The 121,896-nt window shown below is 42.1% G+C and overlaps 1 protein-coding gene across 1 annotated transcript; it reads left to right on the forward strand.

The window, feature by feature from the left end:
• The first annotated feature begins 16,036 nt into the window (after positions 1 to 16,036).
• SLC1A1 (solute carrier family 1 member 1) lies at positions 16,037 to 119,528 on the forward strand. The gene is made up of 12 exons (XM_033237233.1): positions 16,037 to 16,752; positions 74,990 to 75,130; positions 91,922 to 92,014; positions 94,295 to 94,409; positions 96,000 to 96,042; positions 97,605 to 97,703; positions 102,573 to 102,757; positions 105,720 to 105,827; positions 107,800 to 107,922; positions 108,368 to 108,562; positions 115,078 to 115,212; positions 117,363 to 119,528. Exons 1-12 carry the CDS (start codon positions 16,662 to 16,664, stop codon positions 117,607 to 117,609), a joined length of 1,575 nt encoding a protein of 524 aa, XP_033093124.1. The 5' UTR covers positions 16,037 to 16,661; the 3' UTR covers positions 117,610 to 119,528.
• Positions 119,529 to 121,896: the final 2,368 nt, after the last annotated feature.

Genomic DNA, 121,896 nt, shown 5'->3' on the forward strand with positions numbered 1-121,896 from the left:
TAGCAAAGACATGGAATCAACCTAAATGGCCATCAATGATAGACTGAATAAAGAAAATATGATACATATATACCATGGAATGGAATACTATGCAGACATAGAAAGAATGAGATCAGCCTGGCCAACATGGTGAAACCCCATCTCTACTAAAAATACAAAAAATAGCTAAGCATGATGGCGGGAGCCTGTAATCCCAGTTACTCAGGAGGCTGAGGCAGGAGAATTGTTTGAACCCAGGAGGTGGAGGTTGCAGTGAGCCGAGATCGTGCCATTGCACTCCAGCCTGGATGACAGGGCGGGACTCCATCTCAAAAAAAAAAAAAAACAAAAACAAAACAAAAAAAAAACACACACACACACAACAATGAGATATTGTTCTCCTTTGCAGGAACGTAGATGGAGATGGAGGCCATTATTCTTAGCAGACTACTGCAGGAACAGAAAACCAACTACCACATGTTCTCACTTACAAGTGGGAGCTAAATGATGAGACGGCATGGACACATAGAAGGGAACAGCACACATTGGAGCCTATCAGAGAGTGGAGGGTGGGAGGAGGGAGAGAATCAGGAAAGATAACTAAGCTTAATACCAGGGTGATAAAATAATCTGTACAACAAACCCCTGTGACATCGGTTTACCTATATAACAAACCTGCACATGCACCCCTAAACTTAAAAGGTAAATAAAAATAAATAAATAAAAAATTTAAAAGATGCTATTTACAAAAATATCTTAGATACTGAGGGAAAAACCTAATAAAGATGCACAAGACCTCCATGTAGAAAACTGCAAAATATTATTTAGAAAAACTAAAAAAGACCTAAATAAATGCAAAAATAGACTAGGTTGTGTATCAGAAGGCTCAAAATTCATGAACCTGCATAGTGTAAAGATATCAGTTCCCTCCAAATCTATCTATAGATTCAAGTCACTCCCAAACAAAATTTCAGAAAGTGTTTCTGTGTACATTCATAAGCTGTCTAAGTTTTATATGGAAATTCAAAGAATGATTAATAAGACAATCTTTAAAAAAAAGTTAGAGGATTTACAATATCAAATATCAAAGCTACATATAAAGCTACGATAATCAAGACAGAGATAATTAGTGGAAAGATAGACAAATAGATCAATAAAACAAAATAGAAAGTTCAAGGTGGGCAGATCGCTTGGGTTCAGAAGTTCAAGACCAGCCTGGGCAATATGGTGAAACCCCATCTCTACAAAAACAAACAAACAAAACAACAACAAAAGCCCTAAATGCACACACACAAATAGAAAATTCAGAAACAGATCCACACATATACATATACCAAAGTCACATTGCAATGCAGTAGAGACAAGATGATCTTTTCAATAAACGCTCATGGATTAATTGGATATCCATATGGAGAAAAATGAATCTTCATCCATATCATACAAAATAATGAATTCCAAATAGATTTTAGATTGAAATGAAAGAAGCAAAATAATAAAGCTTCTAGAATAAAACATATATCTTCATACCTTTGGAGTAAACATTTTTTTTTTCTTTACTTATTTTTTCTTTTTTTACTTTTAATGTGAAGTCCAAAGCAATTTTTTTTTTCTTGAGATGGGGTCTTGTTCTGTCACCCAGGCTGGAGTGCAGTGGCGTGAACATGGCTTACTGCAGCCTCAACCTCCCAGGCTCAAGTGATCCTCCCACCTCAGCCTCTGGAGTAGCTGGGACTATACGCACCTGCCATCACACCCAGCTGATTTTTTAAAAAAAATTTTTATAGAGACGGGGTCTCCCTATGTTGCCCAGTCTTGCAAATATTTATTAAACAGAACTCTGCTCCAAACTTAAAGGAAACTTTTCATAAATTGGACTATATTAATTTTTTTTTTTTGAGAAGAGTCTTGCTCTGTTGCCCAGGCTAGAGTACAGTGGCGCAATCTCGGCTCACTGCAACCTCCGCCTCCCAGGTTCAAGTGATTCTCCTGCCTCAGCCTCCCAAGTAGTTGGGATTACAGGCATGAGCCACTGCACCCAACCAAAATTTTTAAATTCAGAAATTCAGAAGAAATCACTAAGACAGTGAATAATGAGAAAGAGTATTGAAAATACATACGTCCAGCAAAGGGCTCATATAGAGGAAAGAATAAGATGGACAACCTTATAGTAAAGTAAGAAGAGGTTGAACAGATGCTTCACAGAAGAGGAGCTATCCAAATGCCCACTAAACATTATGAAAAGGTGCTCAATCAGGGTTGTTTTTTCATTTCATTTTATTTTTCCAGAGAGCTCGTTGGCAAACATTTACCAGAGCATTCTTGAGTGAAGTCAATGCTATTCTTTGTGGTATTATTTGTAATAGCAAAATACTGGAACCAAACCAGATTTCTATCACTAGTGAACTTGTTAAATAAACTATGGATGCACCCACACAGTGTATTATTCTGCAGCAGTGCAAAGGAATGAGGAAGATTTCTTTATAATAAACCTACACAGAGGAATATTAAGTAGAAAAGAATATGAGGAAGATTTCAGTGTTATGATACTGAGTAAGCACCAGGATATACTGTTCCATGAATAAAAGAGGCACAGAACAGGGCTTGTAAGCTGCCATTTTGTGTACAAGGGAGGGGAATAGGAATATAAGTATGTGTTTATATTTTCTAAAAAGAAGCAACTTTTATTTAGAGTTAGAATAAACCAAACTCTAATAGATAATTAGTTGCTACCTACAGTGGGAGGAAGGGTAGTAGAAGAAGAGAGGGGTTGGATATTAATGTGAGAATTCTCTGATTGTGCCAGTTTTGTGTTTATTTTTTTGAAATAAAGATGGGGTCTTACTATGTTAACGAGGCTGGTCTCAAACTCCTGGGCTCAAGTGATACTGTCTCCTCAGCCTCCCAAATTGCTTGAATTACAGATGTGAGCCACCGTGCCTGGCCTGATTGTATTGTTTTATAGTTTCGAGTGAACTACGTAAATGTTTTACATAATTTAAAAAATACTAAATTCTTAAAAACCAGTTTCTGACATTTGAAAACAAATGGATGAATATAATCCATTGATGAATAAAATCATATTCATACAATGAATATAATCATAACTATATCAAATTGATGGAATAACACAGGGAAAATAATTATTTACAGTGACTTTTAAATGCAGTAATTTGATTATATATCTCTCCTGACGTATCTCTAGTGACCACAAGATCCACAGAGAAATCTTAAACTGAATTCAGTGGGGGTTTTTTGTTTTGTTTTGTTTTGAGACGGAGTTTCCTTCTTGCCACTCAGGCTGCAGTGCAATGGCAGGATCTCGGCTCACTGCAACCTCCGCCTCCTAGGTTCAAGTGATCCTCTGCCGCAGCCTCCCAAGTAGCCTGGATTACTGGTGCCTACCACCAAGCCTGGCTAATTTTTGTATTTTTAGTAAGGATGGGGTTTCACCACATTAGCCAGGCTGGTCTCGAACTCCTGACCTCAGGTGATCCACTCTCCTCAGCCTCCCAAATTGCTGGGATTACAGGCATGAGCCACCATGCCTGGCCTAGTGATCTTATTATTAGAAACAATATGGGTCTTGTTTTTTTTTTAACTATTATGTGTACATTATAGTATTAGGAAATAAGTACTTGAATTAATGTTTTTAAGAACCAACATTTTCAAGGTAAAGAGAAAAGAAATAAGAATAAAAATTTTTAAAGTGTAGCCACAATCCTATAATCTTAAATTTGAATTGATTCATCTCTGTTAGAATAGCTGCTTTTTGATAGAATTTTAAAAAGTAGAAAATATAATAACAAATATTGGTGAGGATGTGGACTTGCTCATTGCTGGTGGGATGTAAGATGGTACACCTGCTATGGAAAACAGTATGGCAGTTCCTCAAAAAATTAAATATAGAATTACCATATGCTTCAGTAATTATGCTTCTGGGTATATACTCAAAATAATTTAAAGCAGGGACTCAAACAAATATTCGTACATTTATATTCACGGCATTATTATTCACAATAACCAAAAGTTGGAAGCAACTAAGTGTCCATCGACAAATGGATGGATAAACAAAAATGTGGTAAATACATACAATGCAATCTTATTCAGCCTTACAAAGGAAGGCAATGCTGACAAGAGTTTCAACATGCATGAACCTAAAGGACATCGTGCTAAGTGAAATAAGCCACTCACAAAAGAACAAATATTCATAGATACGGAAGAAGGATGGTGTTTGCTGGGAGTTAGAGTGGGGTGAGGGTGGGAGGTGGGGAATAGGACGTTAGTGGGTTTTGGGGGGTTGGAGTTTTTTTGAGATAGGGGTCTCTCTTTGTCACCCAGGTTGTAATACAATGGCGTGATCACGGCTCACTGCAGCCTCAACCTCCCAGGCTCAAGTGATCCAACCCCGTTGGCCTCTGGAGTAGCTGGGACTGCAGATGTGCACCACCACGCCCAGCTAATTTTTGTATTTTTTGTAGAGATAAGGTCTCCCTATGTTGCCCAGGCTGGTTTTGAACTCTTGAGCTCAAGCAATCCTCCCGCCTGGGCCTCCCAAAGTGCTGGGATTACAGGCATGAGCCACCACTCCTGGCTAGAGGTTAGTGTTTAACGGGTTCAGAGTTTCAGCCTAGGAATAAAAATGTTCTGGAGATGGATAGTGGTGATGGCTGCAGAACAATATGAGTGTACTTAATGTCACTAAACTGTACACTTAAAAACATGGTAAAATTAAAATTGTAAAATTCATTATGTATATTATACTATAAGAAAAAATGAAATCGGAAATAGCAATATGAACTTATTATGTATTTGCCTCTTGCTATGAAATACATATTTCTAAGCCTTGTCCACTAAAAAGGCCTGGAAACAACGTAGCAATGAGCCACCATTACCAAGACTGTAGCTCCTGAATACTATTTCCCATGAACCGGAACCAGAACCCTTTAGAGAAATAACTGATTCCAGTTTCGGGGCAAAAAATACACAAGGTGGTCTTGGGACATCTTGCTGAATCAGAAAACAAAGACACTATTGAAGACAAGTGGTTGTTTAAAAAACACAGCTGCCAGAATGAAGGGGCTCCCATTGGCTAAAGACGGGATGATTTGAGCATGGGAAAGGATCATGATTGTAACTGATTGGAACACATAAATCTATCCAAAACACATATAAATCCATGTATTTGTACTAACATTTTAAAAATAAAACAAAAACCCAGCGTGGTGGCTCACACCTGTAATCCCAGCACTTTGGGAGGCCAAGGCGGGTGGATAACTTGAGGTCAAGAGTTCGAAACAAGTCTGGCTGACATGGTGAAACCCCCTCTCTACTAAAAATACAAAAATTAGTTTGGTGTGGTGGTGGGCACCTATAATCCCAGCTACTCCAGAGGCTGAGGCACAGGAATCACTTGAACCCAGGAGGTGGAGGCTGTAGTGAGCTGAGAGTGCACCACCGCACTCCAGTCTGGGTGACAGAGAGAGATTCTATCTCAAAAAAAAAAAAAAAACTCAGTAGTCACCATTGGAAGTTGCTGGTGCAGTAATTCATTATTGAGAAAACCAACCAAGGGAAAGAAATTAAGCATTTATCCTGCCTTTTCCGTATAAAATCTATTCAGGGTAACCAAATAGTTGATTACAGAAAATACATGCAGAACAAATGACAGAATTAGAATGAATTTTTAAAAATGGTCTTCACCATCACCAATAGATGCTAAAACCATATGTGAAGTGTTGATGGTGAATTTATCATAGTTGAATCAGGCTGACATCAGAATCCACGTTCAATCTTAGCATTATGAGATAGCAAACCTCTACATCTAACTACCAACTTAGAGGAACTATTGGATATACAGAAACAAATTAATTTCCACTATGGAGAAGGAATTAGCCAAATCCAGAATGTGCGGAATTTTGTAGGACAAATGGCCAAGTACCTTTTTTTAATATATATATTTTTCAATATTCCTGCAGACTTTTTTTATTATTTTTTGTAGGGACAGGGTTTCACCATTTTGTCTAGACTGGTCTTGAACTTCTGGGCTTGAGCAATCCACCTGCCTCAGCCTCCTAGAGTGCTGGGATTATAGGCGTTAGCCACTGCACCAGGTCTCAACCTAGTCCCTTTAACAAATACATAAGAGAGATCGTAGAATAAACGATACTTTACAACTTAACCAAATGTCACGTGTGGACTTATTTAGATCCTGGTGTCCAGAGCATTGTCCTTCATGTGCCTGCTTGCAATGTTCCCTGTGGGCCTTTGTGGATAAAATCTACAGCTGTGAAGATGTATTCTTTCCTGTCTTTTGGCTCAATTAGGGCTCAGGGCATTTACCTACACCTCATTTCAAGGCCTACACCTCACTTCAGCTACTGCTAGTAACAAATATGCAAGTCTCTACATCAGGTCAGTTTATAGAGGTTCCCTAGACTCTAAGGAGGGTCGCCTCACCCAGTCATGACCATACTGTGGCTCTCAAGGCAGCACCCCTGCCTCCAGTTACCAAGGGTGGTTAGGAAATGAAATCTCAGAGTATCTCTCCACCTGGCCACACTGCCTTGCTGTGTTGGTGTTGGTGTGGTTGCGACTGCACCCCAGGTTAGGAAGGGGCAACCTGGGAGGCAGCCCCCATCTAAGGAGTGGAAGACAGAGCTGCTACCCTCTTTTTTCTAACATACACTCCTTCCTGGATGAAGCTTAGAGAGAGAAAACAGGACCACCATCGCTTCTCCTCTCTCCCTTCCTTCTTCCCATCATTCTCTTGACCAGAAAATATTTTCTTCTTCTTTTTTTTTTTTTCTTTTGAGACAGAGTCTCGCTCTGTCACCCAGGCTGGAGTGCAGTGGCACAATCTCAGCTCACTGCAACCTTTGTCTCCCAAGTTCAAGCAATTCTTCTGCCCCAGCCTCCTGAGTAGCTGGGACTACAGGCACGTGCCACCATACCCAGCTTTTCTTTTCTTTCTTTTTTTTTTTTTTTGTATTTTTAGTAGAGACAGGTTTTCGCCATGTTGGCCAGGCTAGTCTCGAACTCCTGACCTCAGGTGATCTGCCCACCTTGGCCTCCCAAAGTGCTAAGATTATAGGCATGAGCCACCGTGCCCAGCCTTGACCAGAAAATATTTTCTTTTGATTCCCTATGTTTTCACCTCCTGCTGTGATAGAGTGACAGATGTTATAGGTGGAGAGGTGTCTTTATTACACTACAGAAGAATTCTGTGAGATGGGTTTTCCAGTCTGGGTTTTTTTTTTTTTTTTGAGGTGACGTCTCACTCTGTTGCCCAGGCTGGAATGCAGTGGCACAATCACAGCTCACTGCAGTCTGGACTACCCAAGTTCAAATAACCCTCCCACCTCAGCCTCCCAAGCAGCTGGGACTACAGGCATGTGCCATCATACCTGTCTAACTTTATTTTTTGTAGTCAGCATCTCACTATGCTTTTCAGGCTGTTCTTGAAGTCCAGGTTCAAGCAGGTTCAAGTGATCCTCCCTTTATGGCCTCGCAACGTGCTAGATTTTAGGCATGGGCCACCATGCCCAGCTAAACTTGATATTCTAATGAAGAAATGAAGGAATATGGAACATTCTTTCTCAATAGTCCTCTTTCCTGCTATCGAATGTTATATATCATATAGAAGTGGAATGTTATCACATTTTTAACATTCCTCTGTAACAAATCCTAATATCCTCAGCATATGAATGCCTTGACCTCTACCAGGGCAAAACGCATGTGCTCAGAAAGGCAAAAAGAAAAAAAAGCGCATTAATAATTTTCATATTACTCTTACACACACACATATTTAATTGCAATTGTAGAATGCATACTGTAAGTTTTATATTTTCAACTATACAAGTAATAAATTACTACATATTTATTGAAAACAAAAACAAAAAACCCACCTACTGGTTTTTGTTTTGTTTTGTTTTGAGACAGGGTATTGCTCTGTTGCTGAGGCTAAAGTGCAGCAGCTTGATCTCAGCTTCCTGCAGGTCTGGACTTCTGGGGCTCAAGCGATCCTCCCACCTCAGCCTCCAGAGTAGCTGGGGCCACGGGCAAGCACCACCACATCTGGCTAACTTTGTGTTTTTTGTAGAGACAGGGTTTTTCCATGTTGCTCAGTCTGGTCTCAAACTCCTGGGCTCAAGTGATCCTCCCAAGTGGACCTCCCACAGTGCTGGGATTACAGGCATGTGCCACCTTACCCAGTTCCATCTACTGTTTTATAACTTACTTTTGCATTTAAAAACATAATTGGATCAGATGTGGTGGCTCGTGCCTGTAATCCCAGCACTTTGGGAGGCTGAGGCAGGCGGATCACCTAAGGTCAGGAGTTCAAGACCAGCCTGGCCAACATGGTGAAGCCCTGTCTCTACTAAAAATATAAAAATTAGCCAGGTATGGTGGCACATGCCTGTAATCCCAGCTACTCAGGAGGCTGAGACAGGAGAATCTCTTGAATGTGGGGGGCATAGGTTGCAGTGAGCCTCACACCATTGCACTCCAGCCTGGGTGACAGAGCAAGACTCCGTCTCAAAATAAATAAATAAATAAATAAATAAATAAATAACATAAGAGAGAGTGTGTGTGTGTGTACCATTTTCCAGTGTAATTCATTTTCCCATGTAATTCCCATGTAATTCAGATCAAAGCTAAAATACGCTTTTCAATCTCTAAGTGATGTCCCATTATCTAGTGTACTTTTACACACTTAATCTTTAGCCAGTTTACTTTCCTAGACAGTTAAGTTGTTTCCAGTTGAGCTGGGATGAACAGCCTTTGTGCACATCTTTGGGTATTTTTTTCGTTATAAGTTTCTAGAGGTAGAGTGTTTGAGTTAGAGAATACAAGCACTTATGACTGATGTTACCAATTGCCTAACCTCAGAAAAGTCACAGCATTTTCTGGGTCTACCAGCAGGGTATGACACTGCCCACTTCTCCATACCTTCTCTAAGTTTATAATTTATAATGCTAAAAGTATAAATTTTGCAATTGTAAATTTTAAAAAATGTATGTCGAAATATCTTTACCTAGCTGGTAAGTATTGGTTTAAACTTGTATTTAGTTCTTGTGAGATTGAAGATTTTTTCATGTTTTAAATATGTATTGACTATTTACATTTATTAATTTAAATGGTAACTTCAGATAAGAAAATTGAGTTTCAGAAAGTTTAAATTACTTGGTCAAGGACACACAGCTCATGTGAGGCAGACAGAGAACTTTTCTTTCATATCCTAAAATGAAATGGAATTGTTCTTCACTTTGTCAGAGTGAGCAATAAAGCCCGTGGGGTAAAGTTCTATTGAAGCCAAGAGTTCAAGGTCATATAACTAATAGGTAAGTTCTTTCCGGTCAAATTATCTTTATAAAATATTACTTGGAGAATTGTCATGAAAGTTTAATGAGTTGCAGTTCTTTTCTTTTTCAATTTATAGTTCCAAGATAAGTTATATCTAGACTGAGATTGGAAGATGAAGAAACTGTTAAAAAGGGTGTCTAGCTGTGTTGACACCATCTTTCTCCCCATCCATGGGTCATGAAAATCTGTGCAGCTGAGATGCTGAAGGAGACTCTGGTACTCCATGACCTCCTCCTCCCTTGCCACCGCATGAGGACAAAACAACCAATCATAAATGTTTTATGATGAGAGAATACAACCAGGAAGCTATTTCTAGAGATACTCAGAAGCTGATGTCTTACTTTTTGTTTCTGAATGCCTTTTTCATTTATATCCCAATTAATATATAAGGCCTGCTGATGTAACTTTGTGTGGCAAAGTCAAAGTCTCCTTCCTTTAATAACTAACAGGAGAAGCCATAAGTCAACTATTTTTAAAAAAGGGAAAAAAATAACAACGAAGGAAATGCCAGAATTACTTAAATCTTTAAAAAGCAGCAGCAGCATACTAGCAAAATATAATTAATAAAAACTAGTCAAAGGTTTATTTGGATGGTGGAATTTGAAGGACTTAGGGGAAAAAAGAGAGATGCTAGCATTTATTGGAAGGAAAAAAAAATTCTAACAATTCTTTCTATTTGACTTGGAGAGAGAACTTTTTCTTCCAGGAGCTGAGTGACTAAGTTCTTCAAAGTAGAGCTTGCAAGGGAAATGCCTCTCAACTTTTGTTCAATTTGAGATCATTTGTGTCCCTGACTATTAGAAGACAATAAAGTAAAAAAGAACTGAAGTTAAAGACCAGTATCACTAGACATCTCCCCAAAGTGATGCTTCATATACTATATCTTGCTTTAGGCAGAGAAATGCCATAGAATTGGGTGCCAGTAGCAGTTACAGAGGATTCAGGAGTCCAACCACTGCCCCATAAAATGTATTTAGTGCCCTACTGACCACAGCACATTAGAGACCCAAGTGTCTGCTGGATACAGGTGAATGGACTTTTAAAGACCTTGCACAAAATACAACATGTAACTCAGCTAGTTCTTTTTGTAACAACTCTATATTTGTTCCTTACATAAGAGGTGTTGGTGGCTGGGTGCGGTGGCTCATGCCTGTAATCCCAGCACTTTGGGAGGCCAAGGTGGGGCAGATCACGAGGTCTGGATTTGGAGAGCAGCCTGACCAACATGGTGAAACTCCATCTCTACTAAAAACACAAAAAAATTTAGCTGGGTGTGGTGGTGCACACCTGTAATCCCAGCTACTCAAGAGGCTGAGGCAAGAGAATCACTTGAACCTGGGAGGCGGAGGATGCAGTGAGCCGAGATCTGAATGCCATTGCACTGCAGCCTAGGCAACAGGGTGAGACTCAGTGTCGGGAAAAATTAAAAATAAAATAAAAAAGAGGTGTTGGTTAAATGCACAAATTCCAGAGCCAGACCATCTGGCTCAACCCTTTCTCCTCCTAAAAGGGGAAACTTAGACAAGGAGCTGAATCTTTTTGTGCCTCAGTTTCCTCAGCTGTAAGATAAGGATGATAAGCCATAATATTTCATTCGATTCTTCCAACAGCCTCATGAGGAAACAATAATCCTTACCTCACTGAGATACTGAGAGGACCAAGTGAATTAATTTGGACCAAGTGCTTAGAAGAGTGCCTGGTATATAAGTGCTTTGTATGTGTTTGTTTGTTTGTTTTGTTTTGTTTGTTATTACCAGCTAAAATGGAACTTCTGTGTAGCAATAGTATAAATACAGTTTAAAATCCACTTGGCCCACTGAAATTGCCTTTTCAAAAATTATAACAGTAAGAGAAATCTGACATAGCTGACTCTACTTTGCTTCTAACCTGTAAGCTATCCTTGTTCATTCCTGGGCATAAGCCAAACTAAGTTTTTTTTTTTTTTTTTTGAGACAGAGTCTCACTCTGTCACCCATGCTGGAGTGCAGTGGCATGGTTAAGGCTCACTGCAACCTCTGCCTCCCAAGTTCAAGCAATTCTCCTGCCTCAGCCTACCGAGTAGCTGGGACCACAGGCATGTGCCACCATGCCAGGCTAATTTTTTTTTTGTTTGAGACATAGTCTTGCTCTGTTACCCAAGCTGGAGTGCAGTGGCATAGTCTCAGCTCAGTGTAACCTCTGCCTCTCGGGTTCAAGCAATTATCCTGCCTCAGCCTCCTGAGTAGCTGGGATTACAGGCCTCTGTCACCACACCTGGCTAATTTTTATATTTTTAGTAGGGACGGGTTTCACCATGTTGGCCAGGCTGGGCTTGAGCTCCTGACCTCAGGTGATCCACCCACCTTGGCCTCCCAAAGTGCTGGGATTACAGGTGTGAGCCACTGTACCCAGTGTAGGCCAAAATAACTAGGAGGAAGTTATAGTTTAACTTTGAAGTACAGATAGTAATAGCCCTTCCCAAAACTATCCCCTCCTCATTGGAGGACAGGAATCGTCTTTATAGAACCAATGAAAAGACAAAACATCAGGATTATGAAGGGAGCCTGAATTCTGCTAAGATGTAGGCGTAAATGATAACCAACCATTGTTCCAGAGGACGCAAGAGTTGTAACTTCACCAATGTACTCCTGTAGATAACATCATCACATGTTGTAGAACCTAAGATTGGTTTTTCCCTTTTTTTTTGGCATGGGGGTAGTGGGGGGACAGGGTTTCACTCCCATCGACCATGCTGGAGTACAATAAAGCAATCTCATCTCCCTGCAACTTCCACCTCCTGGGTTCAACCAATTCTCCTGCCTCAGCCTCCCAAGTAGCTGGGATTACAGGCACTCACCAGCTAATTTTTGTGTTTTTAGTAGAGACAGGGTTTCACCATGTTGGCCAGGCTGGTCTTGAACTCCTGACCTCAATTAATCCACCTGCCTTGGCCTCCCGAAGTGCTGGGATTACAGGCGTAAGCCACCGTGCTCAGCCCTAAGATTGGTTTTCTGAGATGTTTTTCAGACTTTTGGATTTCTGAGGACTGGCTGACCACAATCAGATCCACAAATCAACCAGTCCTGTAGCCCCACCCCAGAGACTGACTCTGCATAAGGACCAGTTTCCACACCCCTGTGATTTCAACTTCATCCAACCAGCTGGATCTATTCCCTAAACTCTGACTGCCAAGTTATTCTTAAAAACTCCAGCCTCCAAATTTCCAGAGAGGCTGATTTGAGTAATAACCTCCTGTCTCCCCATGTGACTAGCTTTGTATTAATTAAGCTCCATCTTTACAGCAATACCAGTGTCTCAGTGAATCAGCTCTACTGTGTGGCAGGCAAGAACCCATCAGGGGATTGTACTACCAGCGTTGAACTTTTGAGACTCCTGCCTTTGCTTTTTTTTTTTTTTTTGAGACGGAATTTTGTTCGCTCTTGTTGCCCAGGCTGGAGTGCAATGTCGCAATCTCGGCTCACTGCAACCTCCACCTCCCCAGGTTCAAACAATTCTCCTGCCTCAGCCTCCTGAGTAGCTGGAATTATAGGTGCCTGCCACCATGGCCAGCTAATTTTTTGTATTTTTAGCAGAGACGAGGTTTCACTATGTTGGCCAGGCTGGTCTCAAACTCCTGACCTCTGGCAATCCACCTGCCTTGGCCTCCCAAAGAGGAGAGGTGGGATTACAGGCGTTAAGCCACTGCACCTGGCCCGACTTTTGCTTTTAGTCGGGGAGATTTTGATTATTTCAAAATGTTTGTATATATTGAAATTTTTTAAATCTTTTATATTGCACTATTTTCAATGCATAATTTAAATGAACATAAAACAAGTATGCACTATAGGGGCTTTAGGTGTTGTTGGGCTTAGAATCCAATACCCTAAAATATGGCATTTTGACATGTTGACATGGAGAAACCTCAAAGTCTCTCACAAAGAAGTGGAAGTTCCTTTATCTGCCTAAGATTCAGACCCATCAAAGAAAGTAATTGTTTGTTCTTCCCCTTCCTGTAAGACCAAGAATGCAACCACACCTGAACAGACACTTTCACTATCAAAGAGAACTATTCACAAATTAATCTCTGTTCAGCAATCCATTCATTCTCCCTGGTAATCCCCTCAGCAATTCCTCTTCTCCCCACCTCCCACAACCTGTTTTACCAGGATTCAAGCCCCCATTCTTTCGGTAACCTCAAGATGGTATACAAACTTCTGTACCTCATTGGGAAGCTAGGTCTTCATTTTGAAGGCTCCTGTGTGTATATGTTAAATACATTGGTATGTCTTTTCTCCTATTAATGAATCTGCCTGTCAGTGATTTTGAAGCAAACCTTCAGGGGACCAAGGGCATTGGCCTCCCAGTGTGAAAGTGCTATGGGTGATGTAAGGCCTCTTGTCACCCAGGCTGGAGTGCAGTGGTGCAATCATAGCTCCCTGCAACCTTAAACTCCTGGGCTCAAGCCATCCTCTTACCTCAGCCTTCCAAGTAGCAGGGACTACAGGCATGTGCCATCATGCCCAGGTTATTTATTTATTTATTTTTTAAGTTTTGCAGGGCCAAGATTTCACTAAGTTGCCCAGGTTGGTCTCAAACTCCTGGCCTCAAGTGATCCTTCTGCCTTAGCCTCCCAAAGTGCTGGGAATACAGGTGTGAGCCAACACTCCCGGCTCTATGGTAGACACTTTGGAAATACAAAAGATAGAAGGCAAAGATGACCATTGTTAAAATTTTGACATATTTCTTCTGGTCTTTGTTTCTAAGCACATGGTTTTATTTCATCTGTTTGTTAGTCGGTTGGTTTAATGTTTGTAGAGACAGAGGCCTAACTATGTTGTCCAGGCTGGTCTTAAACTCCTGGGCTCACGCAGTCCTCCTGTCTTAGCTTCCCAAAGTTTACGGGTGTGAGCCACTGCACCCAGCCAATATGTTTACTTTACATACATGTGATCAAATTGTATATGCAATTTTAGTATTTCTTTCTTCCCTTTATATTTATAAATATAGATTTATAACACGTACTATCCCATGCTGTTAAAAACTTCATAAACTTCCTTTATGTAGGCTGCATAAAGTACTGTTGCTTGGCAGTTCCATAATATATTTACCATTCCATTTATGTTGGACATTTGGGTTTTTTCCAGCTGTTTTTTACTGTGGGACAAATCTGTTCTCTCGCTCGCTTTTTAAATTTTATTTATTTATTTATTTTTGAGACAAGGTTTCCCTCTGCCCAGGCTGGAGTGCTGTGGCGTGATCTTGGCTCACTGCAACCTCCACCTCCTGGGTTCAAGTGATTCTCCTGCCTCAGCCTCCCAAATAGCTGGGATTACAGGCGCATGGCACTAAGCCTGGCTAATTTTTGTATTTTTGGTAGACGAGGCTTCGCCTTGTTAGTCAGGCTGGTCTCGAACTCTTGACCTCAAGTGATCCCCCTGCCTTCGCCTCCCAAAGTGCTGGGATCACAGGTGTGAGCCACAGTGCCAGGCACTGTTCTGTCTTTCTTGATAGTTTCCCTTCTGACATTTCTTTAATTCTTTTTTTTCTCTTTGTTTTCTTTTTTTAGAGAGAGTCTCACTCTGTCGCCCAGGCTGGAGTGCAGTGGCTTGATCTCGGCTCACTGCAATCTCCGCCTCCCAGGTTCAAGCGATTCTCCTCCCTCAGCCTCCCAAGTAGCTGGGACTACAGGCACGTGCCACCACGCCCCGCTAATTTTTTTGTATTTTTAGCAGAGACGGGGTTTCACTATGTTAGCCAGGATGGTCTCAATCTCCTGACCTCGTGATCTGCCTGCCTCGGATTCCCAAATTCCTGAGATTACAGGCGTGAGCCACCGCGCCCGGCCCCCCTTCTGACATTTCTTCAGATCTTCCTCAGACACCCAAAGACCTTAAAATCCCTCTAACCTTTCTGTCAAAGTTTGCTTTCTGGAAAGAGCTGATAAACTCATTCATACTGAAGTCTACAAGGTTGTAAATCTTAATCTATTATCGCTTAAAAGATGCTTGTATCAATTTAAGCCAAAGGAATGAAGCTCAAATTGTGAGGATTTAGTCATCAAAAAATCTAGTAGGGGAAATTCTCCCTACCCACAATCAGAGTAGATTCTACAATAGCAAAAAGAGTTCCGGGCTCACTAATTTTAGGAAAGCTGATAAGAAGACAGCTTACAGCTGCGGAGGTACTGATTCGGTAAACGGAGGCAAAGAGTTTGTATATGTGAGAGTGAACTGGGTAGAAATGGAAGAGAATCAGAAATTCACTTAGCAACACCAAATATATTTGGCACCACTAACCTAGTTTCTCCTATGTTTGCCTTTCCAATCCGTTGGACCTTAGGGGATGGACCGCCCACTTTCTCCCCAGAACAGCTCCCGGTCCGGTTCTCAGTCCTAATTACTGCACCAAGCCTCCATGCTCCAGGGCCTGTGGTCACAAGGAGCGGAAGTAAAGTTCTAAGATAAATCATCATCTCCTTGTGCAGGGAACACTTCCAAGCCCAGTGTCCACAGACAAATCACCTCCAGCGACTCGAAGAGGAGCATTAGTAATCCCTGTGGGGGCACTGGAGGCTCCGCGTGAAAGTTTCCAAAGCCCTGTTCTGCCCCAGGACTCCTTTCTCTCCTCCCAGAGGCTTCAGACTTTCGCGGCTGCTGGCACATCCCAGCCTGCGTAGCGGGGCAAGAGGGACCCAAGGCAGAATCAGCTTCCCCCAACTCGAAAGGGCACCCGTTCTCTAGGGTGCCGGCACTGGAAATAGCTGGTGTGGAGAACGGAGAGGGAGACGTGCAGGATGAAGTCCACGCCAAGGAGGGCAGTGGCTCCGCCTCTCTGGGTTAGGGACATAAGAAAAACCTGAACCCGAAGACCTAGCATGAGTGGGACGTGGAAAGCGAGACAGACTCCAGTGGAAGGCTGTGGGGCGGGACACAGGATTCCCGGAGACGCCACCCCAGCTCCTGCCGCAGCGCTGGGCGCCCTCCCACGCCTGCTCCCTAGGGACCCCGGGCGCCCCACGCACGCACCCACCCTCCTTCCCGGGCCCGCCGCTCCTCCCTCCTTCCTCGCTGGTTGGCCCGGGCGCCGCAGAGCGCGGCGGCGGCAGGAGGAGCCGGGCGCGCCTGCCACGCAAAACCACCGGGCTGGCAGGGCGGCAGGCGCGGTGCGCGATCCCGGGTGGCGGCGGCAACAGCGGTGGTGACCGCGGCGACTGCAGCGGCCAGCTCTCACCTCTCCCCTGTGCACCCGCATCTCGCCGCGCCGCCAAGCAGCCAGTGGTCCCCGGGTCGCCCAGCCCACGCGCTCACGGCCGAGCCCAGGGCACAATAGCGGCGACAGCCATGGGGAAACCGACGAGGAAGGGATGCGAGTGGAAGCGATTCCTGAAGAATAACTGGCTGCTGCTGTCCACCGTGGCCGCGGTGGTGCTAGGTGAGCGGCGCGGCGGGTGGGCGATGAGCGCACCCTCACATGCTCTCTGCGCCCAGGCCGCGTGCGGCTGTGAGGGTGGGCTTGGCGCTGGCACACTCCATGCAGGGTCCCTCAATGCCCCCTCGGCCTTAGCCTCGAGTCCCCCGCGGGGCCTTCCCTCCCCCGCCCTCAAGCGCTCTAATTACTGCACAATAAGAACAAAGCTCCTCAGGGACTCCCATTTGAGTGCTCCTTGAGCTGCTGGTTCCTGCTCTACCCAAAATGATCAAAGGGGCTTGGGAGTGGAAAGGGAAGCAAGTAGCTCTTGGTTCTGCTCGTTTGAAAACAGGGTTCGATTTTTTTCTTTGTTAATCCCGCACCATATCTCCCCCTAACACCGCCACCTTCCTCATCCCCACACCCCCAGCCACGCTGCCCGTACAGAGATTGAGTGTGGACTACAGTTCTCCGTCGAATTGGAAGAGGTACCTTGGCCTCCGGGATGGGCCGGACCCTTGGGGGAGGGAGGCTGAGAACGCTGTCGCCGCTCACCATGGGCAGTGCGTGGAACGGTGCCTTCCCACGCGGCGAGCGTCTACTGCCTGCACCCGGGCTCTGAAAAGCTGCCACATTCGTGCCTGAATTCTGGGATGTGCCATTGTGGCCCGCGGGAGGTCACGGGGGAAGAGAGTTAAGATAACTCAGCCGCCTCCCCTCCTGCCTTTCTTGCTCTCCACGTTGCTTTTGTATTTAAAATAATGTTTAAGCCATCCTTGCCTGTTTTTAAACAAGTGTGTATTTAAGTGATCCACCCCTCACAGATCACTGGACCAGGTGGATGTCTGAGCCATTGCTCAGAGGTATGAGTTATTCCTATTTAGATTCTGATTTTTTGCCAAGGTTGTGTGTTTCTAGCTCTGGCCCGGGGATGCACTTCCTTGGGATTAGGGCCATATCTATCTCCTTTCCCATGATAGCTCCTCAGCAGGTGAGGGCTGTTGCACCCTCTGAGGAATGTGGATTCCTCAGCAGGCTCCACCTTCCCTTTGGAAACTGCAGCTGTGTTTGCTGAAAAGGCAAGTGGGGACAGCTTGTCTCCTCCCAAACTCGAGCACCTTCCTCTCCAGTTGCTGCTCCTAATCTCAGAATATATGGTGTTGTCTGCTTCCCCTCCGAACCGCCCCCTCCCCTTAGGGTGGGAATAGGGCGGGGAAATGGCCTTTGGAAGTTAATGGGATTGTTGGGGTCAGATTGGATTCTCCAGAACCTTGTGCAAAGGAAAGTCAGGTTTCTAGTAAATAAATAACATCCTGGAATGACCCTAGCAGAGGCTATTTGTAGGAGGAAAGGAGAGAAGTAGAGAAGCAAATCTTGACTATTTCCCCCAACAAGTGCCAAGTGGTTTTGGAATTTTTTTTTTTTTTCAGTTTTGGACATTTTTAAGGGAAAGTTTATCCTACTCCACTATATTTAAATGGCATATGCTACAAAGAACGACTTGATCTCCTTTAGGCAAAAGAGAAGAGATGGCTTTGTTTGTTTTCCTAGTGATAAGAGTCGAGGATTAGTTGTTAAATCTCTTTTTGAAGACTTTGAGAGAGGGCCAGGGCGAGGTGACTCACGCCTGTAATCCCAGTTACTCAGGAGGCTGAGGCAGGAGAATTGCTTGAACCCAGAAGGCAGAGGTTGAAGTCAGCCAAGATTGTGCCACTGCACTCCCGCCTGGGTGAGAGACGAAGAATCCACCAAAAAAAAAAAAAAAAAGGAAAGAAAAAGATGACTCACACCTATAATCCCAACATTTTGGGAGGCCAAGGAAGGAGGACTGCTTGAGCCCAGGAGTTGGAGACCAGCCTGGGCAACATGACAAAACTCCATCTCTACAAAAAAGTACAAAGATTAGCGTAGTGGTGCACATCTATAGTCCTAGCTACTCAGGAGGCTGAGGTGGGAGGATCACCTGAGCCCAGGGAGGTGGAGGCTGCAGTGAGCCATGATCGCGACACTGCACTCCAGCCTGGGTGACAAGAGTGAGACCCTATCTAAAAGGAAAAAAAAAAAAGACTTTGCAGGGTAAACATTGGCTTGTGCCTCCCTCCTGATTCCCTGTGAAAGTGGAGTTATCCTGCCTTTTCAGCATGGGGCTCTCCAGAGATACTTGTTACCCGAGTGTTGCACACCACCAGTCAGCATGCAGTTCACTAGAGGCTGGTTTGGAAAAAGTTTTAAGCAATTGTTCCCTGGCCTTTGGAATCAGTTGCATGAATACGTCTTCAGGGTCAAGAAGAAGTACATGCCCATTTTGCAGACATGGCCTTTGGTCTCAGATGGGCACTTTCCTCCAGTTTTAATGTGTGTGAGCCCCAAGAGCTTGGTTTGAGTACTTTTCTTCAGAAAGGAAAGTTACCACTTAAAAATCAAGTGCCCAGCTGAAATCTTCCTGGATATTTGCTCCCTCAGATGGCAACAAAGGGCAGTCCTGCTTCTGGTCTGAGAAGTCTCAAACCTAGACCACCCCCAATGTACCCATTAACAGAGATCCTTTCCTTTTCCTTTTTCTTCAGAGTACTGGGCCTGAGTGGAAAATCATACTTCTGTTTGTGTCGTCTGTAAGGGCTGATTTGTTTAACTGGCAGTGAAATTCCGGTGACTTATAACAGTGGCACTGAGTCTATTCATAAACCCTTGCTAGATCATGATAGTAAGAGTTTATTTTATAACTGCCTTAACTGATCCAGAAAAATCACAGGAGCTCTGATGCAGCCTCCCTTCCGGACTTTTGAGCATATGGACCTTAAAGAAAAAAACTGTGAAATTTATTAACTATCCTGACAAAACATCATTTTCTGATTATAGCCATTGAAACGTTTGGTCCCTGACCAGGTGCAGTGGCTCTCACCTGTAATCCTAGGACTTTGGAAGGCCAAGGTGGCAGGAATGAGTGAGTCCAGGAGTTTGAGACTGGCCTGATCTCATCTCTATTTCTAAAAAAAATTTAAAGAAATAATAATGAAATGCGATGTTCAGTCACTACTATAATTTAGTAGCCCTGACACTTTAAAATATTTGGTTATAGAAATAAGGGGCAAAGATTTTTATGAGCCAGCTTAAAGCCTGATTTTTCAAGATACAGTACATGAGGGGAAATGTAATAAAAGTCATCTTTATCAGGAGTGGAAGTTCACTCTTTTCATGGACAAGGAAATGCTAAGAACTAAACATTTCTCAAATTCTTGTTCACAAGATGAAGGGATTGAATAGTTAGGTGACCATCTTTGTTAATTTCTGTGACACCCTACATGCTTCCTGAAAATAATATCTTAAATTTTTACAGGAAAATCCTCTATCCCCTACTAAAATACCACTAGGAACATTTTCACGGCTTTCATTATAATTCTTATAGGCTTATTCTTTGCTTCCATAGAAGGGTAGAATGAGCACAGAGCCTGGAGTGAAAAGTCCTTGGGATTTGAATTCTGGTACTATCAAGCTCTATCGTGTAGGCAAATTGTGTATTCCCTACAAGCCTCAGTTTCCTCATCTGGAAATTGGAGATATTAGTCATTACCTTGTTTGTTATTAGAGGTGTTTAAGATAATGTGAAAAATACTCAGTTGTGTGGCTGGCATATATTCAGCACTCAATAGTTGTTATTTTAAGGTAAATCTGAATAATTTGATTATGAGAAAATTAGTATTTTCTTGTGAAATAAATTATCTCATATTATGTCTCTGTCTCTGTTCTGCTTAGTGTCCCACGTATAATTTAGGGTGATTCAAGTGTTTTGATGACCTGCTCTGTCTGAGCTAGTAACTGTCTCCGTAGTATTATTCATTTCTTTAAAGGGGAAATGGAAAGAATGAATTATTTTGTTTTGTGCCCCACAGGCTAATCGCTAATCCTCAATTCATTTAAATATAATATTTAAACATATAATTTATATAAATATAATTTAAGTATGTAAATTCTGAAAGAAGGTTTTGTGCTCTAAGTGGGAATTCTGTCCAAGCAGAGTTACTAAGTGAGAATTCTGCCAGCCTTCTGATTCGGGTCATCCAATAATGATTATATAGTATATAATGTTGTTAAGGCACTTCTTATATCCTCACCCTATTCACAATATCAAACCTAATCTTTCCCTCCAGACCAGTTATGCCATTACTTCAGTCATTTGAAAACTCTGTGATTTCAACTTAGAGCTACTCAGAAACGGCAATAGGTATTGGCATTTACATGACAGAGCTGGCAAGCTTATTCATTCTAAAGTGTTTTCTTTGGAGCACAAAGGAAGCAATCATGCATAGATTCTGATTCCATTATCTAAAATCAGAAACAGCTTCTTCATGGTCTTAGTAATACCCTTGCCCAGCCTCATGTCTCTACCCTGGAGCTCATGTAGCGTGCATCTGGAAGTGCTAATTTGAGACGTGGCATAGGCTTTCCCGCTTTGTCTGTCTAGCCCTTGAGGACAGGGCCCAGCGGTGGTTCACGCTGGTTCCAGGCCCAGTCCCTCACCTGCACAGAACCTTGGCTCAGCACTGTTTAGGAATATCCCTATAGTAATCAACACTTAAGCCATTCATTCATTTAACAGATATGTATCAGACACCCACTGTGCACCAGGGATTGTTCTAGAGCCAGGTCACACGGCATGTTCTCATGGGACTTAATGTTCAAGTAGAGAGAGGAAGACCATAAACAGAATACATAGGTAACCTACTGTATAGAGTATGTTAGATGGCAATAGTGTTCTGGAGTAGTATAGAGTAGGGAGTGGGCTGGCAAGGTGGGGGGTTGCAGTTTTAAAAAGGGTGACAGGAGAGGCCATACTGAGAAGGTGACAGTTGAATCAAGACTGAGGAGAGGTGAAGGAAAAAGTTGCACAGGTATCTGGGGAACATCCTAGTTTGTGTGAGAAACATCAAGGAGTAGAATGAGGGAGGGAGAGAGTAGGAGGAGATGAAGTGGAGGTAAGGCTGGGGGCAGAGCAATAGGATAGTTCAGGTCCAAGGTCCAGGAAAGGGGAGATGGGTGCCTCAGCTGAGCAGCCAGGAGTGGAACAGAATGGAAAGATAGCTGCTTGGGGTTAACCTGCAGGGCTTGGCTGAATTTGGTCCAAGGGAGAAGGCGGTGGCCATCTCTAGCAAAACAGAGAGTCCTGGAAGGGGCACCGACTTGGAAAAGAACACGGCATGTTCCACGGTGGACATGTTGAGTTCGAGGAGTCAGAGGGGTGTTTGGGCAAAGGAAGGCAGGAAGCACCTGGCTAAGTAAGTCTGGTGCTCAGGAGACAAACGTGGAGTGGAGTGTCGACTTAAGAGAGTATGTCAGGGACCTGATTAAGCCTTGGAGAATGAATGAACCTATCGTGGGAGAATAGGGAGAAGACCAAAGACAGAGTTCTGGACAACCCCAGCATTAGAGGCCTGGGAAGAGAAGGGCCCCACAGGAGAAACCGGAAGTCGTGTGATAGAAATTAAGAACAGGAACAGTATGGGTGACAGGTTCAGGGGCAGGAGTGAGAGGGTCTGGGGAGGGTGTTCAACAGCGTTGGGGATACAAAGGACAGGGACGTGACCTTCTGGGCTTTTATTTGGAGGCACTTAGATGTGAAAGAATTCAGAGAAAGTGGAAGTCATATTTAAGATCCAGAGAGTATTTTCTTTTCTTTGTTTTTTTAAGAGACAGGGTCTCGTTTTGTTGCCCAGGCTGGTCTTGAACTCCTGGCTTCAAGCTATCCTCCTGCCTCAGCCTCCCAAAGTGCTAGGGATTACAAGTGTGAGCCACTGCACCCAGCTTTGTTTTGTTTTGTTTTTGTTTGTTTTTTGTTTTTTAAGGTGACTTGAGTCTGACCGAACCTGAAGAGAAGTGATCATTAACAATAAAAATGCAGCTGAGCATGGTGACTCATGTCTGTAATCCCAGCACTTTGGAGGCCAAGGTGGGAGGATTGCTTTAGGCTAGGAATTCAAGACCAGCCTGGGCAACACAGCAGGACCCCTGTCTCTGCAAAATAAAAATTAAATTAGCCAGGCATGATGGTGTGTGCCTGTAACCCCAACTACTCAGGAGGCTGACATGGGAAGATCACATGAGGCCAGGAGTTCCAGGCTGCAGTGAGCGTGATCACATCACTGTACATTCTGGCCAAGGTGACAGAGCAAGACCCTGTCTCTAAAAAATAATAATAATAAATGCAGAAGAGAGAGAAAACAATGAGTGATGTTGTGTGGAGTGAGGCCTGGGACAGTAGAAGACAGCGTGAAGTGGAGGGACCTGGTCGGGGATTGGCCCTGAACAGAGAACAGGACTTTATACTCCTGAGATGGAAGGGAGGAGTTAAGGGTGAAGCATTGTATTCCTTTCCTGTGGCTGCCATAACAAATTACCACAAATTGCGTGGTTTAAAAAAACAGAAAATTTTTTTTGAGACTTATGTATCCATTACTCTGTGCCAAGTACTGTTCTGAGTGCTATATAGGTATTAAACCATTTAATCTTTCCATCAAGCATATTTTCAGGAAACTGAGAGTTAAGAAACTTGCCCAAGGTCAAGGGCAGAGCTGGGATTCAAACCCTGGAAGTCTGGCTCCAGAGACTCTGCTTCTAACCACTGTCCTCTCCTGCTGCTGTGTGATATTTATTACCCTGTATTCTGATTTTTCTGCCTCCCTCACCAACTCATGAACCCTAAGGGAAGGAATTTTGTGCTGCTCTTCTCTGTGTCCACAGTACCTGTCACATTGCACAGTAGGGTGAATACATTTGTTGAATTGTTGAGCCATTTATGACCCAGAGAGTTAGTAAAAGGTTGTCCGTTTTTGTCAAGGGAACAAATGAGCCTAAAACTTAGATCAAACTCTGTTACTTCCATAAATTCTGCTCTGCCTGTTTCAGCCCCCTCTGATCTATGTCAGCAAAATAGATTAACACTTAAGGAGTCTGTATAAATATCAAGCATGTTAATCTTTTCTTTCTCAAAACTAGATTACAGACCCCTTGAGGTCCCTGTTGTTACATTTCACAGGCACTAAAAAATAAAATGAGCCATAAAGTAATAAGACTGACTCTTAAAAACTATTTTTTTTTAGTTTTCAAAAAAGTGTATCTGCTACCTACACTCTCTGAGTCTTTGGTTCTTATTAAGAAGAAAGGGATTTAGCTTAGCTAGGAAAGCAAAGAAGATTCTATTCATGCATCTTTTATCATTTATAGGTAGTGGATTATCTGGTATGATGTTTGTTGAAAAAGAGTTGAAAACAAAGTTCTGAAATTGATTACTGCTGTCTGCCACTGGCTTAGGGTCAGGAACTAGTGGTATGTGTGCTAATAATTGTTGACTTAGGTTATAAAACCTCTGAGAGTCCTATAGCTTTAAGAACCTTTAGCTTTATGACTGTGTATTCATTCCACAGTTCATTGCTGGGAGCCAGAGGAACTCTTCCGTAAGGAGCTAAGTGGGGGTTAAAGGGCATTACAGGATGATAAAATGACCTTGCCATTGAGTCAACTGTTTTATGTTTGAACTGCTGATCAGTGACATAGGGATAATAATGTAAATTGTATACGAGGCTCTTTCCATGGTAATATGTTCTATGTCAGTATTATTAGATTGTTTATTACAACAGTAATAGAAGACCTAATATATGTATGTTTTTGGACTTTATATGTCTCTAATTTAAAATATTTGCAAAGTACACAATACTCCAAAAACACTAAACAAAATAATAGTTTCTTTAAAATGACAGGAGTAGCCTAGTTCCTATATCCTCAAAACCAGTGATTTCCACAACAATAAATAATCAGTTTGACATAGGGAAAACAAAAAAAGGCATAGTTATTCCTATGTAATGGGGACTTTTGCTTTTAATGAGGAATATAGCTTTATGTTTATATATTTCTGAAAACTGATGAAAACAGACAAGGTTGCTAGTTTAGTCATACATATTTAGTTTGTATTAATATATTTACTCCATAGCATGCCACAGACATGACAATATTAGCAAAATACTGAGCACTACTAATTGGTTTCCATAATATTTTCTAGAAATTTGGGAGTTGATAGTGAGTTAAGTTCATTTGAAAATACATATATATGTGTGTGTGTGTATGTGTTTATATATGAATTTGCTTATATGTTCTCTAAAATACTGAGATACGTGGTCTCTGTGTCTATATATACATATATGTGTATGTATATATGATGTATTATATATGTATGTATATATTATGTATTATATACATAATATATATGTGTATATATTATGTATCTTTTTTTTTTGAGACCAAGTCTTACTCTGTCATCCAGGCTTCTTTTTTTCAAGTCTCACTCTGTCACCTAGGCTGGAGTGCAGTGGTACGTTCTCGGCTCACTGCAACCCCTGCCTTCCAGGTTCAAGCGATTCTTCTGCCTCAGCCTCCCGAGTAGCTGAGATTACAGGTGCCCACCACCATGCCCAGCTAATTTTTGTATTTTTAGTAGAGACGAGGTTTCTCCATGTTGGCCAGGCTGTTCTCGAACTCCTGACCTCAGGTGATTCACCCGCCTCTGGCCTCCCAAAGTGCTGGGATTACAGGCGTGAGTCACCGGGCCCGACCCTATATTATGTGTCTCTATCTCTCATCTATCTATCTTATCTCCTTAGTTAAGTACCTTAGAGATCCTTCTGGCCTAGCCAAAATTCTACATATTAAAGAATTAGGAAAGGAAACTGGGCTTTGAATGCTTATGCCTGGTGTTTTCATTTTTGCAGCCAAATCAGAATCAGATTTGAAGCATCACTGAAATGATTCTGATTTTTGGTTGTTCTATGCAAGGTATATATAACTCAAGTCTATCAAATCAAAACCCCAAACAAAATGATCTAAACACAAAATTATAAAATGAATCTTTAAAATGATTTTACATATTAGACTCTGCACATGCAGGTTGGTATATACAATCTTAATGCTTCCTATGAGGAAGACTTTGAATATAAATCACTAATGGTTGGCAAATCTTGAATATCTTGTTAGATGTTGCTTAAGATATGGTGTTTTATTTAGTATAGTAACACTACAAAATGAAGTTGCTCACCTGTTAAAAATTTGAGCATTGGGCATAAGAAATAAAGAAAGCTTCAAATGAAAACATGCTGTGTAGAAAATTTTTGTGTGCAAATTCAGGATGTGGTGGAGCTCAGATGGGTAAAGCCTGGGTTACGTCAGACAAGGTAGGATTAGGACTCAGTTGTTAGAGAGCGTGCATGCATGTGAGAGCACTTGCTTATAAAGAGAGAAAGCTTTCCACATTAATTACTTGTGAGAAATTGTGATTACCTTTAACAGAACCGAGACTGAAAATAACTGTCCTAGGGAGTCCGTGACACGCTGGCCTGGTGCCAGGGAAGCTGTGTTCGCCTGAGGTACTGCAAATTTCCCGTGTCACTGGAGATTTGGGGTCACATATGCTGTGACAACTCAAGAACTCTCGAAGAAAATGAACTCATTTTAGATGACATTGAGTGGCCCATTTAAACCCCCCACAGCAGTGTCTGTTAAAGTAGAAAGTGTTTTAAATGGGCTTTTCTATTTTGTTTTGTTTTGTTTTGAGACAGAATCTCACTCTATCACCCAGGCTGGATGCAGTAGTGCGATCTCGGCTACTGCAACCTCCACTTCCCAGGTTCAAACAATTCTCCTGCCTCAGCCTCCCAGGTAGCTGGCAGTACAGGCGCCTGCCACCACAACTGGCTAATATTTTCTATATATTTAGTAGAGACGGGGTTTCACCATGTTGGCCAAGCTGCTCTCGAACTCCTGACCTCAAGTAGTCTGCCCGCCTCGGCCTCCCAAAGTGCTGGGATTACAGGCGTGAGGCACCCTGCTGCGCCCAAGAGATTGATTTAGGAGTTAATACATTATACTTGCTGAGGGAACAGCCCCAAACTGCAACAAAGAGTGCCCTGTTGTAATTAGTACACCCACAGTAACACCTCTGTTAATGGAAAGGAAGTGTTTCAGTGACTCACTCTTTGCCAGAAATGTTACTACTTTACTTTGAAAATTATCTGCTGACTGCCTGTTCCATTACCAAAGGTAGAATATTTCCTTTCCAGTAAATAGTCCTATACTTTCTGGAATGGACAGATCTCTTCCCAGCTCACAGATGCTTCATGTTCCTCTCCCAGGCCCAGCCTCAGCTATGTGAGCTCTGGGCAGCGGTCCCCACTCAGCCAAGACAGGGAGGGATACAGTGCCTTGTTCTCTACCACTAAACCCCAGAACCAGCCCTGAGAAGATAAGATGTCCCGCCAGTCCTGCACTCATGCTGAGGTCACCACTCTCGAGCCCTTTTTTAGTCTCAGAGTCCCTAACTGTGTCCAAGACAGGGCAGTTGTCACAACAGATCTCCACATGTCTAGGAAGGCTCTTGAAAGTGTTTTAAATGGCCTTTTCTATTTTGTTTGTTTTGTTTTGAGACGGAGTCTCACTCTGTCACCCAGGCTGCAGTGCAGTAGTGCGATCTCGGCTACTGCAACCTCCACCTCCCAGATTCAAATAATTCTCCTGCTATCATGTGACTCTCTGCTTGGTCTGCATGTTGAAGTAATAGCGGCCTTTGGGACTGGAACTTGGCTTCAGAAACACCCTCAGAGAGGGTCCACATGGCCACACAGTGTGTTTATTCTTATAATCTCTCTGTGACAACTGTTTGGGTATAGCACTTTCAGATGGTTAAAACTACAGCACTTTGGCCAGGCACGGTGACTCACGCCTATAATCCCAACACTTTGGGAGGCTGAGGCGGGCAGATCACTTGAGGTCGGGAGTTCAAGACCAGCCTGACCAACATGGAGAAACCCCGTCTCTACTAAAATTACAAAATTAACCAGGCATGGTGGCGCATGCCTGTAATCCCAGCTACCGGGGAGGCTGAGGCAGGAGAATCGCTTGAACCCAGGAGACACAGGATACAGTGAGCTGAGATCGCACCATTGTACTCCAGCCTGGGCAACAAGAGCGAAACTCCGTCTCCAAAACAAAACAAAGCAAACCAACAAACAAAAAAACTACAGCACTCACTCAACCAAGGGGGAAATCCTTATAGGAGAGAGCTTGGGTGAGATTGTACAATTATTTTTCTACCACTGTTCTATTGCTTAAGAATTATCTAGTTACTTATAACTCAGTAAGGAATTAAGTCAACAACAAAAAATGCACCATCACCAGAAATGCCTAAGCCACAGAGAGCCTAATCCCTGAGCCTCTCCCCATTACTGGAAAATAAACTGATACTGCTCAATTTCTGTGGGTATCTTAAAGACTTGTTTTCTGAGCCACTTAGCCACTTTGCAGGTTTCATGTAAGATTTCCTCAAATTATGGGCCAGGCACAGTTGCTCACACCTGTAATTCTAGCACTTTGGGAGGCCAAGGCAGACAGATTGCTTGATCCCAGGGATCTGAGACCAGTCTGGGCAACATGGTGACACCTCATCTCTACACATAATACAAAAATTAGCCAGGTGTGGGTGGCTCATGCCTGTAGTCCCAGCAACTCAGGGGGCTGAGGTGAGAGGATCACTTGAGCCCAGGAGGAGGTTGAGTCTGCAGTGAGCCAAGATCACACCACAGCAGTCCTGCCTGGGTGATAGAATGAGACCCTGTCTCTAGGAAAAAAAAAAAAAGATTCCCCAAAGTATGAGACATTGAGAGAGAAAGTGAGAATGACATATTTTCTCCCTTGAAAATTTCTCTTTGGCTAACCAACCCTAATATCAATATTTATTGAGAATTTACTATAAGTTTTATGTACATTTACCTCCCATTTGACCCTCAGTACAATGAGTTAGGAGGTTCCCATTTTACCAGATGAGGAAACTGAAATTTACAAGGCTTAGGTCATGTAGCTGAGCACACAGAGCTAGGATTAGTACCCAGGACTGTCTGATTAAAGCTTAGGTTACTAATTATTAACCATTAAGCAAGTCTTCTTCCTTCCTAGCAAACCTTGATACACCTAATTGGTAGTTAGAATCATTCTTGCAGACAGACTTCATTCTTGCAAAGTAGCCAAATAAAACCTATTCTCCTTGCTTCACCTTTTTTTTTTTTTTTTTTTATTGAACAGTTACTGAAGCTTTATTCTTTTTTTTTTTTAATTTAAGTTCTAGGGTACATGTGCATAACGTGCAGGTTTGTTACATATGTATACTTGTGCCATGTTGGTGTGCTGCACCCATCAACTCGTCAGCACCCATCAATTCATCATTTATATCAGGTATAACTCCCAATGTAATCCCTCCCCCCTCCCCCCTCCCCATGATAGGCCTCGGTGTGTGATGTTCCTCTTCCCGAGTCCAAGTGATCTCATTGTTCAGTTCCCACCTATGAGTGAGAACATGCGGTGTTTGGTTTTCTGTTCTTGTGATAGTTTGCTAAGAATGATGGTTTCCAGCTGCATCCATGTCCCTACAAAGGACGCAAACTCATCCTTTTTTATGGCTGCATAATATTCCATGGTGTATATGTGCCACGTTTTCTTAATCCAGTCTGTCAGTGATGGACATTTGGGTTGATTCCAAGTCTTTGCTATTGTGAATAGTGCCGCAATAAACATACGTGTGCATGTGTCTTTATAGCAGCATGATTTATAATCCTTTGGGTATATACCCAGTAGTGGGATGGCTGGGTCATATGGTACATCTAGTTCTAGATCCTTGAGGAATTGCCATACTGTTTTCCATAATGGTTGAGCTAGTTTACAATCCCACCAACAGTGTAAAAGTGTTCCTATTTCTCCACATCCTCTCCAACACCTGTTGTTTCCTGACTTTTTAATGATTGCCATTCTAACTGGTGTGAGAAGGTATCTCATTGTGGTTTTGATTTGCATTTCTCTGATGGCGAGTGATGATGAGCATTTTTTCATGTGTCTGTTGGCTGTATGAATGTCTTCTTTTGAGAAATGTCTGTTCATATCCTTTGCCCACTTTTTGATGGGGTTGTTTGTTTTTTTCTTGTATATTTTTTGAGTTCTTTGTAGATTGTGGATATTAGCCCTTTGTCAGATGAGTAGATTGCAAAATTTTCTCCCATTCTGTAGGTTGCCTGTTCACTCTGATGGTAGTTTCTTTTGCTGTGCAGAAGCTCTTTAGTTAATTAGATCCCATTTGTCCATTTTGGCTTTTGCTGCCGTTGCTTTTGGTGTTTTAGACATGAAGTCCTTGCCCATGCCTATGTCCTGAATGGTACTACCTAGGTTTTCTTCTAGGGTTTTTATGGTATTAGGTCTAACATTTAAGTCTCTAATCCATCTTGAATTAATCTTCGTATAAGGAGTAAGGAAAGGATCCAGTTTCAGCTTTCTACTTATGGCTAGCCAATTTTCCCAGCACCATGCTAAAAACGCTCAATAAATTTGGTATTGATGGAATGTACCTCAAAATAATAAGAGCTATTTATGACAAACCCACAGCTAATATCATACTGAATGGGCAAAAACTGGAAAAATTCCCTTTGAAAACTGGCACAAGACAGGGATGCCCTCTCTCACCACTCTTATTCAACATAGTGTTGGAAGTTCTGGCTAGGGCAATCAGGCAAGAGAAAGAAATAAAAGGTATTCAGTTAGGAAAAGAAGAATTCAAATTGTCCCTGTTTGCAGATGACATGATTGTATATTTAGAAAACCCCATTGTCTCAGCCCAAAATCTCCTTAAGCTGATAAGCAACTTCAGCAAAGTCTCAGGATACAAAATTAATGTGCAAAAATCACAAGCATTCTTATACACCAGTAACGGACAAACAGAGAGCCAAATCATGAATGAACTTCCATTCACAATTGCTTCAAAGAGAATAAAATACCTAGGAATCCAACTTACAAGGGATGTAAAGGACCTCTTCAAGGAGAACTACAAACCACTGCTCAGTGAAATAAAAGAGGACACAAACAAATGGAAGAACATACCATGCTCATGGATAGGAAGAATCAATATTGTGAAAATGGCCATACTGCCCAAGGTTATTTATAGATTCAATGCCATCCCCATCAGGCTACCAATGAGTTTCTTCACAGAATTGGAAAAAACTGCTTTAAAGTTCATATGGAACCAAAAAAGAGCCTGCATTGCCAAGACAATCCTAAGTCAAAAGGACAAAGCTGGAGGCGTCACGCTACCTGACTTCAAACTATACTACAAGGCTACAGTAACCAAAACAGCATGGTACTGGTACCAAAACAGAGATATAGACCAATGGAACAGAACAGAGTCCTCAGAAATAATACCACACATCTACAGCCATCTGATCTTTGATAAACCTAAGAGAAACAAGAAATGGGGAAAGGATTCCCTATTTAATAAATGGTGCTTCAACTTTTGTCAGTCTTGTAGCTCTTCTTCATTATGTGTGGTTAGTCCTTTCCCCTACGCTTCTCCTACATAAGCCTTCTCTTTGAGCTCACATTCTAGTGGAACACATCTAGTTGCTTTCCCAGAACTGTTGTACTTTCATGCCCTAATCCTTTTGCTCAAATGTTTCACTCACTGTTAGCCTGCCTATCCTTGAAGATGGATCTAATTCCCACTTGTGTCTTGTAGACTTCTCTGACTGCAGTTGGAGATAATCTCCCTTCTCTGCATTCTTAACCCTTGATTTGTATGCATTAAATTATCACCATTAGCACCACCATTCCCAGGCCTGTTCTGTGGCAGACATTACTGATTACAGTACTCTTCATTACTGAGCCCTGTTGTGGTCTCAGAATCCTCGAAACTTTGCTCCAGGCAACCACTGTTGATCAAACAGAATTGGTGCTAAGATGAAAAGTATTGTTTGTTGCTGAGAAAAGTTTATTCATTTGGCAATCAATTAGGAACTGAATTTAAATTGAGCAAGTACTGATGTTACTGATAAGAAAGGCAGAGTCAAAGTCTGTGTTTTGTCCTCTCAGTCCATTGATGGCAATACATGCACAATCACTAACATGATCCTGAGTGTGGTAAATGGTGCAAGGAGGCTGCAGCATGCTGTGGGCCTTCAAAGAAGAAAGGTGCAACTGGGAAAGTTCCTGGAGGAGGCCATAATTGGAATGGCATTGAGCATTCCAATGCTCAAGGTGTGGTAGGATTTCTGGGCTTGAAGATTGGAAAGAGCAAGTCTGCATAAAGGTGATGATATGAGTAAGGAGGGCTTATCGTCTCTTAGGTTCAGTTTCAGTATTACATGGAACTATAATTTAATATATGTGTTGCTGTTCTTTCACACTTTTTCTTACCTGTTTTCTAAGGACAAGAATGCAATACTACACAGGTCTGTCACATCATAGCATCCAGCATTGTACTTACTTCACAGGAGGTGACTCCAGATATTTTTGACTGATTACAACCTTCTTCACTAAAGAATTAAAACAAGTAAATCTTTGATGAACCAATCCCATTCATCCCCTAGAAACCCACCCAGTTGTATGGGTTTTTGAGTGAAGACCATGAGGAACACTTACGCTAGCCTAAGTCATCCCAAACGTACTTAACACCTGGACTGGGGATCCCAGAAGAAGAACAAGTCTGGTTACTAGCAGTTTTGAAGCCATTTTAGTGTGAGCACAGCATGGCCTTGAAGCTCCCAGACTGGAGATCTGATCTTCTCAAGAAACCAGCACCAGAACCAGCCTGATCTCCAGAGAATTCTTTGGGCTAATTAGAGAAAATGGAAGATCCATCTATTTTTCCATAATTGGGCCACAGCTTGGTGCTGAATCAACCCTGGATGGTAGAGCCTTTTCAGCTGTGGTATTTAGCAACTCTTATACCATTTAGTGAATTTATTTCTGGATTTTCCCCCTCCAAGTATCCTTTCACATCCTTATCCAAATTCTGCCCATTTCTCTCCCTGTCTGGAGATTATTTCTATGATAAGAAATTAATTAGCCTGTCTGTGCTACCTGTTTCAGGAGACTTTGAACAACCGCATGGGTAAACACTAGATGTGGTCATCAAAGAGTCTGAAAATAAGTTTTTACTTTTTTATTAGCAAAAGTTAATTGTCAACCAGGAGATGTAACAGGCTTGCTCCATTTCTGCTGCCACTTCTTGGATTTCTTTCTTGTGTGTGGAGAATTTCCTGAGGTTTCACCAGACTGAAGAGATTCTGAGTTCTATGAAGTGATGGAGATAAAGATCTTGTTGTCACAAAACAGCAAAGAGCACTGTGATTGGGTTTGAAAGATTTTGGATTGTGTTATAGACAGTGCTCTTACTGGTTTTTTAAAAGTTGATGTTTTCTTCTGTGTAAATTTAAATAATTTCTCCCAGTAAGCTTTTATATTTAATTAAATGATACCTTTCACTGTGCAATCACAAGAGGAATATTTTCTAAATTAGACATCATCTTTACCTTGAAGAAGAAAATTGTCTGTTTCAGTGTCTTTTTGTAGCAAGATTGACCAAAACAAGTGGTAAATAAGTCTGTAATATTTAACTGTCATGAAATACCTTTGCTAATAAGGAAATGGCCTTGGTTTGGATTATGTGGAGTTTTGTGTGTGCGATGTGGGGGTGTATGTGTACATATATGTATATATTTTTTTCTTTTTCTTTTTTTTTTTTTTTTGAGATAGAGCCTCACTATGTCGCCCAGGCTGGAGTGCAGTGGCATGATCTTAGCTCACTGCAACCTCCACCTCCTAGGTTCAAGCGATTCTCCTGCCTCAGCCTCCTGAGTAGCTGGGATTACAGATGTGCACCACCACGCTTGGCTAATTTTTTTGTATTTTTAGTAAAGATGGGGTTTCACCATGTTGGCCAGGCTGGTCTAGAACTCCTGACCTTAGGTGATCCACCTGCCTTGGCCTCCCAAAGTGCTGGGATTACAGGGGTGAGCCACCACACCCGGCCTATATTTCCTTTTTTATACTGTATAGCAATATAGGACCTTGTCTTTTACCTTTTAAGTTCAGAGAACAGTTTGTCCTGACCACACATATGTTACCAGTATAATGCTTTATGAAGCTTTAGAAATGAGCTCTGGATTCATTAAAAAATAATAAATATATTATTTTAACATCTAAAAATAAATAATCTGAGGATGTTTCACAATTTAGCATCAATGCTAAGTTGTGCCTTGTAGATTTCCATTGGCTCTACATGCAAAAGATTAAGTTAGTTAGAATGAGGAAGATATTCTTTAATTACTATGAAATTCTTTTTTGTCGTTTTTTTGTTTTGTTTTTGTTTTTGTTTTGGGACAGAGTATCACACTGTTACCCAGGCTGGAGTGCAGTGGCATGATCTTGGCTCACTTCAATCTTCACCTCCTGGGTTCAAGCAATTCTCCTGCCTCAGCCTCCTGAGTAGCTGGGATTACAGATATGTGCCACCACGCCCAGCTAATTTTTGTACTTTTATTTTATTTATTTTTTTTGAGATGGAGAGTCTCTGTTACCCAGAATGGAGTGCAGTGACACCAACTCAGCTCACTGCAACCTCCACCTCCCGAGTTCAAGTGATTCTCCTGCCTCAGCCTCCCAAGTAGCTGGGATTACAGGTGCCTGCCACAACGCCTGACTAATTTTTGTGTATTTTTTAGTAGAGAGGGGATTTTGCCATGTTGGCCAGGCTGGTCTTGAACTCCTGACCTCAAATGATCCACTCACCTCTGCCTCCCAAAGTGCTGGGATTATAGGCATGAGCCACCATGCCTGGCCAGATTACTATGAAATTCTATCCTGCAAGTGCTTTAGAGCAACTTGCATTTTAAAGTACATTTGCACATTTTACATATAATGCTATATGGTTGTGTTTGGGTTCTGTGTACAGATGGTTTTTTTTTTTTTTTTTTGAGACGGAGTCTTGCTCTGTCACCCAGGCTGGAGTGCAGTGGCCGGATCTCAGCTCACTGCAAGCTCCGCCTCCCAGGTTCACGCCATTCTCCTGCCTCACCCTCCCAAGTAGCTGGGACTACAGGCGCCCACCACCTCGCCCAGCTAGTTTTTTGTATTTTTTTAGTAGAGACGGAGTTTCACCATGTAGGCCAGGATGGTCTCGATCTCCTGACCTTGTGATCCGCCCGCCTCGGCCTCCCAAAGTGCTGGGATTACAGGCTTGAGCCACCACGCCCGGCCAACAGATGGTTTTTGTTATGAAGTGGAAAAGGCCTGAAATATGCTGTTCTATGTGAAGTAAATTGATATAACCTAAGAAAAGATCTTGTTCCCAGTTCAGAAACCATAATCTTAAATAGCATGCCTGGCTCTCCTCTGTATCTGGTTTAACATCTGCATTGAATATTGGTATTTTCCAATAATCTCCAGCTAATTTATTTTGAAAAAAAAAAAGAAATTGACATCTACTTCTGCTTAAGTGGAAATAATTGAGTAATGCTTGGTTGCTTTTTTATCCTCAAGTCAATAACTGCAAAAGACTGGACTTACTGCACCTAAGATCTAGAACCCTGAAGTTATCTGAATTGGTGCTCATCACTGAGCTTGTGTAGGCTTCCTGAAGCCTATTCAGGGCCCTGTGTACCAGGGAAAAGGGTTGGCAGATCACCGTGCGTGGAGTATGCAGCCAGTAAATTTTTCTTAGATTCTCTCTTTCTCCCGTCTTAGAACCTCCCCTCATTTCCCAGGGAACATCTGTTTTCCATGAGGGCAGTACTAAGGGGGCTGAAGAGTCTCACAAACATATAATAAAAGATTCCAAGAGTAGGCTGGGCACGGTGGCTCAAGCCTGTAATCCCACCACTTCATGAGGCCGAGGTGGGCGGATCACGAGGTCAGGAGATCAAGACCACCCTGGCTAACATGGTGAAACCCTATCTCTATTAAAAATAAAATAAAATAAAAATTAGCTGGGCATGGTGGTGAGCACCTGTAGTCCCAGCTACTTGGGAGGCTGAGGCAGGAGAATGGCGCAAACCCGGGAGGCAGAGCTTGCAGTGAGCCGAGATGGTGCCACTGCACTCCAGCCTGGGCAACACAGCAAGACTCTGTCTCAAAAAAAGAAAAAAAAAAAGATTCCAAGAATAAACAAAATCCTCAAGTGTTACTGTGGAAGATTATACTCACCATGTTTGATTTTTTTTGGTCTCTGGTGGTCATCCTAGATGCATTCACAGTCATTCTGGACCTTCAATCTAATCCACTGTTGTTATTAAATGAGCTGATCCACATGGAGTTACTTTTTGAAATCATAAAGTGCCTTACGAATGTTTGTTATTGTGTTTTAAATTCTTAAAATATGTCTTAACTCATCTGAAGATAAAAGGAAAGGTTTCTGTGGTCCTTCTGGGAGTGGGGAAACTTACAGCTCCACAAAAGTTAAGAGAGAAGGGTAAACAGCAGACAGGCAGCATAGTTGGGAGTCATGAGGAAGAGCATTCAAGATGACACAAGTTTTGTAAGCAGACGTAAGGAACGGGCTGAAGAATGTCCTGGAGACCCAGGTACTTAGACTTAGCATTCTGGGTTCAAGGTTCATCCAGGAGTTCCAGGCTTGCAGCAGGTCTAGAAAATCCAGGAGGATGGGCCACCTTCTTTCTCCCAGAGGTCAATCTGATCTTAAGTTGCACCTGACTAAAACCTGCTGCAGGAGAGATGATCAGCTTTTATTTACACACAGGGAGACGGCTTCCTAAGATTGTGTAGTGAACCAAGAAGGTGTTTACAGGCATGTGAAACTGGCTATTGTAAAGAGATAGTGATCTGGGACACGTGATGTTAGTTAAACTGGAGGAAAATGTGTACCTTTCAAGCAGAGGATTCCAGGCCCTCTCCAAACCATGCAAGTCTGAGCAAAGGGACAGAAATTCCATCAGTGGCTTGGAACCCAAATATTTGCCCAGAGACTGAGGAGGGGAAAGAGTAGAACATGACCATAGGATAGATAAAGGGTTTTCACAGGAATGCAAACAAGGTGATAGGTAGAATCACCCATGAGATTAGCAAACAAATCACTTTAAGAGGAAAAAAGTAGAATAGAGTCAACCACAGGTAGAAAATGCAATACTTTGGAATCTGCAAGTCAAGTCATAGATATGTATCTTGGGAAATAATCCAAGCACACATGTATGGGACTGACACACCTGTGGGAGAGAGAGTCTGATTGTTCTGAGACTGATAGATTCACCCACCTGCTGGGCTTTAAGCCAGCTGGATGCTTGCTAGAGAGACTAGATTCCTGTGGGCTGGTCCTAACTTTCCCAACTAAGCTCACCCTCACTTGAGCCCAAAGAACTCCTAAGACTCCATCCCCAGGAGGCATCCCACAGGTGAGGAGCTGGGCACTTGAATTCTCATGTGTACAGCACCATAGCCATTGTAAAAGGAGAACATCTCACAAGTCAGGAGTTACTGGAGAGACTTGTGTTTATGACACATTTCTGGGTTGGATGGCCCTGAGACAGTGTGACAGAATTTATCTGCATTCGTGTGGCCCAATTTTCATGCTCTGCTCATGACATCTTCCCTCAGTGATTTTTTCCTGCCTTTCATAATCAGGTTTGATGAGCAAAGGGTAGAAAATGCAGTGGCTTCCTGGGCATGTGCATTAAATAGCAATTAAAATGCATTCCTGATTCGGCTCAATGCGGCAGGTGTCAATCAAACACCTACAGTGTGTCAAGCTTGATGCCAGGGGTGGTGGGGTACAGGAATGAGCAGACAAATGCTTTTGCCTTGGGAGCTTGAGATGAAAGGGAAGGAGAGCACGAATTAGACCTGTTTGAGGGGGTAATAGAAATACAGATAAAACTGAGTAGGGTCCAGAGGAGAGATTCCTTCCACCTAGGGAGAAAGCCTGGGAAAGGCTTTCTGGAGGAGATGGCTTTTTAACTAGGCTTTAAGGGGTGGGTAGGAGTTTATTAGGCAGAGATAGTGGCAAAGGGATTTCGAGGGAGGGGGATCTGTGTGAACATGAGTGTGAAAGCAAAAAAGCATGTAAGCAAAAAAGCGTGGAACATCTTTTAAGAAATAGCAAGGAGTTTGCTGTGACTGGATCTGCTGGGATTAGGGGTGAGAAGGACATGCAGGCCTGTAGTGGTTAGGGACCTGGCAGGAAGCAGATGGTACACTCACTCAAAAGGGTTTCACTGAGCAGAATTGAATCAAGGGACTATTTATAGAGTTCAGCAGGGTAAAAGGAATCAGCAAGGGATGGTGAGGCACCCAGGGATGAATAACTGGGAAGCTATTAGCTCCTCTAGGCCTGAACAGGCAAGGGAGGGTAATGGGGTTTCCACAGTACAGTGAGAGCTGAGTTGTGGCAGGGACCAAAAGACAGGGCCTGTGTGGCCGCAGAGGAACACAGACAGGGAGGGCGGAAGAAAATTTAAAAACCCCAACCTCTGTCTCTTTCCACCGTTAAGATCTACAGCTACTGCCTCTCATTTGCTCAACCCAGCCAAAACCAGAGGCAAGGAACCCTGGATCAGTCCTCTCAGTGCACAGAGCAGGACAAAGAAAGACAGAGGGTGAATCTGAGGGCAAATGGAGAGTGACCAGCACAGAGCCATATGGAATGAAGTGCCATGCTGAAAGGTTTTCTTGGGACACCAAGAAGTGTTGAAAAGATACAGTCTAGGAAATGATGGCAAGGAAATTATTATTTATTTATTTATTTGAGATGGAATCTTGCTCTGTCCCCCAGGCTGGAGTGCAGTGGCATGATCTCGGCTCACTGCAACCTCTGCCTCCCAGGTTCAAGCAATTCTCTTGCTTCAGCCTCCCAAGTAGCTGGGATTACAGGCATATGCCACCATGCCTGGCTAACGTTTTCATTTTTAGTAGAAATGGGGTTTTGCTATGTTGGCCAGGCTGGTCTAAAACTCCTGACCTCGAGTGATCCACTCACCTCGGCCTCCCAAAGTACTGGGATTACAGGCGTGAGCCACCGCACCTGGTCTATTTTGATGACATCTGGTGATACTGGTGGCTGCTGCTTAAGGGCACTGTGGGAAATGAGAGGTCAGAATGGCTCCTATAGCCTCTAGCTATATACCAGCAGGACCATCTCCGGCTGGTCACACAGGCCTAGCCCTAGGCCTCCACATCTAGAGAGCATTGGCCCTGCATCTACCAGCCTTTCTTCCATGCAAGGAGGGCAAATGTGGTTGGTGGAGAAGACACCTAGAATACCAATGGCAGTTTCTCTGTCTCCCCACTATAATTTAGGACTCTTCTAATTGTAAGCAACAGAAAATCCAGTTCAAACAGGCTTAATCCAGAAAGTTGGAAGGTGGTAGGGATGACATATAAAATTTACGGCTCAGATACCGTAAGAGTCTAGAAACATTACCTGGCTTCTAGTACAGGGGTTTAATATCATCTGGACCTGTTCTCTCTTTATATATAGTCTCTTTACACCTGTGTCGTTTTCACTCCCAGGCAAGACTCTTCCCTCGTGGTGAGATAGCTGCCAGCACAGGTCGAGGTTTCTTTTTTTTTTTTTTAAGAAAAGCATAAAAAGTGACTTTAATAAATTTTATATTTATAATATCCACTAAAAATCAATATTGTATACATAGTAGCATATTTTTATTTTATTTTATTTTATTATTATACTTTAAGTTCTAGGGTACATGTGCATAACGTGCAGGTTTGTTACATATGTATACTTGTGCCATGTTGGTGTGCTGCACTAATGAGTTGATAGGTCGAGGTTTCTTTATCCCAGTTCCACACCCAGCAGGAGAGATAAAGTTTCTGATCCCTATTAGTTCAAACAAGACTCCATGGCCTTAACCTTAGGCTAACTCAGCCCTAAGTCAGAGCTCCATTTGTCAATATAGTCTTGGGACCAAAGGAATGTGGTGATCTGATTGGCTAGACCAGGGTCACTCCCTCATCCTACCATGTTCCCTCAAGCTTCTGGACTAGTTAGGGCTTCAGCTCCACTGTAAACAAATTGAGAGTTAGGAGGTGTGCTGTTGACTGCAGGGACAAAGGATACTGTCCCTTAACAAGAACGACAAACTTGCCTTTTATCTGTTATGTTCCTGAGCTATTTACTGAAAGCAATCAATACAACACTCATAAGTTAAATTTTATTGAATTCATAGTTACAAAAGCCAGTGAAATTGTTTAGTTATTAACCACATGGTTTGAAATTGATGGAACTGAGACGGAAATCACTTTAAAAGCTGAGAGAGGGTATCATAGTCTATTCTGGCGGCTATAACAATATCCCACAGACTACGTAGCTTATAAACAACAGACATTTATTTCTTACAGTTCTGGAGGCCAGGATGTCCACGATCAAGGTGCCATTAGATTCCACGTCTGCAGAGGGCCCACTTCCTGGCTCATGAATGATGCCTGCTAGCTGTTTCCTAACACAGTGGAAGTGGCAAGGCAGCTCTCTGGGACTCTTTTGTAAAGGCACTAATCCCATTCAGGAGGGCTCTGCCCTCATGATCTAATCACCTCTCAAGGGCCCCACCTCCTAACACCATCACATTGATGATTAGGTTTCAAAATATGAATTTGAGGGAGGACATACACATTCATACCATAGCAGAGGAGGAGAAAAATTAAGCATGTTTTGCCTTAAACTCTGAAGAATTCTACACAAACACACACACAGACACACACACACACACACACACACACACACACACACACACTACACTACAGCTTACATTCAATGCTGAAAGTCTGAATGCTTTCCCCCTAAGAGCAGGAATGAGGCAAAGCTGTCCATTCTCACCATTTCTATTGAATATCTCAATGGAAGCCTGAGCCAGTGCAACAGGGCAAGAAAAAGAAATAAAAGGCATATTGAAAAGAAAGAAATAAAACTGTCCCTGTTCACAGATGGCATGATTTTCTACAAAGGAAATCCCAAGAAATTACAAAATAATTTTTAAGACTAGCAAGCGATTTTAGCAGGGTTGCAAGATACAAGGTTAACACACAAAAATCACTTGCTGTTTCTACATACTAACAATGTAAGACTGAAAATGGAAATTTAAATACATTGTGTATCATAGCTCCAAAAAATAAGGATTAGGTATGTAGCTAACAAAATATATATAGGATCTGTACTCTGACAATTATAAAACACTGATGAAAGAAATCAATGAATGCCTAAATAAATGGAGAGACATAAGTTGTTCATGGATTGGATGACAACATAGGAATGATGTCAATTCTCCCATAATTGATGTATAGATTTAATGCAATTCTGATCTAAATCCCAGCAGGGATTTTTGTAGATATATCAAACAAGCTGATTCTAAAATTCATATGGAGGCAGGGTGTGGTGGCTCATACCTGTAATCCCAGCACTTTGGAAGGCTGAGGCAGGCAGATTGCTTGAGCTCAGGAATTGAACACCAGCTTGGGCAACATGGTAAAACCCCGTCTCTACAGGAAAATACAAAAATTAGCCAGACATGGTGGCATGCACCTGTAGTCGCAGCTACTTAGGAGGCTGAGGTAGGAGGATTGCTTGAGCCCAGGAGATCGAAGCTGCAGTGAGCCATGATCACACCACTGCACTCAAGCCTGGGCAACAGAGTGAGATCCTGTTTCCAAAAAACCAAACAAAAAATAAAATTCATATGGAAAGACAAAGGCATTAGAATAGCTAATTTTGAAAAAGAAGAAAGTTGGAGGAATAATCTCATTTCAATATGGTTATCAAGATATCAAGTATAATACTGGTGAAAAGATAGACATGGCAAAAAGTGCAATTACTTTTGCACCAACCTAATAGAGCAATGAAGCAGAACAGAGATTCCAGAAATAGACCCACACAAGTATGCCCAGTTGGTCTTGTATTTTTTTTTTTTTTTAATTGAGACAGGGTCTCACTGTGTCTCCCAGGTTGGAGTGCAGCAGCATGATTGTAGCTCATTGCAGCCTCAAACTCCTAGGCTCAAGCAGTCCTCCTGCTTCAGACTCTCAAAGTGCTGACATTGCAGGTGTGAGCCACTGTACCTGGCCCTCCAATTGATTTTTGACAAAAGTGCAACAGCTTTTCAAAGAGGAAAGGATAGTCTTTCCAACAAATGGTATTGGAACAACTAGACATCATATGCAGAAAAAAAAAAAAAAATGAACCGCAACCTAAAATCACATTACATTCAAAAATTAACTCCAAAAGGAAAAGAGAAAGATATAAGACTTTTAGAAGAAAACACAGGGGGAAAATCTTCATGAACTGGAGTTAGGCAAAGAGATCTTAGATGCCAAAGCACAATTCATGAAAGAAAAAAATGGTAAGTTGGACTTTAAAAAATAAATCTCTTTCTCTACAAAAGGCACTTAAGAGAATGAACAAACAAGCTACAGACTGGGAGAAAAGAATTGCAGATCACATATCCAACTTGTCTAAATTTGTATCCAGAATATATAAAGAAACTCTCAAAACTAAGTAGTAAGAAAACAAACGATCAAACTTTAAAAATAGGCAAAACCTGAACAGACACTTCACCGAAAAGGGTATACTGATGGCAAATAAACACATGAAAAGATATTCAGCATCATTAGCCATTAGGGAAAAGTAAAACCACAATAAGATGCCAGTAAATACCTATTAGAGTGGCAAAAAAAAAAAAAAATACAACACCAAGTGCTGATGAGGATGTGGAGCAAGTGGTACTATTAAACATTGCTGGTGGGAGTATAAAATGGTACAGCCACTCTAAAAAACAATTTGGCGCTTTCTTCTCACCTTAAATACAGCTTTATGATATGACCCAGCAGTCCCACTCCTGTGTAGAGGTCCTAGAGAAAGGAAAACATGTTCACACAAAAATCTATATGTGAATGTTTATAGCAGCACTATACATAATCAATCAAAATGGGAAACAACCCAAATATTCTTCAGTAAGTAAACTACAGTCTATCCATAAAATGTGATCCATTCAGCAACAGAAAGGAACATACCATTGATACATACAAAACTCAGATGAATCTCAGAGGCGTTATACTCAGTGAAAGAAACCAGTCCCAAAACTTACACAGAATATGATTCCATCTGCGTGATAGCCTCAAAAAGACAAAACCATAGTGATGGAAAATAGAGGAGTGGTTGCTAGAGGTTAGGAATGGAGAAAGGGTGTGACTACAAAGATAGAGCATGAGAGCTCTTTGGCCTGATGGAGCTGTTCTACATTATAATGTTGACCGTAGCTATAAGAATTTTAACATGTTGGCCGGGCGCGGTGGCTCACGCATGTAATCCCAGCACTCTGGGAGGCCCAGAGGGGCGGATCACGAGGTCAGGAGATCAAGACCATCCTGGGTAACACGGTGAAACCCCGTCTCTACTAAAAATACAAAAAATTAGCCGGGCGTGGTGGCGGGCACCTGTAGTCCCAGCTACTCAGGAGTCTGAGGCAGGAGAATGGCGTGAACCCGGGAGGCGAAGCTTGCAGTGAGCCAAGATCGTGCCGCTGCACTCCAGCCTGGGTAACAGAGCGAGACTCTGTCTCAAAAAAAAGAAAAGAAAAGAATTTTAACATGTTAACTGTTAACCATAGAACTGTACACTAAAATAGTCAATTTTATTATATGATCAACACATGTACGCATACATACATCACCTTAAGAGTCAGTTGGTGCATACATGTCCGGCATTTGCAAGAGGGGGTCTGTGTTTACTGGTGGGGAATTCCTGTTTTCTAGTGAGTTCTCATCCCTGCAAAGAGCAAAACCTTGAGTGGCCTGATGCTGCCCTAATTCCCACTGAGGATATCTGACCTGATTGTTTTGGATATTGTTGGGCATGGAAGGTTCACCGACTTCTTAAGATAACATCCACAGGGCCAGCCAGAGCCTCCCTGGTTATCTGGCTCGGGGACACACATGTCACACGGATCATGGAGGAGGTTGGGAAGGCTTTCCAAATATGCTTGAGCTGAGTTTTGAAGTCGCTGAAATGATAATCAGATAAATGAGAGAGCGGAGGGAGCAGTAAATAAAGGCTCAAAGACATGAGCGCAGGGCAGAACGGACACAGTGGGCATGGTTGGGGCTGGGGCTGGGGCTAGAGTGGGTCAGGGAGCTTGCGTGCCGCCCTATGTTAGGGAAGCATTGAAGGGGCTTTAAGCTGGAGAGTGACTCCGCCAGATTTGCATCCTGGAAGATAGCTCTGACTTAGTTTGCAGAACAGATTGGCAGAGACAAGTTTGTATGCAGAAGGAGTTTTAGGAAGTTGATGAAGTAGCCTTGGTGAGAAATGCGGCAGACCTGAACCAAGGCAGTGTCAGTGAAGGTAGAAGGGAAAGAGATGAATTTGAGAGTTATTCGGCCAATAACAGCAGAACTTGGTATGTGGCATGGGACACTGAGTCAGTTGGAATGTTCCAAAAGTGTACCACTTCAGACCCAAACCGCTTCAATATATCTGCTGTATCAGTTATTTGCTGTGGGGTCTTAGACAAATTATTTCATTTGCTTGTGCCTTAGTTTCTCACCTGAAAATGAAGTTACCTCATAGAGTTGTTGTGAAGATCAGAGTTAATTATGCTTAGCCCAGGGTCTGGTACATGGTAAGCCCTCCAAAAATGTTTGCAAATAAAAACACAATTTAGGGGTATCTATTTCTAGGTAACAAATCACCCCCGAATTTAGTGGCTTAAAATAATAATGACCATATCATTATTGCTCACAGTTCTCTTTTGTGATTGCAGGGAGCTGGTGGCTGGGGCTGGGATCATGTAAAGGCCATCACTCACTTGTCTTCTGCCTGGGCTGGCAGGATTCAAGCAGCTGGGGCTCCTGTATCCCTTTTCTTTCTGACTCTCTCTCTCTGTCTCTCTCTGTCTCTGTCTCTCTCTCTCTCTGTCTCCTCTTCTCTTTCTCTCTCTTCCCTTCTCTTTCTCTCTCTCGCTCCCCCAACCCCCCCCCCCCACTACCCTCCCTGTTGCTCTGGTTTTCCCATGTTGTCTCTCCAGCATGGCAGCTTCAAGGTAGCTGGACTTTTTACATGATGCTTCAGGGCTTCAAAGTGAGTGTCCCAAGAAGAAAACTCATCAGATGCTGGCCTCTTCTAACCTATCCCGGATTCCACATAACCTCACTACTGCTGCATTTTGTCTATCAAGGTGATCACGAAGGCCAACCCAGGTTGAAGAGACAGGGACAGAGCCTCCATTTTTCTGATGGAAAGAGTATCAAATATTCTATAGGCCTATTTTTAAATCACCAGGGGACCCAGGATGAAAAGTCTGAGGTTTTCTTAAGGGAGGATAGATAAGTTTATTTTTCCCTTGTTGGATCTCATGTGCAGGTATCCAGGTAGAGTCCCAGCAAGTAATTGTATATTGAGTTTGTCACTGGGGAAACAGCATGAGGCAACAGGTAGAGATGGAAATGGAAGCTATAAAAGCAGATGGGATCCCTGTGGGAGAGTGTGCTGCCCAAGAAGAGGGTGGAAGACAAAACCCTTGGTGAATATCAACATCAGTGTGAAGTACAATGTCAAAGGTGGAGAGATGAGAGCTTACCCAGCTGGCTGAGTTCCTCTAGACATCCATCTGGTTTCACTCCTAGAGTACTGCAGTCTGAGACTTCTTTCTCTGCGATTCAGGATTCTCTTGGTAAAAGAGTCAACTTTCCAGCAGGACTGAACCCTTGCTTGCCCAGATCAAGGGTCTTCTTCCACCTCTCTCAGCTGGCTGCGGAGTCAGAACCTCCTACCTTCCTCCCAAGGCCAGGCTGTGTTGTGGAGCCTTCTGTCCTGTGTGTTTCCAGTATGGCACAAGGCACTAGATCCTCCACTCTCTTCCCAGTCAGATATGTTCCCTGGAGTAAAAGAGTCTTTGAACAAGTTGTTAGCAAAGTTTCTCCTCTTCAACCACTTTGAAATGTCCTTTTGAATGTAAACCACGTCCAAATAATTAGTCTTCAGTTCCAGATCCTGTTAGAGAGCCACGTTGGTACAGGAGCTTCCCTGGTCCCTCTTTTGTGAGTTGCCATAAAGAAAGAGGAAGTGACCTGTGATCTATGAAAGAGCCAGGTTCTAAAACAGATTTGTCTGACTTCAGAGCTCAGCCCTTCACCCTAGGCATCCCTCCAAGAGACACCAGCATGAACTTACCCAGAACAGGCCTGAACATTTGAACAACTGAACACAATACACCCCAGCTGGCTCCTGGCAGATTGCACTCCAGTGTGGTGGGTTTAATTTGAACAAGCAGATGAAATAAAACAGGGCTGGCTGTGGGGATGTGGCAGAGCCAGAATGGATTCTCTTGATCTTTTTTTCTCTCTGGGAAACAAGATGAATTAATGAACTGATTCATACTCGCTTTTACCCAAAGTCTGAAATAAACTACCCTTATCATCTCACCAAACCTTTACCTGACCCAAACTATGGATCTGGGATTCTTATTCTTCTCCTGCCTTCAATCTATCCCACTCCTGATGAAGTTCCTTCCCATCTTCCAATCCCATGGACTTCACTTTCCTGCCTGTAAACAGCTGCCAACTACCTGATCTCCCTATGCTAATCCATTCTACACATTTTAACCAGGCTTTTCTCCAATCTAGGCTGGCTCTTACACAAACATGTTCAATGGCTATTCACTATCCTTAATAGCTAATCTTTGTATATTACTTTATAGTTTAACGCATGGTTTATCTCATTTTATTCTCACAAAGAACCCGTTATATGGAAGGGAACTTAGGGTCAGAGAAGTATAAATTCTCCTCCCTGGCATTCAACGCCTTCCATGGTGTGCCCCAAGGGATTTCCTAGTCTTGGTTCTCTAAACCACCCCTCAAGCACCAGCCAAACTACTGACTGAACACACTCTTATCACCTCTTTATGGAAGAAACAGAACTTTGATGTCCAACAGAACTGGATATCGAGGCTGGCCATGTGACTTTGGACAAGTTTCCTAACCTTTGTTACATTATTGTCTTTATCTGTAAATAACAGGCTTGTTAGATGACTAAATAAAATAATGTATTAAAAAAGTGTTTGGGCCATAGGCACCTGACACATGTTAGTTTCTTCTTCCCCTGCCCCTCTGTCTTTAGGTGTTCTCTCCACTCTCCACTGTCCTCAATAGTCCCCGCCTAGTGAATTCCTTCTTACTCTCACATCCAAGTTCATCTAAAATTCTTCCTTTCTTAATCCCACCTAATGTGTATTTCAAGGGTAGCTCTGAACTCCTACAACTTTGGGGTAGTCGTTCCTATAGACTAGCTTGTTCTCTTGTCTTCTGTCTTGTCCTGCCTACTAGAATACAATGTCTCAGTGGCAGGAGCAGTGTCCTCTCTTTGACCTCACAACATAGCACCTCCTATGGTGCTGGCACAAAGAAGTCACCCAGAAAACATTTGTAAGATTGACTTAAGACCACGGGAGGCTTCATGTGTTCCACGTGCTCATTTCCTGATTACTGTGATATTTGCTTTCGGCTGAACACTGGTCACCTTCCCTCTTCTGTTATTGTGTAACAGAATGAAAGATGACAGTCAGGAGGAAGTTGGCTTGCAGAGACATTTGGGGTGAGCTCACAGACTTTAACAATTGTTTTTAAGCTTTTGTTAACATTTTAAAAATGGGGTGGTCTCACACAAAGATCTAGATTTTTAGTTTCTCTTTAAAAGTTCAGGAGACAAGGCCACCATGGACCCTCACTTTCATGTGATGGGGCTTGGGCAGAGACATCAGGACCACCACAGACCCACAGGCCCGTTTCCCTCACTTCTGCCCTGACCCCTGTAGCCTTGTACATTTGCAGTCTTTGATGTCATCTGAAAATTGTTGAAATTTATTTCAACTCTACTTTAAGAATGAAGTTGTAGCCGAGCATGGTGGCTCAGGCCTGTTATCCCAGCACTTTGGGAGGCTGAGGCAGGTGGATCACTTAAGGTCAGGAGTTCAAGACCAACCTGGCCAACAAGGCAAAACTCCATCTCTACTAAAAATACAAAAAAAAAAAAAATTAGCCAAGCGTGGTGGTGGGTGCCTGTAATCCCAGCTACTCAGGAGGCTGAGGCAGGAGAATTGAACCTGGGAGGCGGAGGTTGCAGTGAGCTGAGATTGCCACTGCACTCCAGCCTGGGTGACAGAGTGATACTTCATCTCAAAAAAAAAAAAAAAAAAAAGTTGTTACTTTTTTTGGTTTTAGGAAAGATGACCAAGGAGGTGTTATTTCCTTGAGTGGTGAAAAGGTTCTTCTTCTACTGCATGGTCTTTTTGTTTGTTTGTTTGTTTGTTTGTTTTGAGACAGGGTCTGGCTCTGTCGCCCAGGCTGGAGTGCAGTGGCATGATCTCAGCTCACTGAAGCCTCAGCAGCCTGGACTCAAGCGATCATCCCACTTCAGCTTCCCTAATAGCTGGGATTACACATGTGAGCCACTGCACCCAGCCTACAGCATGGTTTTTAAATATCTTTGTGCTCTCCCTCTGTAGACATCTTTCATTTGTTTAGAATCTGTGGTGATAGAGGCCTCATGCCCTATTCCAACTCCAGCTGCCTGTCAATGCAGTGTCTCTAGCTTCTTTCAGATGCAGAAGCCATCAGTCCCATTCTGTCCATCAGGGTAGACTGAAAAATATCAGGTCACTCTGCTGCCTGTACCACCTTTCAGCACTGATGGCTCCACTCCCTGAGGGGAGAGGCAGAAGTGACAGGGAAGGAAGAAAGAAGAAGAGAATTTTCTCACTTTATGATTTATTGCATTTAATACTCACCCTGAGTCTGAGTCATGCATCATTCCTTCTTGACTTATAGCAAAATCAAGGCACATAGAGGCTGTCATTTGTGCTCTGTCCCAAAGCTAGAAAATAAATGATGAGGCCGGGCGCGGTGGCTCAAGCCTGTAATCCCAGCACTTTGGGAGGCCGAGACGGGCGGATCACGAGGTCAGGAGATCGAGACCATCCTGGCTAACACGGTGAAACCCCGTCTCTACTAAAAAATACAAAAAACTAGCCCGGCGAGGTGGCGGGCGCCTGTAGTCCTAGCTACTCCGGAGGCTGAGGCAGGAGAATGGCGTAAACCCGGGAGGCGGAGCTTGCAGTGAGCTGAGATCCGGCCACTGCACTCCAGCCCGGGCTACAGAGCGAGACTCCGTCTCAAAAAAAAAAAAAAAGAAAGAAAATAAATGATGAGTGGTTTGGCCCCAATTGTGTCTAATCATGTCATGTTTTTCCACTATTCTGTCTGCCTTAGGGTCTCCAACCCCTTTCAGCTGTATTTATAAGACTGGTGTTTGCAGAACTGTTTATTGGTTTGTAGGACTGTTTATTAGACAAGTATAAACTGAGCTGAAATAAAACTTTGGTTTCTGTTTGCTCTAAAGAGAAGTTTCTGCTCAATCCTCCACTGGGAGTGTGTCTTTAGGCCTCTAAATTTTATACCATAACTGTTTGTATAATTTAAGTGGTCTTCAATGAAATGGAAACAAGAATAATAGATAAATACATTGTAAAATAAGAATAATGCATGACATTGGTTTAGATCACACAGTGTTTCCTATGTACATTTTCTCTTTGGGTTCATCCAACATTCTTGAGATACCCTCACTGAAGTTTTTAGATAAAGCAATCAAAAAGCAAGAGGATTTAAATGACATAGCTTAGTATGTATGTGGTAGAAATGGAATTAGAATCCAGATTCTTAATTCCTCTTTTCATTATCTGATCCTGCTTGGTTTTTATTTACACCAGGCAATAATTTTGGAAGCTCTGCTCTCTCTACTTGTGCTGTTATTATCTGTTGTTATTATTCAATCATAGATATTTATTGAGCCTTCCTGCAGGCCAAGGGCAGGACTAAGTCCTGTGCATTCATTCTTTCACTTAATGCTCACGACAGCCATATGACATAGGTCCTCTTCTCATTTCTCTTTAACTTATGAGGATACAGGGGCTTAGAAGGATTCAGTAACGTACGTAAGGTCACACTGCTAGTAACTGGTAGGACATACTCAACTCCAGATAGGTGACTCATGGAAATTTCTGCTATGTCTTATATCTTCACCTAGATTGTAACACATGGGGACCCAGACCACATATCCTCCACAGAGCTTAGCAAAGTGGTTGTATGCACAGGTATGCAAACAATTAATGACAGCTGATTTTTTCTAGGTCATTAGTTTTTATTTTACTTTCTCTACAGGGATTTTCATATCACACTGTTCTCAAAATAATCCTGGTTTTCTGTTGGCTGTTTTGATTTATCTTTAGACACTGTAATTGGAAATTAAGCTCTTAAGCATCTCCTTTACAGGCTATGCTCCACAATCTGTAATCACAACTTTTCTTTAAATTGATCATCTTCTTTTGAGCTGTTAATAAACATGTCGGGCTTCATTTGGGTTTTCAAATTGTTATTTCCAGATGGTGAGACTTTCAGATCTGATAGGCTCACACATATCCTGCCAAGTGGAAGTTTGAGCAAAATGTCACATCTTTGGCAATCTTTGTGCTATTAGTATGATGATTAAAGGAAAAAGAAAAGTCATCTTTGGCAATCTTTGTGCTATTAGTATGATGATTAAAGGAAAAAGAAAAGTTTCACTGTGATGTCATCAGCTTTCCCATCTCATGAAAAAGCCATCAAATTATCAACCAATCAAAATTGAATGAATCCCTTTTAATATTATTATTGTCTACTTTTCTTTTTTCCCATTTTAAAAATCAATTTGGTTCATTAGCTTTCTGCTTCTGGATTTGCCTTTTCTGGACATTTCATATAAATGGAATCATAGTACATGTACTTTTGTGACTGGCTTCTTTGGCTTGCTTCACTTAATGTAAAGTTTTCAAGGCTCATCCATACCATAGCATGCAGCAGTGCTTTATTCCTTTTTATGGCTGAATAATATTCCATTGGATAGAGATACAGTATTTTGTTTATCCAACAATAAGTTGGGCATTTAGATTGTTTTCACATTTGGCTATTAGGAATAATGTTGTTGTGAACATTTCTTGTACAGTTTTTGTATAAGGACATGTTTTCAGTTCCAGAGGGTATATATCTAGGCATGGAATTGCTGGATCACATGGTAACTCTATGTTTAATTTTTGAGGAACTGCCCAACAGTCTTCCACAGAGGCTACACCATTTTACATTCTCACCAAAAAGGCAAAAGGATTCCAATTTCTCCACATCCTCACCAACATATATCATTTTCTCTTTTTGTGTTTTTTCAAAATAGCCATTCTACTGAGTATAAAGTGACATCTTATTGTGGTTTTGATTTATATTTCCATAATGACTAATAATGTTGGACATCTTTTTATATGCTTGTTGTCCATTTGTATATCTTCCTTGGAGAAATGTCTATTCAAATCTTTTGTCTATTTTTAACAATTTGGTTGTCTTTTTATTGTTGAGTTGTAAGAATTCTGTATGTATTCTAGACCCTTACCAGATACATAATTTGCACATTTCTCATTTTTGAATAAATTGCAAAGCAACATTTTTCAAGAAAATTTTAAATTTTTTCTGCTATATTGTGAAGCTTGGTTGTCTCTACCAGGTCCTACCTCCTATTTATGCACAAGTATTTCGAAGGTCATCAGGATTTATGCTCAAAAATGGATTTTGGGGTGAGAAGGGAGCACTTTGTTTGGAGAGGGTATTACTGTTGAGGCTTTGCACTAATCTTCTCTGCCACCTGAAGGAAAGCTGTGGTCACATCTGGTATAGTAGAAAGTGCCTTGGTGGCTGAGGAAGCTTGTGGGTTTATCACATTTTTATCCATGGTGGGATGGAGACCTTGTTTTTGCTTCAGAATTGCTCTTAAAGAAAAATTCTGGGGCAGATGAACCCCATCATCATCCAGGAAGAATATTTGCAGCACATTTTTTCTTGTCATGATGAGTTTGTTGTTTGAGATGGTGTGATTAGAAGCTTAATAATGGCTGGCTAGTGTGATTTTCCCTCATTTAGGTTCAACTGTGACTTTATATCTGCATACCTTATGGAAGGCCTGGAGCCGCACACTGAGGCAGAAGAGGGAAGAGGGAAGTACAGTTGATGGTGGCAGCTAAGTGGGAGAGAAAGTCAGCAAAGACAATTACTTATTCAGGACCTTTACAAAGGGAGCGGCCCCACTTGTTTGCATGTTGATTGAATCATACCTTAGTGTCCAGTTGCTTGAGGCTTGCAGCAGCATCTTTATGCTCTTCAAAGTGAGTGCTTGCCATTGGTAGCAAGGTCTTATGGATACCCTTGCTAGGTTCATTTCCTTCTTTGTTATTCCAAGTATAGTTCTAATGAATCTGAACCTGCCTCTTTTCTTTTCTTTTTTTTTTTTTTTTTTTGAGATGGAGCTCACATCTAATGAGGGTCAATCATAGATGCAACTCAACACAGGCAGGAGTCACAGCGGGGTACTGAACAATGGATACTTACTCTGTTGCTCAGGCTGGAGTGCAGTGGCACAATCTCGGCTCACTGCAAGCTCTGCCTCCCAGGTTCATGCCATTTTCCTGCCTCAGCCTCCCAAGTAGCTGGGACTACAGGCACCCACCACCATGCCCGGCTAATTTTTTGTATTTTTAGTAGAGACAGGGTTTCACTGAGTTAGCCAGGATGGTCTCGATCTCATGACCTTGTGATCTGCCCGCCTTGGTCTCCCAAAGTGCTGGGATTACAGGCGTGAGCCACCGCGCCTAGTCTGAACCTGTCTTTTTTTTTTTTTTTTTGAGACGGAGTCTCGCTCTGTCACCCGGGCTGGAGTGCAGTGGCTGCATCTCAGCTCACTGCAAGCTCCGCCTCCCAGATTCATGCCATTCTCCTGCCTCAGCCTCCCGAATAGCTGGGACTACAGGCGTCCGCCACCTTGCCCGGCTAGTTTTTTGTATTTTTTAGTAGAAGACGGGGTTTCACCATGTTAGCCAGGATGGTCTCGATCTCCTGACCTTGTGATCCGCCCGTCTCGGCCTCCCAAAGTGCTGGGATTACAGGCTTGAGCCACCGCGCCCGGCCTGAACCTGCCTTTTAACAAGACCCCAAAGTGATTCAAGGCACATCAGAGTTTAAGAAGCATAGATTTACATTATATTCTCTTTATCCCTTCACATCTCACATGGGTATTCAGCCTAACCTCCGTGTGAGTCAGTCTTCCTCTTTCTTTTCATGGTTTCCATGGATTTCACCTGGTATACTCTTGATGCCATCCGTATTAGCCTGTTCTCACAATGCTATAAAGAAATACCTGAGACTGGGTAGTTTATAAAGGAAAGAGGGTTAATTAACTCAAAGTTCTGCATGTCTGGGGAGGCCTCAGGAAACTTACAATCATGGCAAAAGGGGAAGCAGGCACCTTCTTCACAAGGCAGCATGAGAGAGAGTGTGAGTGTGTGAAGGAGGAACTGTCAAACACTTATAAAACCATCAGATCTCATGAGAACTCATTCACTATCATGAGAACAGCATAGGGGAGACCCCCATCTCCATGATCCAATTACCTCCCACCAAGTCACCTCCCTTGACACATGGGGGTTATGGGGATTACAATTCAAGATGAGATTTGGGTGGGGACACTGCCAAACCATATCACCATCCTAGTACTGGCTGCAGCTTCCTTTCATTACTGGATGAAGAAACACAATCTTTTGATCAACTAGCATTTCCCCGAAGTACTTGTAAACAATTCCATAAAAATTCTGAGGTAGGTACCTATTTGTGTTTACTCTTGAGCCTTCCCCAGCCCTCTCCCCTTCTTCCTTCTCTCACTCCGTCTTCCCACAGCTCAATACTTCCACCTTCCATTGTTCAGTACCCCGCTGTAACTCCTGCCTGTGTTGAGTTGCATCTATGATTGACCCTCATTAGATGTGAGCTCCTTGAGGGAAGGGTCTTACATCATCCATTTTTATACCTTGATTCCCACCCTTTGAACCTAACACAGGTCCTTGGACATAGTAGATACTTGTAGAGTTTAATTAAGTTATTGAGTCACATTGGAAATTATTTCAGAAGATACCAAATACCTTTTCTTTCTTTCTTTCTTTTTCACATGCCATGTGTTCTAGTACCATTAAGACCCTAAGACTTTTATTTTATTGATATGAAGTGGTATAAAGATTAACAAACATTATATTATATATCATAATTTTAACTCTGAAGTTTTTAATTGATAGAACAAAAGTTAATATTTCTCTACCAAAATAAATGTCATAGACAGAAGGAAGAATTTTGTTAATTTGGTCATACCAAAAATATTTAACATTAATTTCTCTCCTCAACTTCTGACTCTGCTGTTCTTTAGCTCTGTAACCATGACTTACCTGTCAGAGCCAAAACTCTTTTGAGCATTTCATGAGAAAATCTATAAAGAGTATGTAGCCTACAATAATAGCTAACATTTATTAGCTGTACTTACAGTGTGAGCCAGGTACTTTTTATTCTAAGTACTTTACATATAGTCTCATTTTAAAATCTCCTAATGACTCTGTGAGGTTGATATTTTGTTATTCCCATTGTTATAGGTGAGGAAACAGAGGCACAGGCTACAGGGTATTTTGTCCAAGATAACACAGCTAATAAAGTGGTGAGGCCAAGATTTGAACACAGTCTTTTCTTAAAGAGCCTGCCTCCTGAAGGATTGCTGCTGAATTCCTTTCTTCCTTCAAAATGCCTCATGTGATTTAACATGCCTTATTTCATTGTGTATATTAAAGGCCCTTTGTTTATACATTACTCTCATCTATATTTACCCATTTGCCAATGCATTGTATAAATTAGGTGATCTGTAAATGATTGTTGGCTAATTGATCCTAGGTGCATACATGGGAATACTTGGAAAAGCAATGATTGTTTTAATTTAATGAGTTCTTGATGTAGCAGGATCGTTCCTATACATTGTAGAACTCTCAATTTTAATATTTACTAACTCCATTATCCATCTTAAAATGGGCATATTGGAAAGGATAAGGAATAAATAATTGATGGTTGTGTCACACATCTAGTAATATGGTAGTTGAGCTAATATGAATGGGTTCTCCCACCATCTCAAACACATAGATATATAAAAGTCCCCTCCAGATTAAAGGAGAGCCAAACCCAAACTCAAAAGCAATAAAGGAAATTCCCTTGTGCCAGAAATAAAAAGGGAACTCAAAGCCAGAAGTATAAACAAGATCTGATGCTAAGGTCTAGACCTGTCTTAATCTGTTTTGTGTGGCTGTAGCAGAAGACCTGAGACTGGGTAACTTATAAAGAAAAGATGTTTATTTAGCTCACAGCTCGGCAAACTGGGAAATTCACGGGCATGGCCCTGGCTTCTGGTGAAGACTTTTGAGCTGCATCAAAATATGGTAGAGAAAGTCATCTCATCTTGATCCATGTGTATATAATTTAATTTTAATAACTAATATAAAATTATTTTTAAAATATGGTAGAGAAGGTCAAAGGGGAAGCAGATCTATACAAAGAGGAAAAACCTGAGGGGTATCCTGGCTTCATAACAACCCACTCTTGAGTATACTAATCCATTCCCATGAGAACTAATCCAGTCCTGCCAGAGTGAGAACTCACCACTGCAAGAACAGAACCAAACTATTCATGAGGGATCCAGCCCCATGACCCCAAGTGCCTCCCACTGGGACCTGCCTTCCAATACTGCCACAGTGGGGATGAAATTTCAGCATAACTTTTGGTGAGGACAAACCAACCATAGCAAGACCCACTTACAGGCTTTAATAATGGGAGATAGGGGTTTTAACATCCACATGGGGAAAAGAGATATGATCTTGGCCCACGTGAGTGAAGGAGTTTAAATCAAACCTTGACATAAAGTCTGGAACCACAAAATTTGGCCCTGCCCTTGGAAACAAGAGCAGAGAAATTCTACCTAGTGACTCAGGAAACCCTTAAGAAAGTTTGCCATTTGCCCATGGCTAAAGTAAGAGGTAAAGAGGGTACCCATGAGAGGATTAAAATCCAGACTTATACTTCCCTCAGTGCATGATCTAAATTTACAGCACTGTGTAATGCTGATTTATCAAGCTGAAAGATTAATATGAAAACTGTCCTGAAGGACTTGAAACTCCTAAGTCCCCAGGAAAAACAAGTAGCCTGTAGGTAGACTTTCACAACTCAGAAAAAAGTCAACCCCCTCCTCGAAAGACAAGCCTATGACCAGAAAATTACAAACTACACAGGAAAAGACCCAGTAGGAGGATAGGTATCCCCCACACTGGAGATGATAGAACAGTCTGAAAGAATATATACTAAATATATTTAGAATAACTAAAGAAAAACAGGCAGAATAGAAACTAAATAATAGAAAAATGATAGTGTGGAAAGGATACTATAACTTCTAGAAGAAAAACTTAGAAAGACCGGAATTAAAAATTCAGTGAATGAATTAAACATCCAGTAAATGCAGCTGATGTAAGGATTGGAAACTGCAAGATAGGTGTGAGACAAATCAGTCAATGCATCACAGAGAGATAAAAAATCAGGAATATATAAAAACCCTCCAAGGACCCATACATTTGGAAACTGAAAAGCATATTTTTTTAAAGAATTTACAATTCAAAGCAAGAAATCACAATAGAGATTTATAAGATATTTAGAACTAAATAAAAGTAAAAATACTGTAAAATAATTCACAGGACACCAACACAGAATTTAGAAGGAAATGCCTTATATGCATATACTGAAAAACAAAAACAAAGCTATAATCCCAGCACTTTGGGAGGCTGAAGCAGGAGGGTCAGTTGAGGCCAAGAGTTTGAGACCAGCCTAGGCAACATGGTGAGACCCTGTCTCTACAACAACACAAAACAACAACAAAAAAACTCACAAAGATAATGATAATGAGCTAAGCTATCAACTCCAAAAGTGAGAAAAATAACAGAGTAAACCTTTAAAAATTAGGTGGAAAGAATTTATCAGATAAGAGCAGAATTTAGTCATATAGAAAACAAAATAGGGAATGTGATATGGAATACTGAAGAGCACTTTGAATGAACTGGATCTGCTTGTATTAATATTAATAAATCTCAGAAACACACAAAAAATTTCAAAAATGCAAGGTAAAAGAATACATCCAGACTGATACCATGTGAGTTAGATTTTTCAAGCACAAATAGCATAAGACATTTTAATGGATAGAAACATGAGTAGTAGATGTACAAAGTCATGGACAAAAAGTAGGCTTAAATTAGTGATTATCTAATCTATCTAAGAGAGGATGGAATTGGGGAGGATACAATGGACCCTCAACCATAATGTTTTATTTGTAAAAAAAGATCTGAGGAGGATTTTTTCAGTCTGCATGGGGTGGATGTATACATGTTTATGGTTTTTTACTTTTCATTGAAACATTTCAGAAGAATAGTCTTTCAAAGAATCAATAATTTGGATTCTGTACACTGAATGGAATTCTAACAAAATTACAATTAAGAAATAAAGTTAATGCCAGTGTCGCATGAGGTTTTTACTCATGTGGTTTGGTTGTGGTAGGGGATCTACAGTAGATGTGGTAGGCAGTTCTGAGATGGTACCCAAGATTCCTGCTTCTTGGCAAAAATACCCTGCATAATCCCCTTACTTTAAGTGTGGATATGATGGTATTTCACATTCGTAATTAGGTTACGTTCTTTGGCAAAGGCAAAGAGACTTTTGCAAATGTAATTAAAGTCCCTAATCAGTTGATTTTGAGTTAATCAAAACAGATGATCCTGGGTAGGCCTGACTTAATCAAGTGAAAGCCCTTAAAGAGACTGGGCCCATCCTGCTGACTCTGAAGAGGGAAGCCACTGTGTTGTCAGAGGGCCACATGGCAAGGAATAGTAGGACTTGTAGGAGCTGAGAGAAGCCCCTGTTGGCAGCCAGTAAGAAATCCTGCAACTACCAGGAAGTGAATCCTGAGAACAGCTCCATGAGCCTGGAAGAGAACCCTAAGCTCCAGGAAGGAATACAGACTGATTGACACCTTATTGCAGCCTTGTGAGACCCTGATCAGAGGACCCAGTGTAGCTGTGCTCAGACTCCTGATCCAAGGAAATTTTGAAATATTACCTGTGTATTGTTTTAAGCTACTAAATTTGTGGTGATTTGTTACATAGCAATAGAAAACTAATGCAGTAGCTCTATCTACCCTGTTGTATGAAAGCAGTTTGTAAACTGACATGCTCTATAAAGTGCTGGTTTTGTTATGGCATTGATTATTCACATTTTATCTCAGCACTATGATCAATACACTAGACTGTCATGATGTACTACATTTGCCATTCTGCTATACTTTCTCTTAGAGCACAATTTTGATTGAGATAACCAAACCAGGTTCTCGTTTTAGATAAAATTCCCACAAAAAATCTACAGAAATTGTTTCTAAGCTTATATAACAAAAATGGCAGCACCTATCCAATGCTAATGTCTAGGTGAACATCTCTATTATATGGAGTTTGAGTTCTGAGACCATTTCGTTATTGTTTTGAAGCCATACTATGGGGCTCATCTCACTCAACCAGTAGATATTCTGGGTATCTGTCATGGCAAAGTGGTGAGTCTTCTGAAAAGAAGTGGAATCTGAACGTGAACTTTAGAAAATGCAAGAAGTAAAATCCTCCTGGAGTAAGACCAGGAGCACATCAGAAGACTCCCTTGTTGGAGTCCCCAACTAAGAATGAAAGAATACCTGCCTCTTATTACTCAGCTTATTCTGTGCATGTTATCCTCTGTGTTTATTTCACTCTCGTCACCCCCTACTTTTTAGTAAAGTCTCATTTAAACCTTCTAGTGTAATTTCTGTTATGCTAGGGATATTAGGAGCATGGACACTTTGATGCACACCACGATGCAGTGATGACAGTGCTAGTTAATGAGAATTCCCCAAGGGAAAGGCATCTCCAGGAATAAGAACCAAAACTGTGCAGCCCACCTCCCCTTCTCACAAGAAGATAATTCTTGCATGGAAAATCTTGGAGGACTAGAGTTTGATTTTATTAAAAATGCAAGTTAGAGGGCGGGCGCAGTGGCTCAAGCCTGTAATCCCAGCACTTTGGGAGGCCGAGGCGGGCAGATCAGGAGGTCAGGAGATCGAGACCATCCTGGCTAACATGAGAAACCCCGTCTCTACTAAAAATACAAAAACAAAATTAGCCGAGCACAGTGGTGGGCGCCTGTAGTTCCAGCTACTCGGGAGGCTGAGGCAGGAGAATGGCATGAACCCAGAAGGCAAAGGTTGCAGTAAGCCAAGATCACGCCACTGCACTCCAGCCTGGGAGACAGAGCAAGACTCCATCTCAAAAACAAAAAATGCAAGTTAGATTTCCTTATAGTTTGAGAGTATTCTGGTTTAAGAAGGTGGGAAGGGTGAAATTGGGGGCGGAGCAAGATGGCCGAATAGGAACAGCTCCAGTCTCCAACTCCCAGCGCGAGTGACACAGAAGACCGGTGATTTCTGCATTTTCAACTGAGGTACTGGGGTCATCTCTCTAGGGAGTGCCGGACAATCGGTGCTGGTCAGCTGCTGCAGCCTGACCAGCGTGAGCTGAAGCAGGGCGAGGCATCGCCTCACCTGGAAGCGCAAGGGGGAAGGAAATCCGTTTTCCTAGCCAGGGGAACTGAGACACATAACACCTGGAAAATCGCGTAACTCCCACCCCAATACTGCGCTTTAAGGAAACAGGCACACCAGGAGAATATATCCCACACCTGGCCGGGAGGGTCCCACGCCCACGGAGCCTCCCTCACTGCTAACACAGCACTCTGCCGCGATCTATCCGCAAGGTAGCAGCGAGGCTGGGGGAGGGGCGCCCGCCATTGCTGAGGCTTAAGTAGGTAAACAAAGCCGCTGGGAAGCTCGAACTGGGTGGAGCTCACAGCAGCTCAAGGAAACCTGCCTGTCTCTGTAGACTCCACCTCTGGGGACAGCCCACAGCTGAGGTCCAATAGGGAAAGCAGCGGGGGCGGTGCAGAGGCGAACGACTCTGTCTGACAGCTTTGGGGAGAGCCGTGGATCTCCCAACGCGGAGGTTGAGATCGAGAACGGACAGACTGCCTGCTCAGGTGGGTCCCTGACCCCTGAGTAGCCTAGCTGGGAGACATCCCCCACTAGGGGCAGTCTGACACCCCACACCTCACAGGGTGGAGTCATCCCTGAGAGGAAACTTCCAAAGGAAGAATCAGACAGGTACACTCGCTGTTCAGCAATATTCTATCTTCGGCAACCTCTGCTGCTGATACCCAGGCAAACAGGGTCTGGATTGGACCTCAAGCAATCTCCAACAGACCAACAGACAGTCCTTCTGACTGTCAGACGGAAAACTATCAAACAGGAAGGACACCTACACCAAAACCCCATCAGTACGTCACCGTCATCAAAGACCAGAGACAGATAAAACACAAAGATGGGGAAGAAGCAGGGCAGAAAAGCTGGAAATTCAAAAAATAAGAGCACATCTCCCCCTGCAAAGGAGCGCAGCCCATCGCCAGCAACGGATCAAAGCTGGTCAGAGAATGACTTTGACGAGATGAGAGAAGAAGGCTTCAGTCCATCAAACTTCTCAGAGCTAAAGGAGGAATTACGTACCCAGCGCAAAGAAACTAAAAATCTTGAAAAAAGAGTGGAAGAATTGACAGCTAGACTAATTAATGCAGAGAAGATCATAAACGAAATGACAGAGATGAAAACTATGACACGAGAAATACGTGACAAATGCACAAGCTTCAGTAACCGACTCGATCAACTGGAAGAAAGAGTATCAGCGATTGAGGATCAAATGAATGAAATGAAGCGAGAAGAGAAACCAAAAGAAAAAAGAAGAAAAAGAAATGAACAAAGCCTGCAAGAAGTATGGGATTATGTAAAAAGACCAAATCTATGTCTGATTGGGGTGCCTGAAAGTGAGGGGGAAAATGGAACCAACTTGGAAAACACTCTTCAGGATATCATCCAGGAGAACTTCCCCAACCTAGTAGGGCAGGCCAACATTCAAATTCAGGAAATACAGAGAACGCCACAAAGATACTCCTCCAGAAGAGCAACTCCAAGACACATCATTGCCAGATTCACCAAAGTTGAAATGAAGGAAAAAATCTTAAGGGCAGCCAGAGAGAAAGGTCGGGTTACCCACAAAGGGAAGCCCATCAGACTAACAGCAGATCTCTCGGCAGAAACTCTACAAGCCAGAAGAGAGTGGGGGCCAATATTCAACGTTCTTAAAGAAAAGAATTTTCAACCCAGAATTTCATATCCAGCCAAACTAAGTTTCATCAGTGAAGGAGAAATAAAATCCTTTACAGATAAGCAAATGCTTAGAGATTTTGTCACCACCAGGCCTGCCTTACAAGAGACCCTGAAGGAAGCCCTAAACATGGAAAGGAACAACTGGTACCAGCCATTGCAAAAACATGCCAAAATGTAAAGACCATCAAGGCTAGGAAGAAACTGCATCAACGAATGAGCAAAATAACCAGTTAATATCATAATGACAGGATCAAGTTCACACATAACAATATTAACCTTAAATGTAAATGGACTAAATGCTCCAATTAAAAGACACAGACTGGCAAACTGGATCAAGAGTCAAGACCCATCAGTCTGCTGTATTCAGGAGACCCATCTCACATGCAGAGACATACATAGGCTCAAAATAAAGGGATGGAGGAAGATCTACCAAGCAAATGGAGAACAAAAAAAAGCAGGGGTTGCAATCCTAGTCTCTGATAAAACAGACTTTAAACCATCAAAGATCAAAAGAGACAAAGAAGGCCATTACATAATGGTAAAGGGATCAATTCAACAGGAAGAGCTAACTCTCCTAAATATCTATGCCCCCACTACAGGAGCACCCAGATTCATAAAGCAAGTCCTTAGAGACCTACAAAGAGACTTAGACTCCCATACAATAATAATGGGAGATTTCAACACTCCACTGTCAACATTAGACAGATCCATGAGACAGAAAGTTAACAAGGATATCCAGGAATTGAACTCATCTCTGCACCAAGCAGACCTAATAGACATCTACAGAGCTCTCCACCCCAAATCAACAGAATATACATTCTTCTCAGCACCACATCGCACTTATTCCAAAATTGACCACATAATTGGAAGTAAAGCACTCCTCAGCAAATGTACAAGAACAGAAATTATAACAAACTGTCTCTCAGACCACAGTGCAATCAAACTAGAACTCAGGACTAAGAAACTCAATCAAAACCGCTCAACTACATGGAAACTGAACAACCTGCTCCTGAATGACTACTGGGTACATAACGAAATGAAAGCAGAAATAAAGATGTTCTTTGAAACCAATGAGAACAAAGATACAACATACCAGAATCTCTGGGACACATTTAAAGCAGTGTGTAGAGGGAAATTTATAGCACTAAATGCCCACAAGAGAAAGCAGGAAAGATCTAAAATTGACACTCTAACATCACAATTAAAAGAACTAGAGAGGCAAGAGCAAACACATTCAAAAGCTAGCAGAAGGCAAGAAATAACTAAGATCAGAGCAGAACTGAAGGAGATAGAGTCACAAAAAACCCTCCAAAAAATCAATGAATCCAGGAGTTGGTTTTTTGAAAAGATCAACAAAATTGACAGACCGCTAGCAAGACTAATAAAGAAGAAAAGAGAGAGGAATCAAATAGACGCAATAAAAAATGATAAAGGGGATATCACCACCGACCCCACAGAAATACAAACAACCATCAGAGAATACTATAAATGCCTCTACGCAAATCAACTAGAAAATCTAGAAGAAATGGATAATTTCCTGGACACTTACACTTTCCCAAGACTGAACCAGGAAGAAGTTGAATCCCTGAATAGACCAATAACAGGCTCTGAAATTGAGGCAACAATTAATAGCCTACCCACGAAAAAAAGTCCAGGACCAGATGGATTCACAGCTGAATTCTACCAGAGGTACAAGGAGGAGCTGGTACCATTCCTTCTGAAACTATTCCAATCAATAGAAAAAGAGGGAATCCTCCCTAACTCATTTTATGAGGCCAACATCATCCTGATACCAAAGCCTGGCAGAGACACAACAAAAAAAGAGAATTTTAGACCAATATCCCTGATGAACATCGATGCAAAAATTCTCAATAAAATACTGGCAAACCGGATTCAGCAGCACATCAAAAAGCTTATCCACCATGATCAAGTGGGCTTCATCCCTGGGATGCAAGGCTGGTTCAACATTCGCAAATCAATAAACGTAATCCAGCATATAAACAGAACCAAAGACAAGAACCACATGATTATCTCAATAGATGCAGAAAAGGCTTTTGACAAAATTCAACAGCCCTTATGCTAAAAACGCTCAATAAATTCGGTATTGATGGAACGTACCTCAAAATAATAAGAGCTATTTACAACAAACCCACAGCTAATATCATACTGAATGGGCAAAAACTGGAAAAATTCCTTTGAAAACTGGCACAAGACAGGGATGCCCTCTCTCACCACTCCTATTCAACATAGTGTTGGAAGTTCTGGCTAGGGCAATCAGGCAAGAGAAAGAAATCAAGGGTATCCAGTTAGGAAAAGAAGAAGTCAAATTGTCCCTGTTTGCAGATGACATGATTGTATATTTAGAAAACCCCATTGTCTCAGCCCAAAATCTCCTGAAGCTGATAAGCAACTTCAGCAAAGTCTCAGGATACAAAATTAATGTGCAAAAATCACAAGCATTCTTATACACCACTAACAGACAAGCAGACAGCCAAATCAGGAATGAACTTCCATTCACAATTGCTTCAAAGAGAATCAAATACCTAGGAATCCAGCTTACAAGGGATGTAAAGGACCTCTTCAAGGAGAACTACAAACCACTGCTCAGTGAAATCAAAGAGGACACAAACAAATGGAAGAACATATCATGCTCATGGATAGGAAGAATCAATATCGTGAAAATGGCCATACTGCCCAAGGTTATTTATAGATTCAATGCCATCCCCATCAAGCTACCAATGACTTTCTTCACAGAATTGGAAAAAACTGCTTTAAAGTTCATATGGAACCAAAAAAGAGCCCGCATTGCCAAGACAATCCTAGGTCAAAAGGACAAAGCTGGAGGCGTCACGCTACCTGACTTCAAACTATACTACAAGGCTACAGTAACCAAAACAGCATGGTACTGGTACCACAACGAGAAATAGACCAATGGAACAGAACAGAGTCCTCAGAAATAATACCACACATCTACAGCCATCTGATCTTTGACAAACCTGAGAGAAACAAGAAATGGGGAAAGGATTCCCTATTTAATAAATGGTGCTGGGAAAATTGGCTAGCCATAAGTAGAAAGCTGAAACTGGATCCTTTCCTTACCCCTTATACGAAAATTAATTCAAGATGGATTAGAGACTTAAATGTTAGACCTAATACCATAAAAACCCTAGAAGAAAACCTAGGTAGTACCATTCAGGACATAGGCATGGGCAAGGACTTCATGTCTAAAACACCAAAAGCAACGGCAGCAAAAGCCAAAATTGACAAATGGGATCTCATTAAACTAAAGAGCTTTTGCACAGCAAAAGAAACTACCATCAGAGTGAACAGGCAACCTACAGAATGGGAGAAAATTTTTGCAACCTACTCATCTGACAAAGGGCTAATATCCAGAATCTACCAAGAACTCAAACAAATATACAAGAAAAAAACAAACAACCCCATCAAAAAGTGGGGAAAGGATATGAACAGACATTTCTCAAAAGAAGACATCCATACAGCCAACAGACACATGAAAAAAAAAAAATGCTCGTCATCACTCGCCATCAGAGAAATGCAAATCAAAACCACAATGAGATACCATCTCACACCAGTTAGAATGGCAATCATTAAGAAGTCAGGAAACAATAGATGTTGGAGAGGATGTGGAGAAATAGGAACACTTTTACACTGTTGGTGGGATTGTAAACTAGTTCAACCATTATGGAAAACAGTATGGCGACTCCTCAAGGATCTAGAACTAGATGTACCATATGACCCAGCCATCCCACTACTGGGTATATACCCAAAGGATTATAAATTACTCTACTACAAAGACACATGCACACGTATGTTTATTGCGGCACTATTCACAATAGCAAAGACTTGGAATCAACCCAAATGTCCATCTGTGACAGACTGGATTAAGAAAATGTGGCACATATACACCATGGAATACTATGCAGCCATCAAAAAGCATGAGTTTGCGTCCTTTGTAGGGACATGGATGCAGCTGGAAACCATCATTCTTAGCAAACTATCACAAGAAGAGAAAACCAAACACCGCATGTTCTCACTCATAGGTGGGAACTGAACAATGAGATCACTTGGACTCGGGAAGGGGAACATCACACACTGGGGCCTATCAGGGGGAGGGGGGAGGAGGGAGGGATTGCATTGGGGAGTTATACATGATATAAACGTTATGCACATGTACCCTAGAACTTAAAGTATAATAAAAAAATAAAATAAAATAAAATAAAAAAAGAAGGTGGGAAGAAGTAAAATTGGTTGAGGATCTAAGGTATACAGAGATAATACCAGAGCTTTGATAAATTGAGTCCTAACCTTAACAGTACATGCTTCTCAGTCTATAATCTGAGTTGGCTGTAATATATGTGGCCTCATCCACCCTTATCTCTTTGTTTGTGTCACTGATACCCTTATCAACATACCTCATCCACGTCTCTTTCTTATGCTCTATACACACATATCCGTGTGTTCATTAAGCATCTTCCCCTCAGTGTCCCATCCAAAAATGAACTCATCATCTTTAGAACTATCCATATTGCCCATTGTGGTAGGTATCACCACCCACTCTGTTACCCAAGCTAGAAAACAAGAACCCCAGAACTTCACTTTCTTCCTCATCTCTACTGCCTTCCACCTTCAGCCATATAATTTATCACCAAATACTAACCCTTCCACCTCCTAAATTTGTTCCCCTTCTCCACTCTTTAACACCCCTCACCTTGGATCACAGCAACCACTTATAGGATTCGCACACTGCTTTCTCTTGCAAAACTCCTTGCAATGAAGGAGTAAATCCTTCGGAGGCTTCCCACTGCCTTCAGGATCAGTTTCAAATCCTTAGCTTGGTGTATGGGATCCTTCACCATCTGCCTCTTCTTACTTGTGCAGTTAGGTCCACCTACCTAATCACGGGCCATACTGAATTGCTTGAAGCTGTTTAAATGTGCCAAGATACCCCAGATTTCTGACCTTTAAGCCTTTGCAGTAGTCTTACGAATTCGTACTCTTCCTTTCCCAGACAAATGTCTCTACTCTCTTGATGAAACTGTTCTGTCCTCCATCCTTGAGGGCAGGGGCCATGCATCCAGATGTCTTTGTAGTCACACAGTGTGCCATGATGCCTATTTGTGTAGGTGCTCAATAAGTGTTTGATATGTATATATTCGGATAATAAACCTTTGTATGAGTGAACAAATGAATATGCAGATGAACAGATGAATAAGTGGAAGGAGGAATGAAGGATGAATTAGATAATTAGTAGACTCTGCCATCAGTCAAAATGAAACTCCCATTTTTTTTTTTTTAATGTGTTGTAGAGATGGTGTCTCATTATGTTGCCCAGGTTTATCTCAAACTCCTGGGCTCCCACCTTGGCTTCCCAAAGTACTGGAATTATAGGTGTGAGTTACCACACCGGGTCTCATTTTAAAAATATATATTTACTTGATTACTTCACCACAATAGTGCCATTTTGCTCATGATCCATGGGCCTAGTCCCTTTTAGAGTTCTCAGTTACCTGTAAGATACATGTCTTGAATGCTACCAGGTGATAAAGTTGAGTTGGACAATGAAGCAAATATTGTGCATGTATTTTCTTATTTATTTAGACCAAATAGGCTGAGAGAGTAACTTGAATATTTAAGAGCTTCCTTAAAATGCACCATAAATAATGGAAAGTGAATGACTTGACTCCTTCCCTTATTTTGCTCTTATTTTTATTTGGGTTGACAGGAAGAAGGAGGTTTGCAGAGGGGGAGAAAATATGAAAGGATGGAGCATGCAAAAAGAGGGCCCAGTTCTTCCCTTTCTCTCAATTTCTGTAATATAACTAACTCTGATCTCTGATAGTGGGCAATGGAATATTGTGGATAAAGTCGGGATAATTGAATTGTCAAAGCCCTCCAATATGGACCACTAATTAAAGCACTGAAAGCACAACTAAGTGTACTCAGTATGTTAATGATGCAGAATACAATGTAACCTTTGATTCAGGAGCAGCTTCAAGATCCAAGGGTCCTGTGAGAAGAAGCAATCCCTCTTCCTGGGCACAGAGATGCTGGTTTAACACAGTCATGTGTCAGAGAAAACCACTTTTTCCTGCAGGCCCAAATCCATTAGACCTTTACCAAAATCAACTTTTCTCCTGAGTCAGACCGAATTCTTAATTGTAGGTGGTAGACCAAAAGGGATAGATGACTCAAGGTAAACAATCGTTGCTATTGACAAAACAGTGCAAACCACATTTCCTGTTGATGGTGGAGTCACCCATGAAGGAAAACATTTTTATTGCTTTAATAACACAATTATATTATTTTTTAACTCTTCTCCTTCAAATCCTTTAGCACTCAATATAGTGCTTGGGATATATTTGGATATTAATGAACACAAAAGTGTTATTGCCTCGTTTTGAATTAACCTACTACAAAGAATGTGTTTATTGTACTTTCTTACCTTAAAATTTAAACCTAAAAATGTATGCTAATATGAACCTGTGCTTGATATTTCATGTTTGCCTCTTTGGTCGCTAGGCAAAGTCAGCAACATTCAGCAAAATTTTCAAGGATTGGAGTGTTTAGTAGTTGGCTGATGGTCAAGAGGCAAGTCCTTCCAAACAGCCAAAGTTGTATTACTCAGTGTTTTTAAAAGATGAAGATGTTTAATGTGGGGGAAATGCTTATGACATAACATTAAATGAAAAGTGCTTTTTCAAAAAATCACATGCTACAACATGGATGTACCTTGAAAACATGCTAAGTGAAATCAGCCAGATACAAAGGCTGCATCTTGTATGATTACATTTATATGAAATGCCAGATTAGGCAAATCCATAGAGACAGAAAAGTAGATCAGTGGTTACCAGGAGCCCTTGGGAGTAGGGGGAAGTGGGGAGTGACTAACAGGTGTGGAGTATTTGGGCGGTAATGGAAATACTGGAACTAGACATTGGTGACAGTCATACAACATTGTATGTTAAAAACCATGGAATTATATACTTTAAAATGGTAAATTTTATGTTATATGAATTTGATCTCAATAAAACATTTACAAAAAACTCCATATATAGCCATTAAAAATTATGAGACATTTCAGCAGAATAGATTATAAATAATTTGTAAACTTATGAGATAATATACAAGACAGAATTCATTTGAAATGTTTAGTGCAAGTCCTGATATATAGTATGTGTTCAGTATATCTGAGACAGGTGTCAGTTAATTAAGAAAGTTTATTTTGCCAAAGTTAAGGACGCGCCTATGACAGCCTCAGGAGGTCCTGAGGACATGTGCCCAAGGTGATCAGGGCACCGCTTGGTTTTATACATTTTAGGGAGACATGAGACATCAATCAGTATATGTAAGATTTACATTGGTTCAGTCCAGAAAAGGCAGGACAACTTGAAGCAGGCAGGGGGTCTGCAGGTCACAGTTAGGTAAGAGACAAATGGTTGCACTCTTTTGAGTTCCTGATTAGCCTTTCCAAAGGAGGCAATCAGATATAAACTTATCTCTGTGAGCAGAGGGGTAACTTTGAATAGAATGGGAGGCAGATTTGCCCTAAGGGGTTGCCAGCTTGACTTTCCCTTTAGCTTAGGGATTTGGGGGCCCCAAGATTTATTTTCCTGTCACAACTGCAATAGTATAAGGAAAAATAGAAACAATTCAACCTTGGATATATTTGAGTTGGTGAGTTTGTGGATGAATTTTTGCATTTATTTTTATTTCAGGCAGAGCTGCTATAATATATTGCCAGTATAGTAAATACTTTAAAGGATTTTAAAACAAAAAAATAAAAGCTTTGCAGACTCCAGCATCTGTGCTTTGAGCCAGAATTCCCGTGAAGAGCCTGTATTGGTGGAGCTACTCAGCTCTTTAGGGAGGCAGAAAGAGATGAGAAAGGGCTACAGATACTACAGCATAAGGGCAGGATGGAGAAACTATCCTTCTGTTTATCCACTGAATGCATGTAGTCATTTGTCAGTAAGTGTTCTTCTACACTTATTTACTCATCATCAACATTCATCTTAGATTAGCTCCCAAAAGGCAAAAGGGCACGTAATTAATTTGCTTAACGTAGTGCCTAGCATGATGGCATGGCTAGATATCTGTTTCAGCAATAATTAAAAAGATTTTTTCCTTTGCCAGTAATTCTTATTTAATCAAGCCAAAATTAATTTATGTACCGAGAACTACTCTATGGCTTTCATTTTTAAAAACCACAGATGATTTTAATCTCTTTTCTGCAAATATCCCAAAAGAATGACAATGCTGTTTTCATAAATCTTAGTCAAATGCAATTCAACTACTATCCCTAGGTTAATTTTATAACCGTAAGGAGTATGTGTGTGTAAGAACAAAGACTGGTTAGGACCTGGAAAAAATGAGAGAGGGAGAGATAGACTGACGCAATGATATGTAATTTTTTTGGTTGTTCTTTTCTGATTCCCAGTATTGTTTCCTGAACAATAATTTTTTTTATAAACTTAGAAACAGAAAACAAATCACCTCAGAACCTCTGAGACAAGGCTGTGAACTGGCAGTTGTTTTTTTGAGACATCATGGAAGAAATGACACTCTGTGCATCTTCTCTTTTAAACCTTCATCTTTGAACTTAAATAATCCCTAGTTGAAATCATGGGTGCTTTCCTTCCATGTGTCTTTCTTCATGTTTTACCAACTTACTTTTTTTTTTTTTTTTTTTGGAGATGGAGTCTTGCTCTGTCATTTAGGCTGGAGTGCAGTGGCGTGATCTTGGCTCACTGCAACCTCTGCCTCCTGGGTTCAAGTGAATCTCCTGCCTCAGCCCCCTGAGTAGCTGGGACTACAGGGGACTACAGGCATACACCACCAAGCCTGGCTAATCTTTGTATTTTTGGTAGAGATAGGGTTTCACCATCTTGGCCAGGATGGTCTTGAACTCCTGACCTCATGATCCACCTGCCTTGGCCTCCCAAAGTGCTGGGATTACAGGCATGAGCCACTGTACCTGGCCTTACCAGCTTACTTATATTTAGCATAAAAGCTGGAGAAAGCGATAGGGACAGGAGGCAGGGAAATTCTGGGCAGAAGAGGGCAGTCCCCAGCAAAGGCCTCACTCTGAAGCCTGGATCCATGGCCCAAAGTGAGAACATGCATTCTTGTTTTCCCACTCAAATGTTGCCTTTTCCAAAACCACCCACAGCCCCTCTGCCACCCATCCTGTGCCCATAAAAACCCCAGGCTCCAACAGCAGAGAGAGGAAAAGAGGAGAAGCAGCTGGACGTTGGAGACAAGCGGCTTGACTTCAGAGGGATGGCTTGACAGTGTTACCTTGGGGAGGAGTCTGGCCAGGGATGGCCAGACTCTGGGAGAAGATTATCCTGCTCCATCCCTTTTTCAGCTCCCCTCCATCGAAAGCCACATTCATCAGCAATAAAATCCTCCATATTCACCACCCTTTAATTCGTTCATGTGACCTGATTATTCCAGGACACCAAACAAGAGCTTGGGTGCCATGGGTGAGGATGCTAAAGGCTATCACACTGACCGTCTGCTCTCGGTAGAGAGCAACCGTCTCACGCGAAAAGGCAGAGGGCTCACTGAACTGTTAACACTTAAGCCGTCTGTGAATGGCAAAAGCTAAAAGAGCGCTGACTAAAACACACGCTCTCCGGGGCTTCAGGGATAGTGGGCACTCACTAGACACTGACTCAGGACTCCACACACAGTTTGCTCAGGCTGATGCCCAGAAGCCCTCACCCCCAGCTCCCGCACCTGCTCACCTGTGGACTCCCTTCTGCAAGGGATGAAGAGCAGTGGGTCCAAGTGAGTGGAGTTTGCCCCCGCCAGTGCCAAAGTGGTCAGCTAGATCCAGCATCCATGCACTCCAATTCCCACCTGCAAAGGTATCTGGGAAATTTCCTACTTCAAAAGCACAGGCAGCTTTCTTGGAAATGAGATAATGTGATCTCATTTTAAAGTTGAGGACATCAAGGCTCAGAGGTGATTAGAGGCATTAGAAGGGACTTCTGAAGGCAGCTAATCTAACCCTTGAAAATAGGAGAAGTTAAAGTTATGGTCCAGGTTCCACACCTCACAATTGGTGGAACCAGGCTTGAGCCTGCTTGCCTAATACCAGTGTCTTTCCCAAGCTTCCCAAGCATCTGCTTGAAATCACCTTGCCTGTGGTGGGAAGGAAGCCCAAGAATGGTGTCCTGTGTCCATTGCTGAGGCTTTGGGGGTCCAGGTACTTAGTTTACTTTTTGGAATTCCTTGTTGGCCCTGCTGAAGTCCTTCGTGCTACACCGTTCAGGGAAATTGTTGATCTTGTCAACCTGAAATAATCAAAAGGATCAGAATCCAGTTTTAAAGAGTTTATTCAAGCAAAAAGCTGGTAATGGCCATCCAAGAAACATGGACTCCAGAGAAATGGGGTCAGTGCTTCGCAGTTAAAAGTTAAGTACTTGTTTCTATACAGCAAACAAAGAAGTTTAGTAGGATTATAGTATTTTCTACACAAGACTTATTTATGAGTGACAAAAATTCAATTTGTTTTCTTTTCCATACAGCTTGTTTTCATTTCCTTTCCAATTTAAAAGCAAGTATTTAACATTCCATCCTATATAGTGTGCTAACTATGAAGACTTCGTGTGAAAGAGGAAAGAGGAAGGCTAATCTATAATGAAGATCCACATTTAGAGAGAAAGGGTCTTCCCTGGCACCCTTTAGTCATTTACAACATTTTACCAAACAATGTAGTTAAGGAAAAGGCTAATCTATAATCAGAGAAACAAAGGTTACAGCTGCCTATTTATGTGACTCAGGTTCCATAATCACATTCCCTTAAGGCTCAAAATAAAGTTTCAACAGCTGAGATTTTGAATTATTTATTTTCATAATCTCCACCCTTCTTAGTTCTGGGAGTGGCCTTACCAGGTGGGCCTGGCCTGCATACTCCCAGAAGGGCAGTTCTTCTTAGCAGCCTTTGGTTTTGGGGACCTCTCCATAATCCTTAATCCAGCCCAAGGTTCTGACTCTGTTAATGGGTAAAGAAAGGTTATGCTCTGTGAGACTCTGACTTCTTGGGACCTGGAAAATCTTCTGGTGATTTTCCTCATCCTGAATCTGCTGTTTCTAAACTGCTTGAGACCAAGATAAAGCACACCAATTTACAAGGCATACCTCCTAGGTGAGGTCATTCACTAGCCATTTCTTTCTTTTCTTTTCTTTCTTTTTTTTTTTTTTTGGAGACAGAGTCTCTCTCTGTCGCCCATTCTGGAGTGCAGTGGCACGATCTCAGCTCACTGCAAGCTCTGCCTCCTGGGTTCATGCCACTCTCCTGCCTCAGCCTCCTGAGTAGCCAGGACTACAGGCGCCTGCCACAGTGTCTGGCTAACTTTTTGTATTTTTAGTTGAGGCGGGGTTTCACCATGTTAACCAGGATGGTCTCGATCTCCTGACCTCGTGATCTGCCCGCCTCAGCCTCCCAAAGCGCTGGGATTCCAGGTGTGAGCCACCGCACCCGGCCTCTCACTAGCCATTTCTTGTATTTGAGGGTCTCAGGGTGACATCTCTGAATATCCCAACTTCATTTCCAGCACTAGATTGGTATTTCTATTCTTCTTTTTAGAAAGAAAGAGAGAAAGGGGTGAAAGAGAGAAAGAGAGAAAAAGAAGGAAGGAAAGAAGGAAGGAAAGGAAGGAAGGAAGGAAGGGAGGAAGGGAGGAAGGGAGGGAGGGAGGGAGAGGGACCCGGAGAGAGGGAGGGAGGCAGGAAGGAAGGAAAATAGAAATATTGGAGTACAATTTGTGGCACTCAATTTGAAGAACAAGCTTGAAAAAGGCTAGAAAGTTGTAATTGCCAAATACAGTAACCTGCTTGGCATGCATGTCGCCTTTTATTGCTTTCAAGCTACTATACCTGGCAGCTCTTTTATTTCTCCCTTTAAGAAAATCCTGTATCTGGCTAAAGGCTGAAAAATAGCAAGTGCATATCTTTCTAATGACCCACATTAATTTAGCATAGAGATAATTAGAGGCACCATTAATCATTAGTAATATAAGCCCTGAGATTGGGGCACATGGGCTTCTTTTGCTATTCAACAGAGTCCTTGTGTGGCTAGTTTTTGAGCACAGACACATCTTTATTTTTTACATACTGAGCTTTCTTTGACATACAAGCCAAAAATTTACTTGAAGCAACCTGAATAGTATGAGAATGTTTGTTTGTTTTTTAAAGTCCTGGGAATTACAGAGTATTAGGGCATAATATGGGTATGTTTATATAGAACAGCTGAACACAGGCAGTTTATAAAGCAGGAAGTGAGCACATCATGCTTTTTAAATTTACTTAAAATATTTTGAATTCTTGGTATTCTTATCCATTCAAGAGTCTCTAACACTACGGTTGTAAAATAGAACCCAAATAGCATTGATAATAGGGTTTTGTTTCATCTTTGTCTTAGCTACAATTTGGGAAATGTTTATATGTGTATGTGTATATGTTTGTTCCAATAATGATTTAAAATTGTGTATTCACAATGCAGTAGTGTGTAAACACTACTGAATCACCAGAAATGCATCCAGTAGTGTATGCACAAAACAGAAATCAAGGCAAAGGTAGAATATTTAGGGAAATAAAATTAAGCTAAGGATAAGGTTAATACACAAAATGCATCTTGTGAGGTTCATCTATTTGGTCTACTAGTGGGCATGGGAAGGATGCCTGAATTTAAATGAAAATTCTAGTACTGATTATAATTCACATATTCTTTCATTGCCCTAGAGTTTTTAATTGTGCCCAAATAAGTCTCGGTATTCACAAACTAATAGCTTGAGTTTGTAGATTCACATATCCAGTGATATCCTCCTTGAATCTTTCTGCCATTTAGTCATTTTATTTCCAAGTATCATGACATCCAACAGAGGCTGATGAAGGAAAAAAGATGCAAAAGTCATGCCATTTCCTTTTTTGCCTTAAAATAAGGGTGTGTGTACTGGGAGAAGGAAAGCATAAAGCAGTTAGATGTTATTAGAAATACTTGGAAGAGAATAAAGAAGAAATAAAAATTTGTGATTTTTAGTTATCAAAGTCATCATTAAATTGTGTTATCCATACAACTGAAGGATTTCAATATGGGCATCTTGTTAAGGAAAAGCTTTCAGAGAATGGTAACATTTCTTAATAGTGAACATGTCCCTATACTCACATAATTATAAGACTTCATGTACAAGGTACTCAAGATCAGAAACTTTGTAAAAAGCCTTTTAATCAGATAAACCTGAACGTATCATTATCTAGAAATAACTGAAAAGAGTGCAAAACATTAGATAACAGTCATTTGATAATATGGTAAATAAATCAATAGGATATTATATTCCTATTAAAATTATAAAAGTCGCATAAACAGGAAAGATTATACAAATATGCTACAAAATGTACTTATAATAAAAATATGAGAAAAATACAAACTGATATGTAAATATAAAATATGTAAAATAGCCAAGCATGGTGGTTCACACCTGTAATCCCAGTACTTTGGGAAGTCAAGGTGGGCAGATCGCTTGAGGCCAGGAGTTCGAGACCAGCCTGGGAAACCTGATGAAACCCTATTTCTCCAAAAAAAAAAATTAGCTGGATGTGGTGGTGTGCATATAGTCCTAGCTACTCGGGAGGTTGAGGTGGCAGGATTGACTGAACCTGGAAGGTCGAGGCTGCAGTGAGCTGAGATGGCACCACTGCACTCTAGCCTGGTTGACAGAGAGACCCTGTTTTAATAAAAATAATAAAATATGTCAAATATCTCTGCAGGTAGACAAAGGTGGTATGTGAAAGCAAAAGAGCTATATTGGATTGACTAAGATTTTTTTTTCTCATAGTGTTCTTTAATATTTTGTCATTATAATAAGTATAATTGATGGGGAAGAAAAGACAACAAAGCTTTCATGTGTAGAATACTTTTTATAGACTTACTGAATAATGTGTACTCTCTGTTTGCTATCTTTTAAAATATTAACTTCAGTCTAGATTTTACAGACTCGTAGGAAATGATCTAAACTATTTTTCTTCCCATTAAAATGTGCATTTGGGGGTATTTTTCCGTAGACATGGATACAGGAGAACTCAATAATGTTCCTCTTCCTTCTTTCCAACTCTTGTTTTCCTTAGGCATTACCACAGGAGTCTTGGTTCGAGAACACAGCAATCTCTCAACTCTGGAGAAATTCTACTTTGCTTTTCCTGGAGAAATTCTAATGCGGATGCTGAAACTCATCATTTTGCCATTAATTATATCCAGCATGATTACAGGTACCTTCAGAAAACTGATGTTCTCTGTATTAGTCCATTTTCATACTGCTGTAAAGAACTTCCTAAGACTGGGTAATTTATAAAGGAAAGAGGTTTAATTGACTCACAGTTCAGCATGGCTCAGAAGGCCTCAGGAAACTTACAATCATGGCAGAAGGCAAAGGGGAAGCAAGGCAGCCTTCTTCACAAGGCGGCAGGAAGGAGAAAGGCCGGGCGAAGCAGGAAGAGCCCCTTATAAAACCATAAGATCTTGTGAGAACTCACTCACTATCACGAGAACAGCATGGGAGAAACTGCCACTATGATTCAATTACCTCCACCTAGTCTCTCCCTTGACACGTGGGGATTATGGTGATTATAATTCAAGATGAGATTTGGGTGGGAACACAAAGCCTAACCATGTCATTCTCTATGATTATTTAAAAAGCTTTCACCTAAGTTGTTCTTTTCTAATTATGGGAAAAATTGAAATACATTAGATGCCTCTCTCTCTCTCTCTCTCTCTCTCCTGCTCTCCCTCTCTCCCTCTCCCTCTCTCCCTCTCCCTCTCTCCCTCTCCCTCTCTCCCTCTCCCTCTCTCCCTCTCTTTCTCTCCCTCTCCTTCTCCCTCTCCACCTCTCTCCACTTGGAATGTCTATATTTGCTTCTGTGGAAATATTTCACTGCTCTCAACATGGCATTGCTTTGTCATACACTGTGCCTATAGTGGCGCTGTTCACCACTGCTCAAATCTTCATTTGACCAGCATATGATGTCTTGGGAGGAAAATGTCATTTTCAAACATAAACAAAACATTATCTGGGGCATGGAAAAAAAAAGCTTATTTGGTCACTGACATGTTAGCTAGTGTCCTCAGGAAAAATATGGTTGTCAATTTTGATCACGTTTTCAGTCATTCACTCATTTATTTCCCAACTGCAGCTGTACTGCCCTCAGCCTCTCAACAGCTGCCTTCAGGGTCTCTCTACTCCTTACCCACTTTCTACTCAAACCCAGAACTTGCTATGTATCTGCCCTACATATTTGCTATGGGGACCAGCAGTCAAATTCTGTGAGAAGGGTTTAAATATGGATGTGCACCACATTTGAAAAGCCCAGTATTTTTAAAACTTGTGACACAGTTGCATTTGGAAATGACTTTTCCCTTATTGATCATTATATTGCAGGGTTCCTTTGAAGAGGAAGCTTCGTTAGGTAGATAGAGATGAATTTGGTTTACAAAAATGTCATTTGTCTGGGTGTGATAAGTTTCTCTGCATTGCACAGTTTCTTGTACTTAACTCTGGCAATTGGTAAAACGTGGCATGACAGTAGCTGGTGCTGTTAGCTTGAAAATCAAGGTTTTATGTAAACACGCAATTAGAAGTGGTGACATGTCCCCTTCTAGAACATTTTTCTTCACTGCCACTGTAAAGACCTGGGACTGGCCCTGGTAGAGTACTGGACATTGGTCAGGGGAAGAAAGGGTGGGGGTCAGGATCTGCTGCATTCAGGGACTGCATTGCTTGAAGAGCTGTCATATTTGGTCTTTGAATTTCCCAATTGCCAAACTCCAACCAGACTAGAGTCCCTTGGGAACTTTGTCCTTAAATGGTCTTGATGTTCTTGGCTTATGAGAAACCTAAAGAGAACATTTAATTATTTTTATGAATGTATTTAATTGTGTTTGGAAATGCCTGGTTCCTTTTAACCCTAGCAGCCTGACTGACACAGCAGCAGACCAATTATTTGTCCCATATAATATTTATTTGTTTAAATTGTCATAAGAATTTAAAATTGGAAAGATTTCATGTAAATATCCAAATTTCTGGCTTTCTCTGAAAAAAAAAAAAAAAAAAAGAAGAAGAAGAAGATCTGGGAACACTGGCCCAATATTCCCACCTACCAACAGTGGTCTGAAACCAAGAGACAACTACTTCATTTAGTTGGAGCAAATGCATTTGAGAATGCTATAGTCTTCACAACTCCCTATTGCCCAATACCTTGTCCACTTCACTCTTACATTACCTGCCTGGCCGCTATAAGGATTGCAGTTATAACCCCTTAGAATCTTCTCCATATCAAAGATTCTTTAAAAAAAATTTTTTTTAAACATGGGGTCTTCCTATGTTGCCCTGGCTGGTCTCGAACTTCTAGGCTCAAGAAATCCGCCCACTTCAACCTCCCAAAGTGCTGGGATTGTGGGTGTGAGCCACCACACTCAGCCAAAGATTCCTAATCTTTTCTTGGGCTCCTTTGAGAACACAATGCAAGCTTTGGACTTCAAGAAAAATCTTCACAATTGTACATGTATATACTGTATTTTGCATGCAATTGCACAAGGTGCATAAGCTACCTGATGAGCAATACTATTTAACTCATTTATCTATGAGGGGAATTATAGAAGATTGATCCAAATTATGCAGCAAACCCAAAACTTGAGGTAAAACAGGTTTTAGAAGAAAAGGTAAAAATACATGTATGGATATACTAATTCTGTAATATCAGATGTTTGAAAATACATGCCACTCTTGGCAGTCAATAAGTGAGTTTTGTTTTGGTTTGGTTTGGTTTTTTTTTCTGGGAAGTATAACCTTTGGCCAGAAGCCAGAAACAGGTACTTCCTCTAGTGAGGTTTTTGCAGTCTGGATGTTTTGTGTGTTAGCTCAGTCAGTCTTGCAAATAATCTAGGAAAATAATTTACAACTCAGCATTCCACTGACATAGCCCAGCTATTTTTGAAGCTATAGCATGGGTCAAGTCATTTCTCCACTTTTCCTCCACCAAACCCGCAGCAGCCAGTCAAGAACTAGAGACAGCGAGCAAAACCACCACCCCATCTTTTGATTTGGAGCAATGAAGTAGTCAAAGATTCAAGGGATATGAACAAAGCAGGGTGGGGACAATGATGGCATGTCCATGTTTTAAATTGTCAGATTAGAGAGGAAAAGCAACAAGACTAGTGTTGGCACAGTTATAGGAAAATAAGTTCATTCATACACTTTCAGTTACCTTATAAATTGGAACAAACTTTCTGGAGGACAGTTTGGAGCATGTTCTGATCTCTTCACCCAGTAATTCTGTTTCTCAGAATAGATCATAAAGAAATAATCAGAGATATGTTCAAATTCCTAAGTACAAGGATATTCATGGTAACATTTTTTTGTAATGGTGATAAATTATAAGCAACCTAAATGTATACAAATGTATATTGTATACATATGTATACATAGTATACAAATTTTCATACTAAGCAACTGTTAAAAATCATATTTAATTTGTTTTAGAATCATATTTAATTACATGTGAAAACATTCCCAATACAGTATAAAGCGGGAAAATAAAATTACACAACAGGATAGTGTGTACAATCCAAATTTTATTAAAATGTATATACATTTTTAAAAGTTGTGATCAAAACCAAAAGGTTAACATCTGGGAAGTAAGAAAACATGATCCATTGTGCTTTCTTTACATTTTCAACTGAACATGTGTCTTTGTTTGGTTTGTATTTTTAATAAAAGAGATGGGGATGGATTCTGCCCTGAGCTCCTCCAATTTTGCCTCTGGTCGCTTCTCTGCCCCATCTCTGCTCCCTTCCCCTGCCAGCTCAGTGCCACCTTTACCTGGTACACAGCTCCTTCCTCCAAACTCTGAAGTAGTCCTCAGCCTCCCCACCCAGAAGATGGCCATGGAAAACACACAGGAAGGGCCATTTCACGTTGCAAATGCCCTCATAAATCCAGCAGGCTGGTAGCTTAATGTATACAGTTATTAGGCCGAAGGAGGATGCAGGTGGGAAGCTGGGGAGAGTTGAATGAGTCCCCTAAGGATATGTAAATCAGAAGGAGAAACACAGCTAGAACTCAGACCCAAGATTTAATAATCTGTGCTCCTGCAGAAAGGAAACCCTCTTGCCAAATTAACAGGTAGAAAAAATTCTGCCATCAAAGCCTCTGGTGAGATTTAAAAAAACACTTTATAGCTTTTTTTAAAAACAGGAAGAATTCCTTTTTATGTGATAAGGTTAAGAAGTCATATTTACCAGGGAAATTTGAATACAGACTGGCTATTAGATGGTATCAATAAATTGTCAATGATTTTGTTAGAGATGGTAATGGCATATAGTTGTATAAGAAAATGTCCTTACTTTTTAAATGCATATGGAGTTACGAAATGACATAATGTCTCAAAGTTACTTTAAAACAGAAAAAAAAAATGGCACAGTTGATATAAACTCAAGACATTTTCAGAGACAGTCATTGTGGGTACTAATAGAATCCTACCCATAAATTACATTGTGAAGAACACGCTCCTGCCATGCTGAGGAATATCTGTGTTGGGGGTCTGCTAACATTTAGTCTTGTAAGCCGTATTTATGTCAAACCACCAGAGAAATAACAGGAAATAGCCTATGAATATGCCTGAGAATTGTGGCTCTGGAAAAATCCCGGTCCAGGTCTCACTAGCCAGTAAGTTTAAATTCAGGTCACATTTTCTTTAATACTTCCCCAAACTAAATTATGATGATTGGAGCCTCCTATGACCGGCACAGGAACAGAACAGCACCTCCAGTCCCACTCCCAGAGGTCCCCTGAGCATCCTTCCTGGATGCTCATTACTTTGCTCACCACCCCCACCTGGGCCAGAAGCACTCCAGTGGGCACAGCTGCGCCTCCTGGTGTCTGCTGTGGCTGCCACTACCTCTGTGACCTAAGGAGTTCCCCTCTTTGCTCCTCCATCCTAAGACAGGAACAGAAGCTTAATTCTCCAAAGTACAGCTAAGACCACACTGCTACTCAGGACATAATCTTTGCTAAAGGTAATCGAAAGTAGATGAAACACCAATGGTGACATCCAGCTGCTCCCTGAAGGGGTTCCCAGGGTCCCTTAACAGGAATGACCCTCTGCTTAGCTGCCAGCTTGCCTTCAGGAGGCTGGAGTTCATCTCTCCACTAAAGGTATTCCAAGCTTTCCTGCACCCCAGATCCCAGAACCTGACACCAGGTTCTAAGAAGGAAAAATTCCACTAGCACACAGGCCATCCTGTCCTGACCTGGAGTGACCTCTTCCTGGGATGCTTGCCATTGTGGAATATCCACTTCAGAGAAAACCCCCCTCACAGCCACAGGGGGATAGCCTTTCCTCGTGGACCCCATCAGGAGCCTTCAGTAGATTCCATACCATAGTACCTGCTGGGTTATTGCAACCACCCTGCTTGTAGAACTTGGTCTGTCCAGGTCAGGCTGGGCCAAGTCCATGCCAGTTCCTGTGCACATTTCTTCCTCCAGAGCAAGGAGAAGCTCATTCCTAACCATTCCTGTGATGTCGCAGCTCTGGATTTCCTATAAATGCCTGCTCAAACAAGGGCACACACAGCTCCTCAAGAAACAGCACCAGTTTGCAGCTCAATGGATGTCAAGCCAAGCAGATATCAAGCCAAGAAAAATCCCTCCTTTCCGTCCTCTCTCCCCCAGGCCACTGAGTGTGAGTCCTAGTACTGATTCTGCTTCCTGAACAAGTCACATTACTAAACACTAGACGTCAGGAGAAAATATTTGTGTTTTGTTTATCAATAACTTTCAGTTTCCACCAGACACTGGTTGGGTGATTGGATTTACAATTGAGGAGCTTCTCCAAAGATAAATTTAACACTCTACCCTTGGAAGATTAAAAAAAAAAAAAAGTTCCAGACTTTTAGATAATTGTTACTCCAGCTTTCACATTAGGATTTCAAAATTTTTAGGGCTTGACCTCAACCATAAGATCAGAGGTTTTCTACTACTTTTTGTTGGGAGAGGGTGGGAAGACAGGGTCTCATTCTGTGGCCCAGGCTGTAATGCAGTGGTACTATCATAGTTCACTGCAGCCTTGAACTCCTGGACTCCAGCCATCCTTCCACCTAAGTCTTCCTAGTGGCTGGGACTACAGGTGGTGCACACCACCATGCCTAACTAATTCTTACTTTTGTAGCAATAGGGTCTTGATATATTGCCGGGGCTGGTCTGAAACCCCTGGCCTCAAGTGATCCTCCCACCTCAGCTTCCCAAACTGCTGTGATTACAGGAATGAGCCACCACACCTGCCCTACTTTTTAACCAAGTAAAAAAGTTTAAAGCCTTATAAAACCTTAGGTATATTCGGTATTTATTAAACAACAGCCAGATGTAGAATACATATGTGAGTTGGTTGCCTTTCGAGCAAGGTTTTTCTATAAAGGGCCCAATAGTAAATGTTCTAGGTTTTACAGGCCCTGTGTATTTTGCCCAACTACCCAACTCTGTTTGTCCTGGGAGAGTAGCCACGGACAGTATGTAAATGATTGAGGGTGACTGTGTGCCAGCAAAACATTCGTTTACAAAAACAGGAGGCCAGCCAGGAGCTGACCCCTGCCCAGCGAGACTCTGACACTCCAGATACAATCTAGTTAAGGTTGAATCCATGTAATAAAATAAACTACCACATCTGGCAATGAGTATGAATGCCCTGAAGAGACTGAAGAATAGAGGATGAGCAGAATAAAGTGCAGTTGGTGATAGTCTTAGAACACCTTATTTGTAAACTCAGGCTTTACAGCAGATGACACACTTAAATATTTGGGGCTGAGGAAGGCTTTTTTTTAAAAGGCTATGTATTCATTTACTCAGAGGCAGCTGTGTATCTGGAAACAATCCCACATCCTCCTATGAAAAGAACCATGCCACGTGCCTCCCCGAGACAAGGTTCAGTTTTATTCAGCTAACATTTGTTAACTCCAGCTGCATGAAAACAGACTAACAGAAAACCACGTATAAGAGGGTGAGGACCTACCACTCACATGGTCACAGAGCTGAGGTCATCTGATAGTCAGATCCAGGAGTCCCTTGTTAGCAAGAATTGTATGACTTGAAGACACACATCACTTTTTTGTACGACTTGCTATTAAAAATAAGCTACTGTTCATAAACGTAGGTGACTAAGAGCATTTAATGTCAATTTTAGCTATGGGGGAGGAGTATGCATTCTTTTCTTGAAACATTGGTGGTCCATTATACAGTTTAGTTTCTATGAAAATTGCCATTCAAGGTGGTTTATAAACTTAAAACTCCAGGCAGGAAGACAAGGTTGTTGCCTAAGACTGTGCAGTCTGAGCGTGAACTTCTTGCCTCATTTGCAACATCTGGAACAAGTGGGCTCTTCCTGCACTTTAAGTGCTCCTTTCCCTAAGACTATCAAGACGTTTGTGTTGAGTTAAAATACAGCTGTTGAAGCCAAAGGACATATTGCATCAATTTGATCTGTGTAATGCCTGGCCTCCAAAGACAAAACAACCACATAGTGTATAAGGAAGAGTTCCCATAATGAACATGTCATTTGCAAGTAATAAAATGAATAGTGGCAAGAGATAAATATGCCCTGCTTTAGTCTTTCCCTGAGACTGAAGCCCAGAGAATCAACCATGCATGAGCCTTCTTTCTGACTAAACAGGTACTAGACTTGTTCATAGCTCTGTTCAGCTGTAAGATAACCTGATTTTATTATTTAAAAAGGGATTCTAAGGACCTTCTATATACTGGATGCATGGACCTGGGAGACCATTCATTCATTTATTTATTCACTCATTCCATCTTTAATGAGCCAGGCTCTACTAGACACACAAGGTGTAAAATTAAGTCTTATCTCAGCAAGAAAGAGTACATTTCAATGCTGTGTGATAAGCACTTTCTGGGAATGAGGACAGTGCAGGGGACATTAGAAGGAGCCATTTTGAAGGAAGCATAGAAATCAAGTGAACGGAAGAGGGTGGGTATTCCAGGCAGAAGAAAATAGCATCTTTGTCCTCCCAAAATAGCACCTTGGGAGGACAGTGAGACTTGAAGTGGAATGCTGGAAACGTGGGGAAGAGGAATGGGAGGGAAGGGGTGAGCACAAGGGTTTATTGGCCTTGTGTGCCTTGCCAAGGGGACTGGACTTGAGCCTGTAAGTGAGGGAAGCAATTCTAGCAGTGACTCCCACCTGTGCCATTCTCTACAGAGGGACACCTGAACAAGTATCTATCCTAGAGGGGCAGGAGAGTCTAGTGCTTAAGAGCACAGACAGGAGCCACACTGCCTGGGTTTGAATCCTGTTTCTGCCATGGATTAGCTGTGAAACCTTGGATTTTACTTAACTTGTCCTTGGCTTTAAAATATGGACAATAATAATGTTTCATAGCACATCTAGAATGCTATACAATTTTTTTACTTACTCTTTTTTGTCTAAGACCTTCAGAAGTTCCTACAAAGTACCTGAACTGGCAGCAGAATCTACAGGGCCAATATTAGAATTGAGCTACGCAGATATGAACACACTGAATGCATTCATTCTGGAAATGAGAACAATATAAAAAGACTTGCTCTGCCATCAGTTTGTAGAGTTCACCAGCATATAACAAGCTTTTGCCTAGAAGTCTGAGATACCAATTTTATGGAGAAAGAGAAGCAAAGAGACAGCTCAGTCATATTTAGGTTGTGGCAAAAACCCGGAAAAGTCTCACCAAGCCATTTGCTAGCTGCTGCTGTCAGAGCATTCATATGGACTTTGGAAAAGAACACTGAGTTCCTCAGATTCTTTGGGGTGTGTTTAATGCTTTTACTGGACAATAAGTTCAGGGAGTCAAAAAGTTCATGGAGTCTTCTGAAAAACTGGTCCTAACTACAAATACCACCGTGTTCCATAGTAATGAAAAAAATGCTAAAACAGCTCCTTGACTGCTAAAACCAGGACACAGCCCACCACTTCTTCTTTTTTTTTTTTTTTAGACAGAGTCTCACTCTGTTGCCCAGGCTGGAGTGCAGTGGTGCGATCTCAGCTCACTTGCAACCTCCACCTCCTGGGTTCAAGAGATTCTCCTGCCTCAGCCTCCCAAGTAGCTGGGACTATAGGTGTATACCACCACCCCCGGCGAATTTTTGTATTTTTAGTAGAGAAGAGGTTTCCCCAGGTTGGCCAGGCTGGTCTTGAACTCCTGACCTCAAGTGATCCACTTGCCTCAGCCTCCCAAAGTGTTGGGATTACAGGCGTGAACCACTGCGCCTGGAGAGCCCACCGCTTTTTGATGCATGTTTTGAACTTCAAAGGTGGACCAGCTGACAGAGGCTTCAAGTGGACCTTTAGCTGATTCTGCTTAAGGACCAGTTTATTTTGTTAACATCACCAAATAGCCTAGAGTGGAGATATTACCTATTTTAAGAGAGTTCTTAATGTCTCTTGAGAAAAGTAGATGTGATAGGTGACGCATGCATGGGAAGATTTTGCATGCTCCCCTTTGCCTCTTCCTTTCCCTTTGAACATCCAGGGAGTACTAATCAAGGCTGCAGAGATTTCCCTATGCCCTGGATTAACAAAGTAAGATCATATCCTGCTTTGTTTTCCCTGGGGAATAAAAGAAACATTTTGGAATTTAAAAATTGTGAACCTGTTTATTTAATCCTCATAGCAGCCCTATGAAGTCGTCAAGTAGGTGGGACCTTAACTCCATCTTTAGAGATAAGGAAACAGGAGGTTGAAGACAGATTAAAACACTTTTTCAAGATCACACAGATCATAAGGGCAGCAGCTGGAATTGGCAAGTTTTGTTCTGGCAGCACTCTGCTGCCAAGGGGCCAGAGCCTGGGAGAGGGATCTAGGGCAGGCAGCCATACTTAAATAACTGTTATTCATTCAATCAGCATGTTTATTGAGCATCTCCTATGTGCTGGGCACTGAGTATACATTCGTGAACAAGCAGATATCTAGGTCTCCTGCCTTCACGGAGCTTAAAATCTAGCAAGAAAGAGATGTAAAATAATGAACCAATGATAAAAACTGTTGAGACGTGATATGCACAGGATACCAAGCAAGGAAATCAGGACACCCTGGTTTAGGCTGGATAATCAGGGAAGGATTCTGAGGAAAGAACTTAAAAGCCAGATGAAGAGTGAGGAAGAGCACTCCAGGCAGAGGGAAGAGCCTGTGCAAAGGCCTTGGGGTGGGAAGGAGCTTGGTCTGATCCAGAAGAGGCTGAAGGAGAGGATGAGACAGGAAGATGGCACAAGGCGGGGCTGGAGAGGCAGGCAGGTGTCTCCCCTGCAAGGCCTGTTGGCCAAGGTAAGGATTTTTTCTTTTTATCTTCAGTGCCATTGAAGGGTTATCCTGATGTATAAAATGACCTGATTTATGTCTTTAAAAGATCTCTTTAGTGACCGTGTAGTGAAGGAATGAATGAGGGAGGGAATGAATCAGTTAATGCTTGTTGAATGCCTTCCATTTGCTCAGTGACCTGCATCATCTTTATCATTTATTCAGTAACCATGGAGGCTATTTACTAAGAACACACTGTGTCCTGAGCATTGTATTAGGCCTGTTATACATTGTTTCTAATCCTCACAACAGCTATGCAAGCTGAAGTTTGTTGTTCACTTTGCTCCTCACAATTAACCTAAAGGCGATAGAGGCATTTCAGATCCTCCAATTTATAGATTGAGAAGCTGAGTCTGGGAGGAGGCTGGGATTTGAGCCCAGTCTATCCCACCAAAGCCCATGCCTTCTCTCCGCACAGGTGGCCTCTCTGTTGGTGACAGAGACAGAAGTCATCCACATGGCGAGTTTTAACTCCTGTGCAACAGTGAGTTTCTTGGATGTGGTGTTCACTTATAATGGCGTAACACTGCCAAATGCCAGACCTAAAAGAACTTCCAATAAGGGATTGAATTTTGATACCTTAACAGCAATGTGGAGAGATTGTCACGAAAGCTTTGTTCTCAGTGGGTGGTTGCTTAATCAGAGAGCTCTAGGAGGAGTCTTTTGCCCTCGGATGTTTATTTTTAAAACAGGCTATTGTTTAGCCAGGCAACTGCTTCCTTTGGAGTGTTTTTGTAAAAAGTTCAGATGATTACTGCTTTGGCTGGGAGCCAACACCGTTGCTCATCAGAGCCTTCTCCTGAGGTGAAAAAAGCAAACAAATGCCTTTTCCTAAAATAAAGAGCTAGCAGGTGCCCCTGACTTCCAAGGACAACTGGGGATTTTATCCCTGTTTCTAGGCCACAGCCCAGCCTCAAAACTGTCCCAGGTTCTAATGGACAACTCTGGGCTCACAAGGAACTGGAACCATGCTCTTCTTTTTCTGCCCAGTTCAGGTGCCACCTGTTCCATCAAGCCTCTCCTGGTCATCTCAATCTGGTGACAGCTCAGGCTCCTTTGAAAACCCACAGTACCTAGTCTCCGCACCAGGGCTTCACAAAACATCTAGTTTTTCAACTGAATGGAGCAAATCCAGTTGTTAAAATTTCTGATCTGTTACAGATCAATAACCTTTATAAACCATAGTTAGAGCAAATTACTAGAAAAATTATATTAAAAATAGACATATGAAATACTAGCCCTATTTTTTTTTTTTTTTGGAGGGGGTGGGGATGGAATTTCACTCTTGTTGCCCAGGCTGGAGTGCAGTGGCATGATATGGGCTCAATGCAACCTGCACCTCCCAGGTTCAAGAGATTCTCCTGCCTTAGCCTCCTGAGTAGCTGGGATTACAGGTGTGCGCCACCACGCCCAGCAAATTTGTGTGTGTGTGTGTGTGTGTGTGTGTGTTAAGTAGAGATGCGGTTTCACCATGTTGGCCAAGCTGGTCTCAAACTCCTGACCTCAGGTGATCCACCTGCCTGGGACTCCCAAAGTGCTGGGATTACAGGCGTGAGCCACTATGCCCGGCCCCCATTTTTTATTATTACATTCAACAGAAATAAAGTTACTGTCCAATTACTATAAACATTTTAAATCCTCACTGCTGATTTCTGTGCAGATGCCATCACACCTGCTTGGTTCCCTCTCATTTATCACCTCCTATAGGACAGCTTTCAGCTCCCAGGTGAAACGAGTTCTGATAGTGAACTGTAAAGCGAAGGGGTCCTTTAGACCTCGCCAGCCACCAAAGATGGCCTGAGAGCAAGAAACACAGGTGGCCATTGAGAGTAAAAACTCAGAAATAAAGTGCAAATGAGGTTTTACTTGTCTGGGACTAAGGTGGGCCTGCTCTCTGATGTCCCGCCAGTAAGAGTCTAGTGCCTGGATTCTCATTCTCACAGTCAACATTCATTGAGCTAGACCACAAGTTCTCACCAAGACAATATTGTCCCCAAGGCAGCAAAAGCTGTCTTTATTTGGTGGTGGTGAGTTGGGGGAGAAAATCTTACTTGTTTTTATGTAAAAAAACACATGTATCATTTACTATATAACCAGATATACAGTTTGTGGTTTTAGAATTTCACAGGGGTGGTGATTAGGAAAAAGGCTTTGGGGGGTGGGTTTGCACAATAGCAACAACAAAACAAGGTTGAAAAAGACTGAGATGTTACATATGTTCCCCTGTGGAGTCTTTTATGGCGAAAGGTGTTCTCGTTGGCTGCTCTGGGAACCAAACTAAACCACCATGTACAAGTGGTTTCTAAGGAGACTACCTGCTGAGTTCCAAGTTTCAAACCCACAAGTGGATCTTTGAAATAGGGTCATTTGTAAGGAGAGGATTACTTGTAAAATATGCAGCTCTTTCTGTCCTGTAGAAAGCTTCAAGTACAAACATTCTTAGAGCACCTTATTTAAGGCACCGGGGGCCCAGTGAAGAATAAGCTTCAGGCCTTAGAGCAATACAGTCAGTGCACTGATGGAACTACGTGCCAGGAGATTTGGGCTTAGCATCTTCCTTTCCCCTGCCCATGCTTGCAAGGCAAAGAACTTTTCCTGAATTTGATAATAGAGTTAAGCTTAGTTTGTTCATTCAACATTGTTGAGCACACACTAAATGCTAAACACTGGTAGGGTCTAGAGACATTGGGCTATCTAATAGGATAGCCATTAGCCATGTGTGGCTACTTAAATTGAGATTAATTAAAATTGGCTAGGTGTGGTGGCTCACACCTATAATCCTAGCAATTTGGGAGGCCAAGGTGGGAGGATCATTTGAGTTCAGGAGTTCAAGACCAGCCTGGGCAACATAGTGAGACCTCATCTTTAAAATTAAAAAAAAATTAAATTAAATTAATATATATTAACTAAAATGAAAACTCAGTTCATCAGTCACACTAGCCACTTTCCAAGTGCTTGCTAACCATGTGCACTTTGTGGCTACTGCAGGGGACAGCACAAAAACAGAACCTTTCTGTCAGGAAGCTCTACTGGGCAGCGCTAGTCTAGAATTTTGTCGCACATGGATAGAGTCAGTATGGAATAGTGGTTAAGAATATGGCCTTTGAGGTAAAATGTAGATTGGGATCCCAGCTCTACCACTCACCTTACCAGCTTTATGATTATATGGTACTCAGCCTTTCTGAGCTACAGTTTTGTCCTCTGTAAAATGGGCGTAATAATGCCTGCCTCCTTGGGTTATAATGAGAATTAAAGATGATGCATTAACATGCAGTCACTATAGTGTTTATTGTCATTATCATTATTTGTATTATAATTATCATCCTCATCATTATTGATATTAGTGGCAGGTGGGGTGTTTACAACCATCCAGACAGACATTTTATGGTCATTAAGTTCTGTAATGTTCCTATTTACAGAGGTTTTCAAAAATTAGGCTGTTTCCCTGTATCTGTTCTCTCCCTCTATAGTGGTCACCACTCTTATCCCCAACAATGCATTATAAATCATGCAAGAGCCTGGACTTGGGAGCCAGCTCTGCCCCCATATTGATGACTAGAGAGGTAGAGGGTAACTATACAGTGGTAACTGTACAGAGGTAGAGGTAACTATACAGTGCAGAGAAGTATAATTGTTGATTTGAGTAAATATCGGATATATCCGGGAAAACGGTAGGAAGGAGGTAGATTAGAGGAATGGAAAACAAACGACCATGCGAAAGTTACTGCAAGATAATTGCTGTGCTCCAGGACAGAGGGGAAGTTGGATGTCTACTTGGGGATGTATTTGTTTAAGATATTTTCACCAAGATCTCATTATTATCAAGCCTTTTATTGCCAGCTGAGTCCTGGAGTACAAGCAGAGGCACCAGCCCATGGTCAAATCATTAAGACAAATTAAGACATATTAACATATGCTGGAAACAATTACCCACATAGATTTAATTTGTTTCACTGCTGGAAGAAAATCCTGAAAGGGCACCAAACACATCTCCTAGAACAGTTCTGTAACCGCTCTGTGACTCTCACTTGTCAGCACTTTAGGGGCTGGAGTCTGCTTAAATTAGACATCTACCAAAGAAGAACAATATATCTGAAAATAGATCCCGTATTAGGGCTACAGATGAGTTACTTGGAGTCTGTTAAGGTGGTGATTCTTTTTGTTTCTTTTTAACCTATGATTTTTGTTAGAAATAATTATTATAGTTATCAAAACAATACACTGAGCTCTAAAATGAAATAGGCACATGTTTTATAATCATATAATATACTTAGCAAGCTTACATATTTGCATTATGATTTGCTCTTTAAGAGACCCTAAACTAAACATGAGATAGTGAATTTGTTTCTGAATTTTGGCCTTCAATCTCTCTTGACTTTTTTGTTGTTGCTTGCCTAATTGTTACTTTTCGTTGTCTTACTGTGAGGAAAAGACTCTTCAACACAGCAAACTGCATTTTTCTCAAATCAGATAGAATCTATCATAAAAATTACTCTAGAATGTGACTATTGCAGTATGCCCATTATATGGCAATTGCACAATCTTTTCCCAGAGGTTGATGAATGGCCCCTTAACAACATTCTAGGGTAGCTACTACAGAGGCCAGAGCACCTTCTCTCAAAATATTAACTTCCAAAGGAGCAATCAACAGCGAGAGAAATGGTGTGTTTAGAGTGAGAAATGACTTGTTCTGTCATCATAATGGTGATCACTTCCTTGCAGATTTTTCCTGTACATCAAATATGTATGATTATATATGAGAAGCATAATCCCCCAGTCACTTAAAAAAAATGGATAGGCCTTTTAGTGTGGGAAATGAACATAAAAGTTACCTATGCATGCTGATAGCCATACAGGTTTACTGCCTTTCCCTTGGGGTTGCCTTGTGACAACCTCTTCCTTTTTCCTGCTACCCTGTACCTTAGGCTTTGCAAATGGTTATGGGACAACTCATGTGTGCTGAATATGCAAAATAATTTTCTATAATGATCCTTTGACTCAAAATATGACCCTCATTTTGGAAATCAGGCTGGGTAGTGTCTGAAACCTCCAGTGACAGCTTGCTGAAAGATGATTCAGTTGTTTCTCAACTTGGCCCATTTCCCACGTCCAAGTCCAATTGGAAAACGGCTTTTGACTCCATTTATATGAGCATCTTTGACAGAGAGCAATGGTTTTTGGCAAGGAGGGATGCCTGCCTTCCACCTCTAATCCAGCTGTCCTTGACACTCTAGACAGCCCTTTCAAATCTGGGCAACACTCAGTCATATTACTGGTAGCCAAGAATCATTTGAAGTGAGATCTAACCATATGATTGTAAGTCTCTGACATAACCTGTGCCCTGGGAAATTATTTATTAATATCTTTCCTCTTTCAAAAGAAATTTTAAGATGTCTCACAATAAAAGCTATACACAATAAGGTTGTTTACACAGAAGCAATTTGAAAATCACGAAAAGAGGAAGGAAACACACTAACCAGAATGGATAATGACATTACTGTGAATTTGGCCCCAGGACCATTTAAAGATCCAGCAATAAGTGGATCATTAAATACATTTTGGTATAGCCACATGACAGATTATTGAGCCATTAAAATTATCCTCAGGGTGAGTTTGTAACAATGAGGGAAAATGCTTACAACTACAATATTAAGAAGAGAGAGGGTTAAAAACTATAAAATTCTCTCAGCTGTTTACAAAAAATTGAGAAAATGTTAGAAGAAAATTCACCAGAATATTAACTTGGTTGATGAGATGATGTGATTTTTGTCATCTTTACCTTTTCTCCTTTTTCAGATAGTTATAATGAATATATATTACTTTTATAATTGTATATAAACATTATTTTTTCCAGTTGAGCCTAAGCTTCCTGGAAAGGGCAGAAAGGAAAACTATCATGAGTTACATGATTTCTCAGGTGTTAAAAAAAAAAACTATCTCAGGCCAGGCATGATGACTCACACCTGAAATCCCAGCACTTTGGGAGGCCAAGGTGGCAGATCACCTGAGGTCGGGAGTTTGAGACAAGCCTGGCCAACATGGTGAAACCTCATCTCTACTAACAATACCAAAATTAGCTGGGCATGGTGGTGTGCACCTGTAATCCCAGCTACTCGGGAAGCTGAGGCAGGAGACTCGCTTGAACCCGGGAGGCGGAGGTTGTAGTGAGCCGAGATCACACCACTGCACTCCAGCCTGGGTGACAGAGTAAGACTCTGTCTCAAAACAAACAAACAAACAAACAACAACAACAACAAAACTATCTCAGTTCTTCGAGATAAACTTTTCCTAGATAACTGAATTCCAAAGGAGGTTTATCATAAGGGATGTTGAATGATATAATACAAATCTTGATAAAGTTCTTACTGCAAATGTGGTAGGGGGACTCGTTATGATCATTTTCTGACCAACTCGAAGCAGATCTGAAGGCAGGGCACTCTTGGAGGTCAAGGCTGTGGGAAGCTGCCTGCAGGGGAACTTGCACCTGACTGGGCTTCCCTCTCTTACATCTGTTTGGAATTTTGAAGTGTTGCTTTTGCCCATTGCATGTTATTGCCCATTGTCTGTAGATGAGAACACCTCTCATCTCTTTATTTCACACCTTGAGGATTAAATCACGGGTCCTGGAAACTTTTAAAATTAATGTAATTTGATTTCTGTCTCCCCCTTCAGGTGTTGCTGCATTGGATTCCAACGTATCTGGAAAAATTGGTCTACGTGCTGTCATGTATTATTTCTGTACCACTCTCATTGCTGTTATTCTAGGTAATATTTATTTCTGAATCCTTATTCCTCTATGTGGTAATTTTTTTTTCATTCAAAAAGTAGTTGGCGGCCAGACACGGTGGCTCAGGCCTGTAATCCCAGCACTCTGGGAGGCTGAGGTGAGCAGATCCCTTGAGGTCAGGGGTTTGAGACCAGCCTGGCCAACATGAAAACCTGTTTCTACTAAAAGTACAAAAATATTAGCTGGGCATGGTAACATGTGCCTGTAGTCCTAGCTACTCAGGAGGCTGAGGCAGGAGAATCACTTGAACCCGGCAGACAGACTTCAAAGGGAAAACTTTATGGTACTTTGACAATACTACTTTCTGATTAAAAAAAAATTGTGTTAAGATTAAAAAAAAAATTGTGTGTTAAGAAAAGCTCAACTACTTTTTAAAAAATATATATATTTTTAATTAAAAGGAGACGTGGGGAGTCTTGCTATGTTGCCCAGGCTGGTCTTGAACTCTTGGGCTCAAGGGATCTGCCTGCCTCAGCCTCCCAAAGTGCTGAGATTACAGGCATGAGCCACCGTGCCTGGCCCTAACTACTTTTTTTTTTTTTTTTTGAGAAGGAGTCTCACTCTTGTCACCCAGGCTGGAGTGCAGTGGCATGATCTCAGCTCACTGCAACCTCTGCCTCCTGGGTTCAAACGATTCTCCTGCCTCAGCCTCCGGAGTAGCTGGGATTACAGGTGCACACCACCATGGCCAGCTAATTTTTGTATTTTTTTGGTAGAGACAGGGTTTCGCCATGTTGGCCAGGCTGGTCTCAAACTCCTGACCTCAGGTGATCCACCTACCTTGGCCTCCCAAAGTGTTGGGATGACAGGCATGAGCCACCGTGCCCAGCCACTTACATAATTCTTAAAGTGGAAAATTGGTCTATAATAGTGAAGTTGAGTATAATTATAAAATATTTCCAGAAATATAGCATTTTAGTGCATTTCACATAGTAACAAGAGCTAACAGCTATCCTTGTTAAGCTATCCTTGTTAAGGATAAATCCCACTTGTAGGAGGGAGAAAATTCTAATAAGGGAGTAGCTGCTCTTATACCTTTAGCATGATTTTTTGAAGACTGCTTGGTCTTTGTAACCCTGAGTGACATTTTAAGAAGAATGTCCAGATGGGGAAGACAGAAAGAGCATGTACTCAGATGTGGCAGCAGCTCGGCCCTTGTAGCCCTGCTTCAATGAGCTGATAAGAAGAGGTGGGATGTGGTGAGGTTTTAATGGTATTAGGCCAAGGGACCCAGGAGGGCCTGAACTCTGCCATAAAACAAAACCACATCATCTCATGAGTTTCCTGAGGAAGACAGACACAGAGAAAAAATAGCAATGAGAAGCAAGATCCTGCTCTCTTATTAGCTGGAGGCATATAGCCCTTTTACAACCCTGAGAGAGGAAAAGAGTGGGCCATGCCCACTCATGGCCCCTTATTGCCCAGCAACTCCTCCCACTAGCAAAACGGACCCATTCAGCATACCAGAGCCCTACCCCTTGGATTACCATTGCCTCCTCTTGAGGGAGGAGCAATAAAGAGCATGAGGACCTTTTTCTTCTTCACTTCCTTCCAGTCAAACACCCTCCAATGTCTTGGTCTCTTCTACAGCCTCCCACCTTGGCTTGGACACTCAAGTGACAGGAACCCATTACTTACCAAGGCCACAATGGTGATGTCAGATGCTCTGCCATGTAGACAGTTCTTCCTTACAGAGAGATGAACCTTCTCTCCCTATAACTCCCATCTATGTGTCCTCATTCCACCCTTGGAATAGGATTTTCCCACATGACTGCTTTCGAGATACTTGAAGACCTATGGTGTGGAAGGAAGGCAAGGCTGGTTTTGCATTATCAGGAGGATAACCAACATTGTGGGTAAAAGTTGCAGAAAGACATCAGATGCATTCTCTGGGCTGGAAAATGGATCATCCTTACCCTAACACCTTCCTAGGCCGATCTCATAAGTTCAAGAAAAAGAATATTCTCATCAGCAGGTATTTCCAGAAGCAATTCTGGGATGCAGCCCCTTCATTTTAAACACACATGCACACACACGCATGCACGCAAGCACATGGAGTTCTTTCTGCTTACTCATTTAAATGGAAGAGTAATTAAAGTGGTTGCTGAGGTTCCAGAGGAGGCTCAGCATTTTGGCTGGACCTCAGGGTCCTCCCCATCACACTATTGCCTGGTATAACCATGCCCACTAAAGGTGCTAGCTGTGCCAGGTGCCCTGGAAGGTTCCTAATGCTCTGTGGACACTGTCCTTGGCCACAGGTATTGTGCTGGTGGTGAGCATCAAGCCTGGTGTCACCCAGAAAGTGGCTGAAATCGACAGGACAGGCAGCACCCCTGAAGTCAGTACAGTGGATGCCATGTTAGATCTCATCAGGTGAGTGTCTTGCCACAAGGTGGCTTCAAGGACATGCGACCCTATAGTAGTACAAGGCCTTGTACGTGGTTTAATATTCTGCTGTTACTCTATTGAAATTTTTAATAACTTTTGAATTATTGTGCACTTTCATTTTGCTCAGGAACCCACAAATTACATAGCCAGTACTGCTTGCCAAGTCTTGGTTCCAAGAGGGAAGAGAAGAAACAGGCTTCTGAGTCAGGATTTAGGATGAACAGAAGTGCAGATACATGTTCCAGAGAGATGCTCGGATGGATTGGTAGTCAGTTCTGAAGCGCAGTAGAAAAATACATTTTTTAATTGTACAGGAGAAACTCTCTTATTGAAAGCAACCAGAGCTGTAAATAGGTCAGTCAATAAAAAATACCAATTAAAGAAGAGACTCGTAAAAAAAGACATAAGATACACATTACATATTTTATTTTCACTTAACACTTAGTGCATTTATTCACCAATTGTTTGACATAAAGCCAAGGTCTTTTCTTCAAGTTTGTTAGCTCATGGTAATTTCTTAAAGTTTCTGTTGTGTAATCAGCCCTTATAAACGTATCATCTGCAATTTCCAGATAAAGTTTCTGTAGAACAGAGCACCAAAACCTTTAGACATTGCAAAGAAAGCTGAGTGTAAATCTTTCCAGTGTTTCTTTTTAATTTCAGTGATCTTCCCATACCTAATCTAACCATAAAAATCTTAGTCACTGGCCTTTATTGAGTTTCCATGCATGTGGCTTAGATTTTATAGAAACCATACCTTCCTTTTTATGCTCCTATTTCACTGGTTTACATAATATGAAATTCAGTAATTATGATGATATTTACAACTGGTATAAAGAATTTGGGAACAAATACAATGAACCCATGGTAAGTGTATTAGTCCATTTTCACACTGCTATAAAGAACTACCTGGGACTGGGTAATTTATAATGGAAAGAGGTTTAATTGACTCACAGTTCCACATGGCTGGGGAGGCCTCAAGAAACTTAAAATCATGGCAAAGGCAGGGAAGCAAGGCACGTCTTACATGGCTGCAGGAGAGAGAACAAGGCCGAAGGGAGAAGTGCCATACACTTTCAAACAACTAAATCTTGTGAGAACTCACTCATGATCACAGGAATAGCATGGGAGAAACCACCCACCATGATCCAATCACCTCCCATGAGGCCCCTCCCCTGACATGTGGGGATTACAATTTGACATGAGATTTGGGTGGGGGCACAGAGCCAAACCATATCAGTAAACATACAACATCATTGATGAAAACAGAAATGTTCAGAATATTAAAGAATAAATAGTCTCTTGACTGTGAGTGTCCATTTCACCAAGGAGAGCACGCATGTCAGTTACTCAGTGAATCAGTTAAGTGATAGTTGATTAGGAGAGCTTTCTATACTTGGGTGAAGCTCAGCAGGAAAAAAGAAATCTCAATACAAGGAAGTATTCCGCAAAGGAGAGGCCAGAAGAGAAACCAAAGTACCAGTTTTATATTATACTCATTTCTACCAATATATTAGGTATGACAAAACAATACTTTTTGCCCTAACATAATACTGCCTTTCATGTCTCCAACAGGAATATGTTCCCTGAGAATCTTGTCCAGGCCTGTTTTCAGCAGGTAATATTAATTACTTGTGCTCTTAAGTTGCTACCCTTTTCCCATTATCAATTAAAAAATGTTTTTTTCTGCTGTGATTCAAGAAATGGAATTAGCCCCGCAAAAATGGCAGCAGGACGTACACCTGTGACTGGCCGAGTTTAAGGTGATGTCTCTATTTTGTATCTAGCCTTTCTGGCTCACAGTAAGGTGCATGTCACAATTTACACTGCTTCCTTTTCCTTTATGCTTTTCCCCCCAAAAGGGCTCAAATGGTACAAGTCAGAAATCTGTCAAATAATGAGTATTTTAAAATGTGGCCTCCAGTACCTATTTTTGGAGAACCGTGGTATATTTGTACAGAAGTTTAAACTTTCTGCAGAAAAAAGGTAGCTCTTTATCTCCTCTTTGCTTTTCCTCTGGTATTAGAACCTAGGATCTAACCCTCTTGGTGTGGTCCACATCTGGGTTCAGTCTTCTCCTTAATCATTGTGTCCCAGACAGGTGTGGAAGCTCAAACCTGTAATCCCAGCACTTTGGGAGGCCAAGGTGGGAGATCCCTTGAGCTCAGGAGTTCCAGACTAGCCTTGGCAACATGGCAAGACCATGTCTCTAAAAAGAAATAATAAAAAATCATTGCATCCCCATTGCCGGAGCTCTACAATGCAGTGTAACAAAGCCATGATTTTTTTTTTTTTCTGTAGGAAAATTGAACAATCTCTTCACTCCATTTACTTCAAGCCTTTCCCTCCTATTTATTTATGTGCTTTAAGACAGCTGAGTCCATCACAAACTGCTGTATTCATTTACATAAGTTACATGAACAGAGGCTTCTGTGTATACCAACAAAAATGGCAACTCTGTTGCTCTCTGCCGACCTCCACGAGGGACAGAACCTCCTCTATTACAGGGGGGCCTTTGCAAATCAGTCACAGTGGTTGTTTGTAAGGTTCTCGGTGTTGGCAGAGCCTTATGGGGGGACATTTATGCCTGATGTAATAATATACTCACTCTTTCTTAAACCCCCATGTGGAAACTCCACAGAACCAAACAGGGCTGAAAGAAGAGAATTCAACAGCAGTCTCACTGAATAGCCCTAAGGGGACTGTTGATTTTGGAACAACCATATCGTTAAACCTTTCTTGATGCTTATTAAAGTCGTGGTGATGTTATCAAAGTGATGAAGTGTTTTTGCTCAAATTAAAAATAATTTATTAATTAATAAAAACAAAAATGATTGACAGGAATCCTTACAGAGTCTGTCTCTGAAAGCACCTGCAGATCAAGCCTGTACTTTCTTTTGTATTATTCCTCCATCAACTTGTCGCTTATTGTGAAAGTGAAGGAACATTTTGACATAAGTGAATGGTGATTGTGGGAGTCAGGGGTTTAAATTTCTGCCTTGCTTTTAGTTCCAAAACCTGATGGGAGGTACCATTGACAACTGGAGCCAACAGAGGCATTGGAGGTAGATCCCTTCAGTGGTACTTGTTTGACCAAAATAACATGTTCCTGTGATTTAGTCTCAAAGGCTTAAAAAACATTTTTTTGTTTGCTTGTCCTTGACTTTCTCCAACGTGCAGTACAAAACTAAGCGTGAAGAAGTGCAGCCTCCCAGTGATCCAGAGATGAACATGACAGAAGAGTCCTTCACAGCTGTCATGACAACTGCTATTTCCAAGGTACCGTTCTTGTTTCCTGTTCCTCTTCCCCAGGAGACAGGCACTGAATCATGACCAAGCAGGAAATACAGTCAATCCTTGTCATTCACAGAATCTGCATTTGTGAATTCACCTACTTGCTAAAATTTATTTGTGACCCCAAAATCCATACTTATGGGGCTTTCGTGGTCATCCACAGGTACATAAAAAGCAGCAAAATATTTGAGTCATCCGACAGGCACGTTCCCAGCTGAACAAGGTTGTGCTCTGTTTTCATGCTTTGATTCTCATACTGGAAACAAGCGTCCATTTTGCAGTGTGTTTAGTGTCATCTTTTTTGCATTTTTGTGATTTTCCTTGCTGATTTTGCTGTTTAAAATGGACCAGGGCAGGGTTCAATGACTCATGTCTGTAATCCCAGCATGTTGGGATACCGAGGCGGGAGGATCACTTGAGCCCAGGAGTTCCAGACCAGTCTGCACAACATAGTGACACTTCACCTCTACAAAAAACGAAAAATAGCCAGGTGTGATGGTGCACACCTATAGTCCCAGCTACTTGGGAGGCTGAAGTAGGAGGATCGCTTGTTCAGGGAAGTCAAGGCTGCAGTGAACCATGATTGAATCACTGTACTTCAGCCTGGGTAGCAGAGACCCTGTGTCAAAAATAAAAAAATAAAAAAGGACCAGGCTGGGTATGGTGGCTCACACTTGTAATCCCAGTACTTGGGAGGCCAAGACAGGTGGATCACTTGAGGCCAGGAGTTTGAGACTGGCCTGGGAAACATAGTGAGACCCCATCTCTACAAAACATCTTAATATTACCCAGGTGTGGTGGCACATGCCTGTAGTCCCAGATACTTGAGAGTCTGAGGCAAGAGGATCGTTTGAGCTATGATTGCACCACTGCCCTCCAGCCTGGGTGACAGGGCAAGACTCTTGTTTCAAAAAAATAAGCATCATGTTGAAGTGGTCTCCAGGGTTCCTAAGCACAAGAAGACTTGATGTGCCTTAGGGAGAAAATTTGTGCTTTAGATAAGCTTCATTCAGGCATGAGTTACAGTGCTGTTGGCTGTGAGGTCAATATTAATAAATCAACAACCTATATGAAACAAGGTGTCTGTAAAAGAAATACACACAACAATGTTATATATTGATTGTTTGCTGAAAAGGATGTGTCCAAGGTTCCCAGAAACGTAACCCTGCATTTCTCCTAGGAGCAACAGTTCAGTATTTGCTAATGCAGTGTTCATGGGCACTTTACAGAACATAATTACCAGGAATAGAGAGAATCGACCACAAAGAGCAAAAAAAATGAGCCCTGTTGCCTCTACCTCTCCGGGTCTGCTTACGGTAGAGCTGGCCATCTCTAGGAACTGCTGTAGATTTGTCAGATACATAAGCATGCAATGCAGGTCCACAATTCCTAGTCAGAATCTCTCTGCCCAGATGTAATTCGGAGTTCAGAGTTTCTCAGACTTTAGAAAGGCCATGTGGTGTGTGTACTGCATATTATGCAACCTTTGTAAGTGAGATGGGCAACAACATGCCAGAATCAACCACATCAATGTTTTTATAACAAACTCATAAATATTCTGCCAAGGAGAGAAATGGACCCTTAGTAGCCAGCAGCCTCATCTCAGTTTAGGATAGGTTTTGCTGCCAAAAGAGTGTGCTATAAACTTATCAATAAAATCAACATGCTTTGAGAGCTTTGGGGATTTCAGAATTGGAGATCAGAATGTGTGGGCCTGCAGTGGTATCTTTGTAAGCCTGTAGTGATTTCTCCTGAATGTTCTGTCAACTTCACACAGGAAGGAATGATTTAAGGAGAAAAGGAGTATTCATTAGACTTAAGAATTCATATTAAATAAACTACTGTTGGCTCCCTGCTTCCTACTGCAGAAAGCCTTAACTCCTCTGACTGAGTTCAGAGGCGCTGCATGACCTGGCTTCTCTCTAGTTTTCACAACTTACTTCCAGTGGACGCCTCTCTTCTTTCCAGATCCACCTGCTCCATCACTCCTTATTCTTGCCTTTTGATGTTGTTCCACAAATATTTTCTGAGCACCCTCCATACCCCAGGCCCTGCTGGGCATTGGGATTATAATGGTGAAAAGACAGACACCAGGCCTCTGTCCTCACACAAAGAATGATGAGTATTACAATCAGGAAGAGTGGGATGTTTGGGGGGCATTCAGCAAGGGGTGTTAAATTAGTCTGGAGGCCGTAATGAATGAGCAAGAATTATTCAAGGAGGGTGCAAAGGCCCAGTGCATGATCATTTTTGCTTTTGCTTGCCATCTTTTTGAAACATACTTTTTCTCCTGGCTGCTGATTCCTCAGCCATAGCTTTCCCTAACCTTGAAACCCTCATTCATGTCCCATTCTCTATATGACACTTGTATCTCATAGTTTGGGTGCACAATTAATTACATACCATCCTGCTATTATTGGCTCATGTTTCTCACAGTCTTGTCTCTCCAACTGAATCTTAAGACCTTATGCTATAGCCAGTGCAGTAATACTCTAGCTTTTCCCTAAATATATGTTTGATCATAAGTAAGAAACAGACTGGTAGCCCAGTGGCTCCTCAACATAATTGTTTGTTTGTTTGTTTGAGATGGAGTCTTGCTCTATCACCCAGGCTGGAATGCAGTGCTGCGACCTTGGCTCACTGCAGCCTCCGCCTCCCGGGTTCAAGCAATTCTCCTGCCTCAGCCTCCCAAGTAGCTGGCATTACAGGCGCCTACCACCATGCCTGGCTAATTTTGGTATTTTTAGTAGAGACAGCGTTTCACCATGTTGGCCAGGCTGGTCTCGAACTCCTAACCTCAGGTGATCCACCTGCTTCAGCCTCCCAAACTGCTGGGATTACAGGTGTGAGCCACCGTGCCTAGCTAACATAATTCTTTATAAACCTAGTTGGCATCACTCAGTTATCTCTCTATAAATCTCAGGCTATTTGTACCCAGGATAAAGTGAAGAAATTAAGCCAGGCATGGTGGCATGCACCTGTAGACCCAGCTACTTGGGAGGCTGAGGTGGGAGGATCACTTGAGCCCTCCTTGAGGAGTTTGAAGCTGCAGTGAGCTATGATCATGCCACTGCACCCCAGCCTGGACAACATGAGACCCTGTCGTTTTTAAAAAAAAAAAAAAAAAAAAAAAAAGTAAAAACACGATTCACAGTAGTAGGTATTTAGCTAATTTTTATATGTCTAAAATCCTACCAATGATAGACTGGATAAAGAAAATGTACACATATACACCACGGAATGCTATGCTACCATTACAAAAGAACAAGATCATGTCCTTTGCAAGGGACATGGATGGAGCTGGAGGCCATTATTCTTAGCCAACTAACACAGGAATAGAAAACCAAATACTGCCTGTTCTCACTTATAAGTGGGAGCTAAATGATGAGAACACATGGACACATAGAGGAGAACAACACACACTGGGGCCTTTCAGAGGGTGAATGGTGGGAGGAGGGAGAGGATCAGGAAAAATAACTAATGGATACTAGGCTTAATACCTGGGTGATGAAATAATCTGCACAACAAACCCCCATGACACACGTTTACCTATGTAACCTGCACATCCTGCACCACATGTACCCTTGAAGGTAAAAGTTAAAAAAAAAAAAAAAAGAATCCTGGCTGGCCGTAGTGGCTCACACATGTAATCCCAGCACTTCGAGAGGCTGAGGCAGGCAGATCACCTGAGGTCAGGAGTTCGAGACCAGCCTGGCCAACATGGCGAAACCCTGTCTCTACCAAAAATACAAAACATTAACTGGGTGTGGTGGCGGATGCCTGTAATCCCAGCTACTAGGGAGGCTGAGGCAGGAGAATTGCTTGAACCCGGGAGGCGGAGCTTGCAGTGAACTGAGATACCACCACTGCACTCCAGCCTGGGTGACAGAGTGAAACTGTCTCAAAAAAAATAAGTAAAATAAATAAATAGGCCGGGCGCGGTGGCTCACACCTATAATCGCAGCACTTTGGGAGGCCAAGGTGGGCGGAGCACAAAGTCAGGAGATTGAGACCATCCTGGCTAACATGGTGAAACCCCATCTCTACTAAAAATACAAAAAAATTAGCCGGGCATGGTAGCAGGTGCCTGTAGTCCCAGCTACTCGGAAGGTTGAGGCAGGAGAATGGCGTGAACCCGGAAGGCAGAGCTTGCAGTGAGCCAAGATCGTGCCACTGCACTCCAGCCTGGGTGACAGAGAGAGACTCCATCTCTAAATAAATAAATAAATAAATAAATAAATACATAAAAAAGCCTATTGGTCATCCAAGCCAAGATCGTGCCACTGCACTCCAGCCTGGGTGACAGAGAGAGACTCCATCTCTAAATAAATAAATAAATAAATAAATAAATAAATAAATAAATAAAAAAGCCTATTGGTCATCCAAGACCACAGGCATAAAGAATGTTACTTTGCTTCATTATCAGGGTAAAACAGATGGTAAAAGTGTTTACACTGGTAAGTACTTTGTACTTCCTGCATTATTAATTCCTGTCTTTTTTAAGCAGACTCCAAATGTAGCTAGTAGTTAAAATGACTCTGAAAAGTGCCTTGATTCTAAAATTCATAATAAAAATATAAACCGTTCCAGAATAAGAAATCTTTATAAGAAATATTCAAATATGGACTTGTTGAAAGAAGAGAAAGCATGTTAACTTCGCGGAGCAAGGGTTAAGTTTGTTACATGCATAGGTATTTTTATTATTGTTTTTATATTTTCTATGGTTTTGTTGACTCTGCCTGGGAGATCACCAGTTTATTATGTTTGGTCATCGTATCTTCTCATTTCCAAACCTGTGCTTTCTAACAAGATTATAATCATGCGTCAATATGTTTTCTTGGTTTTGATCCACAGAACGAAACAAAGGAATACAAAATCACTGGCATGTATTCAGATGGCATAAACGTCCTGGGCTTGATTGTCTTTTGCCTTGTCTTTGGACTTGTCATTGGAAAAATGGGAGAAAAGGGACAAATTCTGGTGGATTTCTTCAATGCTTTGAGTGATGCAACCATGAAAATTGTTCAGATCATCATGTGGTAAGCAGACACCATTTAATGTCATTTTGCTTCCCCTGACAATTCTGTCTCCTCAAAATTAGAAGAGGTTTTATGTTTCTCAACTGACCTCATGCTAGAGAAGTTGGACATTTAATATTGAGCCCCCAGAGTATTTTGTGGGGGCTTTTGTTGCTGTTGGTTGTTTTTGTTTTTGAGACAGAGTCTCACTCTGTCACTCCAGGCTGGAATGCAGTGGTGAAATCTCGGCTCACTGCAGCCTCAACTTCCTGTGCTCAAGTGATCTTCCCATCACAGCTACCTGAGTAGCTGGTACTACAAGCATGTACCACCATGCCTGGCTATTTTTTTTGTATTTTTTGTAGAGACAGGGTTTTGCCATGTTGCCCAGGCTGATCTCAAACTCCTGGGCTCAAGCAATCTACCCACTTCATCCTCCCAAAATATTGGGATTACAAGTGTGAGCCACCACACCTAGCCACCACTAGAGTATTAAATAATTCCACATATTACCCAGGAGTTAGTTCATGAACAAAAGTATAGCTATCAACCATTGTCTTTTCCCTCAAAGCCTTGCGAGATCATCTTGCACCCAGTCAGCCTTCATGTAAGAAGTAATTCTTTAAAAAATGATTAGAAGGAGTTCATTGTACATGAGAACACAAAGTGCTTCCCTATTGTGCCCCATGCAAAAGTGAGTTTCAAAATATTTATAACTGGTACAGCATGGGCACTAACCCATCTGAATGAAAGCTACCATCCGTGAGCATACCAGTGACACCACTTGAGTGTCTGCCCTGTCCCTGGAAATGCCAAAAAGTCCACCTTTCTTAGGAGGCATCTGCCTCACTTACCTCATATTTAATTGGTTCAACATTATTTAATCCAAAGTGTAGATACTGACAGTGATGTCTGACAGTGGTGTAAAGGGTTCAGTAAAATTGGCCAGACAGGTCACTTAATACTGCAGAAACCTCAGCTTCATCATCTGTTAAAAAGGATAATAAAACCTACCCCCAGGGATAGGAGAAGTACATTAAATGAAATGATGCACGTAAAATACTTTCCCTAACGCAAGATGTAATGAGAGCTCCACAAATAGAGCTATTATGATCACGTCCAGTACTAATACTATTGCCTCTATTGCTGATACCTGGGAAACAGATGACCATGGCTAGAAAGAGCCATATTTGTCAGTGAGGATCAAGCTCAAGTGAGATCTGCAGATATGACAATCAGCAGGATATATGTGCACTAGGAACATGGCATGAGGTGTGCGCCCTCATCCACAAATTCTGGTGGATTTCTTCAATGCTTTGAGTGATGCAACCATGAAAATTGTTCAGATCATCATGTGGTAAGCAGACACCATTTAATGTCATTTTGCTTCCCCTGACAATTCTGTCTCCTCAAAATTAGAAGAGGTTTTATGTTTCTCAACTGACCTCATGCTAGAGAAGTTGGACATTTAATATTGAGCCCCCAGAGTATTTTGTGGGGGCTTTTGTTGCTGTTGGTTGTTTTTGTTTTTGAGACAGAGTCTCACTCTGTCACTCCAGGCTGGAATGCAGTGGTGAAATCTCGGCTCACTGCAGCCTCAACTTCCTGTGCTCAAGTGATCTTCCCATCACAGCTACCTGAGTAGCTGGTACTACAAGCATGTACCACCATGCCTGGCTATTTTTTTTGTATTTTTTGTAGAGACAGGGTTTTGCCATGTTGCCCAGGCTGATCTCAAACTCCTGGGCTCAAGCAATCTACCCACTTCATCCTCCCAAAATATTGGGATTACAAGTGTGAGCCACCACACCTAGCCACCACTAGAGTATTAAATAATTCCACATATTACCCAGGAGTTAGTTCATGAACAAAAGTATAGCTATCAACCATTGTCTTTTCCCTCAAAGCCTTGCGAGATCATCTTGCACCCAGTCAGCCTTCATGTAAGAAGTAATTCTTTAAAAAATGATTAGAAGGAGTTCATTGTACATGAGAACACAAAGTGCTTTCCCTATTGTGCCCCATGCAAAAGTGAGTTTCAAAATATTTATAACTGGTACAGCATGGGCACTAACCCATCTGAATGAAAGCTACCATCCGTGAGCATACCAGTGACACCACTTGAGTGTCTGCCCTGTCCCTGGAAATGCCAAAAAGTCCACCTTTCTTAGGAGGCATCTGCCTCACTTACCTCATATTTAATTGGTTCAACATTATTTAATCCAAAGTGTAGATACTGACAGTGATGTCTGACAGTGGTGTAAAGGGTTCAGTAAAATTGGCCAGACAGGTCACTTAATACTGCAGAAACCTCAGCTTCATCATCTGTTAAAAAGGATAATAAAACCTACCCCCAGGGATAGGAGAAGTACATTAAATGAAATGATGCACGTAAAATACTTTCCCTAACGCAAGATGTAATGAGAGCTCCACAAATAGAGCTATTATGATCACGTCCAGTACTAATACTATTGCCTCTATTGCTGATACCTGGGAAACAGATGACCATGGCTAGAAAGAGCCATATTTGTCAGTGAGGATCAAGCTCAAGTGAGATCTGCAGATATGACAATCAGCAGGATATATGTGCACTAGGAACATGGCATGAGGTGTGCGCCCTCATCCACAAATTCTGGTGGATTTCTTCAATGCTTTGAGTGATGCAACCATGAAAATTGTTCAGATCATCATGTGGATCTGTTCAGATCAACAAGAACCACATGTTCTTGCCAAGTTTGCAAACTACCCTGTGGTAGTTTGGATGGGTAGAATTTAAGATGCACATAGGTACTGAAAACTAGAGCCAGTATTGTTCGTTCACCCAGGACTTGAAACAGCTCTTAGCTTCAATTCTGCATCCTGTGCTCCACCAAGTGTGCATGCCAAGCCGAGGGTGCGCACACTGGCCTGTTCCTTCCCCACCAACCCAGCATGAGAAAACACTTGCTGACAGAATCATGCCTCTGTTGTGCTTCCTTTCCAGTTATATGCCACTGGGTATTTTGTTCCTGATTGCTGGGAAGATCATAGAAGTTGAAGACTGGGAAATATTCCGCAAGCTGGGCCTTTACATGGCCACAGTCCTGACTGGGTATGTCAGACTCAAGAGAAGAGACAGAAAGTTCCTTTAATCCAATAGGATGGCCACTGAGAGGCTGGGTTTCAGTTGGTTAAAATTGGCTTCTCCCCTATGTGCTGGGAAAGATAGGGTTCAGAGATAAGACAGCAGGGGGAGGAGGGCTGCCCTTTAACAGCTGTACTGTAGGTGGATCATGCTGTGCTAATTGTCGGCTCTTGGCAGAACAGCCTGGACCAGGCTTTGTCACTGCCTTTATTGGTTATGTTAAAATAATTTTTTTAAACAAGAGAGAAACCCACTTGTAGCCTCCCTTGGCTCTCTCCTGGCCTTCATTTCCTTAAGAATGTAAACTAGCCAAGCAAGTAAGAATAGCCTCCATGCACCTTGAACCTGAAAGAAATTAGCAAGGGCCTAAATGAAATCAGACTTGAGCAAGTAGGAGCAGGATGGCTGTTGGTTCAAACACTGTTGCTGGGGCTGTTAACCACCACCATGGCCTGCACCATCAGAGTGTCAGAGAGGGTGCCAGGAGAATCTTGAGGCTGGAGGAATTGTGTGGGCATTTTTAGAAGCCATTAAACAGGAAGGCAGCAGGGGTTGGGTAGTTCGCATATTTATTATAGCCTAGCTATTGTTTCCTTGATAAAATATGAGGTGGGATAAGATATGAATGGTGCCCCTTGACACCTAGCCAGAGGCAGAATATGTCACATACACTAAGAAATACAGACTAAGGGAATAAGTAAATATTATTGATTTGACTCCCACAAGTCAATACCTACAAGCACCCAACTTGAGCAATCACCTCACCTATTGGAACTTGATCGTATTGCAGATTTTCAACACAGCACATTTTGTTCTTAATCTGTGTTTCCCAAAAACACAGCCCTGCCAGCCAACACAGAGGTAGATTTGGTCCCTACAGTGTGAGGACCATGGTGCCAAGGGAGGCGGGACTTCCACCTCACTGGAGGCCACCCTGCTCTAGGGCTGCTGAAACAGGCATCTCAGCAGTGATGTGGCTGGGGTGTTTGAGCTGAGCCATTTCATAACCAAGTTCTGCTGATTTCTATTCTGTCACCCCAGCTAGGTGTCTAATGGAAAACTAAAAGTCAGTTCCTCATGGTTTTTAGCTACAAGCTCTCTATCGAGAAGATCCTCTCTCCAGACCTCCAGGATCTGTAATTTTGATGACCATTTCCTATTATTTCAAACACACATAACTGATCTGTAAACTGTATGCTGCCAGTTACATATATATCTATCTGCCAAATGAGTCTCATTTCTTAAGCCCCCTAGTTCATGTAATCTGTGTATTTCCATGTGAAATAAGGAACAGTTTGAAAAGGTAGGAATAATAAAGAAAAGAAAGTCCATCCCAAAGCATGGCTGTGGAAGAGCTGAGACTTTTTTCCTTACTGTAAATCTGACTTCCTTCTTAGACAGTGGGTGCCACCAGCAAGACAGCAGCTTGGTGCAAGGAGTGGAAGGGGTGAGGACTGAGCACTGTGATAAGAGGTATAATGAGGTATAATGTAGTGGTGACATAGAGGGTACAAAGGAAGAAAGGCTCAGCCCTACTTGGGGAAGTGAGGGAAGGCTTCCTGGAGGAAGGGGGATGCCTAGCTGAGTGTTAGAGGAGAAGAATTCAGCAGCATCAGAAGGAAAAAAGGGCATTTTTGTGCATGTGGCAGGAATAGCACATACAGGGGTGTGGCAGCATGATATAATTCTGTTCTGTGAAGCCTTGAATTTGGATTCAGCTTCTGGCTTTGTCATTAACTCTGACAAGATGCTTCATTTGCTAAGTGAGCCTCTACACCCTCATACATGGAATGGGGACGTATATTCCTGCCCTACTCCCATTCCTCATTGGGCCATTATGAAAGTCAATTTTATAAATTAAAAAGATGTTTGATAAAAGGATTAAGTGTGGGGAAGTGGTATTATCTTTGAAACTTTAATTTCTCTTTCTTGTTTACAGGCTTGCAATCCACTCCATTGTAATTCTCCCACTGATATATTTCATAGTCGTACGAAAGAACCCTTTCCAATTTGCCATGGGAATGGCCCAGGCTCTCCTGACAGCTCTCATGATCTCTTCCAGGTAATCAGAAGAGGGGTTTCTGGAAAAAGCCTCCAGACTCAACATCATCAACTCTCACCTCACTTTACAAAACAGACTCCGGCTTACGGTTTTTGTAGCTGCCTTTGAGAAATGGCCTCCGTATTCTCTGTCCCTGGCCCTGAACACATTGCTTCACGCTGTTGCATATTTCCTGCCCTCTTAGCATGGCCTGCAGCTCAGGAAGGGGTTATGGCATAACTGGGAGCAGCGGTGGGCATAGCACCTTCTAATTCCTGGACCTGCCTAAAGGGCCAACATGTTTGGATCCTTTATTTCATTTTGTTTTGTTGTTTTCTTTACTTTTCTTGACAAGATTACCCAAAAGGACCCCTTATTTACTTTTTGGAAGAGAGGCATGTCTTCAGGCAGGGACTGAGGACCAGCATTTCTAGATCATAAGTTCCTTTCTCTTTTTATCACACAGTTCAGCAACACTGCCTGTCACCTTCCGCTGTGCTGAAGAAAAGAACCAGGTGGACAAGAGGATCACTCGATTTGTGTTACCCGTTGGTGCAACAATCAACATGGATGGGACCGCGCTCTATGAAGCAGTGGCAGCGGTGTTTATTGCACAGTTGAATGACCTGGATTTGAGCATTGGGCAGATCATCACCATCAGGTGGGGCGTGGTGTCACATTCATTGTCATCAGTGATACAGGGATTACTGCCAGTAAAAATGGTCCGTGAAGGGACACCAAGAATGTCCCAGTGATGGATTATTTTTCTTGATCTACAAAGTACCTTCCCAAGATTAAATACAACTATATCCTGGTATGCAAGATTTCTGCTTCGGGGTCTGGGTAGCCAAAGCCATCACTCTGTGCTCAGTTTACTGAAGCCAGTAGGATCTAGGCACAGGCTAGCACAAAGACTCAAGGCTGAGTAAGGGCCAGTCCCTGCTTTCAAAAGATCCCTGCTAGATTGGGATGCACATATCCAAATGAATGCTGAAGACCCTGATGAGGGATATAAGAGAACTCTGTATGGTGTTCACAGAGGACTCCAGAGAGGGAAGGGATGGTTCTAGCTGGGAAGGTGAAGGATGGCTTCCCAGAGGGGAACATTTAGCTGAATCTTAAAAGAATAGGAATTTAGCAGGCAAAGGAAGAAGCTAAGAGAATCTGGGGTGGCAGAAATAGCTTGTGATGCAGCCATAGGCTAGTTACAGCATACAGATTTCTTGCTATGGCTGGCATAAAGGATACAATGTGGAGAACATAAAGGAATGAGGAGACAGGGGTCATGTCATGAAAGGTTTTGTACGAGAAGTTTGTGGAAAGTTCTTAGATGCTTTGTCATATTGTGGACATATCTGCCTTTTATTTATTTATTTATTTTATGCTTTGAGATGGAATTTTGCTCTGTTGCCCAGGCTGGAGTGCAGTGGCACGATCTCGGCTCACTGCAACCTCCGCCCCCTGGGTTTAAGCAATTCTCCTGCCTCAGCGTCCTGAGTAGCTGGGACTGTAGACATGCACCACCACACCTGGCTAATTTTTGAATTTTTAGTAGAAATGGGTTTCACCATGTTGGCCAGGCTGGTCTTGAACTCCTGACCTCAGGTGATCCGCCCACCTCAGGCTCCCAAAGTGCTGGGATTATAGGTGTGAGCCACCATGCCTGGCAGATTTGCCTTTTACAATGATAACTGGCAATATGGCAGATGTATTGGATGGGAGCAGGGACCAAATCTAGGAAACCAGTTAGGAGACCATTGCAAAAGTCCAGGCAGGGTATTAGAAGGCACTGACACTGAGGTTGGAGAAGAGCTAACGAATTGAAGAAGCATCAGCTGGATTCAGGGTGAAAAGCAAGGGAATGCTAGGATGACTCCCAGGATTGGTAGATGATTCTAAATTGGTGGGTGGGGCTTACCAGAACAGGAACTAGTGTAAGAGAAGCACATATAGGTGGGAAAGATAAATAGTTAATACTTTTTGACACATTGAATTTGAAATGCCTTTAAGACTTCTAGGTGGACACCTGCAATGAGAAATACAGGTCTGGCTGAAGATACAGACATCAGGGACATGAGCTTAATGATGGTCTTCAAATGTATGAGTCACAAGTTATTGCTTGTATTGGAATCGTAGCTACATCGTGATTAGCTGTGATCTTGGGCAAGTGACTTGAATTTTTAAGCTCCTGTTTTCTCATCTGTAAAATGAGTAATAGTACCTACAACTTATTCAAGTAGTGGCAATTAAGTAAGATGCATATAAAATGCTTATAACTGTGCCTATGTAGTGAGCACTCAGTAAATGTCGAAAATGGATGACATGACGTAGGGAGAGTTTGTAGAGAAGAGAAGGAGATTAAGGACGGAGGCTTGGAAAATCCTAATACTAGAAGCAGGTAGAGAAGGGAAAACCCAAGAGGCAGAGGGAGAAGGAGGACAGAGAGATGGGAGGGAAGCCAGTAAACCTTGGTATCATGGAAACCTAGAAAAGAGAGATTTTCAAGGGTGAAATGGTCCACAGAGTCAGATGCTGCAGAGAATTCTAATGAAATGAGGATAGAAATTGTCTGCCCAAGTAGATGGTAGAACTGTCATAAGTGGATTTTGCCAGATTTGTTTCTCTAGGACAGCACTGTTTAATATGGTAACCACTAGCCATGTGGCCCACTGAATTGGATAGCACAGACATAGAATTGTTTCATCATTGTAGACAGTTATTTTGGATAGTGCTATGTTAGAGTAATAGGCTGGGATTAGAGTTAACCTGAAGACTTTTGTTCAGTTTAGAATGGAAGTTTAAGACCAAACTGGTCCCTAGGCCTGCTCAAGGTTGAATCTGAACTTTTTAGAGTTAATTCATTCTTGTGTCCCCAGCCTAAACATAAATTCTAGGCATAAAATCAGAGTTTGTTAACTAACAATGTTCTAACACAATGCATTTTTTAAATCCTCCCCACCCCTAAATCGCAAAGTATTTCTGTTGGCTGAAGACAAGTGCAAAATACACCATTTGGCACACCAGCTGGAGAACTATCCCAATGCCGTGTAATCTATAAAAAAGTGTTAGTGGCTAAAGAAGCCTGTGCCAAAGAGATTGAGTAAAGTCATGTAATTATAACAGCAGAGAGTATGTCAAAATTGAAACCTTGAGTCATGCCTGAGAAAGTTTCTGCTCCACAACCACCCCTGTGCTTCCAACAGTTGTTACTTTTACATTTCCAAGGGTTTTTTTCCCACTTCCCTCACCCTGGCATGTGGAACCCAGTCTTCACTGAACTGATTTCCAAGGAGTGGTTTATGAGGTGCCAATTCTTTTGTTTGTGTATTTGCCACTTTATGATGAAATCCCTCCCTCTTTTTTGGTTATAAGTTTTCTAGATCTTTCTAATCATTTTTTAACCTCACTGCCAGAGAAATGAACTCTGGGCCTAGAGGCTAGTCAATTCACATTAAAGCCTCCCCCGCCACTCTCTGGTGTGTTCTTAAATCAGATTTGCTGATAACTACTGGCCCAGAACCAATAACAACTGCGAGACCCAAAGTAATCGTTGGCTTAAAATTTAAAATCCTCACTGGCTCTACATGGGAAATAATAAAAGTTGGTTTTACTTGACAGTAACCGTTATAGTTCATGTGACTAATGGTTAAAGAGATTTTTAGACCCAAAGTATATTTCTGTGGACTGGATGTCAAAGAAACATAGGTACCATCTACCCAAAACATACCCTTTTGTGGCTTTATCATAATACGCAAAGGTTATAACTGATTGAAAATTGGTGTGAGTACACATGTCAAAATGAAAAAAAAAAAAAGGATAAATTGTCTTATAAAAAATAATTAGGGCCAGAAGCGGTGGCTCACACCTGTAATCCCAGCACTTTAGGAGACCTAAGCGGGTGAATCGGTTGAGTCCAGGAGTTCAAGAGCAGCCTGGGAAACATGGTAAAACCCCATGTTTAGCAAAAATATTCTAAAAAGAAAAATTAGCCAGGTATGGTGGCATGTGCCTGTAGTTCCAGCTACTCAGGAGGCTGAAGTGGGTGGACTGCTTGAGCCCAGGAGGCAGAGGCTGCAGTGAACTGAGATGGCACCACTGTACTCTAGCTTAGGCAACAAAGTGAGATTTCATGTCAAAAAAAAAAAAAGAAAAGAAAAAGAAAAAAGAAAGAAAAGTAAAGCTAATTATACAGCAGGGTGCAGAGGCTCACATCTGTAATACCAGCACTTTAAGAGGCCAAGACAGGCAGATCACTTTAGCCCAGGAGTTCGAGACCAGCCTGAGCAACATGGCGAAGCCCTACATCTCTACAAAAAATGCAAAAATTAGCCAGGTGCTGTGGAGCGCACCTGTGGTCCCAGCAACTCAGGAGGCTGAGGCAAGCAGATCACTTGAGCCCAAAAGGTGGAGGCTGCAGTGAGCTGTGATCATGCCACTGTACTCCAGCCTGGGCGACAGAGTGAGACCTTGTCTCTGGGGGTTGCGGGGGGGAAATATATATAATAAAGAAGAAAGATAATTATAGGATTTGGGGCCTAGAAAGAGCAGAGAGGAAAAAAGGTAGCAGTAGTAATAGGAGTAGTAGTTGTTGTTGTAATAGTCGCTGTTCTGGTTGCTGCAGTAGCAGTAGTAATAATACCAGTGGTGGCAGCGACAATAGCAATAGAAGAAGCATTAGCAGCAACTACTGCTGTTGCAGAAGTAGCAGCAGAAATGGCACATTTTTAATCTTTTTATTTGTTTGTTTTTTGTTTTACTTTAAGCTCTGGGATACATGTGCAGAACATGCAGGTTTGTTACATAGCTACACATGTGGAAATGGCATGTTTTTAAGCATCTGCAAGTGTTATACCAGATGCCTTACATGTATTAACCTCATTTAATCTTCCCAGCGGCTTGCAGTAGACATACTGTCCCCATCTTACAGGCAGGAATTGAGATTCAGAGAAGTAACTTGCCTAAAGAAATGCCATCAGTGAAATGGTAGAGCCCAAAGTACATCACCCAGGTCTGTCTGACACTAAAACCTGTGTTCCCTCCAAGTCACAACCCATCCTTCAACCCGTTTAGAGAGCCAAGTCCAATGGCTGGTCCTAAAACTAGGCCTCAGTGTGAGGAAAGAACTTTGTGCCACTGATATTTATGTTTTCTTCTGTGGAAATCCTCTAACTCAAAGTAGAATATGTTCAAGCAGCAGGAGTAGGTTTTCATATTATTTTCTCCCATCTGAAGGTTCATAGTTCCGACTTTCAGACCAATGCCAGTCAAACAGCCGTAGTTTAGTAAGCAAGGTCAAGGCTCAAGGACAGAGTTTTCTTGGACTAAATGAATTTTGAGTTTCAAGCCCAGCCTCAGGCTATAGCAACATGGATAACTGTGACATCTCAGGGTTTCCAAGAGGGATCAGCTGGCATGGACACAAATCACTTCTGACAAAGAAAACCTGTTGATGCATTCCATTTAAAGTTTTTTCAACCAGCATTAAAATAAACTTCGGCTTTCCAAAGAGTGATTATGTCAGAAGAGATCCAAAGGGTTATAGAGGCCAGAAACCTGTGAGACTGAGGCCTGAAACCTTTAGAGTAATTGGTACAGCCCCAGAAATCTCTAATTTACTGTAATTTGGTGGTCAAAACCACTGAATGAAAATACACTTGTCAAAAAACTCTGGCCTGTGTTTGTACCTTCAAATGCTTTCTGCAACACCTCAGTAGGCAGATGAATGGGCAGTAGAATCAGCTTCCTAAGAACTCTAAGACTTTTTTAGCCCCAAAGCATATGAATTTGTGGATAGAATCAGGGATTCTTCCAGTTTAAATTGGCAATTTTTACATTTTCACCTTTCAACCCAGTGGCACCTGGGCAGCAGTTCAGGCCTTGGCCCAAGGGCAAGGATTTGTCTCCAGAAAGCATCGTGGGTGTGGTCTCAAGCTTATCTAAATTAAGGGACTTTTCAGGGAAGGGTGAGCCCTTGTTTCCTTCAGAATGATCCAATTAAAATAAGGGGCCAGGCGCGGTGGCTCAAGCCTGTAATCCCAGCACTTTGGGAGGCCGAGACAGGTGGATCACGAGGTCAGGAGATCGAGACCATCCTGGCTAACACCGTGAAACCCCGTCTCTACTAAAAAATACAAAAAACTAGCCGGGCGAGGTGGTGGGCGCCTGTAGTCCCAGCTACTCGGGAGGCTGAGGCAGGAGAATGGCGTTAACCCGGGAGGCGGAGCTTGCAGTGAGCTGAGATCCGGCCACTGCACTCCAGCCTGGGCCATAGAGCGAGACTCCGTCTCAAAAAATAAAATAAAATAAAATAAGGAAGATGTTGCTGATAAAGAGACTGCACATTACAAAGAGAAAAATCCCTACTCCCTCACCTGATCTTATCAAGAGGAATCTTTTTAAATACCTGGTAATAAAGTTCACCTGGCTGTGTCTCCTGGCTTCCAGATCTTTCTTTCCCACAAAGTACATCTACTGGCAAAAAGAAGCAGTCAGGAGTAAATGCTTGCATCTTGGACAGGATCAGCTCCTTCTCAATCCAGTGCCCTAAAGAGCAGTTCCCAGAGGTAAAGAGTCCTGTGATGTCAAGAGAGTGCATAAGGCCTGCTTAACCATTGTCTCATTCCTTTGCCTTCACCTGAAATGCCATTGTCCATCTGCCCCTACAGCTATCCCTCTGTCCATTCTTCAGGGCAATTTAAATTCCTGCCATATATTAGGTGCTCCGTAAATTATTGGGTGGTGAGTAGATGGAAAAAGGGAGTAGGAAGACAGGTGCAGAGGTACCTGGCACTTATTTAGGATAAGTGTATGTATACATAGATTAGTACACAAAGCCTTCTATTAACACCCCATTTAGTAAACTCCTCCTTTCCTCTTGAGTATCTCTCTTGCTCATTTTTTGGTGCCACTTATGCAGTTCTTCCTTGCATTAGAGTGATGTGCCACATCTCTCTCTACAAGGAGATGGCATCATACCCCGCCCAGCCCCCCTCCCCTTGCAGCTCTAATCCTGTAATGAGGCAGAGCTGGGGCTCAGCAGGTCACAGATTCTAACTGCCCAATTTAGGGACACAGCAGTAATAGCCATCGTGACTAAGCGGGACAAACCATTTCAGGCCAGGGCTTTAACGGGAGAGGTAATTGTCTAACTCCTTTCCTGCTGGTATGTTTCTGCAGTATCACGGCCACAGCTGCCAGCATCGGAGCTGCCGGTGTGCCCCAGGCTGGCCTGGTGACCATGGTGATTGTGCTGAGTGCCGTGGGCCTGCCCGCTGAGGATGTCACCCTGATCATTGCTGTCGACTGGCTCCTGTGAGTTGGAATAAATGCACTGCCTCAGCCGGATGTGCAGGCGGGCTTCCCAGCCTCACGGGCTCTGCAGTCTGTCATCATTCTCTCCTCAGATTGCCTAATGAGCCACCTGTTGCTGCTTTAATTTTCCTCTGACCAGGCCATCTGATAATGTGCTTAAAAATTAACTCCTCATAACGTGGAGTAGTGATTTTAAAAAGCCAGTGAGCTCCATTAGCTCATTATACCTGGTAATGCTCAAGGTTAGGAGCTGGGTGTGGGACAAAGATAAACACAGAACAACAAGGTGAGAAGCCAGGCAGGGCCCCTGAGCCATCCTGGCCAACCCAGCCCCGGTTCAGCATCATAGGCTCAGAACCACCTACTTCAAAATCAGTCCATCTTCCTAAGCATCTTCCGAACCGTCAGGGACAGTGGCACGAGCATTTGGGTTTGCATCTCCATCCTGTGTCTTACCAGCTTCTTGACCTTGAGCAAGTTCCTTGACCTCGAGCAAGTTCCGTAACCTGAGGCCCAGTTGTATAATCTGTGAGATGGGAAAAAATCTGCCTATCTCATTGGGTTGTTTTAAGGACTGAGTGAGCTTATGTGAGTAGAGTGTCTAGAACAGTATCTGGCAGCCCATACATGCTCAATAAATGGCAAGTTTCATTGTTATGATTAGAATGAGTTGGACCATTCAGGCCTCAATCAACAACACTTTCTCTCTCTCTCTCTCGCTCTCTCACACACACACACACACACACACACACAGAATACAGCAGAACATCTGCGTGAGAACGTACCTTCAGTGACCCTCAAGGTTAAAGTCAGAACCAGCTTGGCTCCTAGCTTTACCCTTGATGCCCACTTCTGTGCATGGGTCTTGCAGCATCTAGGTCTGGCTCTGTCCCCTGGCATTGCAGGTAAGTATCACTCCACATGGGGCCTTTGCTCAGAACCAGCTCAGGCTCACTGGGGAGTACAGTGCAATGTACTGTAGTTTGCAGGTGACAGATGAGATGGAAAGGGAAGCAGAGACATCCTATGTGGGCTTGAAAACACAGATTCACATTTCAGATGGCAAAGCCCCTGCACCTGGCTTGGAAGCTGTGTCATGGGTAAGGGGGTCCTCAGTAGCTAACTGGGCTATAGGCCCAAATGAGGTAGCACCCTTCTTGCAAAGATACCCTAGCATTGAGGCAAGATTTGGTTCTTTCTAGTGATGATGGTGGACTTGCACTTTTCTCCTTTCCCTGAGTCTTCCTAGAACCAGTTACCTTCACTGCCAAGATACCCGGATGAGTCAGAGGTCCAATTGGAGGTATGGGATAAAAAGACACTAGGTCCAATTATCCCTGGACTTGTTCTAAATAACAGAAGGGCATCCAGGGTGGCCATGTGTAAGCATTGTCAGCCTTTTCTGTTCTGCAGGTGTAGTTTTCACAAGATTCCCCCTGCATGCAGTTGCTATCAACAAAGCACCAGTATCAAAATGGATCCTCTCCTCTGCAGTGTGCCTTCTCTACCTGTCTTCCTGTCACCAGTCTCTTCCCCAGGCTCTCTGGGAGTTAAGACTGGATGAGGGTGGCTCACAGAGAAATCCATTCCTGGGCTGACCTGTGTTTTCTGACCCCGTGCTCTGCGCCGTGCCTCCTGGTTTGCTCATAAGTAGAGTGACCTAGATTGGTAAATAAACAAGTACACCATGGACCTGAACAAACACACACATACCCCACATGCACATGGTACATACACCACCCACAAAACACCCAAGTTCTCTGACCTTTGCCCAAAGACAGCCCACAATGGCATTTGCATCGAATCTAGAAAACCACAAGACAGAGGTTAGGGCTGAAAAACTTACTGAATTCTGAACCTCCCTCAGTGCCCCCAGAAAATATCTGGAACGACTCTATTCATGTTTCTTTGGGAGAAGAGGAGGGAATTTAGGGAGACTTAGGGGAAACATTGCTACTTTGGGAGAGCTCATGCTGTGTCTTTATGAACAACCCCAGGCCTGTGAGGAGCCTTCAGTCGGTCAGTCATAAGGACAGCACTTTCTGGATTTACTTAAATCTAAACTGAACATGTCGGGTCCTTGCATCTCTCCGATGATGAAGGAAAATGAAATCTGGGCCTCCTGTCTGACTCCTCCCATCTCTCCCCAGGGACCGGTTCAGGACCATGGTCAACGTCCTTGGCGATGCTTTTGGGACAGGCATCGTGGAAAAGCTCTCCAAGAAGGAGCTGGAGCAGATGGATGTTTCATCTGAAGTCAACATTGTGAATCCCTTTGCCTTGGAATCAACAATCCTTGACAACGAAGACTCAGACACCAAGAAGTCTTATGTCAATGGAGGCTTTGCAGTAGACAAGTCTGACACCATCTCATTCACCCAGACCTCACAGTTCTAGGGCCCCTGGCTGCAGATAACTGAAAACAAGGAAGGACATTTCCATGACAGTCATCTCAAACACTGGTTAAGGAAAAGAAAAACGCTAATGGCCAGGTGTTCATTTGATTTGATATACAGACCTCCAGATTATTTTCTATATTTGGATTCACAGCCTTTGCTCTCCAGGTTTTGGGATTTGGGTGTGGGGTAAGATGAAGGGAAATCGATTAAAAGGAAAGTTCTATTATCTGAGTTTTAGAAATTCTATAAGAGACAAAGTTTGGAAGTACATAAAGTAATAACTATTAGAATTAGGTAATGGATATGAAAGAGAAAATGCTTTCTCATGCATAGACAAGTGTTTTGGGTTTTTAAACAAATATTCTGTCATTGGTTACAAATGTTTACTCAGGCTTTCTATTGGCATGAATTTCCTTTGACCTTTCACTTTTTTATAAATTATAATGCATCTCAACCACCTCTCCCCAGTTAATGTGCCAAAATGTCCATTTTTAACTTATCTCCAGCCAATTTCAAAGAAAACAGACCAGCATAGTTCTGCAATAAGTTTTAAGATGGGCATAGGGTTTGGACGAAAGGGAGAAGGATTCTTTTTTTAATGTACTGTATTGGGATGCTGGTAACTATTAACCCAGTGTTCAGCGTAAAGCTATATATATATATATATGTATATATGTATATATTTATTATTTTCATATAATTTGCCAGACAGAGATCAGAACTGAACTGTCAATGTGAAATAAAGAGTTCTCCTTGTACTTGAATAATAACCACAATTCCAACCCAGGTCTGCTTTGTGGCTTATCAGAACTCCTTTCTCAGGAGCTCTAGAATGAGATATCATGTTGTTCGATCGTTTCACATCTGTATATCAGCCCTAAAGCAGAGATGTACTATGGTGATACTCCAAGGTGGCAGAGCCATTCATTTACAACTTCCAGATTTGAGCTGCCTCGAGGCAATCCATATTAGCTCTGCATAAGATTATATACAAAGCTGCCACTCACAAAAGGCTGGATGTGCTTTCATCCAACTGGAAGGCTTTATTCTTCCAAGTTCATTCATACTCAAAGAGGCCAGTACTTTGCCATCCTTGCACTTCTGTTATCAGGGCCCAAATAATGGCGGCAAGCTACCAACTAAGTTGTATTTTAATAAAGATTCCATGGGTTGAACAAGCCACATTGCAGAAAAAGAGCTGCCCCTAACCTGGGTTCTTGCAGAGTAAATCCCACGACATAAACTGATACCAGTGGTTCGGGGGAAATAGTTCCATTCTATGACACTTGTCTCCTCCTCCAGGGAGGACTGTTCTAACTAGTAATCTTGGCCCTATTCATTACATCCTCTGCTTGTCATTCTGTTAATTTATGAAGATAGTTTATTGAAGTCTGTGCTTCAGTTCTCATCTTGTAAATAATGCTTAACATAAACTTGTACTTACACTGAGATCCAAAATAGTCATGTTTCTGCAGTATTGTGTAGCCAACTTAAACCTGTGCTTTCATGTTTAAGAAATGAGAAATTGTGCCAAAGATAGCAGAAGAGTAAATAAGTGCTCAGTATTGACCACCTACATCTGAAATCTACAACATAATGATACTGAATTGTTATGTAAACATCATAAATAGTAAATAATGATTCAATGTGAATTTTAAAATGCAAATATTGCTATTGTTTATAGGAAATAAATCTAAATGTAAATGAAATTGAATCAGTAATTTCTCTTGGCCTAAATGGTTCTACCCCTTACTAGGATGCCCCAATTAGTGGCACTAGAGTTGGCAGAGCTGTTCATGAGCTGCGAGTTATCATTTTGGAGTCAGTTTGTAACCAGCCGCTTAACACACTGCTGCTAACTCATAAAAGAGAACAATGTTCCATTTCAGTCTCAATAAACACTTCCCTTATTCTTTCCCCCTGCCTTTTTCTTCTTGTTATCTGTTGTTTTAACTTACTTGGATGGGTGTGGGAAGGCAGAGATATGATTAGTTGAATTAGATTTTACACAGTTTTTTGTTTGTTTTTTGAGATATAATCTCGCTCTGTCACCCAGGTTGGAGTGCAGTGGCATGATCTCAGGTCACTGCAGCCTCCTCCTACTGGGCTCAAACCTCAGCCTCCTGAGTAGGTGGAACTACAGGCACACACCATTACTCCAGCTAATTTTTCTATTTTTTGTAGAAACAGGGTCTCAATATGCTGCCCACACTTGTCTTGAACTCCTGGCCTCAAGTGATTCCCCTGCCTCACTCCCACAAAGTGCTAGGATTACAAGTGTGAGCTAGTGTGTCTAGCTGGATTATTGTTTTTTAAAACTTTTTACCCCAAGAATGAAAAAGTGAGGCTTCAGGAAAGATAATCCGATTGTTCATGTTAGCCAATGGGATTACAAGGCGGAAATACAGTGCCATTATGAACAGCTTCATGCATATTTTGTGGCGGAGATGAAAGTAGGATTTTGTTAGAAGTTACTACAGTAAGAGATAGTCGGCTGGATGCAGTGGCTCACCCCTATAATCCCAGCACTTTGGGAGGCTGAGGCAGGCAGATTGCTTGAGGCCAGAAATTCAAGACCAGCATGGGCAACACAGAAAGACCCCGTCTCTACAAAAATATACAAAAATTAGCCGGGAGTGGTGGTGTGTGCCTGTAGTCCCAACTACTCAGTAGGCTTAGGTGGGAGGATCACCTGAGCCTGGGGAAGTTGAGGCTGCAGTGAGCTGTGATAGCGCCACTGCACTCCAGTCTGAGTGACAGAGACCCTATATTTAACAACAACAACAAAAAAGTCTTACCTCTCAATATGATGGTGGCTTGGTTTCACTAAAGGACCAATCCTACCCTCTGAAGTAAGATTACAAGCTACAAATGGCTGTGTTCAGAGTGATCTCTGATGGGATGGTGCAGTCCTGCCTGGAATACCTCAGACATGAGGGGATTCTGCAGGGGGCAATGGACTTACTTGCTGTGACAGACAACAAAGGAATGAACAGCTCCCCGTTTCCCACTGAGAGGATACTATCTCCTCAGAAAAATACCTATCGCTACCTGGCCAATGGAATACTGAGTAGTTTCCTTTGTGTACAACATGGGAGAAAATACTCAACAACACAGTTCCTTAGAAAAAGATATTTTTTTGGAAGAGCTGGTGCCCCTGGGTCTCCATGTGATTTTACTCATGAACAGAGAAATGGTGTTATCAGCTGATGAATGACTTTATTCTTCCAGCAAATCTTTATTAGTCCAGTGGGTACAAGGCCCTTTATTAAAGCACACCCCGATTCTTAGAAGAGCCATGGGAAGTGTGCTTGGCTTATACTCACGCAGTAGGCCGGCTGCAGTGTTTGCTTTGCAGGGGCTCAAGAATCTTCCCTCCTGGAACAGGAGACAGGAAGTGATCCTTTGGAGCCTTGGAAGGCTGCTAGAAGCTTCTATGCAACAGGATTGATATTCTGTATTCCCCAACTGCCCAGCAAGGGACTATGGAATACAATGAGTGGGCACACAGCTCTGATTCCTTACCAGCTTTGTGTCCCTTGCCAACAACCTAAGCCTTGGTTTCCTCTTCCATGAAATAGGAATAAAATTTCTTTCCTCACGGGACTGCTTTCAGTGGTCAATGAGAAAATGCACGTAGGAAAGACTCTGTTACAGACTATGTCTAATAAATGCTAGTATCTCTTCTCCCCACCTCTGCTTCTGGGAAAAACTACACCCTTCTCCTTCCCCATTTATTACATGGGTAATCCATAGAGATGCAATTGCTCTTCCAGTGTTTTAGGATCCGTGTCCCTGATGTGGTGAAGGAATGAAGCTCCTACCACTTGGTGCTGGCTGAGTTCTCAGAGCAAACAGTATACCCAACCTAGTGAGACTCCGTAAACAGCCCCCATTCTATAAAGGGGAAACTCTTCCAGAAATGGGACATTTTTTTTTTTTTTTTTTTTTTTTTTTTTGAGACGGAGTCTCGCTCTGTGGCCCGGGCTGGAGTGCAGTGGCCGGATCTCAGCTCACGGCAAGCTCCGCCTCCCGGGTTCAGGCCATTCTCCTGCCTCAGCCTCCCGAGTAGCTGGGACTACAGGCGCCCGCCACCTCGCCCGGCTAGTTTTTTGTATTTTTTTTAGTAGAGACGGGGTTTCACCATGTTAGCCAGGATGGTCTTGATCTCCTGACCTCGTGATCCGCCCGCCTCGGCCTCCCAAAGTGCTGGGATTACAGGCTTGAGCCACCGCGCCCGGCCGAAATGGGACATTTTAATCTAAAGAGTAGCAAACTGAAATTT

The sequence above is a fragment of the Trachypithecus francoisi genome, unplaced genomic scaffold (genome assembly GCF_009764315.1).
Source record: "Trachypithecus francoisi isolate TF-2019V2 unplaced genomic scaffold, Tfra_2.0 Lachesis_group16, whole genome shotgun sequence".
Classification (NCBI taxonomy): domain Eukaryota; kingdom Metazoa; phylum Chordata; class Mammalia; order Primates; family Cercopithecidae; genus Trachypithecus; species Trachypithecus francoisi.

Bases quoted from the DNA above. Each gene is read 5' to 3' on its own strand.
- SLC1A1 (XM_033237233.1), top strand. From the start codon at position 16,662: ATGGGGAAACCGACGAGGAAGGGATGCGAGTGGAAGCGATTCCTGAAG. The intron at 92,015-94,294 runs GTAATATTTATT...CCTTGGCCACAG, and splicing joins TCTCATTGCTGTTATTCTAG to GTATTGTGCTGGTGGTGAGC. The intron at 96,043-97,604 runs GTAATATTAATT...TCCAACGTGCAG, and splicing joins TCCAGGCCTGTTTTCAGCAG to TACAAAACTAAGCGTGAAGA.